This window comes from Danio aesculapii, chromosome 23, assembly GCF_903798145.1.
Source record: "Danio aesculapii chromosome 23, fDanAes4.1, whole genome shotgun sequence".
Lineage (NCBI taxonomy): Eukaryota > Metazoa > Chordata > Actinopteri > Cypriniformes > Danionidae > Danio > Danio aesculapii.
The window spans coordinates 32,372,382-32,516,560 of record NC_079457.1 but is presented as its reverse complement, the minus strand read 5'-3'; the positions used below and the strand labels follow the sequence as shown (position 1 = coordinate 32,516,560).

Here is a 144,179-nt window from a genome sequence, read left to right as displayed (position 1 = left end):
TCCGGAACCCAGAACACCCATGCCCTTATTGATTCCGGGGCAGAGGGGAATTTCATTGACTCTAGTTTTGCTTTCAGTTTAAAACTTCCGGTTATCGCTCTTTCACAACCTATTTCTGTACGCGCCCTCAGCGGGATTTCTCTTCCCACAATCACTCACTCTACCAAACCCATAAAGCTTATTACATCCGGAAATCATGTTGAACACATACCATTTCTTTTAACAGACTGTTCTAACACACCGGTGGTTTTAGGGCATCCTTGGTTGGTGCTCCATAAACCTCATATCAATTGGGGCCTTAATACAGTATTTTCGTGGAGTGAGAACTGTCATGAGTGTTGTCTTTCGTCTGCTCGTTCTGCTGTGTCTTGTTCTGTGTTTCAGGAGGAGCGCATGGACCTGTCAAACGTGCCCAGTGAGTACCTTGACCTGAAGAGAGTGTTCAGTAAGTCTCGGGCTGCTTCTCTGCCTCCTCATCGTCCCTATGACTGTGCTATAGATTTGTTGCCAGGTACATCTCCGCCTAAAGGCAAGTTTTACTCTCTTTCCATTCCTAAGAGGGAGGCCATGGAGAAATACATTTCTGATTCTCTAGCGGCTAAGATCATTCGCCCTTCTTCTTCACCGGCGGGGGCGGGGTTCTTTTTCGTGAAAAAGAAAGATGGGTCTCTTCGACCTTGCATTGATTATCGAGGGCTGAACAACATCACGGTGAAGAATACATATCCTTTGCCGCTGATGTCTTCAGCATTCGAGCGTCTGCAAGGGGCATCTTTTTTCACGAAATTAGATCTCCGCAACGCATATCATTTGGTTCGCATTAAGCAGGGTCATGAATGGAAAACTGCATTTAATACCCCCAGGGGTCATTTTGAATATTGTGTTCTCCCTTTTGGACTTTCCAACGCCCCCGCAGTTTTCCAAGCACTCGTTAATGATGTGTTGCGAGATATGATAGATCAGTTTATTTATGTCTACCTGGATGACATTCTGATTTTTTCCCGTTCTCTCCAGGAACATGTGCAGCACGTCAGGCGAGTGCTTCAGAGGCTGCTAGAGAATGGGCTTTTTGTCAAGGCGGAGAAATGCGTGTTCCATGCACAGTCTGTTCCATTTCTAGGACACATTGTGTCGGTCGAGGGGGTGCGCATGGATCCAGAGAAGATTCAGGCTGTGGTGAATTGGCCAATTCCGGAGTCTCGTAAGGCCCTGCAGAGATTTCTGGGCTTCGCCAATTTTTACCGGCGTTTTATTCGCAATTTCAGCCAGCTCGCCGCCCCTCTGACGTCCTTAACCTCTTCCAAGACTCCCTTCAGGTGGTCGAGTGCAGCACAGGCTGCATTCACAAAATTAAAGGGCCGCTTTGTTTCAGCCCCCATTCTGGTGACTCCTGATCCCTCCCGGCAGTTTGTGGTGGAGGTTGATGCGTCAGAGGTGGGGGTGGGCGCTATCCTGTCCCAGCGTGCATCCTCGGACGACAGAATTCATCCTTGCGCGTTTTTTTCACACCGATTATCTCCCGCAGAACGTAACTACGACATTGGTAATAGGGAGTTGTTGGCTGTCAAACTCGCTTTGGAGGAGTGGCGTCATTGGTTGGAGGGTTCGGGGGTTCCCTTTATCGTTTGGACCGACCATAAGAACCTTGAATACATCAAGTCCGCCAAACGACTTAGCTCCAGGCAGGCTCGGTGGGCATTATTTTTCGGACGTTTCGACTTTACCATCTCTTATCGACCGGGTTCTAAAAACATCAAACCCGATGCGTTATCCCGTCTTTTTGATTTTTCCGAGCGCAATACGACTCTTGAAACCATCGTTCCTCAGAAGATTTGTATTTCTGCGGTAACATGGGAAATCGAGAGCAGGGTTCGCACAGCCCTGGATGGGGTAACGCCCCCGGCCGGATGCCCACCCAGCCGCTTGTTTGTGCCGGAGGAGATTCGGTCTGACGTCATTCGATGGGGGCATTCCTCCAAAGTGGCTTGTCATCCTGGGGTGAGTCGTACTATATTTTTGGTTAAACAGCGATTCTGGTGGCCAGCTATGGCACGGGACATACGTGAGTTTGTTTTGGCCTGTTCTGTTTGTGCTGTTTCTAAGACTTCTAATCGACCTCCCGCTGGACTCCTTCATCCTCTGTCAGTGCCTTCGAGACCCTGGTCGCACATTTCGCTAGATTTTGTCACAGGTCTCCCGCCATCTGGTGGCAATACGGCTGTTTTGACCGTAGTGGACCGGTTCTCGAAGGCCACTCATTTTATTCCTCTGCCCAAATTACCCTCAGCCAGAGAGACAGCGGATGCTGTCATTAATCACGTCTTTCGCATTCATGGCCTCCCGACGGACGTGGTTTCTGACAGGGGGCCTCAGTTTGTCTCTAAATTTTGGAGAGAATTTTGTCGGTTATTGGGGGCGACTGTAAGTCTTTCTTCTGGTTTCCATCCTCAGAGTAACGGACAGACCGAAAGGGCCAACCAAGATCTCGAGCGCATGTTACGTTGTTTGGTTTCCCAGAATCCCACCTCTTGGAGTCAGCAACTCCCTTGGGTGGAGTACGCACACAACTCATTACCAGTGTCTGCCACGGGCCTCTCTCCGTTTCAGTGTAGTTTAGGTTACCAGCCACCAGCTTTTCCCAGTCTGGAATCCGAAGTCGCGGTCCCCTCCGCCCACGCCTTTGTCCAGAGGTGTCGACGCACTTGGAACAGGGCCAGACAGACCCTCCTCCAAGTGGGTGCGCGCACCAAGGCTAAAGCCGATCGCCACCGGTCTAAGCCTCCCGTTTACGTCGTCGGTCAAAAAGTGTGGCTTTCAACCAAGAATATTCCCTTGCGTTCCGTATGTAATAAGCTTGCACCTAAATTTATTGGCCCGTTCACTGTCATCAAAATCATTAGTCCGGTGGCAGTCCGCCTCAAACTTCCTCCAACGTACAGGAGAATACATCCCGTGTTTCATGTCTCCAAATTAAAGCCCGTTTTTCATGCGGCCATTAATCCGCCCACACCGGTCCCTCCCCCGCCGCATCTCGTAGATGGGGAGACCGTTTATTCGGTTAAGCGCATTCTGGATTCGAGACGGAGGGGGCGAGGATTTCAGTATTTGGTGGACTGGGAAGGTTACGGTCCAGAGGAGAGAAGTTGGGTTCCTGCTAGGGACATATTGGATCACTCTCTTATCGATGATTACAATCGCCAGGTAAGCTCTTCTGGGAGCACCAGGAGGTGCTCTTAAGAGGAAGGGTACTGTCACGATTGCAGGTTTGTGCGCTTTCCGGAGCGTCTGTTTTGTCACGTGGGTTTGTTTTGTTTTGGTTGTCTACGTGTATTTGTTATGGTCACGTGTCATGCCGATACTCAGCTGTTTTGATTAGCTCGACAGCTGAGGTTCATTTGTGGGTCTATATCTGGGCTACAGTTCTATGTTTCCTTGTCAGTTCGTTGTGTTTGCTCATGTATGTCTGTCTGTGCTCAGGACTGTGAGGAGTGTCTGCTGGACCTGATTATCGTCTGTCTGTCTCCCGGTTGCTACCACCCTTACCCCTCGTTCTCTCACTCATTTTTCCCTGTCCTGTCTGGTTATTTTGACTGTGTCAAATAAACTTGTTACTTGCAACCTTGGATCCTTCCCCCGTATCTTATACGTAACAGAATGTGTCCACTTGTACTGAACATCCTCTCTGAAGGCACACTTGTGGCAGGGATACAAATACACTTTCTGGCCACATTTGCCAGAAGAGGCATTTCTTCACCATGCCTTTTCCACCAATCCAGAGGGTCAGCATCAGTGGAGATGGTGGGAAGAGCTTTGTACATTTTATTTTCATCCTGGACCTTATCCCTAAGACAAACATTACTATTTTCAGAGATTGCTTTGTTCTGCCTAGATGAAGTAATTTGCTGTAGCAACCCAGACAGACTTTTGTATGTCGTATAAAGAGTTAATAAACTGTTTAATAAAGCATACGTGGCAGGAAAGAGGGAGAAACTGATATTTCGTTATAATATTTATTTTCTGGGCGAAATGAGTGCTCTGTAGGGCGCTCTCAGTGTGGCTGCTGACATTACCGTAATCATAATAATACGCGCGCACCGAAATATAAATCGCGGCTGGCTTGACTGTGTTTTTCCGAACCGCGGCTGGCTTGACCGCAGTCAGATACAACAGGCCACACAGATGCGTGCAGAAAGCGCGTTGATAGTCGCTTTTCGCACGTTGATATTAACATATCTATTTTTATCCAGTCATTTGCGCGTTTTACATGACATCCACGTTATACTGTACACGCACTGCGTCATGGAAAATATACAGTTAACTTACCTTTAGCTGCACGGAGGGATGGTGTTCGCGAATGTGAGCGAACATGTTTGATGTATTGCCTCCTTTTGCGGCTACTCTGCGCCCACATTTTTTACAAATCGGATAGCCGTCCTCTAAAACAATCCCTCGTTCATTTTTTTTTTTTTTTTTGAATCCGAAGTACTCCCATACTACAGATTTTAACTTTTTTTTCGGCGGGGGATGGAGGTCAGACGAAAAAGCCTCCGGCTCTGGCATTATCTCTGCTGCATGTGCACGGGAGTGTAGGTGCGCAAGTTCAGAGCGTGACCCGCCAAGCGGAAAAAAAGTTGCATTTTTTAAATCTTATGTTAAAACCGTTTATATGCAATTGTTCATGGTATGATAATCGTGCACGTTCAAATCGTGGTAGACCGCCATACCGGTATATTGTTACAACCCTATCTTTAAACCAGGTATTAGTACTTTTTGCAGTGTAGACAGGTGTCCAAGTCCTGCTGGAAAAACAAAAAATTATGGAGATGCTAATTTGATTTTTCAGCAGAACTTGGCACCTGTCCACACTGCAAAAAGGATGTGTTTTAAGGCCATCCCTGTATGTGATTGGCCAGCAAGCTCACCCAACCAAAAGCTCGTATAAAACAAACTGTTGTGCATTGTGAAGAGGAAGAAGAGCTGAAGGCTGCTATTAGCGAAAACTGGGCTTCATCAGCAGTGCCACCAACCGTCACATTGCTGGAGTAATTCATGCAACATTGCCCTGAACAACTATTAAGTGCTGTACATATTCATAGTCCAATATTTCTATGTTAAATCCTTTTTTTATTAGGCTTAAGTAATATTACCGTTTTCTGAGATTTCATTAGATGTAAGCCACAATCATCAAAATAAAAAGTAAACAGATATATATCAGTCTATGTGTAACGAATCTATATGTTTCACTTCTTTAATTGAACTACTGAAATTACAACTACAATTATTACATCTGTATCGATGACATTGTAATTCATTGAGATGCACCTGTAAATTGATGAGAACTTTATTATATACTTTATATTATACAACTTGATATCACTTGAAAGATCACTGTTGCTTGTGTTGGAAATTCCTAGCTCTCCACTGAAACAGAAGCAGGAACATGTTACAATGTTGTTGGTAGTTTAAATGCAACTTTATTATGTAGAGACAACTAATTAACTAATAAATCCATTGTTTTTTCTAGAATGCAGAGCGTTTGAAGAAAATAAACGATTTTACCCAGCAGAAAGACATAGATGTGTTAAAATACATTAAACACAAACTTGCTGGAAGATTGAAAAGTGCATAAAGGTGAGCTTTTTTCATGTTAATGTTGTTTTAGCCTAATTTGCAGAGACAACTACAAGTTAGCCATTCATATGTTTATTATTGCTTTTGTTTTTTGATTGTTTTTCAGAATGCTGAGGCCTTGCAGCAGATGATGATGCTTTTCATGGCAAAAATGACAAAAATAAATAAATTGTGTTTATTTTAAAATGTGTCATGTCTGTTTCTATAAAGATTTAATTTATAATATTTATATACATTTAGAACAAATCATATAATCCTAACATTGTTATATCTATAGATGTCTTCAAGGATTGAAAATTATACTACAGTAATTGATCCTGCACTTTTTTCACTAATTAGTATATTTTGTTTGTGTATTAGATAGGTGTAGTGCAACATTTGGGTGTACCTTCTTTCAGCTCTTGGTGTAAATATATCCCTTTTATTATTACAGTATAAATCTCATACATGTACCTTCTGCTAACATTTAGTTTAAATAGCATATACTGCTAATACTTTGTGTAAATAGCATCTACTATCTATTAACATTTAAGTGTGCTGTAAACAGCATTTACTGTTTATTAATATGTAGTGTAAATACCATGTTTTAACTAAATGGCATTAACCAAATAATACAATTTAGTTAATCAAGTCCTATAATTTTTAGTGTAAATAGCATCATACTTTTAGTAACACTGCAATAGCATCTACCTTCTATAAACACAAAGTGTAAATGGAATATACTTTCTATAAGCACTGAGTGCAAATAGTATCTACTATATTTTTTGTTGCTATATTGTGTACTATCTGATGCTATTTGAACTTAGTGTAAATAGCATCTCTTGCAATTTGTACTTAGTGTAAATAGCATCTCTTGCTATTTGCACTTAGTGTAAATAGCATCTCTTGCTATTTGCACCAAGCATAAATAGCATCTTTTGCTATTGAACGATTTAGATTTATACCTTCCAATCCATCTCAGCATGAATAAACGTTTATCTTTTTTAAATCATCTTGTTTCTCATAATTTTTATTCAATATAATTATTTGATTATTTGAATAAGTGTTTAACTTTGAAATGATTTTAACTAATGAATAAGTTAAACACGCTGCTTTATGTAAGAATGTTCAGTGCATTTGCCTGTCTGTGTAACTTTTTCAGGAACCATCAAACTAGGTCAGAGGTCATGGAGGCCTTGACTGGAACTGAGGGATGAGGACTGGAAGCAACTGTTTCTATTGTTATTTCTATGAGTTAATACTATCTAAAATGTCTAAAGTGATTTAGCTATTTTTACGGTTAATTCTTTTAAAGTGATTCTACTTTTTATTCAAGATAGACTTTGTGTAGTAAGGATATTATAACTGCCTACATGTAGATTATACCGGTTTTTAACCAGTTTTGATTAAAAACGGCTGCACTGTAAATTCTAACATGTTCAGTTTACTTAAAAAAAGTTTGGAAACCGATTGCCTTATTTTTGCAATATAAACTTACAAGGAAATCTTAAGTTTAGTTAATTATTGCTTTAAAGTAAGAAACCTAAAACTTCTAAAGTAAACTAACTGGTAAAAATCAAGTTAGTTTAATAGAAAATTCTAGTTAACATACTCTTGAATATTTAGTAACCTTACTTAGGGTTTTATAGTAAGATTACTTTATTAACTCTATTTAACTAATACTGTTATACCACGTTCAGTTAACATCTTAAATGCTAGTAGTGTCAACATTGTTTTAATCCACCATTTTAAGTAAAGTCAACTAAAGAAACTACGTGCAATCGGTTTCCACATTTTCTTCAATTAAACTGAACATAAAATATGTAGTTCAACTTACAAGTAATGACATTATACAGGTCTTAAAATGTAAACATTTTATTTTACAAAAAGAGCAGTTTCACAATAAACAGGATATTTTAGCATGACAAAACACTTGTACACAATACATTTTTGTAAAAATCTGTTCTAAAGAGCACTAAAGTGCTGTAACAGCAATGCAGACAAAAATATAATTTAAAAAAAAGTACAACCCCCAAGCTTACTAAAATGTTTGAAATTCTATCTATATATCTCTATCTAAAATACTTGGGGGGGGGGGGGGGGAAGAAACTTAAATTAGTGTAATTAAACATGCCATTGCACCAGCACCTTTAAATATGGCAGCAAATAGACACTCACAGAGGAACAGATGTTTAGCTTTAAAGCTGATTTTTTTAGACTGTGAAGTTTAGATTTTCCTACAGAAAATATCACATTAGTATTGTCAAAAGAATTGAGTTTGGTACCAGTACTGAATTTTGGTATAAATCAATACTGAAATATTAAAAACATCCATTTCCCACCAATATTTGAGCGCTACTGAGCTTGTTCTTAAACACCGCTGATTGGCCATTGTGTTCACATGCACAGTCCAAACAAAGTTACACAGACACTGAAGCATTTCAAAGCCATGTCGATCAGCTGATCTGTCTATAAGCTGGCGACATATGAGCTATCTGCTGATGGATCGACTAATCGACAGTGCTTTGAAATAATCCAGTGTCTTTGTATCTTTGCACCTGGTGAAGAATGGTAAAAACAATGAACTCCATAGCCAATCAGTCATATCTGTTGAGCATGTGAACACAATGGCCAATCAGTTCTTGCAATGTTAGTGGGAAATCGACACTTTTTTTTTTTTTTTTAATTTCAGTACCGATTGGTACCAAACTCAATACTTTTGACAATCCTATGAATCACATTACATTTTTTAGGTAAAAAATGTGTTTTAAACACCAAAATGCTGCAATTCTAAAATGTAACACTGCAAACAGCAACATGGCAAAAGCAAACAAGCAAAACAATGTTTTTTAACTGTTTGTAAATCCTTTAACAGAACCTTTAAACATTAAACACAGCAGCATATAGGCACTCGCAGAAAAAAAAAAAACACATTAAGCTTCCCTCCCAGCTAAAGCAACACACGTTGAGTAAATACGTTGCTTGTAGTCTTTGGGTAGTCCGAATTCAGTGCGTATATCAAAGCAAAAAAGCAGACATACTGCGTGTGGCAAAGTAGGGACATCATCCATAACCACTTTTCCTTCCAGTATAATGGCCCACATTGCATCCACATTGAGGTCCTTTAGACATCTTCACACAAGACAATCAGCAGGCCAACATCTACTGCACTGAAGTCAGACTCTACATCCACATCCTATGAATAGAGAAAGAAAAATAAGTAAAGTTTGATATTCTAAATGACACTAATAAAGCATGTAGTGGCCAGGAGACCAAAAGCATAGGTGAAAAACATTACAATTCCTTGTGCTTAATTTGGTAATACTTCAGTATAGGGACCAATTACTCTATTAACTAGTTGCTTATTAACATGACTATTTAAACCATACACATTCACAACTTAATTAAAATCAAGCACTTTTTTTCAGGATCTATTTTCCCCCCCAAGACCAACAAGCAAAGTCAGTCAAAAATAAGCAGCTGCAGGAGGCTTCACTCAGTGTCCATAGTGTACAATAAATTAACTACATTAACTAATCAAATGCTTCTTATAAGAACGCCTTGCTTTGCTACTCCTTCAATGTAGACCAACGTAATAGATTTGCCTGTACTGTTCCTACTAGGGTTGTCATGATAATGGAATTTGGTACCAATCGATATTGAAATTTAAAAAAAAAAACATCCATTTCCTGCTAATGTTTGAGCACTGTTAAGTGTCATTTCTGTTGAGCATGTGAACACAATGGCAAAACAGTACTGTTTAAAAATGTGCTCAACAGTGCTTAAAATGTTTTTGAAAATTTCTGCATCAATTGGTACCAAATTCCAGTATCGTGACACCCTAGCGCCTACTCCTCCATATAACAAATATTGTTTGCTCCAACCTTAAAACATAACACTATTCTATAGGAACTTTCAATTTTTTAAATTAAAGAAACACTGTAATGTAATAACAAACTGCATTAAAAGTACCTTTTAAACATTTCAAGAAATTAAATGCAAATGTGTGAGAGACCATTTGGTGCTACAAAATCAATATATTTTGGGGGAAAAAATTATAATAAACCGAGAACCGATTCATGAATGCACTTGGTTTTGCTAGATTTAAGCTGTCAGTCAAGTTTGCATTATTTAGCACACTGATTTCCAATTTATTAATAAATATTTATTTTAGAGAAAAGGGATGTTTTACTATGGGTTTTGGAGCAAGGGTGCAGCCATCTACAATAACAGTGGGTGACTTCACAGGGTTGGCTATTATACGGAGCATTTTTTTGACTTTGTGGCTTGTAACACTATCTTTTTACATCTTAATCCAGCAGGTTCTTCCAACAGAAATTATATTACTTTGCATATATTACATAGCTATTACACTTATTAAAAACTTTATTTTTCAAGCTAATATTCCTCTTTTTTAAAACAAGTGTGTTTAAAAATTAAATAAATGCATTTATTACTTCACTGGCCTATGAAGTTAACTGACCCTGTGACGTCACAAGTTGCTGTATTTGCATCATGGCAATGCTTTTGCTCCAAAGGCCATAATAAAACATCCCTCTAACTTTCAAACACTTACATTAATTGCATTTGTTTTATTTATTTATTTTTCATAAAATTGGAAGTGACTGGAACTGGAATGACTGCTTCATTTCCAGTCTAAGAAAGCAGAAACAATAATATTACTTACAAAACACATCCAGAAAAAATCTTTAGACTCATCCCTCAAAAGGACTGAAAGACCCGGAAGAACTGCTGTGCGGACAAGCATTACATCAGATGACTGTGAAGAAGTAAAGACAGTTAGACATGCATTAAAGACCAGTAGAAACAATCAAATGCAAATTATGATTCAAAGATGATGTCCCAAAAATACCTTTGAATAAACTTGTTGCAAAATCTCATCTAGTTTTCTTCTGCAATTTCCTCCTCTTTTTGAAAATTTCAAACGAGCAGTGTGTCCAATGCAGCGTTGAACTCTGATCTTAAATTTCTTCCTAATATTAGAGTGAATTCTGCAAAGATCTAATCAAAAACATTATTAGTCATTAATAACATTCAAACACACAATTTCACAAAATTACACAAAGTTTTGAAAAGGAAACAAACCCTCTGCAGCACTTGTATCAGCTGGTGTTTCCTTTATGACTTCCTTCTGGATGTCACTGTTGTGCACAAAAACGTGAAGTGTTATTGACAGGGCTAAGCAAAATTTTAAAACAAAGAAAACAGTAATCAGAAACACATGCAATGATACAATGAAATTCCATTAAGCAACAGATGTAACATTTTAATAGTGTTTAAAAAGTTGTGCACTCTTTTCTGATGTGCAGGTGCAAAACTTACATTTCCACTGCATATCAGCTCACAAACTGATAGTCTGAAATAAAAAAAAAATTAATAAAGGGTATAACGATATTACAAACCAAATACCACTCAACAATATGCATCACAATATTCAATGCTACAATCCAAACAACACTGTAATTGTTTAAATGTATTTGCCCTAAATAAGTGAAACCTTCTTTAAAAGTGCAAACAAACAGGATTGGCAAAGCCCGTTTATACTTTTAAAGTTTCTTAACAGTAACTTTGCTTATAACAAAGGCTTGTTGATGCCATTGTGTGACATTGAGCTAACAAAGGGATGTTTCTGTGTTTGGTCATACGAGTCATCATAAGTTAACAGCTACCATTTCATCACTAACATATCCGTCACACATATTCAGTCGCGTCTGGTCAGATTTATTTGTCATTACAGCAATACAAAAACACTCCATTGGGGTAAACGTAACTGGAATAATTCTTCAAAACGGCATGAAAAAAGACAAATAATATATATTGCGATTTTTACAATATATGACTTGTCTGTGTTCTTAAACCTCTCTCGCATTTTCACAAGTTTAACATTTAGTTTCATAGGGATTGTTAGCATAAGCACCCTTTAGCATCATGTGTAAATATGTATCTGCCTCATACGGTGACACGAATCGTAACCACATTGAAATCCTAAATTACTAACGACACTTACGGGTCCATTTTGAGCTGAAACTGCTTTAAAATGTTGTAAAAGTTCCGGCGATCGTGGGAAAAAAAGCGACTGGTCTGGTCATGAGAAAAGCGACTGGTCTGGTCATGAGCCGCTCGCCGACGGCGGACCACAGCTGATCTCCTCACCTGCTTCAGGTTACTTCTTAAATTAATCTTTTTTTAAAACACGCATATTTTCGTCACAACAAGTGTCACTAAAGTTCAACGGTAACTACTGTATTTGTAATGCGGCCAAAAAGGTTTCGTTTTCTTTTCTTAAAATGCCCTACAGCTGTGTTAACGTTACATCTATTTGAATGCATTGCGCCACGCAGTGTTGCCAGATGTAGCTGACTGATTCCAACCCAAAACAGCTCTAAAACCTGCTGAAAACCAAAAAACACCGTCCAAAAATCTGGAGAATATTATAACCTGTTTTGAAGTTGAGGAGCGGGGCGAGGATGTCGTGTCCTTGGGAGATCACAGCCGTTGTAAGCTTTGCAAGTACACGATCAAATTCAAAACCGCCCAATCTGGCAACACTGAGCGCGCTCTCGCTCTCTCAGTGCATCATTTGAAATGGCGCGCCCGCTCTTTAAGAGCATAACGTCCACTTAACAAATTATTTCTACAAATTATTAATAGTTATTAAAAGGAACTAGGAAGCTGAAAATAGCTAATCTAGTAAAGTAGACAGTATTGCAAATAATGTGCAGAGGTCAAAACGTTTAGTCACAACATCATGGGCTAAAAACTAAGTTCACAAAACAGAAAACAACACAAGTGCAGGAAATAAACAGATTACTGATACTATACAAATAAAATCAAAGTAGTAATTAAAATGAAAAGTTTACCTTGATTTACTGCAGTACATCTTCTCAATATGAAATCCTGTCCTTCGATGATGGTGCTGGGTTGGGTTGTGAATCGAGATGGGGGATGGGAAATCACCAGCCAGTACGCATGCGTAACAGCATGACTTAGCCCTTACAAGCAATTTTACTCAAATTACATTAGTTATGGGAACTTTATACCTTACTATGTCAGTAACACTAATACATTTCTAGTAAACTCAACAATTTGCTCAAAATTAAGTAAACACACTAGAATTTTCATAGTAAGGAATACTATTCGCTTTTACAGTGTGCGAGTACACTTAGTCTTGGATAAGAAACAGATTATACTTTAAGTGTGTGTGCATTTTATTTGATTGTGGATCCGTTTCAAAGGTCTGGAGTCAGCTCTAAACAGTCTAGTGGATGTCTGACGCTCACGCTTGAGATATTGCTCAGAATTGTATGCACGCACCCCACGTGGAAATTTTCCTAGTCTATCTGTGTTTTAACCAATCAGGATAGAACACCTATATTTGTATGACGTATTAATGATGTTATGTGAGAGTATAATTGTTATTGATTTGTGATTGTATGCAGAGCAGCCTAGGAACTCATTGCGAGTGTTGAAGCTGGCTTCTGCTGATGAAACTGCAAACTATCTTCAGTAAACTTTATTTATTTATTTAAATCTCTGACTCCGGCTCTTCTTTGTCTGACAGACTGATCATTCTTTGGGTTAAACTTTATACCATCCCTACACTGTTTGCACTAAGTGCAAATAGCTACTGTTGCTATTTGCACTAACTTAGTGCAAATAGCTGCTGCCTTAACTAAAATAACTTATCATTAAATATTATATGCCGTTATACATATTTTACAGCACTTATCCCAATAGTTACTTGCTATTCGATTAGTCATTAGTGCTACTTATATTACTGATACATAATCACTAAGATGGCATGAGAAACTACCCTTCTGTCATGCTATTTTAAGTTAATTGACAGAAAGCTGTCCTTTGTAGTGATTCGTTGCTATCTTTAATACTGGTCACACTTTCAGTTGTCAAAAAAATAATTTAAGAATTATATTTTCTATGATAATATGGCAAGCTATTTTTAGTCCAGTTTTTACTGTCATAGAGACATCTGAGTTGATCATTTACACAAGAAGCTGTGGTGTATCATCACACTAAGCTGTCAGTCAGATCCCTAGCAACAGACTAACCTAGTAACAATTTATCAACTGTTTTACTTTAGCATCAGAACAGCTGGGTATTGGCTTGTTTGACTCATGCTAGTAAATGGGATTTCTTGTTTGCTACACTCGGAATATTTGCTACACTCGGAATGATTAGCTACATACTAATGATGATCAGCTTAATGCTATAACATGCTAGAAACGCTTGATAAGCATTGGGTTTTGATCAAACATGTAAATGAGGCTTACCAGTTAACAAACCAGTGAACCCCAGCCTAGGAACCACTCAGAACACCCTAGCAATCACCAAGCAACACCTTAGCAACCAATGCCCTTCATGCTAAATGCCTTTGAGTCCCAGCGCTGTCACGCTGGCTCCCTCAAGCCAACATCAAGTCCGTCACGAAGTCTTGGTTAGGTTCTAGAGGTTCTAGTTATTATTATTAATATTATTATTATTATTACTATTATTATTATTAATATTATTATTAATCTATGCCATAATAGCGAATTTATGAAATCGATAAGTCACATTTACCTCCACTGGAATTTTACAGTCGACTGAAACCACAGACTGAACATACAGCCATTGTTACAGCGATTGGTTGCTGCTCGACTTTTCTTGTCGCTATAAATAAGAAACTCCCTTCAAGATCTGGGCTACTCCCTAGGCTCTCTCCGCACCGCTTTTTAGATTCGTTAAGTATGACTATTAAACTCAAGGTCTTTAAAATTATTGAAATTTCTGTCTCCCCCATACATACCCGTACATACCAGTGGAAATGCACCGTCAGCTCTCCCCTACTCTTAGCCTACAGCCCCTCCATCCAACATCCACTATCCACTACTCCACCATCACCACGGACTCCCACCACCCACCTTCCATCCCACCATCAAGAGAAACCTCCCGAACTAGCAGTTTACACCATGCTCCATACCCCCAACTTACTTCTTCCAGCCAGACTCAGACCAACCTGTACCTTATAAATTAACAACAACCTGAAGAAGCCACACCACCAGCCGCACTGCCTGCAGACTCTGCCACCAATAACCCCGGATCAACCTTTCCCCTTCAACAATCAATCAACTCCAGGACCCTATTAAGTTATTCTCAGCATCCGTGGCTGATCTATACATCCTATGAGCATTGCACGTAATGTAATACAGAGGGAGAGAGATCTAAGTACCGAAATCAAGACAGGTACCTTGCCAACTCTTTACATAAATACAGAAACTCTGGCAGCTGTTCCCAGAAGCAGAGTCCCACCCTGCCCCTCTATATTCAGGAACGACATGACTGCGAACCACCTCTGTCCAACTCCATCACCCCCCAAAACCCTCTGATCATATTTAACAGCGTGGAACACTTCCAGACTTTCACGCCTTTTTAAAAGTACTTTTCTACAGTTTTTTTTCCTACCCTCCATCACCCCATTCATTTCTAATCTCCACACTAAAAGAAAATCCAAGTCAGTTCTACTAATACCTATGCTCTGGTGCTCTGAGATGACTATAACTTCCAACCCCCACAAGCCTTTACGCAGATGATGCTAACCATCTCATAACATGATACGATTGCAACCTTAAGGTCGTCCTATGCCTTTCAGGTTTCCCCCAGACCCCCTTTTTTAAGCTATTCATCTAGAATCGGAGCAGCTATCTCTGCTCCCAACAATCCAGACCCGCGACCGTTAGTCACCAGACTCCGCCATCAGCCTCAGCAATTACTACCTCAAAACTGTCCAACAGACCCTCACCAGCTGCCACTCACCCATTGGCGGCTAAATTAATCAGCATGCCCCGGCCACTTCCTCTTCTCTCCTTCCACCAACGCTGACATTACCCACGTTCCCCTTCCCTGTCCATCCAGCGCAGACTCTACTCTGCTTCTGCCCTCAGCAAAGCACTACTCTGCCGTGTTCTTCGCTCCAAAGCGAACAAACCCTGCATTCTCTCCCGTTTTCCTTCTTCCTTGCATGCAATACTCTGCTTCTCTAACTCCCGCAGGTGTGACACCCCAAGCGCCGACTCCCGCAAGAGTCATGCCCACTCCATCCACCTCTTCACCATTCACTCTCACTGCAAGAGTCACCACTATGCCCTCCTTTTTCCCTACTCTAGCAGGATCCTGGCCCCCACAGCTCTGACTCCCGCAGGAGTTATCCTGAGCTTCGACTCCCGCAGGAGTCAACCACTGTCCCTCCGGCCAATAGTTCAAACTTTCTTCCTTCAAGCGTCGAGTCTCTCTGCCCCTACCCTTCCCTCTGGTGTCGAGTGGTCCGCTGCCTCTGAGTCTCTCCGCCCCCCCCACCCTCTCCTGTCCCAGCGTCGAGCGCTCCGCTCCCTCTTAGCGTCGAGTCTCTCCGCCACACTTTTATTTCTGCCTCTCAGGGTCTAGTGCTCCACTTCCTTATATCATCGAGTCTCTCCACCTCCCCCTCTTTTCAACCTGTTAAAACATTTTTAAAACTGCATATAATGCTGTTGAAAACAAAAAAGAATGATGTTTTTCTTTGTTTCAAACTGTTTTTGGGCCTGAAAACATGCTTTTCCCAGCCAGCAGAGAGGTCAAAATAAGCAGTATTGCAAACTCAATCAGATCTCGTGGTTTTCACTTGCAATTTGTTATAACATGTTTAAAACAAAAAAAAAAAAAGATGTTTTTCATGGTTTCAAGCTGTTTTTATGACTTGCTGCATTAGGCCTGAAAACTCAGTCTGATCTCTTACTTGCAACCTGTTAAAACATTTTTAAAACTGCATATAATGCTGTTGAAAACAAAAAAGAATGATGTTTTTCTTTGTTTCAAGCTGTTTTTGGGCCTGAAAACATGCTTTTCCCAGCCAGCAGAGAGGTCAAAATAAGCAGGATTTTAAACTCAGTCAGATCTCATGGTTTTCACTGGCAACTTGTTATAACATTTTTAAAACTGCATGAAATAATGTTTAAAACAAAAAGAATTACGTTTTTCATTGTTTTAAGCAGGTCTTATCACTCTCTGTTTTGGGCCTGAAAACGTGCTTTTCCCAGCCAACAGAGGGGTCAAAATAAGCAGTACTGCAAACTCAGTCAGATATCTTGGTGTTCACTTGCAACCTGTTAAAACATGTTTAAAACCAGGCCTGGCTCCATGGGGGGCCAGGGTGGGCCTGGCCCAACCAATCAGAAGTTTGGCCCACTCTGGCCCCACATCAGATAACAATATTTATTTTTTGCAATGCGTTTCATAACTGAGAAAGCAGCATTCAATTTGCCCATGAGCTTTAAAAACATGTTTTGACAAGCCAGGCTCATTTACAATCTTGATTAAAGTATTCCGTTTTAATAATTTTAAACTATTCAAGCTGAAAGAAAACCTAATTCGGCATAAAGCGCAGATTTCCACGCACATCATGTGTCTCAGTGCGTATTACGAAAAGCACTTCTCTACTATATCATTTCATGCAGTTGTAATTCATACAATAGAAAGTCTTAAAGAATGCAAACAGTTCAGCAGCACTGAGTAGGATAATTGGGAGATGTATTGGGCCCGCTTAAACATTATAGTATTTTTTTCACGGAAAGAGAAAATTAAGTTCATTATCTTTTAACTACGCACAGAAATAGATAAATCACAGGCAGTTTCAATAGTGAAGTTCATGCAAAGTGCAACATACAAAATTCAAACACGTGTGCAAAGCATTTTGTTGCAATTTGTGTCAAACATATCAATATTTCGATACATATCCACACATAATCTTGCTTTCGCTTTACTCTCTCGTGCGCTCTCTTCTTTTGACATGCGCTGCTTTACAATAGAATCCTAATTCTGTTTTTTTTTTTTGTCATGTAGCTGAATCTCTGCTGTGGAGTGGATTTCAAGCAGCAGCAAACTCCCATGGACAGATGTTCAAGCACTTTCTGCCAGTGAGTGAGAGAGCAAAACAACAACAACTCTTGTAAGACTTTTTGTTGCATATGCACTGGACTTATTTCACACAATGTACCTCTTGTGCTCAAATAAATCATTCAAACTATGTTTCTGCTCATTATTTTACAATGTAAAAATTTGTGGTGTGTGAAACCTTCAGTACGTGTGGTCATCACAAACAAGGAAAGGGAGAAAATCACAAGACATTGTCTCAAAAAATTAATTAAAGACATTTTATTTTGCATAAAATTGCCATCGAATTCAAAACATACACTCAGGAGATGTGTGGCTTTTGATCTGTTACTTTTCTATGTTGCTCCAGGACTGATTTCACATATTTATTTATGAAATAATAAAATGTTTAGTGCTGTGCAATTTTTTTTAGATTACTTAAGCACCTATAAGGAGATGTGTGGCTTTTTATCTGTTACTTTTCTGTGTTGCTCCAGGACTGATTTCACATATTTGTTTATGAAATAATAAAATGTTTAGTACGGTGCAATTTTTTTTACATTACTTACGAATCTATAACTTTTTTTTCATTTTTAGCATTATAAACTCTAGATGATGGATAATAAAGCCCAGAGTGTCTTCTTTCCAAAGATACATGAACTGTGAATGTAGACCAAATCATTCAGCAACTGTTAATGTTTTAGCTTGGGAAGATCTTTTTTTGAGAAAGCGCCTCTGACGGTGAGGGAGAGAAGGACATCGACATAGCCTTGGAAAACTTTTTACAGAAATCTCATTTTGCATGGTATCTTCATCAAATTTGAAATATAAACTTATGAAATACTTGGCTTTCAAGTCATATTTTTTATAGGACATTACATTAATGTTTTAATGGACATTACATACCTATGTTTGTATTTGGAAAACAAATATTGAACACAATACAATTTTTTTTTCTCATGACTTCATTATGTATAACTTTTTATATTTTTTAACATGTAACTTCACATTTTACCACAGTAAAGCTCAAAGTGTCTTCTTTCTAATTATGCATAATTTGTGTTTGTAGCTTACTGGAGTCATAAACTGTTACTATTTAAAGTTAGGTAGGTGTAAATCCACAAAATTGAGTGCTGGCTAGTAGGTTAACAGTAGTGCAATACAATATTGAAAATTCAGGATTCAATAATGAATAATGAACAAATATTGAGAATTCAAGATGTTTCAGAGTACCCGCAGGCTCTTTAAAGCATTGAAAAAGTCTTAAATTTGATAATCTCAAATTAAGGCCTTAATAGCCTTGTAACTGGAATACAAAGTCTTGGATTTCGTTACAAAGGTCTTAATTTATTTATTTATTTATGCCTTACCTAGGATTAAAGTTCATACCATAACAAAATTAACTGTTACTAATGTAGGCTAATTAAAAAATTCATGCAGCGTAACGTTGAGTGCATCTCACGCTCTACATCATAGCAGAAAGTGCGTCGCCATAGCTTACGATGGCGAAGAAGGCTAGCGCGAGTATTTACAATGCTCAAACTACTTAAAAATGCAGAAACTGTGCACAATTTCACTGCATGTGTTTTCTGGACAGTCTTTCACTGACACTTACAGCAGAAGCTCCTATTTCACTGTGATTGAGAGAATGAAAGTAAACTCTATTTCTCTCTCTCACTGTGGCCCATTTGACCTGCTAGCATGACTTTTCCTCTCCTATTGGCTGTTACAGCGATACTTCTGGATAGAGGTCTGCATACATTTCCATAATAAAGCTCCCGCTCCTGAGCGAGTAATCGCACACGTGTGTGTGTGTGTGTGTATGTGTGTATGTGTGTGAATGAGAGTGTAATGCTGTGTTGTTGCTTGGTGCTTTGTGTCTATGTGTGTGTGTGTGTATTTATACAGACAGCTTGTTACAGGTGTGTGTGTGTGTGTGTGTGTGTGTGTGTGTGTGTGTGTGTGTGTGTGTGTGTGTGTGTGTGCGTGCGTGCGTGCGTGTGTGTGGCTCAACACCAACTCTACGGCAAACGCATTGAGAAAAAGCCACAAGCAGAAGTTGACAGGACTTGAAAGTGGCCGAAAAATTGCAGCCAAGGCAGCAGAGCTGGGAAGGCTTTAGTGTTCAACACAAAGTTCAAATTTATTTGTTTATTAAAAATCAAATGTGTGTTACGCTGTTGCGGATGTATTAAATATAACTGACAATTTAAAGAGGCCCTATTATACATGAAATATGGTCATATTTTGATTGTAAGGGTCTCCAACAACAGTCTAATATGCATGTAAGGTCAAAAAACACTTTCATGGTCTTATAATCTGCATTTATTTTTACCTAATTTTCCCAGCAACTCCCATATGAATCGTTCAGCGATTCATTTGTTCCCAAACTCCTCCTCAGCGCGAAGCTAATCTGCGCTGATTTGACCGATGACAGCCTGCTGCGATTGGTTGACACTGACAGCCTTCAGCGCGAGACAGAGTGAAATGTCAAGCTGCTATTCAACAATATAAAAGTAATCACAGTGCATACACGCTATGGCGAGTGGATAGTGCCTGGATAACCGAACGAAGGAGACAGTCGTGTACTTTTACGTCTAAGAGGGTTACGTCGCCTCAGCAGTCGTGTGATAAGCACGTCGCCTCATACACATCTGAGACTGACGTCGCCTCAACAAACGTGTGACAAGCACGTCGCCTCAAAGACGTCTGACACTAACGTCGCCTCATCAAACGTGTGATAAGCACACCGCCTCAAACACGTCTGACACTGACGTCGCCTCAACAAACGTGTAATAAGCATTTCCCGACATACGTGTCATGTGACGCCAAATAATAAAGTAACCTTAGGTTGTTGTTTTACTACCAATTTATATTTATTATTTCATATAATTCACCATCACTATAAACGTGGTTTTAAGTTTAGCTCGAACACGTTATCATTATATTATTCTGAGATGTATAATTCCTTTATGTTATGTTTATGTTGATTTCTTGAGTCATTCTGACCGTGAAATGTGTAATAGGGGGTATAGCCTTTTGCATATTTAAAAAAATATATAGGCCAACTGTATAATGTATTGTGTAAAAGCTGTTATATGGCACGTTTCGTCCACAGACTAACTAAAAAAATAAACCCAAAACCATAAAATGCTCAAATTTGTTGCTGAGAAATGCTCTGATTATTTTTTGTAAGTCAATTCACATTTCCACATGAAAAGATTCACGTTGGACACTAGATTATAAGGACTTATTTATCAGTAAAGCATATAATGCATCACATGAGTTAATTGTATAAGGGATACATGTCACATTGACATATCTCCTGTTCAAACAAAAAAATTAACAGCTATTCCTCCATGAGATACCCATCCGAATGCCTGTAGAGATCGCGGAGTGCCACTTGATCCAAGCCGGGATAATGCCAACCCTACGAGGACCTGAGAGGTGATGCCTAAAAAACTGACTTTGTGGACAAGATACACACACAGGCTATATATACACACACACATGGTTGTATCATACACAGACAACATTTTTAGAAGCACTAGGCTATATGTTTTTATGTGACGTAAATTATTGTGAAAAGTACTATACATAAAAACTTTAAATGAATGAAAAATCTTAAATTATGGTAAATATAACTGTTTCTGAGCTGCTGCCCTAGTTCATAATATTATAATGCATAAATGATAAATAATACTGTATTATACTTGTTAACTAATCAATGTGCGTTTTCAGCACAGGATGTGTTATATTTTGACTATGTTATTTTATATTTTGATTTAGTTTAGCCTTATAGAAGACAAAACATTACTTCTGACATATTTAGTCATCTGAATCGTTTTAGGCTACTTTTGTCTAGTTTTAGTCAAATTTTATATGATTTTAGACAACTGAATCTACTCTGGATTTAACGAATACACATTTTCTAAGAAATTGTTGTACTATCTATGCATTTTCTGTGGTCGTATAGCTATGCTTTGAAAAAAGTTTCATTTGGACACATAAATCTGTCTGCGACTAGTGTCTACATCTTCCTGGCGACAGCCCGGGGAAGAAGACTACCGGTAAACAGTCTTTTTTAACGTGATGTCCGAAAGTAGGATGTGCTGTAAAATTACTGTTGTACATGAGGTTTTAATTTGATCTGTGATTCCGGTGTATCTGAATCCCTGTAGAGTCTGTCAGAACTGTAACCATATTAGTTAAATTCAACCAGACACTCATTCAAATGTTTACTGTACAAGTTGGGATTCTGAAGCAATACAAAAATATGTCACATATTCTTGGCTAATTCTGCCACATTTTACAGTAATGTTTATTAACCCCTTCAGACCTGAATTATGTTCCAAATTTCAGAAAAATATAAAAGTATATTTTCAAAGTTCTTGAGGCTCCCATTAATGAGATCAAATTATTATTTTTTTAATTCATCACTCTTTAGGGGTATTTTTTTTTTTGTCCATTGTAGTGGACATCAGGTCCAAACAGTTGTACTTCCCTAACATTATACCATCATAAAATAAAAAAAAAAAACCACACAAAAAAGTTAGTATACACTTGAAGTTTATTTTCAAGGTCACAAACATCAACAATGTAACATTTTCACTTTAATTTCTTGGTTTTTATTTTTAGATTGCACATTGTTTATAACAAACTAAACATCTTTAGAATCAATCAATTCAGTCATGTTAGACATGCACCCATTTTCTCTTTTTATGTCACAAACTAAACAGTATAACATTTCAACTTCAATTTTAGGGTTTTTACTTCCTAAATTGCACATTTGTTTACGAACTGAACATCTGCGATTAAATCAAGTGGTCATGTTAGAGTCATTTTCGGTGTGCCTCTTTGAAACAATTTCTCTGTGACACAAAGCAATAGTGCACCTTGGACTTATCACAGAAGACATGTGTTTTTCCAGAACAACCTGGCAGTTTGCATCTTGTTGCTTCTTTTTTCCCATCATAATTTGGCATGTGGTCCACCATATCTTTTTGGACTTCAGGAACTGGCCCACGTTCCATTGCACCTCTTTTTTTCTCTAGTTGCATTATGGGGAGTAGGGTCGGTACTGGTGGTGTCAGAATTGCTTGGTCTTCCTCGTTTTCTTGAAACATGCGGCTTCCCAGCACACACAAGCACTTCAGCCACATTCATTTTGAAATCAAGAAGATCCATGATTTTCTGTGGCTGAGTTCCCTTGCTTTCATGGTCTCTGCGATACTCAAGCCAACTGTTCACCACAGCAAAATCAAAGGCATGAAAAATCATGCGCAGTGGCCATTTGCGAGATCTGATATCAATCCTGTAAAGGCTGATTAGTTGATCAAGCTTGTCCACCCCTCCCATGGCCTTGTTGTATTTCTTCACAACCTCTGGACGCTTGACCTTCAGATACTGCTTCTCTTTTTGATCCCACCTCTGAACTTCATCTTCTTCTCCAACACCAACAAAGTTGGAAGCCAGCACAACAGAGCGATTATCAAACCACTTCACCAGAACAATCTTTCCATCTCTACTTCGAACTTGATCATGGTTTCCCCGCTCTTTCTTTGACATTTCCTTGTCTGTCTTTAGTGGAGGATTTGCAAAACGACAAATCCTTGCTGTTCCAGCAGCATGGATTTTCTTTTCTGCAAGAACTTCAAGAACATTGTAAGTGGTGAAGTAATTGTCAAAATAGATCTTATGGTTGGGAGCCTTGATTCTCTGGCACAAGTGCGTGACAACAGAAGCGCCATGGCCTAAAACCTTTTTGCTTTGCTCAGAAAGCTCTGTTGTGGCACCTTGGTAGATGAGGAAATCATAAGCAAGCCCACTTTTGCCACAAAGGAAATACAACTTCACTCCCCATGGTGTAGGTTTCCCTTTGACATACTGGAGCACAGAGAGTTTTCCCCTGAAAGGCACAATCTGCTCATCAACACAAAGCTCTTCCTCCAGTTGTAGCTGCAGACAGCGTTTCCTTATGGACTCATAGAGTGGCCTGACCTTAAAGAACACATCAGTGTCTTCCGGAGGCCTCTCATAGTTGTTCACAACATGCAGGTTGGAGCGGAGCTGAAAAAAACGATCTCGAGACATGGTATCCTTGAAAATTCCAATATTGATTCTGGAGGACCAGTACATTCTCACTCTGGGAATACCAAGCACGCCCATCGCCATATGTAGGCCAACAAGGACTTCAATCTCAGAAGCTGAAGCATGTTTGTAACCCTTGACTGCCTTTTGTTCCGCATATATATTGGTCATTGTGCTCATCAGTTCAAACATCTCACTTGGAACATACTGCTTGAAGTAGCCATATGGTGTTAGTGGCTCAGGAGGGTCAGTGGAAGGACTTTCCCATGTAGTCTGTACTGGGGTAAAGGGGGTCTGACGCCAATGAATATCACTTTTCTTTGTGACATTACAAAGTAATGGTTCTACATCTGCATCATGATCTTCTCTGTCTTCTTGATCCTGACTTTCCTCTGCCTCAACCTCAATTTCTCCCCCTACCTCTGGTAACAGTGGCTCATCTCTGTCTTGCCCTGAAATTGTTAGCAGAAACTGCCCCTTACAAAACAACATAAATGTTTTATATTCTAATTCATATTGATACAATATTATAAAACCATATATGCAGATAAATGGTATAGCAGAATTCAATTAATTGAGGAGCATTTCATTGTAATAAAAGCCTTAACTAATTAATTAACTAACTATCCCTAATCCTACACGTACCAACTGTTGGAGATCTATCAACTGTATCTCCATCTTCCTCATCACTCAACATATTGTCCACATCTGAGACATTTCCATCTGCTATACATTCAAGGACTTCAAGAACTGTGTACTCTGCATATGAAATAGTTTCAACAAAAAATTAGTGCATTGATATACATTTTGAATATAAAAAAGCTCGATCAGCATTGCTGGAGATTTAATTTTAATAACAGACCTTTGAACCCACTGTCCATCGTAATGGACAAACATATTTGAAAAAATCCTGATCTAAAGCTTGCAATTCTACAATCGATTTGTAACTTTAATTAGTAAGTTAAATCCCTCTTTTTTACATACAATCTATGAAATATCTGCAAACATATCAATACATCTGAATAAAACCATGTAAATGTGTCTTACTTCTGTGTTTGGAATGAAGTGCTGCCATGCTGCTTTTTAGTTCAGTGGATTTTTTTTCAAATTACATCATGCAGAGCCTTACTGCCATTTGATTGGATGAAAAATGTCCACTTTCATGGACTGTAGGCTTAAAATTTGGTGAAATGCTCCGCAAGTGAAAAAAACATGGGATGTCATGTGATGTCCATTGTAATGGACGCAGGGTCTGAAGGGGTTAATGTACACTGACCCTGTAAACAAATAAACCAAACATAAGAGGTAAAATAACTCTTTTTTTTTTTTTAGATGACAGTCTTGGCATTAGCTAAAAGTATTTATTTAATTTGTGTATTAATGACTTATTGGCTGAATATAAAAACTTACCTGTGTCTGTAACAAAAATGTCATCCAAGTAATTCGTCCTGAACCAATGGATGAAGTTGTGATGCGGAAGCCAAAAGCAGCAGTACAAAGTTTTAAGTCTATGCTATATCAGGCATACCCAAGTGAGATTGTATAAACATACAATTTCTTACAGATGTGTTTTTTTTTTTTTGCATCTAGTGGATATTGGAAATTGGACTAAATTGGATTATATTCGTTAGTCATAAAAATCCTTTAGCGGTTACCACCTTTAAAAGTAACACTCATGCTTTGGTGTTGGCAGCTTTATTAACAACAGTATTATCTGATGCTTCACTTAGAAAGCCATAACTGTGTATGTATGCTACATACATGGATACTACAATCAAAAAACAACATCATAACATCTACACCACATTATTTTAACAAGTCTATCGTTAAATTTATCCCTCCACACAGCAATTTTCTTTGCAATCTCTTTCTCACACGTAAAGAAACTTTAAATGAAATAATGAACAGGATGTTGTAAAAAAATGTATTGGACTAAAATTACTGACACTATTAATTCTTTGATATAGTATTAAAAACAGGTATATAACAAATGAGTGTTTGAGCTGTATTTTTGTTTTAAAAAAATACAAACATTTTAAATGCCTTATGAAAACCATAAACATCTGAAATGTTTTTAGACACATACATTGTACTCCTGGAGGTCCTCCTCTTTTTCATTTAAATACACTAAGCTGGGAAGGACAACATCACTTGTCTAATACTTGACTTGATGCGAGTTTTGATAATACAAAAGTGTAGAAATTAGTCATACTGCATAATAATTACAACTGCATAATAATTACAACAAAAACAATAATTCACATAATAATACACATGATATTATCAAAAATACCTGTCATTTTAAATATATTTTAAAATATTCTACAAATTGTATATTGCATTTTATATTTAAACCATAAATTATAAGACTAAACAATAGAATAACATATTAGTTGAAGCTGCCCGCATGAATGCAGTAATAAATTGTTGATTACTGTTTATATTGAAATTAGCCTACATCTTGATATACACCAATTAACAACAATGCATTGTAATATTACAACACCCAAAAAATTTATTTTGCCTTTTTTACTTTGAATTCTCATGGTCAGAATGCAGATTTCTGTATCATTCTGAAAGTGATACATTCAAATGGAACACAATTTAATCTGTTTTTAATAATTTATATATTTTTGTCATTTTGTGTTTTTTACTTGCTTCTTTTATGCTACTCTTGTTTATGTAAAGCACTTTAAATGACTATTTTTAAAGTTGTATTATTAAAATAAACTTGTCTTGCCTTGAAAGCTGCATAACAAAGCCTTTAAGTAGACTAGAAAATGATCCTTTAATGAGTGTAGACACTCATTTGTTGACACATAATAAGCCATTTCAAGACATAATTTGCTTGTGTATAATTTATGTATACAGCGATCTCAGGTGGTTAAGAACATGAAATTGACCTTCACATATATCCAATGCAGCTAAACCATAAGCCTGGCTTAACTGTCCCTATTATGTTATGTTTCTTCATTATCATGTGTTATAAAATATTCCTGCAATTTAATAGGCTACTAATTTGGTAACACTTTATAATAATAACTACACACTAATTAGCTATTAAGCATCAGCAAATAGAGTTTGGCGATGTGAGGCGGCGTGCTTAGGAGAAGTCGTGTGAGGCGGCGTGCTTAGGAGACGTCGTGTGAGGCGGCGTACTTAGGAGACGTCGTGCTTAGGAGACGTTGTGTGAGGCGGCGTACTTAGTTAAGACGTATCATACACGTCAATTTTTTTTTGCAATTTTCTTACGTGCGTCGCCGCTACGTCGCCGCCTAAAATGGTTTTTATATGACGTCGCCGTGTCGTCGCCGCTACCTTGACGTCTGCCCTCCCATTCACTCCTATTCAAAATTCGACACGTTGAGGCGGCGACATTAGGGTCGACTGCTCCTTCTCCTTCTCCATGTGAGGCTGAGAAGTGGCACTATCCACTCGCCATATACACGCTTCATAGTGTAAAGCCTGTTTCACACCGCAAGTGTCAGCAGCGTGTGAGCAGAGCGTAAGCAGTACGTGTTTTTTCGGCGTCTGTGTAAACAGATTAGAGCTTTCATACCGCACGCAGCAGTAGCGCGTAAGTGCGAGGCGTGAGTGTAGCTGAAGCAACAGTGCTGTAATAGTTTCGGCGCTGGGTCTATTTTTGCCGCGCTGCTCACGCTCAATTAAAGTGACAGTGCATTGATAAAGACCAAAACATATTGAATGACAGTAAAAAAGTAGCAATTTTACCCAATAATTGCGGTAATAATATCCACTAGTTTATATATCGAGACAAGATGGCGGCGTGTTCGGTTCGCGAGGCTCAGTGTCTCTCCAGTTTCTGCAATTTTGCAGTATTATTCCTGCTCATTTCGGGTCTGTTCGTGCAGAACAGCAGTGCCTTCACATCGTACACCCGACAGGACATCTTGGATATTGGATTGTGCATTCCGGACAGTTTTATTAACAATCTTCGACTCATCCCTGAGATCGCCAGAACACCCGAGCCTGAGAGCCCTACCCGGCCGGGCGGAAGTGCTCGAAGGCGGCGCAGAGAACGTAAACAAAGACGGGGGAAGCGCGGCGGGCTAAGAGCTAAGCTAAAGCTAACACCACACCGGGTCTCTTTACCCAGCATCTTTCTCGCCAATGTACGATCACTGGTGAACAAAATGGATGAGATTCGACTGCGCATCAACCACAGCAAAAGATTATGGAACTGTAATGTCATGATTTTTTACAGAAACATGGCTAAACAGCGATACCAGACAACGCTATATCGCTAACAGACCATCAAACACTCCGAGCAGACAGAACGGCGGATGACTCCGGTAAGACCAGAGGCGGAGGATTTTGCATTTATATTAACAAAGCTTGGTGCACAAACTCTGTCGTCGTTGGGAGACATTGCTCTGTTAACCTGGAATTTCTAATGGTTAAATGTAGACCGTTTTATCTGCCACGGGAGTTCACCTCCACCATAATAACTGCCGCTTATATCCCTCCCGACGCTGATGCCAAGCTCGCTATGAATGAACTTCATGCAGCCATCAGCAAACAACAGACTGCTCACCCGGAGGCTGCTTTTATTGTTGCGGGGGATTTTAATCACTCAAACTTAAAGACAGTGCTCCCCAAATTCCATCAAAACATTTTCTGCCACACAAGGGGAAACAAAACTTTAGACCAAGTTTACACAAACATGGCTGAAGCATACGCTGTGACCCCCCTCCCCCACTTGGGTCAATGAGATCACCTTTCTTTGTTTCTCACACCCAAGTACTCACCCATCGTCAACCGTGTGAAGCCATCAGTAAGGACCATCAAAGTGTGGCCAGCGGGGGTGGACTCCACACTCCAGGACAGGTTTGAACACACAGACTGGAGTATGTTTGCTTCCCAGGCCACATGTGGCTCTCACACAGACATTGACAGTTACACTTCCTGGAATATATCAACACCACCATAGACAGTGTTACAACCCAGAAACAGATCACCACATACCCAAATCAAAAGCCATAGATGAACAAGGAGGTGCGCCTCCTGCTGAAGGCACGCAACACTGCCTTCAGATCAGGGGATGCACAGGCCTACAGCACTTCCAGGGCTAATCTGAAGAGGGGCATCAAAAAGGCCAAGCACTGCTACAAGCTAAAGCTAGAGGAACACTTGGTAACACTTTATAATGACTACACACTATAAACCATTTATTAAGCATTAACTAATAGTTAGTTTATCATTTGTTAAGCATTAACTCTACATTACTAAACATTAGTAAGCAGTTTATAAATGCAGCTACAAATGCTGTATTCTTGAGTTACAAGCGCATATATAATGTGCTAACAAATGCGTTATTAATTGCATTTTCATACTTTATTAATGATCAGTTTTTCATTACCTAATGAAGTAGTGCATGATTTACAAACCATTTATTTAAGAGTAATTGGTGGCTTTTAAGATCATTTACAACGCATAAATAAATCATTAACTAATCATTTAAATGACCATTAATAGATCTTATTTTTCAGGCATATAGTAATAGTTAGTCTGTATGTTAATAAATGCTTTATTAACACAAATTCATGCTGAAATTCATTATTAATTACTGTACTTACTAAGCATTTACTAATTCTTAGTTAATTGATTTTGTGACCTAATCTAAAGTGAGGACTGTTTATGCTTAGTTAATGCTTTATAAATGACAAGTAAATGCTCAGTTACATTATGAGAAAAAGCAAATGAATGAGTGATTCAGAACATAAATATTTATTGCAAGATACAAAAATTACTTATCCCCATATCAATAGAAAAAAATAAAACTTCAGCAATGTCAAAAAAAAACTAAAAAAATACTACTGTATACAAGTAGCCAAATTATGCAAAATGTGCATTAAAACATCAAGATGTCAACCAAATAACTGACATAACTACTTGTACATTCTAGAAATGACATACAACTGTTTCAAATGAAAACATAAAACACTGGAATCTTAAATAAAAATAGAAATACATTTAAATAATGTAAACATTGCTGAATATCAGTTTCAGGAGATTAAGCAAAGTACAGAACAGTAGATTTGGTAGAACACTGAATTAAAGGAGTGTCAAAATGCAATATGTAAATTTTTATAAAAACAACATCATTTAACAATAAAACATCATAAAACATTTCAGTGTCTTTAACTTTTAAAGTGCATGTTGTGGATTAACTATTTTGCATGGTTCACTTAAATGAAAATCTTGTCATAATTACTCACCCACATCTTATTTTAACACCCTGAGACCTTTAATCAATCTTCAGAACAAAACATTTTGGATAAAATCTGACAGCTCTCTCATCCTCCATAAAGAGCAATGGTCCCGAGACATCCACAAACGAGACCAAACATACTGTCAAAACATTCCATGTGCAATTACAGTTAAACAACTGAAGTGACATGCAATGTTTTGACAAAGTTTTTGGTTCCTTTTCTGGACTTTGAGAGTCTTGGGCCATTGCTGTCTAAGAAGGATGAGAGAGCCTCAGATTTTATCTAAATAATTTTAATTTGTGTTCTGAAGATAAATGTAGGTTTCAGGAGATTGAAATGAGGGTGAGTACTTAAAGGCATTGTTCACCAAAAAATAGAAGAAAACAAATACTCACTATTTACTCTCCCTCAAGTGGTTCCAAACCTGTTAAGTTCTTCTGTTGAACAAAAAGGAGATGTTCTGAAGAATGCTAAAAACCTGTAACCCTTGACGTCCATGTTACAAAAAATAATTACTACAAACATCAGTGGTTACAAGTTTTCAGTTTTTTTTTCAAAATACTTTTTTTTTCTGTTCAACAAGAACAAACTCGCACAGGTTTGGAAGCATTTGTGAGTAAGTAAATAAAAATGGGTGGTTGAAGTATTAATTTATTAACAGGTTGTTTTTTTTTGTTGGTGGTGAACTACCTGTTTAATTAACACTTTTCACTGTGTGAAATCTACATTCACTTTCTTTGTATGGGCAGCAGCTTATTGGAACTTTTCAAGGCACTGACAGTCTCTTCAATGGATTGATTTTCATGAATTTCAGCAGCACATTGTGTGGCAAAAGCACTAAGTTTATCCCGGCTTCTATGGTTTTGAACAAGTTCCTTAAACTTGTTAGGCGCTGCGATGTAAAGCTCAGCAATTGGAGCATTTGCCACAATTGTGTTCCGGTCCACCCCAACATGCTTGAAAGCAGATGACATGGTCCCTCCTCTACTGAAGTGCCGGAGGATTTTTTTATATCGGGCAACCACCTGCTGTGGTGTTTGGGCTGTAATTCAAAAACACAGAAAGCGTTAGTATTTTTATTCTCTCTCGCACACACTCGTTATTGATTTGTACTATTATTCAATCAACCCTATGATACATTGCACAAACTTTAATACAGATTACCTGTTACACCCAGACAATCAGACCAGTCTAATATATAAGACTTTTAGGCAATAATTTATTTGTTTACATTTCAAACGTGCTGTTTATTTAGAAGGATAGGACGTATTCAGAATAAACTATAACAATGATTTTGGAAAGCAGATCAGCAGCTGCTTAGCCTCTAATTCCATGTTAAGATCACATTTCTAATGTACACTTTGTCTGGAGTTTAACGGATGTCTGTACTGGTTATAAGTGCAATATGATTCAACTGCAATATTTAGTCAATCATCCAATATTCAGGGTTTATACACATTTTTACTACTAAAATTAAATGATTTTCCATGACTTTTCCAGGACATTCAAGTAAATTTTCATGACCTAATGTTTAATGTAATGTCTGTGTATATATGGTAAATAATAATAAAAAACAATGCATGTTTAAATGTATTATAGCATATCATAAAACACACAAAAACCTATTTAATTTTAATTTATTTTTTATATCTATAGTATGTACAATTTATTAAGATAATGCTTACACATGGCGGTTCTTTCCTGCTGTGCCACCTCTGAAATTGAGACTAAGGAAAATAAATGAATGCTTACACAGCATTCATAATGTGAGACCATGTTTTTGGCCAAAGACAGAAAAGAAGTAAAGGCAACAAACCGATATTCAAGTTTACATATATTTGTTAAACTAATTTCTATGACTTTTCCAAACCCTTGGGGGTTTTTGTTTTTCCAAATCTTTTTCAGGCCTGGAAAATGTCATGTCAAAATTCAATGACTTTTCCAGGTTTTCCATGACCATATTAAATCTGAATATTTCTATCACAGCAAACAGATTCCATTGCAATATGAAAATGTTGCAGCTTCATATATATAAAATTATATGAAAATTTGGCTATTGTTATTTTGACTAATTTACTTAAAATATTATTTTTTACAATTATTTGTAGTTGCTGAACATTTTGGTTCAATAAATAACAGTAGTATTTATATAGACATTACATCAAGTTTCTAAATGGCAAATGCATTTTATGACACACAATCTGAAATTGTGTGAAGATAGAAGCAATCAAAGGTGAGTGAAACAACTGAAGAGCATACAAAGCAAACCAAAAACCCAATGAGTAAAAAAAGCAAAAACAACATTCTAACCTCTCTGCCCTGACTTCATTTCCATTTTCTTTGACTTCTTCACATTCTTTTTTTCTTTCACCTTTCTATTCACCTTCTTCTGCTTCTTGTTCACCTCTGATGAGGATGTCGAGGTGTCTGACAAAGCATCAGAGGAAGATTCAACCGAGCTGTCATTAGAGGAATTTGAAGACAGGGAAATCGCCTTGCTGGAACCTTTGTCTTTTTTCAGAGCTGTTTAAATGGATAAGTACAGAATACTCACAGCTTACATCACAGTATAACTTTACTTAGAAACACAAAGTTTAAATTATGTAATGTATGACCCAACTGTACTTTAATCAAATACATATTGAGCATTGTGAGACTTACCTGATGCCAGTTGCTCCTTTAGATAGTCTCTTTCTTTAGTCAGCTCATCAATCTTCTCTTTTTGCATTTCTACTCTCAGTTTACACATCTCCAACTCATGAGATTGCCTTTTGTCTGACAAATGTGCAGTGGGGGCCATGGAGACACCTAATTCAAAGAAAATGTGCATACACATCATTGACTGAAATGTGAACGTTCTTGTCAGACAAACTGATACCACCTCACTAATAAAAATTACAGAGTTATAAAAGTCAACTACTGACAACCAGTTGTGTTCCAGAAAGCGTGCTGCACCGCTCCACCCCAACTCAGTGCACATATAACGTTAACTAACGGTTAATGCTGTGTTCCAGACAACTCGGAATCAAAATTTTCATACTGTATAGTTGGAAAAATTATTTTAGAAAGCACATTAAACACTGAATCTGAGTTATAAGAGACACATGTACAGGAATTCCCAGCTCCAACTGTGTCTGAAATGCAGCATAATTTGCATGTTAACATTTAATATATGCATGTACGCTAGCATAATAATAGTTAGCATAGCAATAACGTGTGCCAGTAAATAGAGTAACAAGGGGCCTACTTACCACTAGTGTCACTGCCGCACGTCTTATCTATTGCATCCATCTCCACATTGTCATTCCTTTTGGCTCGTGTCCGTACACCTTTTCGATTTTTGTCGGAGTTCTCCATGTTCATACTGAATCAACCCGTTGCTTTCGCCACATGTCGATGACGTTTGAATGCCGAATGCGTGACGAGTTTTCCGTTGTCCCATATTGATGACGTATCAAGTTTGAATTCATAGCGCCAAAAAGAGACTATCTAGCTATCGCTATAAAAGAGCCCGTACTTTAAAATGTGCAGATTAACCAGGATAAAGAAACTTATAAACCAGCGCAGTTCTATAAGAAATACACTGAAGATGATTACGTGGCTTCAGAAAAGGAAACTGCTAAAAAAAAGAATTAAATGCACAGTATGTCATCGCGACATGAAACTGAAGAAAAGGACACACACTGCAGATCAGTATGTTTGGTAAGTTTTTTAATACAAAAAAAATAAATAAGAGGCGACTTTTCAATTATTAACTTGTTTGGGTTTGCAGTTTACACTTGTATAATATGATTATTCTGTAAAGTACTGCTGACATTAGATTCAGATTAAACAAAAAGAAAAAAGGTATTGTTTTATTTTCTATCTGAAACTAATACATTTGTGTAGAACAAATATATTATATTTGTGGGGGTGCGGGGGTGGCAGAGGGGGTATGCATTTGTTTATGTGTGATTATGTTGAAGGCCACTGAAAAAAAACTGAACAAAAAATAAATAAATAAATAAATACATACGTTTTATTCAACAGGATTTGTCGTCATTCATCACATGAGGCAAAACAAATTTCTGTCAGGCACAAATCTATTTTTAAGGGATCAAAGATCTCCTTCAGCAAGTGGATGCTATTCCTATACAGGTAAGCAAGTATTAACAGTTCTAATATCATACACCCTCTTTATTGCTGTTATCTTTGTAATTTGGATAAAATATGCAACATTTAATATAATGCACTCAATGTCAATTATGTTTTAGTATTACATATTATGTTTTTCTTTTGTCTTTAAAGATTTTCTCAGGGTCTACGATTACGACAGATAGACATGATGGATGACAACATTGCAGGCAGTTCAACAACTTTAAGTAAAATGGCAAAGAAAATAAGGGAGGTCTGTGTCACATCCATTGAGAGGATGAGAAGGCGAACAGGCCAGCCGATTGGTGGAAAAAGGCAGTTTGTAGTGATTGACGAAAGCCATTTTCGGCACAAAAGAAAGGTATGTTTTTTTAGATAGCAGCTAGACGTAAAAGTGAAATATATTTTAAAAAGTTCTAATTTTAAGGGATATGTTTGTGTTTGTTTTTTTGATTTCAGTATGGAAGAGGACGAATGGCTGGTGCATGGAAAAGAAAAAACTGGGTCTTTGGGATGTTAGGTGTGAGGTATTCTCAGCGGCAAAGATCGGGAAAACCTATTTTGCGTCTTGTAGAGAGAAGATCTCGAAAACATCTAGTCCCCCTTGTTGCACATCATGTGAGGCCTGGGTCATCAGTTATTAGTGATGAGTGGCGTGCCTACCGCATACTACCTGCACTAGGTTACAAACATTACACTGTCAACCACAAGAGGTGGCATGTAGATTCCCGCACTGGTGCCCACACTCAGCACATCGAGAGGGCTTGGAGATCATACAAGGAGCAGATCTGGAGACTTAGGGGAAATAGGACTGACAGTTTGCTTTCTGACCACCTTGCAGTGATTGAGTGGCATGAATGGCTGGCAAAGAAACACCGTGACGGTGCATTTGGCAGACTGATTTATGACATTTCTAGAATGTACAAGTAGTTATGTCACTTGTTTGGTTGATTATACGTTCCAATAAGCTGCTGCCCATACAAAGAAAGTGAATGTAGATTTCACACAGTGAAAAGTGTTAATTAAACAGGTAGTTCACCACCAACAAAAAAAAACAACCTGTTAATAAATTAATACTTCAACCACCCATTTTTATTTACTTACTCACAAATGCTTCCAAACCTGTGCGAGTTTGTTCTTGTTGAACAGAAAAAAAAAGTATTTTGAAAAAAAACTGAAAACTTGTAACCACTGATGTTTGTAGTAATTATTTTTTGTAACATGGACGTCAAGGGTTACAGGTTTTTAGCATTCTTCAGAACATCTCCTTTTTGTTCAACAGAAGAACTTAACAGGTTTGGAACCACTTGAGGGAGAGTAAATAGTGAGTATTTGTTTTCTTCTATTTTTTGGTGAACAATGCCTTTAAGTACTCACCCTCATTTCAATCTCCTGAAACCTACATTTATCTTCAGAACACAAATTAAAATTATTTAGATAAAATCTGAGGCTCTCTCATCCTTCTTAGACAGCAATGGCCCAAGACTCTCAAAGTCCAGAAAAGGAACCAAAAACTTTGTCAAAACATTGCATGTCACTTCAGTTGTTTAACTGTAATTGCACATGGAATGTTTTGACAGTATGTTTGGTCTCGTTTGTGGATGTCTCGGGACCATTGCTCTTTATGGAGGATGAGAGAGCTGTCAGATTTTATCCAAAATGTTTTGTTCTGAAGATTGATTAAAGGTCTCAGGGTGTTAAAATAAGATGTGGGTGAGTAATTATGACAAGATTTTAAAAGTTAAAGACACTGAAATGTTTTATGATGTTTTATTGTTAAATGATGTTGTTTTTATAAAAATTTACATATTGCATTTTGACACTCCTTTAATTCAGTGTTCTACCAAATCTACTGTTCTGTACTTTGCTTAATCTCCTGAAACTGATATTCAGCAATGTTTACATTATTTAAATGTATTTCTATTTTTATTTAAGATTCCAGTGTTTTATGTTTTCATTTGAAACAGTTGTATGTCATTTCTAGAATGTACAAGTAGTTATGTCAGTTATTTGGTTGACATCTTGATGTTTTAATGCACATTTTGCATAATTTGGCTACTTGTATACAGTAGTATTTTTTTAGTTTTTTTTTTTTTGACATTGCTGAAGTTTTATTTTTTTCTATTGATATGGGGATAAGTAATTTTTGTATCTTGCAATAAATATTTATGTTCTGAATCACTCGTTCATTTGCTTTTTCTCATAATGTAACTGAGCATTTACTTATCATTTATAAAGCATTAACTAAGCATAAACAGTCCTCACTTTAGATTAGGTCACAAAATCAATTAACTAAGAATTAGTAAATGCTTAGTAAGTACAGTAATTAATAATGAATTTCAGCATGAATTTGTGTTAATAAAGCATTTATTAACATACAGACTAACTATTACTATATGCCTGAAAAATAAGATCTATTAATGGTCATTTAAATGATTAGTTAATGATTTATTTATGCGTTGTAAATGATCTTAAAAGCCACCAATTACTCTTAAATAAATGGTTTGTAAATCATGCACTACTTCATTAGGTAATGAAAAACTGATCATTAATAAAGTATGAAAATGCAATTAATAACGCATTTGTTAGCACATTATATATGCGCTTGTAACTCAAGAATACAGCATTTGTAGCTGCATTTATAAACTGCTTACTAATGTTTAGTAATGTAGAGTTAATGCTTAACAAATGATGAACTAACTATTAGTTAATGCTTAATAAATGGTTTATAGTGTGTAGTTATTATAAAGTGTTACCGAACACTTTTCCAACTCTGATCCTCGGCGCATGTGGCAGGGCATCCAGGCCATCAGCAACTACAAACCCAGCCAGTCCACCCCCACAGCCACAAATGTCTCCTTCCTGAACGAGCTAAATGACTTTTATGCCCGCTTTGAAAGAGACAATACAGAACCCTACACCAGGAACACTACCTCAACCGACCACTCACCTATCACACTCACCTCCTCAGAAGTCTACACCGCACTGAGTCGGATCAATGTGCGTAAGGCTGCTGGACCAGACGGTATTCCTGGGCGCGTCCTCAAAGCATGTGCAGAACAGCTCGCTGGGGTATTCACAGACATTTTCAACCTGTCGCTTAACCTAGCAACTGTGCCAACATGCTTTAAAACCACCTCTATTGTGCCAGTGCCGAAACACTCCAGCCCAACATGCCTGAATGACTACCGCCCTGTAGCACTCACACCCATCATCATGAAGTGCTTCGAGCGGTTGGTCTTGGCACATCTGAAAGACTCTCTGCCATCCACACTGGACCCACATCAGTTTGCCTACCGTGGCAACAGGAGCACAGAAGATGCCGTCTCCATAGCACTGCACTCTGTCCTCACACACCTGGACAATAAAAACACTTATGCACGAATGCTGTTTGTTGACTCCAGCTCAGCATTCAACACTGTCATACCCTCTAAGTTACTGATCAAACTCAGAGACCTGAATATCGACGCGTCTCTCTGCAACTGGGTTATGGACTTTCTGACTAACAGACCTCAGAATGTTAGATCAGGCCACATCTGCTCCACCACCGTCACACTCAACACTGGTGTACCACAGGGCTGCGTGCTGAGCCCCTTCCTCTACTCCCTTTTTACCATTGACTGTCGGCCTGTGAACAGATCCAACACCATCATCAAATTTGCAGATGACACCACAGTGATTGGTCTAATCAGCAATAATGATGAGACTGCCTACAGGGAGGAGATACAGCATCTGGCCACTTGGTGCAGCGACAATAATCTGCTCCTTAACACCAGCAAGACCAAGGAGCTCATTGTGGACTTCAGGAAGGGACGAACCGGCTCACATGATCCCATCCACATTAATGGGATGGCCGTTGAGCCTGTCTCATCCTTCAAGTTCCTGGGGACCCACATCTCTAAGGACCTTTCCTGGACCACCAACACCTCCAGCCTGGTCAAGAAGGCTCACCAGCGCCTATTTTTCTTAAGGCAACTTAAGAAGAACCAGCTTTCATCAGCTGTCTTGGTGAACTTCTACCGCTGCACAATAGAAAGCATCCTGACCAACTGTATCTCAGTCTGGTATGGAAGCTGCTCTGTTGCTGAGCGTAAGGCACTGCAGCGGGTGGTGAAAACTGCCCAACGCATCACAGGGACTACACTGCCAGCCATAGAGGACATCCAAAATAAACACTGTCTGCGCAGAGCACGCAGTATTCTTTAGGACACCTCTCACCCTGCTTACAGACTGTTTTCTCTCATGCCTTCCGGCAGGCGCTTCAGGCTCCCCTGGACAAAAACCAGCAGACTGAGGAACAGCTTTTTCCCCAGAGCTGTCTCCCTCTTAAACTCTGCCCCTCACTGACTCTTTTGCCCCCCCCAATACACCCCCACACTCCTCTAACTTATACTCCTCACAATCACTGCACTATTTAACATTTGCACATTTAAAGTTTGCACACATTCATTGCACTGATTCATTTACTTGAACTGTACATACCCACAGCACATATACATTTGTAATTATGTCTATCTATCTGCACACTTCTGATTATTAATAGCATCCTGTACATATATTCATTTATTGTAAATCTGTTCATAGCTAATACAACCTGTATATAATGTTCATAGTACATCCATCTGTAAATATCACCATAGTTTTTCTATAACTGCACTTTATAACTTATATGTCACGTGTGGAATAAGAGTACAGTGATGGATCCAAATGCAAGTGAGATATTTAATGGTAACAGTGAAAATAAGCCAACAGGGCTACAAAAAGAGGGTGAGGACACTGGAACTCTGGGGCAGGAACAGAGGGACGAAACGAATACCAGCAGTCACTCTTCTAGTCCTGAGCACAACACAGATACACATAAGCAAACACAACGAACTGACATAGAGACATAGAAACGTAGCCCAGATATAGGCTCAGTAATGAACCTCAGCTGGTGATCAATCAAACAGCTGAGTGCCGTCATAACACGTGACCAAACAAATACACGTGGAAAAACAAACAACACAAACCCATGTGACAAAACAGATACTCCGGAAAGCGCACAAACCTGCAACCGTGACAATACCCCTCCTCTTAAGAGCACCTCCTGGTGCTCCCAGAAGAGCTTACCTGGCGATTGAATTCATCGATAAGAGAGTGATCCAATATGTCCCTAGCCGGAACCCAACTTCTCTCCTCTGGACCGTAACCTTCCCAGTCCACCAAGTACTGAAATCCTCGCCCCCTCCGTCTTGAATCCAGAATGCGCTTAACCGAATAAACGGTCTCCCCATCTACGAGACGCGGCGGGGGAGGGACCGGACTGGGCGGGTTAATGGCCGTATGAAAAACGGGCTTTAATTTGGAAACATGAAACACGGGATGTATTCTCCTGTACGCTGGAGGAAGTTTGAGGCGGACTGCCACCGGACTAATGATTTTGATGACAGTGAATGGGCCAATAAATTTAGGTGCAAGTTTATTACATACGGAACGCAAGGGAATATTCTTGGTTGAAAGCCACACTTTTTGACCGACGACGTAAACGGGAGGCTTAGACCGGTGGCGATCGGCTTTAGCCTTGGTGCGCGCACCCACTTGGAGGAGGGTCTGTCTGGCCCTGTTCCAAGTGCGTCGGCACCTCTGGACAAAGGCGTGAGGGGAGGGGACCGCGACTTCGGATTCCAGACTGGGAAAAACTGGTGGCTGGTAACCTAAACTACACTGAAACGGAGAAAGGCCCGTGGCTGACACTGGCAATGAGTTGTGTGCGTACTCCACCCATGGGAGCTGCTGACTCCAAGAGGTGGGATTCTGGGAAACCAAACAACGTAACATACGCTCGAGATCTTGGTTGGCCCTTTCAGTCTGTCCGTTACTCTGAGGATGGAAACCAGAAGAAAGACTTACAGACGCCCCCAATAAACGACAAAATTCTCTCCAAAATTTAGAGACAAACTGAGGCCCCCTGTCAGAAACCACGTCCGTCGGGAGGCCATGAATGCGAAAGACGTGATTTATGACAGCATCCGCTGTCTCTCTGGCTGAGGGTAATTTGGGCAGAGGGATAAAGTGAGTAGCCTTCGAGAACCGGTCCACCACGGTCAAACAGCCGTATTGCCACCAGATGGCGGGAGACCTGTGACAAAATCTAGCGAAATGTGCGACCAGGGTCTCGAAGGCACTGACAGAGGATGAAGGAGTCCAGCGGGAGGTCGATTAGAAGTCTTAGAAACAGCACAAACAGAACAGGCCAAAACAAACTCACGTATATCCCGTGCCATAGCTGGCCACCAGAATCGCTGTTTAACCAAAAATATAGTACGACTCACCCCAGGATGACAAGCCACTTTGGAGGAATGTCCCCATCAAATGACGTCAGACCAAATCTCCTCCGGCACAAACAAGCGGCTGGGTGGGCATCCGGCCGGGGGCGTTACCCCATCCAGGGCTGTGCGAACCCTGCTCTCGATCTCCCATGTCACCGCAGAAATACAAATCCTCTGAGGAACGTTGGGCTCAAGAGACGTATTGCGCTTGGAAAAATCAAAAAGACGGGATAACGCATCGGGTTTGATGTTCTTAGAACCCGGTCGATAAGAGATGGTAAAGTCGAATCGTCCGAAAAATAATGCCCACCGAGCCTGCCTGGAGCTAAGTCGTTTGGCAGACTTGATGTATTCAAGGTTCTTATGGTCGGTCCAAACGATAAAGGGAACCCCCGAACCCTCCAACCAATGACGCCACTCCTCCAAAGCGAGTTTGACAGCCAACAACTCCCTATTACCAATGTCGTAATTACGTTCTGCGGGAGATAATCGGTGTGAAAAAAATGCGCAAGGATGAATTCTGTCATCCGAGGATGCACGCTGGGACAGGATAGCGCCCACCCCCACCTCTGACGCGTCAACCTCCACCACAAACTGCCGGGAGGGATCAGGAGTCACCAGAATGGGGGCTGAAACAAAGCGGCCCTTTAATTTTGTGAATGCAGCCTGTGCTGCACTCGACCACCTGAAGGAAGTCTTGGAGGAGGTTAAGGACGTCAGAGGGGCGGCAAGCTGGCTGAAATTGCGAATAAAACGCCGGTAAAAATTGGCGAAGCCCAGAAATCTCTGCAGGGCCTTACGAGACTCCGGAATTGGCCAATTCACCACAGCCTGAATCTTCTCTGGATCCATGCGCACCCCCTCGACCGACACAATGTGTCCTAAAAAATGAACAGACTGTGCATGAAACACGCATTTCTCCGCCTTGACAAAAAGCCCATTCTCTAGCAGCCTCTGAAGCACTCGCCTGATGTGCTGCACATGTTCCTGGAGAGAACGGAAAAAAATCAGAATGTCATCCAGGTAGACATAAATAAACTGATCTATCATATCTCGCAACACATCATTGACGAGTGCTTGGAAAACTGCGGGGGCGTTGGAAAGCCCAAAAGGGAGAACACAATATTCAAAATGACCCCTGGGGGTATTAAATGCAGTTTTCCATTCATGACCCTGCTTAATGCGAACCAAATGATATGCGTTGCGGAGATCTAATTTCGTGAAAAAAGAAGCCCCCTGCAGACGCTCGAACGCTGAAGACATCAGCGGCAAAGGATATGTATTCTTCACCAAGATGTTGTTCAGCCCTCGATAATCTATGCAAGGACGAAGAGACCCATCTTTCTTTTTCACGAAAAAGAACCCCGCCCCCGCCGGTGAAGAAGAAGGGCGAATGATCTTAGCCGCTAGAGAATCAGAAATGTATTTCTCCATGGCCTCCCTCTCAGGAATAGAAAGAGAGTATAGTTTGCCTTTAGGCGGAGATGTACCTGGCAATAAATCTATAGCACAGTCATAGGGACGATGAGGAGGCAGAGAAGCAGCCCGAGACTTACTGAACACTCTCTTCAGGTCGAGGTACTCACTGGGCACGTTTGACAGGTCCATGCGCTCCTCCTGAAACACAGAACAAGACACAGCAGAACGAGCAGACGAAAGACAAGACTCATGACAGTTCTCACTCCACGAAAATATAGTATTAAGACTCCAGTTAATGTGAGGCTTATGGAGGATCAGCCAAGGATGACCTAAAACCACTGGTGTGTTAGCACAGTCTGTTAAAAAGAAAGATATATTTTCAACATGATTTCCGGACGTGATCATCTTTATGGGTTTAGTGGAGTGAGTGATAGTGGGAAGGGAAAGTCCGCTGAGGGCGCGTACTGCAATGGGTTGTGAAAGGGTGTTAACCGGAAGTTTAAAACTGAAAGCGAAACTGGAATCAATGAAATTCCCCTCTGCCCCGGAATCAACAAGGGCATGGGTGTTCTGGCTTCTGGAACCCCATGATAAAGTGACGGGCAACAAGGTAGCCGCCGCAGAGGGTTTATCCAGATTAATTTCACCCATCAGTAACCTCTTACCTACTGATGGGTGTTGTCTTTTACTGGACAGGAAACCACACGATGTCCCGTGCCACCACAGTAAAGGCAGAGTCCCTCCTCTCTCCGTCGGCGCTTCTCCTGCACGGACAAGCGGGACCTGCCCACCTGCATCGGTTCCGGGTCAGCGCTTCCCACTTCCGGCGCCGCAGCCAAAACCGGAGGACCAGAGACCGGCTCCAAAAACCTGACCTGCTGCCTGCGATTCTCTCAACGAATCAATCGGGCGTCCACCCGAACCGCCAGATCCACTAACTCGTCCAAGGTCTTTGGAAGATCTGCAGTATAGATCTCGTCCTGAAGACGCTCGGATAGTCCATGCAGGAACATGTCCCACTGCGCCTCCTCGTTCCAGCCGCACTCAGCCGCCAAAGTCCGAAACTCAATAGAGTAGTCCGCCACGCTCCGATTTCCCTGACGGAGTTCAGCGAGGATTCGGGCGGCCTCTCTCCCGGAAGCGGCCCGATCAAACACCTTCTTAAGCTCTTTGGAGAACAGCTCGAAGGTAGAACAGCATGGCAGTTTCTGTTCCCAGGCTGTAGCTCCCCATTGAGCCGCCTTACCCGAAAGGAGAGTGATGACAAAGGCAACCTTAGCCTGCTCCGTGGAGAACAACGACGGTTGCAACGTGATGTACAAGGAACACTTGGAGAGAAAGGACCGGCATAGGTGAGGCTCTCCGGAATAGCAGGTTGGAGGAGGAAGGCGAGGTTCAACAAGGCGATTAGTAGTCATTGGTGCTGGCAACACTACAGGGGCTGGTGCGGTCTCAGCTTGTGCCGCTCCTGTAACCAGCTGTTGGACCTGAGTGGTGAGCAAGGAGACCTGGCCGACCAGAGCCTGAATCGCCTGAGCGGTGGTAGCTAATGCCTCATCCTGCCGGTCAATCCTGGCGTTACGGAGTGAGACGAACTCAGAGATCTGGGATGCACTCGCTGGATCCATGACAAGGTCAGTTCGTTCTGTCACGTGTGAAATAAGAGTACAGAGATGGATCCAAATGCAAGTGAGATATTTAATGGTAACAGTGAAAATAAGCCAACAGGGCTACAAAAAGAGGGTGAGGACACTGGAACTCTGGGGCAGGAACAGAGGGACGAAACGAATACCAGCAGTCACTCTTCTAGTCCTGAGCACAACACAGATACACATAAGCAAACACAACGAACTGACATAGAGACATAGAAACGTAGCCCAGATATAGGCTCAGTAATGAACCTCAGCTGGTGATCAATCAAACAGCTGAGTGCCGTCATAACACGTGACCAAACAAATACACGTGGAAAAACAAACAACACAAACCCATGTGACAAAACAGATACTCCGGAAAGCGCACAAACCTGCAACCGTGACAATATACCTGTATCCTGCACTTGCTGCTATTGCACTGCTGGTTAGACCTAAACTGCATTTCGTTGCCTTGTACTTGTACATGTGTAATGACAATAAAGTTGAATCTAATCTAATCTAATCTAATCTAATCTAATCTAATCTAATCTAATATAGTCAATCAAATGAACTTAAACGATTAAAAACTGCTTCAAACATTTATTTAGGCCCGAAATATTTATTTAAGGGAGTTGTAGTCCATAGCGAAGTGCACTGTGGGTAGTGTAGATCGACACGCATGCTGGATGATGGAATAAAGAGGAATAAAGCTTTATTCGGCTTTGTTTTATGTTCACTCAAGTTATTGCACCCGGGAGCTGTTTTGTACTGTGAACCGGACAACACAAAAATAAGTAAAAGAAGGGCATGCATTAATTACTTTTGTCTGTCTCATCCTTTGCACGGGCGGTATTTCTGCCGCTGGACATTACTGAAGTGGAGAAAGTAACACTAGTTTGATCATGTATAGATATCATTATAACTATATTGTATAAATATTATTATAATTAGGCCTACAACAACCTCAATCAACAACAATCAAAAACCAAATGACATGATATCACAGGCGATTGTCTTCTGAGTGCACCAGACATGAAAGACACTCCTCATAGAGCTTGAGAAGCAGACAGCGGTTACAGTAGGATCTATATCATTTGTAAAATAAAGACTTGCAGGTTAAAGAAACAGCATAGGAGGAGGTTGCCGCGAGCCTTGGTGCAGATGAAAAAAAGTGTATTTGTATATATAGAGGGATATGTTACTAGATAGAATAGACAGAGATAGATTAATCTCTGCAGCTGCTGCCGAAAAGCTGTGCGCTGCAGACGCAGCTGGTGTAAAAAAGGCAAACGCCTGCGTGCTGCTTCTGCTCTCAAGCACTGCTTTCACTTGCAGTGTGAAACAGGCGTAAGGCGTGGATTTTAGCTGCCAGTGGGTGAATGTAAATACAGATGATGGACTTGAAAATACCAATGACTAATGGACTAATGAACCAATGAACCAATGACCAATGAACTATTTTATTGAGCAAAAACTCCAAGAACTGGTGAGGAGATCTCCTAGCTTGTCACACTCTACCTGCTCTTTTCACACACACACACACACACACACACACACACACACACACACACACAAACACACGCACGCACGCACGCACGCACGCACGCACGCACACACACACACACACACACACACGCACACAAACACACACACACATTACCCTCCTCCTCCTCAGAGGACACAACACACACACAAGCCTAGAGCGCCAGTTCAGCTTGCTGGGTGCAATTTAGACAACTCACCTCGAACCTGAGCTGAACTATTTACACACCGTTGCATGTGTGTAGGAACAGCTGACGATTTGTAAAAAAAGCGGCACGTTTCGCGTTTACAGTACACGCGGTTACAAGTAACAAAACACAACTAAATGCATATTTTGCAAGCTAGAGTAAACGAGACGACAATTTTAATCGCATGTACTTACACTTGTGAAATGGAGGAAGAAACTGATCCATGTTGCACTGATCCATGTTCTGACAGTCTTTACTAATTGAACCTTCCTTTAACAAACGGCCGATGAAGTCTTCTTTGTAAGCATGTAGTTTCCAGAAGCACTCAAACTGCTCAAGGCTGGGCTATAATGCTGAGGTTTCATCTTTGGGTAGACTGTCAATAATATCCATCTGCACAGCATGACTTCATTCGACCGGTGTCTGTGTGTGTGTGTGTGTGTGTGTGTGTGTGGCTTTTTTCTGTGTTAGTGGGCGGGCCGCAGGTTTTAAATCTCCTGGGTGTGCGCGCACAACTACTTGTGTTTCGTAGTCGCGTCATCACGAAACACCTAATGACTCGTTATCAAGACGACTCGTTTGAAGCACTGAGTCGACTCTTTTATAGATGAATCAATAGTTTTAAACACTGTACACTTACAGATTTAAGCCTCAGCTGGATATTTCACTTCACTTAGATCTGTGTTACACACTACATGGAAGGGTATTTACAAAAACACATAATATGGGCTCTTTAAATAAAATGTTTTATTCAATTCAAGTAGTCACTTGTACATAATTATTTTCTAGGGTTCAAAATTCATACATATTTTACATTTTTCCCCCACACCTCTGTTGGAATGGGTATGAAGTTGGCATTAAATTTCATTTGAAATGGTATTAAAAGTTCTTAAAAATCTTTGAATTTCTTTTGGAGGATCCCGGGGGTACCCTGTGTTTCAGCAAGCAGGTCGAGGCACACACACAGAGCGCTATGGTAAAGCATGCTAAACTGCATATGCGCATCAATTAAAACATGTTATATGTGAAATAAAGGCTAAAAATGTTTTTAATATGCTTTAAATTATAATGTATTAGCTATTATCCACTAACAAGTAGGATAATAAGCAAAGATGTGCTTTTCAAAAATTTGTTTATATTAGTTAATAAAAAATACTAATGTCCATATTGGCTCTGGTGCATTAAATAATAAATAATAATAATATTAAGATTTTTTAAAAATCACAAAATATAGAAAATGGTATCAAATGTTGATATTTTGTCAAGGTATCATTTCGAAGTTGGAAATTCCAGCATCCTGACAACAGTTACAGTTATTGTAAACATTATTTGTGCATTAAAAGCAATAAGGGTGATTTGATTGAATTTATATTTGACAAATCAAAAAGTTGAGGAATAAAATTCCTTAAACAGCAATTATATCCAGTATCTTATTGAAAGCATATTTACTTTTTATAAGTCAGCTTTTGGAAAACATAAATGAATAAATGTTTTAGGGAAGTTTTTTATATCGTTTGTCATCTTTGTTATGGATGAATTTAGTAATGTGTACAAATAACAATAAGAAAGAAAAATCCTTATGAGTAGTTACTAAATTGTAACTGAATTGACAGTAACAATTTACAGTTTTACAACTTTTTAAACAAACATTCTACTTGCTATAAATGGTAAGATCACATGACACTGAAATCAAGATTAGAATATTTTTAAATTGTCCAATATGAGATTAAATCTGAAATATCCATTTTTCTTTTTGTATGTATTTATTAATTTATTTTTGGCCCACCCGAAATGTCACTTGGCCCACCCTAATGTTCCAAGTGTTCCAAGTTTTCCAAGCCTGACGTGAGGGAGTCAGATTTGTCCTGGGAGTCAGATTTCGATAAAACACCGGCACGGAAAACCCATTTTCAAAGTAGAATATCTGACTTCAGCATTGTTTTTAAGATAAACAAGAATATTCATTTAGCCTGTTATATCCGCAAACATATTATGGTATTTTTATGTTTTAGAAGAGTCAAAAACTTACATACAGCACCTTTAATGATAACAGAAGATTAAGTGGAAGCAAAAGAGACATACAAAAAAAAAAAAAAAATAAAACTAAATAAGCAGACCTTGACATCATTATATCAATATATATATATATATATATATATATATATATATATATATATATATATATATATATATAGATTTAAGTGAACAAACAATTTGTTTTATTAATTTAATAAATATAATATAAAAATAAATAATAATAAATAACATACAAATGTCAAACCTTTTTATACAAAAAACTGCCGGTAAGGAAGCTTAAAATCATCATCATATTAATAATTATTGTTTTATTTATGTATTTAAATATAATATGTATTTATTGTTGTTGTAATTTATTTATTAATTTAATAGGTCAACACGAGACTGCACAAAGTGTGTGTGCGCGTGCGTGTTAATGTGTGTTCGTTCTCGTTTGGTGATGTTGGTTCCTGTGATGAACTGGGTTAACGTTGTCACCAGTGTGTGTGCGAGACTGCAGAAACATGGGGGAAGCGGAGACTGTGCCATCAGACGAAAAACCAGCAGAAACTGGCGTCTGTACAGCCGAAGAATCGATTGTATGGAGTCAGGAAGTCGAAGTGTGTCTTTTTCACGCCATGCTCGGTCACAAACCCGTAGGTAAGATGAATTTATGCTTGAATGATGTGAATTAATAGGCCATTATCTCCATGTATGACTCCACACGTGAAACAATACAGCATCATAAACAGAAACATTTGCTCCGTTTGCCTTTTACGTATTTAAAAATTAATAATATTTTAAATTAAATGATACATATCATACTTCCAAAGACTGATTTACGTTATAATTAATGTACGCGATTTCATTTAAGCTTTACTAAGCTTAATTGAGTCCCAGTCGCTAAATGACAAAGTAACTAACATAACGATATCATGTACAATACATATTTGAGATGTATTATGAACTTTTACATTTTTTTTACACTTTCTTAATGTATTATTAATGTCATTATGGCTGGAGTATAGCGGTTTGTTTGTGGCGTTAGCAAACATTAGCACGTCTGCTAACTAGCCGGCTAGCATCACGGCGAGGCTAACTTTACAATAACACAAAAGGGGTTTTCTGTGCTGTAAGGAGTGTGTATCTGTTTCTCATTTGCAGGGGTGAATCGTCATTTCCACATGATCTGTATTCGTGATAAGTTCAGTCAGAATATCGGCAGACAGGTGTCATCTAAAGTTATCTGGGATCACCTGAGTACTATGTATGACATGCAGGCTCTGGTAAGACTAATGCTTTCATTTTATTTAGTGCAATTCATTCATTCCATGCACTGTACATCAAGATAATTAAATACATTGTACATGGGATCCAAAAGACTAAACTGAAATCAGTATGGAAATTTTGTATTTTGAATTAATTATATAAACTTTATTTAACTTCCCCCCTCATTAATATGCAGTTATGCAGAAAGTGTAATTTGGTAGCACTTTACAATAAAGTCTTTTTTTAAATTAAGGTAAAGTTAGTTTGATATTCACACATTCGGACTTTCCTTTTAATAATATATTTTTAATAATACATTTTCAGAAAACTCTAAATAGAGAAATCATATTAGCAGCCAATGAATAGCAAAGTACAACATTGTTCACAGTCAAATAAACAGTGTTAATGTTATTTTAAAGTCATATTTACATGTCATTTCAGACCGAATATTCAAAGTGTTATGGTAGACACTATAGGCAGCATGTCACAAGTTATCATTGAACAAATGTGCGAATATTAAGCATGTGCCGGTATCACATTTTCATGCTGCGATTAATTGATTGAGCTTTTATCACGGTATACGGTATTATCACGATATTGTAATTTTACTAGAGAAACAGGTAAAAAAACACAAAAAACTTCAGTTTCGTCAACTTAGTAACTTTAATAACTTTTTAATTAACTAAAAGTACTTCAAACATTTAAATACAAACAAATATAAATAAAACAATGCACAATATAAAAGTAAACTTGAGCAATTATATCAAAGTGAATGTGCAAAGGGAAACCGTCTTCGATCAGCAATCGTGGAATGAACTGCCAACTATTCCAGCATGTTTTATGCAGCAGATGCCTTTCCAGCCACAACCCAATATTGGAAATCACCCATACACACTCATTCACACACACTCATACACTACAGTCAATTTAGCTTATTCAATACACTATTCACTCAGCCTATATTCAATAATAAACATAACAAAAACTGCCTGCTAATGCATGGGTAAATCTTCAAAGGGAACAGTGTTACATTTTAACTTCTTTCACCTCATCCTGCTTGCTGTTTCACTATCTAAACAATGAAAACATAATATAAGTCAAATTTGTTTCATTTTGATATTTGATTTACACTGTCTCTTTTGCAGAATATTAGTTTTAATAACCAATAATGGCCATTATAACAGTATAACGTACATTAAATTTAAACGATAAAGGTAAGCAATCAGTCAATGTGCAGAATCAGTGTATGTGGTTACATAAATTAATATATTAGCTTATCTTTGCACTCAGCCAAAACAGTTAACTGAGAACAAGTGATTCAAAAGACATAAGAATTGTTAGATAGAGACAACAAGATGAATTCAATATCACGTTTAACAACTATAGTGAGATGAGATCACCCAGCATATGAACTGTCTGACATGCACTATACTCTCACCTGGGGTTTATGCTTACCCGCTGAACTAGTGGCTGCAGTTCTGGGCAGAGAGTGTGTGGTCACGTGATTTGCGTTTTTAGCCGTGTACTAGAATGAACAGAGAACTTTTCAGAATCGCTAAATGAAACGCCGGTGTATTTCCCGCGATTTCTCTGCGCCTCCCTTGCGTTTCTTCTCTCTGACTTTCGACTATTTTGACAAATACACACAGACGACGCACGCTCACACGGAGTCCAAAATAGGGGTTTGTGATTGGGCCAGCCCAATGTCAATACCGAAAAGAGCCAATGGGCTGCAGAGTGTCACATGGACCGGCCTGGTCTGTCTGTCCGGGAAAAAAAGCATCTACTTTCAGAGAGTCACAGATCACAGCAGCGTCAATCAATAAGGCAGAAAAAAACGATAGGCTTCTAAGCCTTTTATGGGCCGATCAAATCATAAGACGATGATCAGCCCGGCCCAAAAAGTACGTCGGCCCACCGGGAAAGTGCCCGGTCTGCCAGATGGCAAATCCGCCCCTGCGTGTGAGGATTGTGGTGCGGTGGCAGCGGCAGCGCGCACACAGGGCTTCTACATGTGGGGATTGTTTACATCAGAGTGCGCATCAGTTCTGCGCAGCATATACGCAGTGTTTCTTCAAGCGGTTGATGGAAAATAAGCTAAGGCGCGTTCTAAGAATATAAATTCGGATCTATTATTTTTCACGGTATTTTGAAGTGCCGGCGATAACAATATCGTGCATATTCATTACCGTGATTTATCGCATTACCGAATACCGGCACAAGCCTAGCGAATATAAAGCCAAATTCCCGTATTTTTTTTTTGTTATTGAGGGATATGAAGCTATAATATCTGCATAAGTAATGCTTTACAGTAAGATCTCATTATCATAATTAATTTCTCATAACATTAGTTTTAAGCAGTATGTTTAGAAACATTCACTAGGCTTTGTTAATATTAGTTAATTTAAAAAATATACAACTTCTGTTAACAAATACAGCTGCATATTTTGCAAGTACTGATAATGAGATCTTATTACAAAGTATTACCTGTCATTTTAAATTGAATAATAAGTATATATATATATTATTCAATTTAAAATGACAGGTAACACACACACATAGCCGCGCTCACCTCCCTCGTGACAGAGCGCATATGAGATAAATGACGTCAGTACATAATAACCGGTTATGATTATTACTGAATCAATACCGAATTGTCCGTGTCTGCATCGCGGTGCACCGAAGAAACAATTAATTTTGAAACCTCTATTCTACAGCTTGATTTTCTTTTTCTGAAAGCATTTGATTTTCCTTGGCTGTGTTTTGGATCACTGTCTTGCTGAAATGTCCGCTCCGGTTTCATGTTCATCATCCTGATAATGTAGATGTTGGACTGAAACAACTAATGTTAATTTACAATGACAAAGGGCACAGGGTTGCTGAAGTACTACTGAGAGATTTCAGCTGCTGTCTGGGCTTTCACTGCTTTTCTGCACATCCGTTTCTTCATGTGTTCAATACTTTTTCCCCTGCGTCACTTCATTTTATTACACAACTTGTGTTTTCATTACAAATATGGATTTCTTTGATTGTTACCAACGTCAGGGGAAAATTCAAGTCAATGGCACCTTTATAAATATGTTCTTTTAGTTTATTTTGTTTGAATTGAATAAAACATTTTATTTAAATTGTCAGTTATATTTACTACATCAGCAACAGCGTAACACACATTTCATTTTTAATAAACAAATAAATTTGAACTTTGTGTTGAACACTATAGCCTTCGCAGCTGCATTGGCTGCAATTTTTTCACCCAGACTCTCAAGTCCTGTCAACTTCTGCTTGTGGCTTTTTCTCAACGCATATGCCATAGAGTTGGTGTTGAGCCACAGAAAGATAGGATGTTCCTTGGCTGTGGTGGCAATGCTTCTAATGTAAAAATTAGAGTTGTGAACCTACACTGGTTTCACGGTTGGGTTCGGTTATGATTATCATGACATCAATTTGGTTCAATTTGATATCACGGTGCATGCACAGTTTTATAATGTGGGGGGGGGGGGGGGGGGGGGTTTGGGGGGTCTGGGCTGTATAAACACACACACACCTGTAACAAGTCTTAATAAACACACACACAGTTACTAAACACCAAGCAAGCGACACACAACATTACGCTCTCTCTCATTCACACACACACACACACACACGCGCGCGATTTACCGACCGCTTCCGTGCTATATTTGGAAATGTATTCCTGCGGCGCAAAAAATCTGGTCGGGTCCCGCAGCTCCCACGGGAATGCAGACCTCTATCCAGAAGTATCGCTGTAACAGCCAAGAGGAGAGGAAAAAAGTCACGCCAGCAGGTCAAATGGGCCACAGTGAGAGAGATAGTTAGTTTACTTTCATTCTCTCAATCGCAGTGAAATAGGAGCTTCTGCTGTAAGTGTCAGTGAAAGACTGTCCAGAAAACATATGCAGTGAAATTGAGCACATTTTCTGCGTTTTTAGGTTGTTGGAGTGTTGTTAATACTCACGCTCACCTCCCGTGCATAGTAAGCTACGGCAAAGCACTTTCTGCTTCGACGTGGAGTGCGAGATGCACTCAACGTTACGCTGCATGAATTTTTTTCATTAACCGAAATCCAAGACTTTGTATACCAAATTCAAGGCTATTAAGGCCTTAATTTGAGATTATCAAATTTAAGACCTTTTCAATGCTTTTAAGACCCCGCGGGTACTCTGACAAGTTTAACTCGAGTCTCAGATATATTAGTATAAGTTTCTGATGGCATGATAACCTTGGATAAAAATCTCACAGTATTGCAATTACTGCTCTAAAATAAGTTGTTTTTAAAGTTGTTTTTATTTTATTTTAGGAAACATTTATAATATTTTGTGTGTTCATTAGTTTCAAAAACACAGATTTCTTTACAAAACATAAAAAACACATAAAAAAAAACTCTTACATACACCTTAGGAACGGTTTAACATAAAATTTTTGCGGTTTTAAAACCTTGATGTTTTTATTTTTTTAATTTTTTTTTATTTTTTATTTTTTCCTAAACCGTGGTAAACCTTGAAACTGGTTGTCGTCCCATGCCTATCACACAATCCATGTCAATTGTCTACTTATTTATTTGTTTGCTGCAATTATTTTGTCCAACATGCAACTCTGCAATATCACTCAAAGTTAACCAGCAAATATAATTTTGTTGCCACAGCATGAATCAGAAATACTTCCATTTCCAAACACCGAAAAGAGCTTTGTGCTTCCAGAAGAGATCATACAGGACGTCAAGGAAGGTGGGCTTCTCTTAGTTTTCAGTGTTTTAACTCCCAGCTGATATATTTGGTTCTAGTGATCATTCAAATCTTGTTGTAGGTAAAGTGGGATCTGAAGATGACGTGAAGGAGGAGTTCAAAGAAGAGAGTGACCCTCCTGCAACCCACGAAGAAGGTTCTCCTCTCCTTCACTCTCTTTATTCTCTCATCTACTCACATCTACTGATCTACTCTTTTTTTTTTTTTTCTTGCCCTCTTTCTCTCTCTCTCTTTTCTTTTTGACGTAAACCGTCTATTAAAATCTGCGTCATTGCATCCCTACTACTTTTTTTTTCTGGATCGTTCTCTCGTTGGCGTGAAGCTCAGCGTAGCTCACACTGGTCATTTCTGTCTCATTTTCAAAGGTCTGGGTCCCAGTATGGCTGGCCAGGATTTTGCGAGGTATGGACAGAAGAAAACGTTTCGCTCTGTTCCAAAACTCCAGCTTGAGCTCAGTACAGGCCAGCTCATTACCAGAGACCCCTGTAGACAGCCTTCAGAGACCTCTGACCATGTGCGTCTTTCTCTCCGTCTTTCTCTCGCTGTCCTCCTTTCTCTTTCTCCTTTGTCTTTTTTTATGTGCACCCTAATCTATTCTCTGTGTGTGTGGTGGGAAGCATGTTGGCATGTTTTGACTGGTTTGTTAAGCAACAGCTTTATGTGATGATGTTTTAAAATGGTTCACCAGTTTTTCAAAAATGTAGCAAGGTCGAGGGGAATAGCACACATGGCTTTGACCTTCAGCTTGAAACTTTACAGTAGAACGTGATTATTCATTTTGTAAACACATAATTTTAGGCATCAAATGTATCAGAGATGCAAGTTCTGTTCCAAAACCTATTTTAACCCCATGCTTTAAGACAGGGGTATCAAACTCAGTTCCTGGAAGGCCGTGGCTCTGCACAGATTAGTTCCAACCCTGGTCCAACACACTTACCTTGAGGTTTCAAACAAGCCTGAAGGTCTCAATAAGTTTGATCAGATGTGTTTATTTAGGGTTGGAACTAAACTATGCAGAGCTGCGGCCCTCCAGGAACTAAGTTTTACACCTGTGCTTTAAACAATTTTTTTCTTCTTTTGAACACAAAACAAGATATTCTGAAAAGTGCAGGAAAAAAACAGCCTTTTACATACATTTTCCATAGTAGCAGCAAACAATTTTTTCCCCAACATTCTTGAGTATATCTTCCTTTGGGTGAACTATGCCTTTAATATTTGCGTAGACCTGCATTTTCCTGAAAAGTAGGTCTCAACTGATTGTGTTGCATTGCGTCAAAATTACGTTGTTAAAGATTTAAGACACCCTGGAGTACTTTTTTTTTTTTTTTTTTAATTGAACAAATTTGTGTGTGTTGAGCATAATTTAAGACAAAGTTAGCTCATATCAGCTTTAATTGAGGAGAAAACCGGATAATTTTGAGCTTTTGTCAGCTAATTTCATCTTCTGAGTTTAAAATAATTTTTGTGGCAGGATCAAAATCGGTGACGTAGCGCAAATCTGCTAGTGAAGTGATGACGCTTCGATTTTTCATTATTATTCATTGCGGAGTTTTCTTATTCTATAAGAAGACCCTGCTTCTTAATTATTCATGTGAGCACGTGCTTTCCGAAGGCAAGGCAGACGTGCGAAGCTGTGAGACAAAATTACTGAGGGAGTCCGCATCTGCGCACGATACAGCTTGTATGTGTTGTTTCCATGATCCACGGGGTTTGTTGCATGTTTTTCCCTGCGATGCTGTCAGGACCGATACAGCAACGCTGTTGGTTTGCAGCTAGCATTTTTGTCAGGAGAGCTGTATGAGAATTGGAGAATAGAGGACTGTCCTTTATCAGTTCAGTTCGTCACTATTCAGACACCGTCTATATCCATACAAGTGCCCCTCTTTTCCCCTGCTCTGCCAGCCACTCCCACTTCTCCCTCTGCTCGCAGTGCTCCACGCCGATCATAAAGCATTTTTTGAAAAAATTCTGAGGTAGACTTGAACCGAAAGAGGGGGGTTTCATGACCCTTTAAGAAGAAAAAAGAAATGCAGAGAAGTCATGTTTGTATTTGAGTTCTTTTATTTCTACCTTTTATTGGTTTGGTTTATTTGGATTGGACCAACTTTTTTTTCACACCACACTGCTCTGGTCCAAACCAGTTGAAACAAACCAAAATGCAGTCATGTGACACTTTCACTTGTTGGCCAGGTTTGTCATCAAACACATTTTCTAAACTGCTTTTTGACTAGTTAGAATTAACGCACAAGTAATCCTACCCAACTCCCGAAAATATATTATGTAATTTGTGTGCATCACTTCATACAAACTATACATTTTGGGAATTAAGCACGGATGCAGCTTGAAAACAATGTTTTAATGCACTGCAAATGGCGAAAGTCACAAGTCACTTTAGAAGTTTGTCTGCAAGGTACCAGCTGTCCTTAAAACAAATACTTGCCCTCATCTCTTAATGCATAGCATAGCTAAACACAAAAGCTGGTTTAGCACAAAAATACGGAGTAATTTTTGCAAGTTGAGTTCGGATCGAGTTCTCACCACAAACAAACGGCTCCAGTGTTTGATCCACATTTGAACTACATTAGGTGCACTGTTCAAATTCATGCAGTGATGCAATCAAACACTTTGCCCAACAGATCCACCACTTTTGACGCTCATAAATTATCATAAAAGTCCTCGTGCTGCAGGTATTAGGAGGTTTGGGATTAGAGCACCAATCGAATACCTGCTACATCCTCTGTCCTAACTTCATAGATTTTAAAATATTGTAGAACTCATATGAGTAAAGACATAACATTTCACATAAAAAATATTTAATTGGGTGGAACTGCCTAGGGCTACTTTTTAAATTGTGTGAAAGGATTGTGTTATTAAATAAGTTTTTTCCATGGATCAGTATGGTTCAGTACAGTTTGCATTTATTTCAGTTTCCACTGTCAGATGTTTTACACATGTTTTACTATAGCATTTAGACCTAGGGCACTGCCATATTGGAATGTTGCTGTGTCTGACGTCATGGGGTTGGTTCTGTTCCCTTAGCTGAACAGATATAGTAGAAGTAAAGGACTGAACATGGAGACTTTAAAGCCTAATTTAACCTAATGCGCGAAGTTGTGGATGTGGAGCACAAGCATCAGGTGTGTGTCTAATATAAAAATATATTTATATTTTTCTTTTTTTTTTCCTTTTAATTACTGAGCATTTGATACGCTTTGGTCCACTCTCTGTATTAAATGAGTACTGATTTATACTTCTCCGTCAATGAGCAATGTTTGAACAACTTGTACATTAAGGTTGAGTTCAGAAAAATAACAAAACACCAGCGAAGAAACTCGACACAGAGAAACATAACCTATTGCCAGCTAGCGTTTCTAAAGTGTCATTGCAGAGCTACAGAATAAGCGTGCAGAAGTATAAATGCACGGCTACGCATGCACATCGCATGTGCCCTGGGTCACGCCGATCACTTGACGCAGAAGTATAAACCAGGCTTAAGGAGTAAGGACTGGTGGAAGAGTGTTATGGAATTTAATAACGCACGCTAAATGGAAAGAAAAAACTTATGTATTTCACGATGTGTGTGTGTGTGCGCGCGGTCCATTATTGACAGCCATGTGTGTTGATCTTGTCGGAAAATATGGGAAAGTCCTACATGACAGTAATAGTTTGATTGCGGTGTTTACTTCAATAATGCCACTGATATATGCATTGTGCACATCTTAAGTCCATTTCTGTTCAGTTATGAGTTTAGTGGGATTAAGGTAATCAAAAATCGCTGTTTACATGGTGACTCTTATGTATGTATGAAGGACATAAAAACCTGCCGTGTGAAAATCTTAGTTTGGTTTGAACACAAAAAGAGGTGAGGGGCTGTAGTAGTGAAAAGTGAAAGTACCCACTCCACAAATTAGGCTTTACAGTCTCCGTGTTTAGTCCTTTACTTCCACTGTATCTGTTCAGCTGAGGGAACAGAACCAACCCCATGATGTCATTCATGGCAATATTCCAAGATGGCAGTGCCCTAGGTCTAAATGCTATAGTAAAATATGCCGTTTTCTGCTAAATGGTTACATTATTCGAGTTTGTTATATATATTTCCATTAAAGTGGATTCCAATGTACAAAATAATGTAAACTTAACTGAGTGCTTAATTTCCCCTTCAAAAAATATTTAATTAATGCTTGTTTTCCACTTTTTTTTCTTCTCTGTTTGCCATGGGTTTGATCTGCCAGTATCTGCGAGTGAAACATTGTGATCAAATGTTTTAAAATAAACGTTTAAAAGAGATGGTTCACCAAAAAATGATTTTAAAAAATGTATTCACCCTAAAGTGGTTTTAAACATTTAGGAGTGTTTTGTTTGTTTGTTTTGAACACCAAAAAAATTATGTTGAAAATGTTGGAAACCAGTGAACATTAATTTCCGTAGTATTTAGTTTTCCTACTATGAATGTCAGTGGCTATGGGTTTTCCAACATTCTTCAAAATATCTTCTTTTGTGTTCAACAGAGACATGTTTAGAAATAGTGTTGAGTGAGTAAATGATAGAATTGTCCCTTTTGAGAGATTATTATTAAGCACGTTTTTAAGGTCATGTTACTAATCGCTTGTGTTCTTTGTTTTCTCTCTCCTTCTCCCTTCGTCAGGCAGCAATTCCTCCGTGAAGACGTCGGAGAGGTCGAGCAGCGGGCGAGAGAAAGAGAGAGAGCGGGCCGAGAAGGGGGGCTCAGGTGAGTCGGGTGGCGGGACGAAGGAATCGGCCGGGGAAAAAAGGAAGAGGAGCCGAGCCGTGGAGAAGGTGATGAACTCCAGCAACCCCTCCAGTCCCGGAGGAGCCAAACGCCGCAGGACGTAACTGCAGCAGGCTGCACGAGGACACGGGACATCAGACGGGGAATAAAAAAAGACTGACAGACAGAGAAAGGTGTAGCTGATATTGGGCACACTAGAGCCGATGTGAAGGTGAAATGTGTGTGCACGTTTTCTGCAGTCAGGTTCACTAAGAGACGTTCTTGTGCTTGGAGAGTTCTGAGCTGTTCACAGACAGAGACGGCAGAAATATAGAGGAAGGAAAGTCTTTGCTGGTTGTGTAAGATCAGACTAGACTAATGGGAAAAGTAAGTAATATGCTTTCCTACACTGAGTTTGAGACAACACTGCAACCTTTTTTGTTTTTTAAGTGAAAACTGGGGATTTTAAGTGGTAGCTCTATTTTATTTGTATCCGAGCCAGCATTCTTGAAACGGGCCAGAGGATCAACTAGTTTGTCGTGTGATTTTATTAAGACCTATACTGCAAATAAGCTGAGCTTGGTGCCCATTATTAACTGTAACTATTAGACGGTCATTGAGCAAACGTTTAGGAAATGGTAAAGATTTTTTTTCACTGTTTCTGGGTCAATGCTTGTTTGAATTATTGGACCGGTTGTGTACCGAATATATCAGGAGTTAAACCCTGATTAAACAATCCTTAAGAACAATACTGGACTGATTTGATTTTATTATGTATATATACACATGGTTTCCGCTGCATTCATTCTTCCATGGCGGGCGCCACACCAAAATTATTTTTAGCCTCAGCTACATTACACAGGGATGTGATTCTTTCTTATAAATACAAATTTCTGTATTTTCCGAGCTCAATGGAGTGACCTCGATGATTTGCACAAATCCAACGTTTTTTTTTGTTTTGGAGGGGTTATCGTGAGGTTCATCGTCATCAACGCAGATGACCTTACGGTTTGCCCCTTCAGTGTTCCTCATTGTGCACAATAAGGAGCGGCAACTGCTTAATTCCGGATATCTCTCAGGGATGTAATTGTAGACCTACATAGGCTGTTGTGTATACTGATATTATGTAGTCTTATAATGTGCGCGTATGAGGAAGCCGCTAATCATGAAATTGTTTTAAATGCATGCGCGGCTGTGCACACTTCTTCCACTCTCTCAATGGCATGTCACGACCACGTGCGCTCTATGTACATTATAAGTAAAGCCAGGGCGCACATTTGTTATTATCCTCTGCGCATCATTGTTTCTTGTGTCATTTATTAAGTGCTACAGCCAGGCACGTCAAATGTATTAGCTGAAAGTTTAGATGATAGGCTATTACAAATTTATAAAAATATATTTTATAATTTATTAAAACTATTAAAGCTTTTTTTAATTGGCACTACGCTGAAGGAAAGTGAAAGTAAATTAGGCTACTCAATTTAACCGGACTTACTTGAATTTTAGACATAAGGATTCAAGGACTGGAAAGTACTTAAAAACAAACATAGGTTCTTGAAAATGACTGAAGCTATGGTTTTGAGTTTATAGTGTTATTTCAACAACTGTACTGTGCTGCTTTCAAAAAAAAAAAAAAAAAAAAAAACTAAGAAATTCATAATTTAAAAAGCTTACTTTTAAATTTTATACCAGAACTGACAAATGATGCATTTATTCAATATTTCAGAAACCACATTTAAATGTTACCACTATTGAATTTGACTAATTGGATTGAAGTTCTCTTTCTGACTGTTTAAAATGGGCGACATTTTTTAATGTGAATATTAAGTGACAATAAGTGATATGTTAAAGGTGCAGTAGGTGATCTACCAGTGCTAACCGATTAGCATAATATCTAAAACACAATCACTCCCAAAGCCGCTCCTCCTGAAACAAACATGCACATTAAAGATGACAGACCCACTAGATCATGTCATTCACCAGTTAGAAAACTTTATAGTACTTTATAATACTATAATTCTGAACGAAAAACTATTTTATCTAGCACGTTTTCAGTTGTGTAGCAAGCAAAATTTCTCAATGTGCAATATTTCATGCATGCAAGGATCGCTGGTCTCACTCTCATGTGCTTTGGCCTAAAGCGTCTATTATATGCTTAGTGATTGGCTGGCGGGGTGCAGGAGTTACTAAGCCATACTTGCATGCTAATTCAGACTGAATATTCAAAGTAGCATGGTAAACAATATAGGGAGCGCATCACAGGTTGTCATTGTTAAAAAATGAACCAATGTTAATATAAAACCAACTTCAGCTCAGTAAAGCAGGCTAGGAGGAACAGCGCTGTTTACTTGTGTTTTGTTGTTAAACTAAATTAAAATCTACATTATCGATGCTGTAAAAGGTCCCTTATGTAACTGAAAATAGTCACATTAACCTTTCATCAGAAGATTTCAGTGGCTGAACAACACTTCTGTGCATATAACCCATTCGTAAAACTACAAAATCTACATCAGCTTGGCATGACTAAAAGAGTTTTAAAACATGACATTACCTGTCTAAAAGAAATCCTTCAGCCATGGTGTTGTCTTTCCTCCAGCGGGCAAAAGTAACTTCAATATTGATTCAGGATTTTAAAAAGTTTTGATTCAGCATTTGTTTTTTCTGCTGTCTTGTGTGAACGGCTATGCAGACAAATCTGTTGACAAAAGTTTGGTCTACTTATCAGAATTATGGCAATTGTTGGCCTGACAATATTTAATTGGTTGAATATTTTTTAGTCTTATGTCTCACCCAGAATATAAAAATACATATAAATACATTTAGATCATTTACTTTAAGCATTACTTTTGGAATGTGAAGAGACTTTCAACCAGCACAACAAAAAATGTTTCTGAAGATAATCACCTACTGCACTTCATGGTGCTATATATGCTGGGGGTGTTTGATTTAAAAATATTAGTGATTTAAAAAGTACTTGAAATTGGGGTCCATTAAACAGGGAATAGTCAACCCTGATAATCGTACAATGAGCCATGTTTAGTATCCACTTGATAAATACTAAATATGAGTGTTCCAAAAACATCTTTAGACTCCCATACCTACAGTCTTACACGTAAATGCCTTAAATTCAGTGGTGGATGAAGTACACAAATCAAGCACTTAAGTGTATATGTGTATAATTACAGAAAGCCTAATAAAATATTCCTCCAGAAAGTCCTTTTCAATTTGCAAAAATACAAAGGTCAAGAGTCAAGGTACAAAATACTTGTTTTTTTTTTTATGTACTTACCATGAAATGAAAGTTAAGATTGTCTCTTTTTTCCTCTGTACATCTACTTGAAGCGGTCCTGAAATTAGAAAAAAAAGGACGTTGCATGATTTTGTTCATTGGGAACCGGTTGAATATTTTGAGATGAAAGTTAGGTAAAGATGAGTGTTGCTAACAAAATGAGAAAAAAGATTGACAAATGGATAAAAGCAGAACAGAAATGTGATGTACCCTGATTACCCCACCCTAAAGGTATGGTTAGAACCAATATATAAGTATAAGGCCAGTAACTTTTTTTTTTTTTTTTTTTTTTTTTTTTTTTTTTTTTACAGTTGCTGAACATGTCATCAAACCAATTAAAATATTTAAATAGCTTTATGAGGTTTTATTGTTAATACAGAAGGAGCTCTTTTTGACACATTGTAGTTGGATGTACCATTTGCTTTTGTACTTTTATTAATATATTTTCTAAATGTTCTACAAAATCTAGAAATCGCATTAAATAATCACATATAGTAGTTTAAAAAGCAGTTGAAGTTTTCACCTTGACTAACCTGGAGATAAACATTATTATTATTATTATTATTATTATTTTGAACAACAATTTTTATTTTACAACCCCAAATCAGAAAAACTTGGCACAGTATGGAAAATACAAATAAAAAAGTAAATACTGATTTCAAAATTTAGTTTGACTTTTATTTCATTGCAGACAATATGAAAACAAAATATTTCATGTTTTGTCTGGTCTATTTCATTAAATTTGCAAATATACATCTTTTCCAGTCATTCAGACCTGCAACACACGGGACAGGAGCAGTTTAGGTAATAAGGTAAATTGGTTATATAATGATGCGATTTGAAACAGGTGATGTGAACAAGGGATTATAATTATGATTTGGTACAAAAGCAGCATCCAAGAAAGGTCTAGTCCTTTAGGAGCAAAGATGGGCTGAGAATCGCCAGTTCGCCAACAAATACCAGAGAAAATTATTTAAATGTTTAAAAATAATGTTCCTCAAAGAAAGATAGGAAGACTTTTGGATATTTCGCCTTTAACAGTGCATAACACGGTTAAAGGAATCTGGTTGAAACTCGTAAAGTGCATAAAGGACAACGGCACAAGCCTAAGCTGAACAACCGTGATCTCCGATCCCTCAAGCGGCACTGCATCAACAATCGTCATTTATCTATAAGTGATATCACCACATGGGCTCAGGACTACTTTGGCAAACCTTTGTCAAATACCACAATACGTAGTTACATCTATAAATGGCAGTTAAAACTGTACTGTGCCAAAAGGAAGCTCTATGTTAACAATGTCCAGAAGCGCTGTTGATTTTTCTGAGCTTGGAGGCATCTGGGATGGACCATCACACAGTAGAAACTGTGCCGTGGTCAGATGAATCAGTATTTCAGGTATTTTTTGTGTGAAATGGATGCTGTGTGTTCCAGACGAAAGAAGAAAATGATCATCCAGACTGTTACCAGCAACAAGTCCAAAAGCCAGAGTCTGTCATGGTGTCAGTGCCCTTAGAAAAAGGTAACTTGCACTTTTGTGATGGCACCATTAATGCTGAAAAGTACATAGAGATTTTGGAGCACAATATGCTGCCTTCTTTTCCAAGTACGCCCATGCTTATTTCAACAAGAAAAAGCCAAACCACATTTTGCACACATTACAAAGTCTTGGCTGTGGAGGAAGAGGATACAGGTACTTGACTGGCCTGCCTGCAGTCCTGATCTGTCTCCAATACAGAATGTGTGGCACATTTTTAAGCGCAAAATGCGACAATGAATATCTCGTTCTGTTGCCCATATTAAGACTAGTATGCTGGAAGGATGGGATAAAATTACACCTGAAACACTTCATCGCTTGGTGTCTTCAGTTTCTAAAAGTCAATTAAGTGTTTTGAAAAGGAATGGCAACATTACAAAGTGGTAAATGCTTTACTGTTCCAACTTTTTTTTTTAAATGTGTTGCAAGAATCAAAATTGGAATACAAATAAAAAAAAACAACAACAATAAAATACATGAGGAACACATTAAATAATGTTTGTTGTGTTGTCTGCAATGAAATAAAAGTCAAAGTAAATTTGGAAATCACCACTTTTCTTTTTTTGTATTTGCGTTTTCCAACTTTTTCCAATTTGGGGTTGTAAGCATTGTCATACAAATTGACAGGTTTAACTTATATTCAGTTTTGCAAAAAAAAAAAAAAAAACTACAAGAATACTATATAAACTCAAAATAACTTTATACACATTGTTAATAATAATAATGCTATGTCAGGTGTCATATTTCAAGCCAGACAGGGATCCATCCAGTCTCCAGCAGTAGATGCTTCAGGATGATCTGCTGAGTCACTGAGCACTGCTGCGTGATTTTCCTCCATGTCTGCTTGTTTCTGCTGCTGATGTTTCACTGCAGTCCCCACACCCCCCACCCTACACTTTTAGTGCCGCATTGCTGTATCAAACTGGGGTGAGTTCATTACGCACACACAGACTTGGACTCTGCCGCCACCTTTGCAGGATCTCAGAGTGTCTGTTTGCTGAGCGGAGAGCAGGGTCTGCCTGTCTGCTGCAGGTAAGAGGCCACAAACATCCTCTTGCGGAGAGACTTTAGCTCTGTTTGTTACTAATAAAAGCTCAGTTCTGTTGTGTTTCACAGTATTGGCCTGATGAAGCTATCTGACACATTTACTTTGGTGTTTACATGTGATCCACAAGACAAATTAAAATCCGAATTTGTATATTTTGAGTAAATTTGCATCAATGAACTTATAAGTTGTTTTTCTTTCTGCATGTTGTGCACATTTTTTGTTTGCGTCCACTATGCAAGAATGGTGTTGACGTTCAGCTGAGGGACTGAGGAATAAAAAGAAACAATATACAGTAAATGATGGTTGGAGAACCAAGGATTTGTGTATATGGGACAGGATTATTTTTGACAGTTTGACTTGTGGAATTAATTCAAATTCATGCTGCTTCATGGCAATGCTAACGAAAAAGCTAAATAAAGAGAAGAGGAGAAAAAAAAAACAAATGACAAAATATCATTGTCTACTCGCAGATCAAATCTTCTAAGTAAAGAGTTTTAAACAAATTGAGGATGATAGATGTATTATTGTTTGTTCTGATAATAATAATAATAATAATAATAATAATAATAATAATAATAATAATAAATAATTGTTTAATTAATCAAGTCTAAATAAATGTATTGGTCAAGATGACTGTATAATAGTTGTGTAACTGATATAGAATATTCATTTCCCATTTTACATTTATGCTTTACAATTCTTGAAAATTGCTCTGTCATGTCTATGGTTGCAAAGGGATGAAACATTTTTGGAAAATTTTCATGGGAACCCTGGAGTTTTGGAAATATTGATTCAGAATTATTCAAAACATAAATATTTTTTTAAATAATACAATTATTTTTTGTTTATTTTATCGATTTAAAATCCTTGCTGAATACAAGTATTAATTTCCTATAAAAAAGACTGAAAACTGTTTCCAAATAACTATAATATAATAGACTCCACTAATAATATAATAAATTGCAAATAACCAAATATAAATCAGCATATTTGAATGATTATTGCAGGATCAGGACACTGAAGACTGGAACAATGGCTGATGACAACTCACATTTAAATTATAGAACTACATTATATGTTCACCATTATGTTAAATTGTAATAAAATTTCCGAATATAGCTGTTTAGATCTGTTTTTAAAGCAGCATTTATGTGAAGATTATGAGAAGGAGATTTTAAATTTTTTTGGATTATATGTGTCAACTTTTTATCAGTACTGGACTTCTGTATGACAACAAAACTGACTAGCAAAGGTGGAAGAAAAGCAGCACAGTTTGAGCTAGCTGTTATTGATCTTCAGGATGTCTAGCCCTACAAATTGTCAAATAAATAGTGCAAACTAGCTTACATTTATGATATCTAATTTACTGGCTAACTATAGCTACTGTATAAACAGTTTTGTTTTTTAATAATTTTAATACTATCCACCGCATGTGATTTGATGAATTTGCAGGGTAGAGAATTGCATCGAGTCTGGTTGTCTTAACTCAAATTATGCACTAATATATATATATATATATATATATATATATATATATATATATATATATATATATATATATATATATATATATATATATCCCACTAACTCCTGTTATTTCCCACATATATTCCCATTAATTCCAGTGGAAAGTTTCCGGCCTTAAAGATTCCTGCCATGTCTGGGTGTGTTCACAGATTTGGTTTAATTAAGATAAATTGTTGTGATCATTCTGTTAGTCTGGTTCGTTTGAATAAGTCAGAGCGATGCCATTCGAACTTCTTGTAGTCACCAAACAAATGGACTAGGGCCAATAAAAATATTGGTTTCTGTTTATTTTGAAATAAACCCTGTTGTGATTGGACTGCAATGTAAATTCAATATAAAGTAGACATCTAAACAAATTAAAAAGATGTTGTAATGTATTTGTTTTGAGTGACAGAGAAATTCCTGGTGCTCTTTTGACTCATTTACAAATTGTATAAGTTTCCTCAAGTCATCAATGCCTAAAAGTATATTCTTTTTTACGAATGACAGTGTGAACGGTAACCAAACAAGGATTAAATGTATCATGATTTTCTTCCTGGATTTTTTTGGTCCAAACCAAGAAAACGATACTACAAGTGTGAACACACTCTAATAATGCATCATGATCCCATGATTAAGCTTCTGTCTTTGTGCCTGTTTACACCTGGTAACTTAATGTTTTTTTCTGATTGCGTAATATTTCATCTGTGAAAGTGGTTCCATTTACATTTGGCCACATAAATGCTTTTCTGCTATTTAAATTCACATCAGAATTTCAAATCCTGCACTATACGCAAACCTAACTAAGTACTTCAACTTAAGCATCAGAGACACCACATTTCATTTACTTATCATTATTCGTTACAGAAAAGCTCAATACAGGGCTCTCACAGTTCATGGAATTTTGCCTTAACCATATGTTTTAAAGCAAAATGCTTACGAATATGATACTTTTAAACTTTATTTATTTCATTCCAATCATCTGGCTGTCACTTAAGTCAACTGCAATAACAAGATTGTACCTGTTAACTAAGGCTAACATGTCAGGATAATATATTTTTGAGTTTTGGCATACAAACTAAATGTAGATTTCGTAAAACTACTATCAACTATCAAAAACCACACAGAAATGAACTAAACTGAACTTCAACTCTGAAAACTGGACTGACACAGTTTCAATCTAGTACTAATCAGTACTTGAACTTCTGTGTTCAGCTGCTTTGACACAATCTACATTGTAAAAGCGCTATAGAAATAAACATAAATTAAAATGTGGGAGGAAGCACTTTAAACCCACGTAAACATGCCATTTTATTTATTTTTTTCCTAAAATCTGAAGTGAATTATCCATTGTTGTTCTCATAGTGGCTATTAAACTCCTTCAAAATGATGTAGTTAAAGCTAAACCATTTTAAATTTATGTAAAGCACAACAGCGGTTTGTTTTTCCATTCATTATAGGTCATGGAAATTCAGCTTTTTAGTCAGTGAATAATAAGGGAATTTGATATCTGAAAACCCTGTACATGTCTAATTTGGCATACGAATGATTTCATAATGTATGTAGGCCACAGGCTTTGCACTTGTGCTTATTCATTTATTTATTACATTTTGGAAGAAGGATGATGCCATTACATGTGGTTTGAACAACCAGATGCATTTTGACTTCCCCAGTTTCATCTGGAAACAGTCCCAGACCACCTCCTGAAGTGGTTTTAGCGTTTAGATTTATATACTCCTCAAATGTATTTTGAGAACATGCCCATTTCATGATCAGATAGCTATATGATCAGAAAAAATTATGAAGTGACCAGGTGTAAACAGCCCCTATATATACTAATGTTATTTGCCTCACTCTTGCCTTTGTTGTAGACAGAAGAAAGCACCTCTTCCCGTCCTCTCTTGCCAACCCGTGCCATCATGGGGAAAGAGAAGATTCACATCAACATTGTGGTGATCGGCCATGTTGATTCTGGGAAATCAACCACCACTGGGCATCTCATCTACAAATGCGGAGGAATTGACAAAAGAACCATTGAGAAGTTTGAGAAAGAGGCTGCTGAGGTAGGTGAATAGGATTTTTGGCCAAGTTTGCAGCCAAATTAATAAGATTGTTTCATTGGTAAAGTGATAAACATCAATCAAAGGAAAGCTATGAGTTCAGTTGCATCTTCCATTTTAAATTCAGGTGACCTCATCGGTATAGTAGATTTCCTAATGTGTTCTGAGAATTGTGATCTGTACTGAATAATGGGTAACTTCAACCCACTTACAGTGTAGCGTAATTATGTAAGAGTCTCATTGCGCACCACACTATGCCTTCATATCCGCTCATGCACTGGAGAGTAATTACTTTTAAACATTTACTCTTAGGAAGATGCCATACTGGAGATGAAAGGAAAGATAAATGGTTTTCTAGAATAGACTGAACCATTAGTCGGACCCTGCACTTCAGCCTCCTTGACCCACTCTAAACATGGAGAAAGAGACACAAGTGAAAAGGTCCAATTCCAGTGGTAACTTGAGGGTAACTTGTTCTTCATACAGCAAAATTGTGTGTACTGTATGTACAGGGAAGCCTATTGCAGTGGTTTGATTAGGTACTTTAGTAACCTTGACTGAACATCATTAGTTTCAACAGGGTTTTAACATACAGCAGGAATAGGTAACTTTAGTCCTGAAGGAGCATTTTCCCTAATAAACAACTCCTCAAAAAGACCCACACACAATCTGCACCCACAGTTTTCTGCTGATTTTTGAGCCCATCATTCTATTTATTTACATATGTAAATGTGTGTAAATGTATATATATTTTTCAGTTTTTTTATAATAATGTCAGTAATATTATTGAATATTATTCAAATGTCATATCACCCTGCAGCCCAAGACCGGTTACTCACTGGTCAGTACCTGGATAGGAGACCACATAGGAAAACTAGGTTGCTGTTGGAAGTGGTGTAATTGAGGCCAGCAGGGGGCACTCAACCTGTGGTTAGTGTGAATCCTCAAGCCCCAGTATGGTGAAGGGAACACTATAAATGCGCTATATAAATATACATTGCATACTACTAAATGTGTAGACTATTTATGTACAATACAATTTTTAAAGTAACATTTTCAGTCTTTAGTGGAAGTACAGCTACTGTAGTTTTGTTTATCAAATAAGTGGTTCTAATTGGATTTGCATCGTAAACTAGTAATAAAGGCCCTGTCTGTGTTTTTAGGTTAGACTTTTAAAAAATTACTTTTAAAATTGTAAGCAGTTGTGTCTGCTTATGGACTGAATGGTTCAGAACGTTTTAGAACAATGCCCATCAAGAAAGGTTGCACATCTATGACCTATAGGGTACTTAGAGAAGGACTGTGTTGGATTGCTGTTAAGCAGTTTGTAAACAAGGGATATAGATGAAGTTGCACAAGGTATACCATTTTAGGATTTGATCTCATATGCTTTCAATCTGAAAACTGTTTTCAGACAAGTTGTTTTGTCTCTAAACAAATTTTCAGGAGACAAAATAATTGGTTTGTTCATTAGACCAATGCTGATTATTCTGATTAAAAAACAAAGAGATTTATTTCAAAGATTTACACAGTTGGCCAAATGTTGAGGCATAGCAGGCCCGGCCCTAACCAATTTGGCTCCCTAGGCAAGATTTCACATTGCAGTAAATTCCACTGCTAGTGTAAATATAAGAAACTAAATAGCTTTGTCTTGGGCATTCTTTTATTTAAATAAAGCAATTGCACATTCAAAATAGAAGGATTTGCAACGGTGGGACTGAGAAACCTCTGCAGCGCATTTAAAGACAGAAGAGGAGTATGTGACACCAGTCTAATAATAAACACGTGATTTAAAGAATAAAATAAGATGAAATAGTATAAATAAAAAACCTAAAGATACATGCATGATTACTGTATAAAACACTATATACTTTTTCTGATATACAAATTATATTAGTAATTCATATAAGTAACAATTAAAATTTTATTGTCATTACAAGTGAAATGCTAATTAGCAGAATGCAAAAAAATTGTGAATTGCAGTATAATACACCATGTGGTAATGCTAAGCTAGTAACCTATGCTCTAACATTAATGATGTGCATTTTACCACTGATGTAAAGTTTTTGATAAATGCACTTTACGCACTATGAACTGTAACACAACAAACAGCTAGGCTTACAACTATGGTTAAAATCTTTTGATCTTTTGAAATCTTTTGAGCATTTTGATTGACTACTACAAGCTGGGAAAACATCAGATAACCATGCCAATGCAATTAACGTTATAACACCTAATGCTGCTGAATAGACCTAATATTTACACATTTGCCTGAGAAAGGAATGATGAGGGTAGTTAGTTACTATTTGCCATAACATCTATACCCTTCCATAACATTAGCTGACGGTAAAACTAACAGATAGAGCTAGCTATTTATTGATTAGCAAATCATATTATGCCATACCTGTCAACACTGGGATGTAAAAATATGGGACAACAATTAGCTTCAAATAGAAGGAGACATAGCAAACATTAAAAAAATATTGACAATAAAATAAAAGATTTTGCCAATTAAAATCAATGGCCTCTACAGAAATTAAATCAAGTTATATAATTCCATTCACTTTTTACTGTACTTAAATATTGATTAGCATTACTAGTTATTTAGTGAAGAGCAACAAATGAATCTTTCATTTAGTTTTTTGATAACAGAGGTGTCACTGTAAGAATGCACAGATAGGCTAATGAAAGCATTTCATTACTTTAGTAACTGTTTGTGCTCATTTAAGAGAAAATTAGTTCTTTAAAATAATACAAGCAGAACGAACATGTTTACCTATTATTAAATGTATGTCTGTTTAAACTCACACCTAAATCTTTAAATGGCGTGTACAGAAGCTGATCTGGGAACAGTTTATCATACAGAGCATGTCCGTCAGTCAGCATGCATACACTGATTCAGGGGTTGCGACGGTAGACGCACAGCTTTAACGGAAAGAAATTTAATGCAGACGGTTTTATCAACGTGCTTTCAAGTCAAAATAAAGCAAAAGCACAATTCTCTTGAACAGCCCTTGAAATTATATCTCATTTGAGCTTGGCTTTGTGTTGACGGTACTTTTACTATTCATAGAAAGTTTAAACATACAGGGCAAATATGGGAAAATACTTAAACAGGATGATAGCGGGGAAAACTGGAGAGTTGACAAGTATGTGTCATGATAATTATTAATGGTGTTATCGATCACAGATACAGTAAAATAATCATCTTTGTTGTAACATTACCTCTGTCTTTGTCACGTTTTTCCTCATCTTTTTTTTTTTTTGCCTCCCCAGTGCACTATACAGTTTGAGACGTTTTGACATTGAGTATGTTGACCCATCAAAAAAATAAACACCGTAGCAGGTAAAGTCTAATTATCCGGAAGAGGGGGGCGTCTTAGGCGAGTATTATATTATTATTAATATACCTCTACTACTACTACTTAGTAGGCGATGCACTAAGCAGTTAATTTAATGTGGGCTTATTCTTTTCTGAATTCATAATACCAACTAGTTTTAAGTATAGTGGAAGTTACACTCTTTTTTTCCATCCCCCATTTCTAGCGTCCTTAGCATTTGCCTATACTGCCTATGCCACGGGCCAGTTCTGAGGCTCAGAAGTTCTGAGTCTCGCCCCGGCCACCTCCTACAGTAGCCTCCACCGCCCCCTTCCTTCCCAAGACTACAGTAGGAGAAATGCCCACATCAGCTCTGACCCCCGCAGGGGTCGCCTCGAGCTTTGACTCCCGCAGGAGTCAATCACTGCCCCTATATATATATATATATATATATATATATATATATATATATATATATATATATTCACATATGTGTATATATATTTTACATTTATACTCTCCTTTTCTTCTTTCCGGCGTCGAGATCCTTCGCCTGGCAATTATTTGCCCTTTCTCTACTTTCTTACTGCGTTGAGTGCTTCCGCTACCTTTCTACCCCTTCTTTTATCTCCTCCCTTATCTCCTTATCTGTCAATTCCCCCAATAATTCCTCCTTCCTGCGGCAAATTTTCTCCTCTAACTGTTTTCTTTCAGCATTGATTCTGCTACTTTTTACTTCCGCTTAGGCCCTCAATACCCAGCTCTAACTCCCGCAGGAGTGACTAAAACGAGCTTCAACTCCCGCAGGAGTTCATGCCCCCCCCTCCACCCCCCCCCCCCCCCCCCCCCCCCCCCCCCCTCACACCCTCGCATGCAGGAGTCTTCACCGCCCAATACCTTTCCCCACTCCCACAGGAGCCTGCCCACCCCAGCTCTCACTCCCGCAGGAGTGTATCCAAGCTTTGACTCCCTCAGGAGTCAATCCAGCCCCTCCCATTCTTCCGCTTGGACTCCCGCAGGAGTCTACTTTCCTTTGCTCCCGCAGGAGCCTCTCTTCCTAAAATATCAATATATCCAGCAGCCGGATATGGCATTGTTACATCTGCATTTTGGGGGGTTCTTAAATACGCGGCTGCTGTCCCGAGCTATATATGGCATTTTGGGGAGTTCTCGAGATCTACCTGAGCCCCGGGCTCGAGGATCTTATGAGCTCAGGGCTCTCTCCCTGGACAGCATGCCAAACAAGCTTATAATTAATCATCAGCTAAGAGTGAACTCTTGAAGTGAAGTATAGTTATAAACAAATTTCGAGAGGATCACGTGCTTATGATTGCTAGTGGCTGGATCCGCATTATCCAATTCTCAATGCACCAATCAGACGACTCCTAAGCTACTACAAATACCCTGGGTTAAGTACCACCGCTATCTTCGTTTTGAAGAATCCCCCCATCCACCCCTACTCCTCCTTCTTCCTAGATGGGTGACACGGTGGCCCAGTGCTTAGCACTGTTGCCTCACAGCAAGAATGTCTCTGGTTCTAGGCTTTACCAAACCAGCAGACATTTCTGTGTGGAGTTTGCATTTTCTCCCCGTGCTCACGTGGGTTTCCCCTGGGTTCCCCGGTTTCCTCCCACTGTCCAAAAAACATGCAACATAAGTTAATTGACTAATCCAAACCGGCACTATAGACATGCTCCTAGTAAATGGTTATCTCTCAAGAGCAATCACTGGCTGTTCATTGGTTATTACAGCGGGGGAGTTCTTGAGATCTACCTGAGCTCAAACTCCCCTCTCGCCTTGCAACGGGAGGGAGCCCCGGGCTCGAGGATCTTATGAGCTCAGGGCTCTCTCCCGGGACAGCATGCCAAACAAGCTTATAATTAATCATCAGCTAAGTGTGAACTCTTGAAATGACCATTAAAACGGTATGTTCTCTACAGTATGAATGTAAGTAGTATGAATAGAATTCGGACATACTTAAGTTCACCATGTTGTCATTACCACATGACCTACCCACATCAATTGCATTGCTTCACTTCCATTTATAAATTCTCTGGTGTGGCCTTGTGGGATAATGTAGCGTCCAGTGGATATAGTATATATAGTAGGGAAGTAAGTGCTTTCGGATGCACCACATGGGTCTAAACTTGCTTTGTCTGATCTTAACTTCCAATTACCAGCTCAGAGTTCTATATTAGCAAATTTTTCACTGCATTTGTTCCACACTTTACATATCTGGCACTACAGTGTGGAATTACCCTCCAAAATCAGTGTTTTATAACCCTGGTAGAAAGAGGTGCTAGCCCTCTTCTATAGTCCTGTGTGAGATGTTCCTCTGCTTAAGTCTAAAAGTGAGATAAAGCACAGTATGAAAAGCCTGAAGTTCTCATTGCACTTTTATAGAGATAGAATAACCAATTGAAAACAAATCTGCTAGAAGTTCTGGGTATGCCCAGTCCTGGAAATCAAGGGCATAGATTTGCTCTTGCCTTACTTTTACCTATGAATCTAGCACCTTTATTTTGGGTGAACTATCCCTTTAAGGCATTTTCTGTAATGCACTGACACAATTTTGTTTCGGCAGATGGGAAAAGGTTCTTTTAAGTATGCCTGGGTCCTGGACAAGTTGAAGGCTGAGCGGGAGAGAGGAATCACCATAGACATCTCACTCTGGAAGTTTGAGACCACCAAGTACTACATAACCATAATAGATGCTCCAGGACACAGAGACTTCATCAAAAACATGATCACTGGGACATCTCAGGTAATGACTTTTAAAAAACGTAATATAAAAATTTACAAAAACTTGTGCGTGGAATATTGGTATAGAGCAGGTGTGCTCAACCCTTTTCCTGGAGATCTACCTTCTTGTAGACTTTAGCTCCAACCTTGATCTAACACAACTAAACTAACGGTGCATTCCAAATGAGATATATTGCCCTCTGGAGGGCACTTCAGAGTAAAATAATCATGGCTGCCATATTGAAGTGTTATTCCAAACCAAAGTCATATAAACTGGCCACTTCGAAGGGCCCTTTGGATCGAAGGAGTTTGAAAAATACAACTAATGGACACTTTCTGATGGCACCTTTGAGCAAGAAACTGTGGTGTTACACAGTGCACTCAGTTCAGAAGGGCTCATTCCTATGTCTGTATCCCTTCAGGTCGGAGTCCACCCTCACTAAGAAGGATCTGAAGGAGCACTTGGTAATTAAAGACAGGTGTGTTTGATCAAGGTTGCAACTAAACTTTGCAGGAAGGTAGATCTCCATGAACATGGTTGGACACCCATAGTATAGAGCAACCATAACATCCTTATATATTTGTCAAATATCCTTAAAAATTCCAAAGAAAAAACAATGACGGCACATGGCTTTAGAACAGCATTTTCATCTGTAGGTAGACAATATGGCTCTCCTCCTTTATCTCCCAGGCGGATTGTGCTGTTTTAATTGTGGCAGCTGGAGTGGGTGAATTTGAGGCAGGCATTTCCAAAAATGGCCAAACAAGGGAACACGCCCTGCTGGCCTACACACTTGGCGTCAAGCAACTGATCGTAGCCATCAACAAGATGGACTCCACCGAGCCTTCCTACAGTGAGAAACGCTATGATGAGATCGTCAAAGAAGTGAGCGCCTACATCAAAAAGATTGGTTATAGTCCAGCTTCTGTACCCTTCGTCCCCATTTCAGGCTGGCATGGCGACAACATGCTGGAACCATCTTCCAATGTGAGTCTCCTTGGGGTTTGTCTGTTTGATTTTTGCAGTGACCTCACACAATTTACCACTTTCCAATTAAAGAGTTGGCAGTTTTAATTAATACTATCATCTTACTTGTGCTATGCAGATGCCATGGTTTAAAGGCTGGAAGCTGGACAGGAAGGAGCACCATGCTGGTGGCGTTACTCTATTGGAAGCTCTCGATACCATCATGCCTCCAACACGGCCCACAGATAAACCCTTACGTCTTCCCCTACAAGATGTCTACAAGATTGGAGGTGAGATTGACCCATTGAAATCAGAAAAAACAACATTTAAATTTATTTAAAGGAGTAGTTCACCCAAAAAATGTATTCTGTTATTAATTACCCTCATATCGTTTGGCCTTTGTTTATATTCTGAACACAAACTAAGATATTTTAGATCAGTGTTTCTCAACCACGTTTCTGGAGGACCACCAACACTCAATTTTTTGGATATCTCGTTGTCTGTCACATTCATTACAGGTCTTTCGGTCTCTGCTAATAAGCTGATGATCTGTGTTTGTCTTTGGTTAAGGAGACATGGAAAATGTCCAGAGCTGGTGGTCCTCCAGGAACGTGTTTGAGAAACACTGAGTATGTTTACATGGACACCAATATTAATTATAACATGATTAAGACCATACTCTGATTAAGAGTCTACCAAGTAAACAGAGATTTTTGATTTGTATTTTTTGGCAATTGCTGCAATATAATATAATATGTTATATATTCTCTATATTGGACTGACTTCATTAATAAATAAAATTGTTCACAAAAAAGGAATAGGGACTGTGCCAGTGGGCAGAGTGGAGACAGGGGTCCTGCGGCCCAGTATGGTGGTGACCTTTGCCCCAGTCAACATCACTACAGAAGTTAAATCAGTGGAGATGCATCATGAGTCCCTAAGTGAAGCTCTTCCAGGAGACAATGTGGGCTTTAATGTAAAGAATGTGTCCGTTAAAGACATCCGAAGAGGTAATGTTTGTGGGGACAGTAAGTCAGACCCGCCTCAGGAAGCATCAGGGTTTACAGCACAGGTGGGACAGCTAGCTTGTTGGATTATCTTATATCAACCTCTATCAGGATTTATGTTTTATGTTTTTGTTTGTCATCAGGTCATCATTTTGAATCACCCTGGACAGATCAGCGCAGGTTACTCTCCTGTCATAGACTGTCACACCGCTCATATCGCCTGCAAGTTTGCTGAACTCAAGGAGAAGATTGATCGCCGCTCAGGCAAAAAGCTGGAAGACAACCCCAAAAGCCTAAAGTCTGGAGATGCCGCCATTGTGGACATGATCCCTGGAAAACCAATGTGTGTGGAGAGCTTTTCTCAGTATCCTCCACTGGGTAAGTGTCCATCTTTCATAAATAAATTTGTTTGGTTATTTTCACATAGATTTTCTTTTGTGGTTTTTTTATTTTGCTTACTTTTCTTTTTAACTTTGCTTTAAATTTTTGTTGCCTTTTTTGCTTACCTACTCTCACCGGCCACTTTATTAGGTACACCTTACGACCCTAACTGCCTTAATACTTAATACTCATAGATTCAACAAGGGACTGGAAATATTCCTCAGAGATTTTGGTCCATATTGACATGATAGCATCACGCAGTTGCTGCAGATTTGTCAGCTCAGAATCTCCCGTTCTACCACATCCCGAAGGTGCTCTATTGGATTGAGATCTGGTGACTGTGGAGGCCGTTTGAGTACAGTGAACTCATTGTCATGTTCAAGAAACCCATCTGAGATGATTCGCGCTTTATGACATGGCACATTATCCTGCTGGAACTAGCTATCAGAAGATGGGTACACTGTGATGGACATGGTCAGCAACAATAGTCAGGTAGGCTGTGGCATTGACACAATAGCCGCATTTCCACTATCGGGCCAGTGCGAGCCAGGCCTTTTATTGTGCCGGGAGGTTGAGCAGTGAGGCCGAAATCATGACACGTTTCCACTGTAAGGTTAGTAGCACAGAGCATAGAATCACCTTTGATCGCAGCTTGCAGTAGCTCACAGCGCGTCACGCAAACACCGCCCCCAGAACGTCCCCCAAAGCAAACGTCACACAACCCGCCCAGTTCAGCGGGAATCAGGCAGATAAAGCACACCATCGCATCATCACGAAATGATTAAAATGAAAACAACCGAAACAAACAAATGACATGTTACTGTACAGCATTACATTTTATGTCTATGCGCACAGGCCTGTGTATTTTCATTCATTATATTTGTTTACTTTCACAATGACAGTTGGCATCGTGCATCGAGTGGTCTCGCCACAAACGAAGGGGTGACCCAGCGCACCATCCATAATATAAAATCACAGAAATTCTCCGGTAATAACTCGGTATGAAATGTATTTTATAATATCCTTATTTTGATAGACATTGTCAAACATTCAGCCCAAATGCTCCGGAGAGACCTAAGATATATACATTTTTCCCCGGGCTATATGACAATTAATAGGTAATTCCCCTTTATTTAAAGAGCACCTAGGTTAGCTCTTTTTTCTGATTTAATATAAGTGTTTTGCGTCTCCAGAATGTTTCTGTAAAGTTTCAGCTCAAAGCACCCATCAGATTTTTTTATTATACCTTTTATTAAATTCCTATTTATAAATTTTTTCACTGGGTGGTGGTTTTGGTGTACTGCTCCTTTAAAGCTAGTCCTCCCTGCACACTGTTTCTACGTACATTTCTGCATGCCTTAATTTCCTCCCTTGGCTGCATCAGACAACAGACAGACTTAAAGGAAGCAGATCTCACGTTGCGTTTGTGAGAAATACTACAGTAAGAACTTTACCAATGAGTATTTATTGTGCAGTTGCATTGTAGAGTCACACAAAGTTCCTGCGCGCACACGCACACACAGATGCACACGCACACACACACCGCAGTAGACACACACACACACACACAGACAGACAGAGCGCCCGTTTAGTTTTGCACGCAAATGTGACATGATACAGGTTAATATCCACTGCTGTATGGATATCTGTTATATTAATGTACTAAATAAACCTGATTTAACGTCCACAAACCGGGATTGAAGCGTCTTACTTTATAATTGTTATGAGACGCGGCTGTGCTGATGAAGTAAAGCTAAGCTAAATCGCTGTAATTTATTACACACGTGCACTGTTTTAAAACATTTTAAACATGAGAAACTTACTCTTGATCACATTTGATGATGATTGATGATCCTAGCAAACTGAACACACCTTTTATTCCCGGTTGCTTTGCGCACGTCTGGTCTTGTTTATATGATTATACACTACCAAGACATGTTAATACCCGCAGCTGTCAATCAATTTGGTGGGCAGGGGGGCCGCACTCCTACGTAAAGTTGCGGTCGATCTGAAAACCGCTCCAATTGGTTCGCCGTTTTTATGTTGCTAAAATGGAAAAAAAAGGACTGGGTGTGTTTACATCACCCCAATATGACGGTCTATACACCATACATGCACATATGTCTGTCCAAACAGCTTGAAAAGTAGATTTTTCATCATAGGTGCCCTTTAAGGATGTTGCATATTATTCGGTTATCTTAAGTAAAGCAATGTGTTAAGTGTTTCAGGACATAATAGCAAGTAATAAAACATGGGCTATAGCCTACATTTCATTGTGCTCAGCAGCTATCCACTAATAAAGCTCTACATTTACTATTTCATTTTTAATTTTACCACGTCAAATAAAAACATAAACGTTTGTTTGAGGACATAGAACACATTATTTTTCGTGCAGTTTTTTCCCAATCCACTTGAAAAGCAGCACTGAGCAGGACTGGATGACAGAAAAGAAGGTAGCCTAGTATCTGGTTTCACTCACCCAAAAATGCTCTGTTTGCACGATTTGATTATTATCATCGTATCCAAATACTTTATAAAAAATATTTCAAAACTCCTCAGTTATTTATATTTTTATTAAATTAAATGAAGTTATTTATAAAATCTTTTTTTCAGATAGGCTTCTGTAAAATTAGAGTTTAAAATGGCTTGAAACTGTTTATTTGTTTGTATTGTATATACCTCAATTGTTACAGCTTTTGTTTGTTTTATATTGGTTTATTTATTTAATGTGATTTTTGTATTTGTATTTTGTATTTTTATTTTTGATATTTGTAATTCTTTAAATTATATCAATATAGCTTAGGCTATTTTATCTTGATATGACACTATTGTGTTGAGCCTACAAAAGTGGACATGTAATTTGTAAATTTTTATGTCTTTCTATTGTATTCTTATTTTGTATTATCTCCGAAAGAAAGAGAGAAAGAAAAACCGGCATCAATTGCCCGGCCTCACACTCACATACAGGCATCTAAATGTGCATGTACAAACACACCTTTTATACTTGACAATAAACTCTCGACAACCTTTACTTGCTGCTGTGGCTTTAAATTGGTGTAAAGATTAATATACGTTATTGAAATATAAAGTAGGCAGCAAAGTAACATAACTTATTAAATTAAAACTACTTTATTATTTTATGCAAATTTTAAACTACTTTATTATTTTATTACATTTAAAAGGGAAACATAAGGGCGATCATAAGCAAAAAGCCCCCTATCCTATAAGGTGTTTTATGGAATAGCCTATCTTAAACTGACCAAAAACATGTTTTTCTTACCCTTATTTATTTAATTATTTATTTGTTTAACGCATGTATTCGTTTGCGATCAGAAAACTAGTGTAATGGCGACATGCCATCTTTACCAGACTCCGCCTAACCTTTAACTCCGCCCCAAAGCCCCAGCTGGCCCTCTTTGGCTCAAGGTATTCGGCAGGCCGAAAAAGGTCAGCCGCTGGCCCCGAGGAAGCGTCACTTTGGCCCAATCAGGCCCCGGAAGTGACTGTGGAAATGCAACTGGCCCTGGCTCGCTCGCTTTAGGCGTGATAGTGGAAACGTGGCTATTGCTCAATTGACACTAATGGGTCCAAAGTGTGCCAAGAAAATATCCCCCACTCAATTACACCACCACTAGTCTGAACCATTGATTCAAAGCAGGATGGATCTATGCTTTCATTTTGTTGATGCTAAATTCTGACCCTACCATCTGAATGTCGAAGCAGAGAGACTCATGAAATCAGGCAACGTTTTTCCAATCTTCTATTGTCCAATTTTGCCTTAGTTTCAGCTGACAGGAAGGGCACCCGATGTGGTTGGACGTGTTGTGCGTTCAGAGATGCTCTTTTGCATAACTTGATTGTAACAAGTGATTAATTGAGTTACTGTTGCCTTTCTATTAGCTGGAACCAGTCTGGCCATTCTCCTCTGGCCTCTGACATCAACAAGGCATTTGTGCCCACAGAACTGCCACTCACTGGATACTTTCCCTTTTTTGGACCATTTTCTGTAAACCCTAGCGATGGTTGAACGTGAAAATCCCAGTAGATCAGCAGTTTCTGAAATACTCAGACCAGCCCATCTGGCATCAACAACCATGCCACGTTCAAAGTCACTTAAATCACCTTTCTTCCCCATTCTGATGCTCGGTTTGAACTGCAGCAGATCGTCTTGACCATGTCTACATGCCTAAATGCATTGAGTTGCTACCATGTGATTGGCTGATTAGAAATTTGCGTTAATGAGCAGTCGGACAGATGTACCTAATAAAGTGGCCAATGAGTGTATATCTTATTTATCAGGTTTCTTCTTTGTTTTGTGTTTTTCAATTAAATTATTCTCTTATATGAACTTTTTACTGCCTTTTGTTTAACTTGAATAATTTGCTTTCCTTTACTTTGATTTGCTCTTATGCTTTGCTTTATTTTCTTTAGTTTGTTTTGCTCTCCTTTAGGTTTAGTGTTTTTTTTAAATGTGCTGGTTTCCTTTTAGCTTGGATTTGCTTTCCTTTGTTTAAATCCTATTTTCTGTTTTGTTTTCAGTTTTTTTTTTTTTTTTACTTTTGTATTTTTTTTTCTTACTTTCAATTTTTTGTTGCCCTGTAACTTAAATTTTTCACTTAGCTTTTTTAATGTTTTACCCTATTTTAAGTTTGTGTTTTCTTTCACCTTGCTTTTTTATGATTTGTTTGTCTGACTTGTTTGCTTTCACAGTTTGGCCTTGTTTCTTCTTATGCCTTGTTTTTCTTGATTTTGTGTTTTGATTTTATTTTGGTTGTATGCTTTTTTAAAATTTGGTTTTGTTAACATAGAAATTAACTTAACTGATGCATATAACAGGTACAAAAAGGCCATTAAAAGGAAGAGAATAAATCATCAAAAAAATTATAAAAATCACTTAAAGTGGCCATAGCAATTTGTGTCAAGCTTACACTTAATAAAAAGTAGATATAATAAAACCTTGTTCAAAGCTTTGCTAATTAGTTACTTAATTTTTAGGAGATATTTATGCCCTCTAAAACATTAGCAGAGGCTTTATAAAAAGACATGATGATTCATGTTTGTTCTTCTCAAATTACAAGAACCAGGCAACCCATAGTTATGTTTGCCATGATAATCTCTAATTGGTGTCTCAGGCTTACATTTCCGTTGGTCACTCGGTCTTACGATTAATGATATTTTTACTGCAGTCATTGTCAGGTTAAAGGTCGGACTCATCAGAGATGTGAGCCTGCACTTTTTTATATTCCTCTTAATTACTAATTCAATGAAACTGCTTAGTAGGACTGTTTCATTTTGCTGTTTTTCATCATGTTTGACCCGCTGTCATACTACCACATATCATTTTTATTGCATCTTGTTCTCATTACTCTTTCATATAAAATCTAATTAGTTTTCATCAAGAAAGTCCTGTTTCTGTAAGGCATAATCCTGACAGATGATTCTGATTGGGTTTAACATTTCAGAAAGCTCGCTCTTAGGCTTTTATTGAGCAGTTTTCATAAATGCCAAATGTATTTATGTGTGTTTCCTATAGGACGTTTTGCTGTCCGAGATATGAGACAAACCGTTGCAGTCGGTGTCATCAAAAGCGTGGAGAAGAAGATCGGCGGCAGTGGGAGAGTGACCAAATCAGCTCAGAAAGCTCAAAAATCTAGCAAATGAATCTGAATCTCCAAGATATTCACCTCAGGCCCCATCCCAGCTTACATGCCTCTCTCATCTGGGCATGCTCAGTCAGTTCCTTCCCTGTGTGCTTGAAATATATGCTCAAACCAACTGGAGTTTAATGGACTGAAGGATAATATTAAAAAACTGACATTTTGACTGGGTGCACTGTATATTCACTTTTAATAGCAGACGTTGCATACACACATTGCATGGATGTTTGCACGGCATCTGTTTAATGAATGTAGCTGGTATTGTTGAGTGTGTGCGCGTGTGTGGAGTTGACAGAAGAAAACTGCACTTTGACCATTAAAATAAAGTGGAAAGCAAACTGCTGACATTTTGTATGATTTATAAATGAGCACTGATGATGAAAGGCTGTTCGATCCAAAGCACCATTTGTCTCCTTTCAGACCCTTGCTGCTGAAACCTGTGAGAAAACTACGAGTTTATAAATTGAATGTGGTTTTTATTGTTTCTGAGGGAAAGACCAATTTAATTAGATGTTAGATCTTTATTAGGAAAACATAGCCTTCGGAAAAAAAATGCCTTTTTACTCTGGGTTTTATTTATTAGGGTCATCGGATGAATGGTGCAAGAATTTTGGGATGGACATAAATAAGTGGCTGTTTATATAGATTATGTCTGCATCTGAAATAACACACTATACTGATATTACATACAAACTATTTACTTTTAATGAGCTAAAACAAATCAATGCTATTTTTTTTTTTTTTTTAAAGTTACAGGTATCATTACCAACGTTTCCATTTAAAAATGCGAATGCGGATAAAGCAGCGTTTCCATCCAATGAGCCAGAGAACAAAATCATCACTTGCTGATTAACTGGCAAAGACTGACTCTTTATATTTAAGAAAAAAAAACTTACCGGCGCCTCGGAAGATGATGCCGACACGCAATGTTCGCGTGGTGTCATTGGAAGGTGTGAGACGGGGAGCACAGATACTCATGACAGATCTGGAGGTAATTATTAATCTAATAACAAAAATACTGAAATGGTTAAGGTATTTAAGAGTGATCAAAACAACATTTCAGATGTTTTACAATGTGTTCAGCCTGCTGGTTTATTCATTCTTATGAGTTTATTTTTTTTACTAAGCTAGAAACTAAAAGAAATGACAATGAAAATATGACAACATAAACTAAGTGTTTATTTGCTTCACGGGCTGTAGTAAACTTATTTATCCCATTTTCTCAGAAGGTTAAAGTCTGAACTGTAGGCTTTATTTGACTGGATTTCATTGACTGAGGTAGCAACTCTGAACACAAAACTAAAGTGCTGTCCAGTTGAATATTCTGATTTGCTGGTGCAGGAAATTATAGCCTAATAAAATAAATGACTAGGCTATTGTGAAAGCGGTATGATATGTTAATCTGGTTGACCTTTTTTCAGCATTAAATGCAATGTTTTATTTAGATAGTGTCATGTGTTCTAGTTTCAGTTTTGCTTTGGCTAAATTGGCTTGCGTGGATGCGTGGGAGGAATGAACCAAGACAACATGATCGTCTTTTCAGTATAACTTTTACTTAAAGTCTTGAACAACGCAGATACACAGTTCACGCACACAGTACAAGTGGCCATTGTTAGGTGCTTCTGCTCTGGCACAGAACGGTGTGATGAACTTCCCGTACACAACTTAACTCAATGCATTCACATTAAGAAAAGGAGTTAAATGTGTTATTTTATAAGGAAAGCAATGTGAAAGTAGTCTATTGTTTTTGTAATTTTTGCGTTAAAAAAAGAGTAAGGGTTATTTAAAACAATGCTTATTTGCAGTTATATTAAGCATTTACACTTTATTTTATAAATGGGCTTAATTCAAAATGCTTGTACTACATTTTATTTAATCAAATGTAGAATATTAACGTTAGCTGCATTTAGAACATCTCATCACTCCTCATTACTGATCTGAATCAAGCGGCACCCTCCCGCTCTCCCTCGGGAAGCCAATAATAGTCCTGGCTCCATAATAGAGCAAATTGCAATTGAGCCCACTGTTAGAATGACCAACTTTACAGCAGAAAAAAAGGTGTTTACAGCCTGGTACAAAGAACGATTTGGTTCATATAGCTAATATTACCCACCATGACAACTGTGAGGGGGTGAATTTTTTTATAACTCATCCATTTCCTTTATATTAGGTTATATTAAGTTTGCATAATTAAGGGCGTGGCCACTTGAGTGACAGCTAGGTGTCGCTGGTCGTCATCACTTCACCTCAGCTGAATCCGGCAGATTAGCCACTGATCTCGGCATATGCATCATATTTTTGTTTTGTTTTATGTGGCTTTACACAGTCAGCTGCCTTTTGGACTTATTTCTTACAGTTATCAGATGATATGGGATGCTGTGTGCATTTAATTGTGCTCACAAACCATTCACGTGGCCTCCGTTTCCCATGTGAGTAAAGTTATATACTTGTATACCATCTCTATAAATGTATTTGTTTTATTTAAGATCATTTATATTTTTCTTTATATTTATTTTTCTGTAAAGCACTCCAGAATCTGCCAGATTGATTTGCTGTAGGCTCTAGAACAGTCATCTGAAGCATTGTCATACAGTGTTATGCTGGATTTCATCAATAGTCTTGCATTTACTAACACACACTATATCTGAAGTGTTTGGAAGTAGTTTTCGTTTTCCTCCTGTAGAAAAACGTCATAAGAACAATGCTTAGTGGCACTGTATTACTACAGTGTTTTTGAAAGTCTAAACACTTTATAGATATAGTGTACAACCAAGCACATGTGGTCAGAACACAAACAAGTCGCAGGTAATAAAGTATCAAGCGTTTCTCCCAAAGTAAAGTCTGTCTGCCAGGTCTAAGCATAGTGCCAGCAGGTGTCTGTAGCTCCACTCACTCTCCGCCTCTTTGCCCTTATTTGGTATCCCGCCATGGGTGTGATGACGCGCGAACAAAATGGCGACAGTTGGCCGCGCCTACTTGTAGCTTCTTTTGCAGTGTTCAGAAACCTACGAGTGACGTCACGGATACTACGTCCATATATTTTACAGTCTATGATCTGAATGCGTCACCTTGTGGAATGATTTAGCATTTTTATTGTGGATCACCATCACTGCAGTGGTTGACTAATTTAATTGCAAATAAGTTTACTACAGCCTGTGATAAGCAAATAAACACTTTATGTAGTCATATTTTCATTGACCGAGCTGAAAATAATCGCGTTAGTTTATCTTAACAATTTTTATCTATAATTGTAATCTATAATTATTACCTATAATAATCTTTAAGGGCACATAGGTTACCCCCTTTATTTATATTTAATATAAGTCTTTTGTGTCCCCAGAATGTGTCTGTAAAGTTTCAGCTCAAAATACGGATCAGATTATTTATTATAGCCGTTTGAAGTGTCTATATTATAGCTGGAAAAAAAGTTTTTGCTGTTTTTTTGTACTGGCCCTTTAAGGCTAGTCCTCCCCGCCCACCGTTCCCACGTGCCTGTCAGCAATCGCCACCCTCGGCTGCCTCGGGAAGCAGATCTCACGTAACGTGTGTGAGAAATACTACAGTAAGAACTTTAACAATCAGTATTTGATGCATTTTTTGTAGAGTTGCAACAATGAGTCACACACAATGTCATTACAAAGTTCACGCACACACACAGCAAGGACACAAACACATAGCGCAGACACACACACACACACACACATAGCGCAGACATACATACACAAACACACATAGCGCAGCAGACATACACACACACACATAGCGCAGCTGACACACACACACACACACACACAGAGAGAGAGAGAGAGAGAGAGAAAAAGAGACAGCGTGTTAAGCTTTGCACTCGTTTTGCACACATATGTGACATGACACTGGTAATATCCACTGCTGTATGGATATCTGTTATGTTAATGTACAAAATAAACCCGATTTAACATCCACAAACCGCGATTGAAGCGTCTTCTTTTATAATTGTTATACATGTGACTACCGGACATGTTAATGCGCACAGCTGATAATCAATATTGGTGGGTGGGGGGACCGCACTCCTACGTAAAGTTGCGGTCGATCTGAAAACCGCTCCAATTGGTCCTCCGTTTTTATGTTGTTACATTTGAAAAATATAGACTGGGTGTGTTTATTTCACCCCAATATGACAGTTTATACACTATACTTACACACATTTCTGTCCTAACAGCTTGAAAAGTAGATTTTTCACCATAGGTGCCCTTTATATTATAATTTTTTTACTAGCCACACGTTATTCTGTGTGTGCGGTAAGTTATTCATGACCCAGTTGACAAATAATAAAATAAAATAACAGATAAATAGGCTAATTAATGATAATTAAAAAAACAAAACGTAAAACTTAATTATTAAAACTGACATGATTCTCCTCAGCTCTTCGCTTCGGTGATGCTGGTTGGAGGGCAGGTTATCAGAGCAGGTGATCAGCCTGATTTAAAAGAGCCTTGATTTGTGTGGAAAAAGATCCCAAAAAGTATTAAAGGGCACCTATGGTGAAAACTCTACTTTACAAGCTGTTTGGACAGAAATGTGGGCAAGTATAGTGTATAAACTGTCATATCGGTCTTTGTCAGTCACGTGCTTTTGTTGTGTGTGACGTCACACCTGCGCCATTTTTGAGGTATCGCTTCCCGAGACAACTTGAGAGGGTGAACGGTTGTCTTGCGCAAGGCGAAGCGCAAACATGACGCACTAGAAGACAGAATCTGTGCGCGCTGTCCTGGGAGTTTCCGATGAGGTTGGACTTCCTGTTTGTGTTCGGAAGGCTGTGAGCACAAACAATAAGGCGATTTGGCACGACTGTACTGTGACTGGACTGGAAGTGGAAGAAGGAGATGGGAGAGGTCAAGATAAGGAGAAAGGTGGGATCGGAAAACAGGTAGGAAGTAAAAATAAAAGTGGAAATCTAAAAAAGAAAGGAAAGCTAGCTTACTAGGTGTTAGTAGCAGCTCAGAGTTGAGTGGAGAGGAAAGTGACATGTGTACATTAGAAGAAGGAGAATCTGAAGAAAATAAAGTTGTCATTAAGTTTAGGGACAATGGTGGAGTGGAAGGTGTAAACCCGGTTAGATTAACGGTAGCTTTAAAGAAAGCGATTGGAGAAATAAAATCAGTAAGAATGCTAAAAAATGGAAATCTATGATTACATGTAAAGATGCTGGTCAGAGAGAGAGAGAGAGAGAGCTTTGAAACTGGATAGATTAGAGCAATTTCAGGTAGAAAGTGTTGACATCGATAAGGGAAGGAAAAAGTGAAGTAAAGGGGTAATTACGGGTATCCTGTGTGTGTAAGGATGGAAGAAGTGAGAACTAACTTAAAGGTGGTATTATTCTAAATGCACAAAGACTTCAAGCAACAAGAGAGGGAACAAAGTGGACAGTCAGTCTGTTGTGTCACATTTTGAGGGAGAGAATATTGTTAGACCTTATGTACCAAAATCACTTAGATGTTATAATTGCCAGCGATTTGGACATGTAGCAGCAAAGTGCAAGGAAAAAAGAAGGTGTGCTAGATGTGGAGGTAATCATAACTATGGCCAATGTGGAGAAGAGGTATTGCCTAAATGTTGTAACTGTGGAGGGGAGCATAGTGTGGCGTTTGGAGGATGTGCAGTGATGAAAGAGGCAGTACAAGTACAGAAGGTAAGAGTGGGGCAGAAGGTTTCATATGCAGAAGCAGTAAAGATGGTACATAACCAGACTATAGGCAGTAGGAGTGAGAGTATAGTGGAGGGTAGAGATGAGCAAATAAATGAAAATGAGGGAAAAGTGATGCAGGTAAATGTAAAAAAGTTGGTGACATTCATAGAAGGTGAGATCAACGGAACAGCAGAAATAAATCAAAGACAGAAAAAATCCAGTTAATAGTTATGGCAGCAGAACGACATTTGGATGTAACCGGACTGACATGGGAAAAAGTGAGAGATGACCTCAAGCAACAGTCAAGTCAGGAATTATGGAATGGTTAATTTTATTAATGGTATTAATAATACAATGGAATGCTAGAAGCTTGATAAGTAATGGTTTGGAATTTAAGCGATTAATAGAGGAATTAATAGAGAACCAGAGGTTATTTGTATCCAGGAGACGTGGCTTAAACCAGAATTGGATTTTATGATTAAAGGATATGTGGCTGTACGGCGAGATAGAAGTGAAGGGATTGGTGGAGGGTGTGCAACGTTTATTAAGCAGGTGCTTCCATTGAGGATTCTAGGATTGGGAAAAGAGTTGGAATACGTGGTGGTGGTGGTGGTGGTGGTGGTGGAAATATGGATAGGGAAGAACAGTGTAATAATAATAAATTTTTACAATCCTGGTAGGAAATTGAACTTGGAGCTAATGGAAGAAGTTGAGGGACAGGATAGACAAAAAGTAATGTGGTGTGGGGACTTCAATGCTCATAGTTCACTTTGGGGTGGGGAAAAATCAGACAAGAATGGACAGGTAATAGAGGAAATGTTAGATATGAAAGGGTTGGTATGTCTTAATAATGGAAGAGGAACTAGGTTAGATGTGGTATCAGGAAATAGTCAGTCCTGGATCTTACTATTGCTTCAAATGAAATTGCAAGATTATGTGATTGGGAAGTATGGAAAGATTCAATGATGGGAAGTGATCATTTTCCAGTATTATGCACAATTCAATTAGGAGGAAAAAAGAGTGTAGAAGGAGGAGGAAGATGGATGTTTGGTAAGGCAAATTGGGTAAAATTCAATCAATTATGTGAGGAAAGATTAGAAGGTGAACTTAGAGACATAGATATAGATAGTGAAACACAGTAACTTCCAGGAAATTATAAAAGAAGTGGCAGATGAAACTATTCCAAAGAGTTCAGGGAAAAGAAAAAAGATACCAGTTCCTTGGTGGACAGGAGCAATGTAGTAGGGTCTATTAAACATAGGAATAGGACCTTTAGGATATTAAGGCGGACTCATAATTATGATCACTTAATTCAGTATAAAAGGGATCAAGCACTGGTAAGGAAAACAATACGAATGCTAAGAGGAGCTATTGGCGCTATTTTTGCAGCTCAATAGGGAGTAAGACTCCAGTGGGGGAGATTTGGGGGATAATAAAAGGGTGGGTGGAGAAAGAAAAGAGAGGGAATATCCAGTTTGATAAATGGAGAGAGAAATGCGGGTAAAGACAATGAGAAAGCAGAGATGACGCAAAGCTTTAGTAGCAATACATAGCTCTGAAAATTTTGAAAAAGAAAGGAAGGAAGGAGGAAGGAAAGAAGGAAGGAAGAAGGAAGGAAGGAAGGAAAAGACTATAAGGGAATATCCTGGAATATTTGAGAAAAGAGAATAAGTAGATGATGCAAAAAGTGCCCCTTTTTCTTTGAAAGAAATGAAGAGCGCGATCAATAGAACAAGATGACATCCCCAGGAGGAGATGATATGTATTATATTATGTTGAATTTATGGGTGAGAATGCGTTAGGAAGGCTGCTTAGGATATATAATAGAGTGTAGGAGGAAGGACAGCTTCCTAAGAGTTGGAAAGAAGCAGTAGTAGTTCCCATTAGGAAACCAAGAAAGATCCAACAAAATCAGAGAATTATAGACCAATTGCATTAACATCAACAGATAGGTAAAATTATGGAGCGTATGGTGACAGATAGATGAGTTATTTATTAGAAAAGAGAGAAATAATAACTAATTATCAAAGTGGATTCCGGAAGGGGAGGGGACAATGGACCCAGTATTATGCCTAGATGATGAAATATGGAAATCTCAGATAAATAGGAAATCAGTCGTGGCAGTCTTTCTGGATGTTGAGAAGGCATATGACATGATGTGGGAGAGAAGGATTGATGATTAAGTTACATCTGTTGGGAATAGGTCGTAGGGCCTTTAACTGGATAAAGCATTTCCTAAGTGGACGCTCCATTAGAGTGAAAATGGAAAAGAATTATCAAATAGTTATGTTATAGAAAATGGAACCCCTCAAGGTAGTGTTATCAGTTCTTTGCTTTTCAACGGTATGATAAATGATATATTTTCGGAAGTAAACTATTGGAATTGGTAGATCGTTGTTTGCAGATGATGGGGCAATGTGGAAAAGGGGAAGGAACATAAAATATATAGAAAGTAAGATCCAGGAATCAATTAATCAGGTGGAACAATGGTCAATAAGATGGGGCTTGAGATTTTCAAAAGAAAATCTCAGGTGGTTTTACTAAAAAAGGGTGGGAGTAGAGATAAATCTTAAACTGTACGGTCATGTTTTGGAGAAGGTGCAGTCCTTTAAGTTTTTGGGAATGGTTTTGGACACTAAACTAACATGGGGGGGTGATCACATCAAAAAAGTAACTGGAAAATGTAAAAAGGTTTTAAATGTGATGAGATGTCTCACAGGAGTGGATTGGGGGGCAAGTATGCAGTCACGAAGGAGATATATGTTGCACTGATTAAGTCAGTGATAGATTATGGTTGTATAGCTTATAGAGATGCAGGCTAAAACAACACTAGATAAATTAGAAGTAATACAAACCCAAGCACTTAGAGTATGTAGTGGAGCTTTTCGAACATCACCAGCTGTTTCATTGCAAGTAGAGATGTATGAGGAGCCATTAAGATAAGAAGGGAACAGTTAACAGCTAATTATTGGGCAAACATGCAGGGGCATAATAGATCCTACCCTATTCAGAAAATAATGCAGGAATGTTGGGAAAATAAAAAGGAGTAAAAATTTAAGCTTGGTTGGGTTGTAACGAATGTGGCAGAATTATCATTCATTCATCCGTCCACCTGAGGGATCTCTCTCCCGAATATTGACTGGGTACTTCCTCGGTGGTACTTCCTGGTAGCCACCATATATAAGCACACTGTTTATGACTGTTCTTTGCGAAGTATTGCCAGTTCCACTGCCTTACCAAGCGGTTTGCTACTGTTGTTTGCTATTGTGTTATGACCTTTTTGCCTGCCTTTTGACTACTGCTTTTTGGATTTTGGACTCTGACTTGTTTGCTTTTTTCGGACTGCCTCTTTGTTTGCTTGACTTAGCCTGGTTAGGATTACGATTCTGCCTTTGTTTGATGTTGCTGTTTACTTAATAAACCTCCAGCGTTTGGATTCAATCAGCCTCCATGTCTTCACCTACGGCTCCCTCACAGAATCGCCTAACATCAATCCAGCGGAGGTTTCTCAGTTACAGCAGCTTTCAACTATCAAAGCGAAATGCTATCTGGATATCAGGAACAGCTGATGCATCTAAGGGATGCCAACGACCGTCTCACCCAGTACATCCATTCTCTCCCTGCTCCTCAAAGCTCACCGGTAAGACTGGCATTACCTGATAAATTTGATGGTTCACCAGAACTTTGTTGTGGCTTCATTCGTCAATGTAAGGTCTTTTTCACTAGTCAGCCTGAAACATATACTCATGATACGAAGAAATGCGCTGTAATGATGTCCTTATTAACCGGACGAGCTTTAGACTGGGCATCAGCTGTTTGGGCGAATGATTTACTTGTACAGTCTTCGTTTGACCATTTTATTTCCCAACTCAATTAAGTTTTGGTTATCCTGAAGGAGGACAAGACATATCTGAACAATTGCTAGATCTCAAACAGGGAAATCGCACTGCTGCAGATTATGCTATTGACTTCCGAACGTTAGCTGCACAAAGCGGTTGGAATGACGTGGCTCTCAAGGCTGTATTCAAACGAGGGACTGAATACACAATTACAAGCTGAATTAGCATGTAAAGCAGTTGATTTGTCTTTTAATGATTTAATCACTCTAGCTATTAAAATGGACAACTTGATGCGCAACACTCCACGCTCATGCCGAGTTTTACCGATCAAATCTGAACCTGCCATGACAAATCATGATGCCCCAGAACCCATGCAGATAGCATCTACCCGCCTTTCCTCAAACGAGAGGAGAACGACGGCAGCGGGAGAATCTATGCTACTACTGTGGAGGTGAAAATCATCAAAATGCTGCCTGCCCTCTCAAGAGCAACAAGAGCCATGTTCCTCAATATCATGTGAGTACCATTGAAATTCCCCATCGCCGTAATTTTCTTCTGGAGTGCAGAATTGAACTTGATACTGATGTTCAATATATTTCAGCATTAGTAGACTCCGGATCAGTGGTTAACATCATCAGTCAAGAACTCACGGACAAACTCAAGATTCATACAACTCCCTGTGTCCCAGTAATCAACATAACAACAATAGACATGGCCCTATTGGTTCTGGAATTACTGCTACCACTGCACCCCATGTCTCTCCATATTGGACTGTTTCACAAAGAAACTATCACCTTCTATGTGGTCCCTTCATGCAAGTACCAAATGATATTGGGTCACCCTTGGTTGGCCATTCATGATCCTGTCATTTCATGGAACCTCGGTGAACTCACTCAGTGGTCAACTTATTGTATTAACAATTGCCTTACAAAAACACTGTAATTTCCCTGCCTTTCCACCAGCATCGAAAGCCCTGAAACTGAAGCATGTCAGACTCTCCCAGCTATCTATCACCAATTTGCAGATGTCTTCAGCAAGTCCAAGGCCACACAACTTCCCCCTCATCGACCCGGTGACTGCGCTATTGAACTTTTGCCTAACATGTCCCCACCCAAGAGCAAAGTGTACCCTCTCTCTCGTCCTGAGACCCAAGCTATGGAAAATTACATAGAGGAGGCGCTTGCGTCCGGTTATATTCTACCCTCTACATCACCAGCGAAAGAAGGATGGTGGGCTGCGCCCTTGCATCGATTATCGGGGGCTAAACAGTGTCACAGTTAAGTACAGATATCCTACTACCTTTAGTTCCATCTGCATTGGAACAGCTAAGAGAGGCACACATCTACTCCAAACTTGACCTCAGGAGTGCGTATAACTTAATTTGAATCCGAGAAGGGGATGAGTGGAAAACAGCCTTCCTGACCACTAGGGGGCACTACGAATATCTTGTTATGCCGTATGGACTAGCTAACTCACCAGAGGTATTCCAATCATTTATTAATGAGATTTTCCATGATCTGTTGAATAAATGTGTCATCACCCTATATTGATGACATCCTGATCTACTCTCCCAATCTGGATCAACACATCAAGGATGTCAAGACAGTCCTCACATGCCTACAACTTCACCAACTCTACGCCAAGCTTGAAAAATGTGAGTTCCACGTCTATAAAACTTCGTTTCTGGGGTACATTGTTAGTCATAAGGGAGTGGAGATGGACAAATCAAAAATCCAAGCTGTCACAGAATGGCCTCTTCCAAAGACAGTAAAGGAACTCCAACGATTTGTTGGATTTGCCAACTTTTATCGCCGGTTCATTTGAAACTATAGTTCCATTGCCGGTCCCCTTATTTCCCTCCTTAAAGGCAAACCGGGTAAACTGGTGTGGACTCCATCTGCTGTCAAGGCTTTTGAAAACCTTAAAACTAGCTTTACCACAGCACCCATTCTAAAACATCCTGACCCCGAATTACCTTTTGTTGTAGAAGTGGATGCTTCGGACTGTGGAATAGGGGCCATACTCTCTCAACGACATGGCAGTCCTGGCAAACTACACCCATGTGCATTCCTCTAACGAAAACTGACAACGCAGAAAGAATTATGATGTGGGTAACAAAGAACTTCTTTCAATGAAGGCAGCATTGGAAGAGTGGCGCCACTGGCTCGAGGGAGCCGTCCACCCATTCCAGATTATTACTGATCATAAGAATCTAGAATATATCAAGGGAGCCAAAAGAATTAATCCCAGGCAGGGCCCGTTGGTCATTGGTTTTTCACACGCTTCAATTTCTCTGTCACTTACCGTCCAGGCAGTAAAAATCTCAAAGCAGATTCTCTCTCTCGCAAATATGAGACTGATTCAAACCATCAACCCAACGTTCCTATCCTTCCATCAACAGTAGTTATTGCTCAAATAAGTTGGGACCTCATGGAGGAAATACAGCGAGCACAACAAAATGAACCAACCCCACCTGAATGCCACCTAACCGTCAATATGTTCTCTAACCCTCAGGAATCGCACTCTCCAATGGGTACATACCTCAATAGGCTCAGGACACCAGGAATTTATCGAACCATGACTCTAGTAAGGAATGCATTCTGGTGGCCTTCCATGAACAAGGACGTCACCAACTTTGTCAAATCTTGTACTATTTGTGCCCAAACCAAGACCCCATCGTGAACTTCCCACCGGCCTACTACAACCCCTGCCCATTCCACACCGTCCCTGGTCACATCTGTCTATTGACTTTATTACAGACTTGCCTCCATCCAATGGTTTCACAACTATTCTGGTGATTGTAGACAGATTCTCAAAGGCGTGCAGATTGATTCCATTGAAATGACTACCCCACTGCCATGGAAACGGCTATAGAACTCTTTCAACATGTCTTCCGTACCCTTTGGAATCCCGGAGGACATAGTGTCTGACCGGGGTCCCCAATTCACATTCAAGGTGTGGAGAGCCTTTTGTAAACACCTGGACATTAATGTCAGTTTACTTTGGGCTACCCATCCAGAGTCAAATGGTCAAGTAGAAAGAGTCAATCAGGAAATAGGTCGTTATCTCAGGTCTTACTGCAGCAGAGAACAGAATAAATGGAGGAATTCCTCCCTTGGGCAGAATATGCTCAGAATTCCCTCACCCCTAATCCACAGGTCTCACCCCTTTTCAGTGTGTATTAGGCTACCAACCTCCATGTTCCCATGGTCAGGAGAACCTTCAATGGTGCCATCGGTGGATGACGGATTAAGCGTAGTGAACAGGTTTGGGACAGCGCTCATGTGAGGCTTCAGAGAGCAATCGTGCTCAGGCGGATTCAAGCAGATCGCAGGAGACATCCCCACCCCAACTATCAACCTGGCCAGAGAGTCTGGCTTGCCACCCGAGATCTCCGTCTACGCCTACATGCAGGAAGCTCACGCCAAGGTATGTTGGACCTTTTAAAATTCTTAAACGAATTAATGAAGTTACATACCGTTTGGAGCTTCCTGCTAACTATCGTATATCTCTTCCTTTCATGTCTCCCTCCTGAAACAGGTCCACCCTGCATCTGACACCGGCCCCTCGAGTCCTGAGCCTCCTCCACCTTTGGAGATTGATGGCACACCTGCTTACTCAGTTAATGAGATCCTAGACTCCCGCCGTAGAAGGGGACAGTTGCAATATCTGGTGGACTGGGAGGGCTATGGACCTGAGGAGAGATCTTGGGTGGTCTCCAAGGATATACTGGACCCGTCACTGATACAAGAATTTCACCAACAACATCCTGATCGCCCTGCACCATGTCCAAGGGGTAGACCTATGAGAAGAACACCAGGAGGTGTTCATAGAGGGGGGGATTCTGTAACGAATGTGGCAATTATCATTCATCCGTCCACCTGAGGGAGCTCTCTCCCGAATATTGACTGGGTACTTCCTCGGTGGTACTCCTGGTAGCCACCATATATAAGCACACTGTTTATGACTGTTCTTTGCGAAGTATTGCCAGTTCCACTGCCTTACCAAGCGTTTTCCTACTGTTGTGTTTGCTATTGTGTTATGACCTTTTTGCCTGCCTTTTGACTACTGCTTTTTGGATTTTGGACTCTGCCTTGTTTGCTTTTTTCGGACTGCCTCTTTGTTTGCTTGACTTGCCTGGTTAGGATTACAATTCTGCCTTTGTTTGATGTTTGCTGTTTACTTAATAAACCTCCAGCGTTTGGATTCAATCAGCCTCCATGTCTTCACCTACGGCTCCCTCACATGGGTGTGTGAAGAAATAGGGAATGAAATGGGATTACAGGAAATGGAATTTAGTCCAACAGTTCCGATGCCAGCCAGGCCTTTATGGTTTCTTGAACAACCATCGGTAGATTTGACAATATTAAACAGTCACATAAAAGCAAGAGAGGAGAGTAATATATGTGGAGTAGTTCTAAATATTTGAAGGAGGAATAATTGGGATATTTATCTATTTACACGGATGGGTCAAAGAACCCTCAAAACGGACAGACTGGGGTGGCATTTGGAATACCAGAATTAGGAATTAGTGTGCAGAAAAGATTAAATAATAAATTAACGGTATTTACAGTAGAAATTGTGGGTGTATGGCTGGCCCTACAGTGGATTGAAGAATCCAGACCGGATAAGGTAGTAATATGTACAGATTCCAGAGCTGTTCTAAAAAGTTTAAAAACATTTGAATCGCAATCAAGACAAGACCTAGTGTATAAGGTACTTGAATGCTACACATGAATTTGCCAGTTCGGGATAAAGATAATATTTACATGGGTACCAGCACATGTAGGGATTGAAGGAAATGAAATGGTGGATAATTTAGCAAAGCAAGCCAGTATCAGGACAGAAGTAGAAGTTTACATAAAATTAAGTAAAGCAAAAGCTAAAACAATGATTTGGGAAAAAATTATGGAAAAATGGCAGAAAAGTTGGGATGAAAAGAAGAAAGGAAGACATTTATATAGTATTCAATAGAAGGTTGGGGTAAGGAGGGCTATTGAAAGAAATCGAAAAGAAGAAATTATAACTAGGATGAGAATTGGACATTGTAGTTTAAACAAGTACTTGCATGCGATAGGTAAACACATATCTGGAAGGTGCGAATATTGTAATATTATTGAATCTGTGGAACATGTGGGGCTTGAGTGTAAAAAATATGACAAGGAAAGGAAAATGTTAAAAAAAAATTAAGGGAAATGGGGTTTCAATGGTGCACATTAAAGGATATATTAGGAAAAACATCAAAAGACATTAAGTCACAGTTATTATATTTCTTAAAGGTCACTGGTTTAGCAAATAGGACATAGAGTGTATATGTATAGTTAAGGTATTAAAAGAGTTAAAAGAAGAAATGGGTGAAGAGGTGAATACAAAATAACAGGGTACAGTAATTCTCTGTCCAAATCCAGTCCACACTCCAGTACAGAAGGGGGCGGTAATGCACCATTAAAGTTGGATGCCAACCGCCGTTAAACACCAAAGATGAAGAAGAGATGACAACTTGAGAGACACATAACACAAGAGAGATACTTGCCAGAAAAAAAAAGCTGGAGAAGCACAAGAAAATCGAGAGAACACGGGGCCGCAATAAACTAAACAAAGATGCCAGGGATTGTCATTTTGATAAACTGTCTTACATTCAGGATATAGATCTGTTTGAATTAACTGCAAACCAACGGAGTGCGCTGCCGCCTACCCATAGGCCTTTTTCACGCTTCCTGGTTCCGGTAAGCGAAACGGCGTTTCACAACATCCGGTTCCAATGGAACAGAGTATGATAGAATAGCAGAGTCGTCTCGTCACTGTTATTGCAGCGTTCCCGGCTGCTCCAGCTTAAAGAAAACAACATCCTTACCTCAATTTCCACGAAAAGACAAAGGACAGAGGAAATCATGGGTGAGTACTGGGTGTGCAGTATGCACTTCATAGCGGAGATCATTATGTTTTATCAAGTATTGGTGGTCTTAGTTTTATTTTAATGTGAAATTATAATATAGACAAAATTCCAGTTAAGTTATCTGCCTCCACACACAAGTGCTCCTATCAAGGTCATTAATATATAAGCATAATTTTCCCCCACATTGGAATAATAGACAACTAAAACAAATGCAATTTTTTTACAACAAAATTAATTTGGTTAGTCAGTTTTATAATAAAGATGGTATACTTTTCTTACAATGAATTCCTTTCTCATCACAGTATCTCAATAACCCTGCAAGTTTTTAACTGTTATTGGTTCAATTCCTTTAGAGACCCATATGTTATTTAGTGGTATTAATCAAGACCATCATCTTTTGATTTTACTAAATCTTATGTTGGCAAAACTTGTTTTACAGTAAACACCAAGAGTAATAATAGAGATTTTCAAACTCTTTTCCAAAAAGAAATCAGTACTGTTACTTAAAGTTTTATTGGATGTCTTTATTAAAGGGTGACTTGATTTGCTGAAAAAAAAAAAGTGTGGCTGTTACCATAGAAATATCAGGTTAGAAACAAGATTAAAGAAATATCCTATAAACTTCTCCACAGATTTTATCCAGCAAAACATTATTTACAAAAAATTAAAAGTGGAATTGATGTAAATTGTATTTTTGTAATGAATACGAGGAGACGGTTTTACACTTTTGGTATTGTACATACTCAGTCAAAAGGAAGAGGTGCAAAAGATTATTAACAATTTTCAGTGTTCAAACCTCTTTTATCATTGTGGGAAAATGTACTTTTTGGCGTTACTGTCTAATTTACTAATAAGCAACCAAATTTTAAGGTATTGATCACTGAAATATGCTTGTATATTACCAGCATCAGAGACTCTTTAAACAAGGTAGCCTACCCACTTAAAAAAATTCTGACCTCTATAATGTATTTATTTAATTATTACATATGTACATTTTGTATATTTGTATTTTATTTAATTACCCCCTGGCATGTATATTTTTTTGTGTTGTAAAATGTTATTTGCTGTTCTTTAAATAAATAATAAAAACATTCAAAGCAGATGAGCAAAATGAACTGGAACATGAACTAACTTTAACCTGAAGATTCAGAAACACCCTATACGCTACAGACGGACTGTTTTGAAGATATTTGCTTTAAAATTTAGTAATTAGTGGAAAACTGAAGTGCTTTAATAGAATCGTATTCAAACACACAACAAATATCTTTATTTTTTCCAGTGAGTTGGAGCTAAATTATGTTTCCAGACTTGAGTAAACCTTACGAGCATTAAGCAACCTGTCATTATGGACTCCTCGTTCTTTCGCATTGACCGATAGCAACTCGCTCGTATCTGACCCTGAATACAAAGGGAGGGGGTTAGCACAGCTTACAGACAACTACTAACATAAAACTAATCCTGCTGGATGTTAAATAGTTATTTTTGCTAACGAATGGCTTGAGTTAGCAGATCTTATGCTGTTGGCTGCGCACCTTACTGTGTAACCTAACGTTGCAAACGCTTCGTGTAAGACACATTTTCTGCACAAATTCCTTTTAAATGCTGATTTATTTAAGCTACATCAGTTTATTAACCAAGCAAACAACCTGTTCTTGTCCAAATTAAGGCAAAGTTAACAGTGAAAATGTCATCCAATGTCCTGAGGCTGTCATGTTTCTGCGACTGTTAGCGAAACCGGAATACGCTAAACATTGCTTCGGAGGCGCTTCCGGTATTCAATTCCGCTGTGAAAAAGGTCTATTGCTGACATATCATACTGTATATCATCAATGTCTTAATATACGTTGTTTTAGTTTAAACACCATTAAACCACAGTATTTTTATTTATTTATTGGAGTTTTTCTTTTTATTTCATTAGTTACATCTAAAACATGAAAATACTATTATAATTTTATTTAGTCAAATACATTGAGTGCACAGAGAACAACAAAAACATTAAATAAAATGAATACACCCAAATATTAAGATATGTTGAACACAAATACAGATATTATGATAAAAGCTGAAAACCTGTAACCATTGACTTCCATTGTATTTGTTGGTTTTCCTACTATGGAGTCAGTGGTTACAGATATTCAGCCTTCGTCATATCTTTATTAGTGTAAAGAGAAAAAATAACCTCATAAAGGTTTAAAACCACTTGATGGCAAGTAAACAGTAAGTCACTTTAAATTTGTGGGTGAAATATCCATTCAGTTCAAACTACTGATTGATCTAATGTTTAACTTTGAGCAAAAGCACTCGTCTCAGTTCTTTAAAGGATTATTTAGTTCAAGTAATAACTGCTTACCTTGTGTTTGGGTTTGATGTACCAGTTTTGTCATTGTGAAAAACAATTAATGAGTTAATAACAAATTTTAAGTCATCCTCCATTTATTTACATTTATCGAATTATATTTTTATTCAGGCACTGAGGGAAAATTAATTTCTGGAGGAATGCATCATATTGTTTACATAAGACAGGATGAGACATCAGCAAAACACACTCATTACACACAGTGAAATAAACAAAGCTACACAAATGTGAAGGAATTTGCAAAGAATTTATCAATTAAGCACAGAATGCATTTATAGACTTGGGCTTTTAACTCTTATTGACAACTACAGCTCTTCTACACTACAATTGGACATTGGTTTGTTGAGCACAACAGACAGTTACAATCCTATGCTGTAATGTGACATCTTCACCTTCACGAGGCAGTATCATGTTGATGGGTCAGTGCTTGTTATTAAGATTTTGTGTTTTTTTTTTACTGTTGGTACTTGAGCATCATTCTTGTCACAAAATCCATCAGACATCCTGTATTCAAGTTTACACAGCAGCTGTCAGTTCTCCTCCAACAGGTGGTTTACTTCTACACATCTTTCCAAATACAATTCACACTCAGTTTGTCTCGGCTACCTCCTTAGTGTTGTGTGTCTCCTCATCAGTGTCTCTCACCATCTTCAACCTCACTTGTCTCCCCTGCATGTTGTTCATCCACATCTTCATCTGACTGCAGTGTTGGTTTTCTTTCCTCTTAGTTTATCTTGCAGAGTGTGCAGTGTCTGTCTGTGTAGTTTCTGTGTGGCCCAGATGTAGAGATGGCGCGCAGTCTGGGTCAGTCTCCATCATCTCACATGCAGGTTGCAGGCTGGCAATGACAAAGTTAGAAATGTGTATACAACAAAATATTACACATAAAAAGTAAAAAGTAAAGAAATATAAACAAATGTACTATAATGCTACATGCTTATGGAAATATGACATGTTTGAGCCAGCCTGATCTCACGAGAAAACGTATTTTAACGTTTTGTCAGTTTAGTGGCTAATTCGTATGAATTCGTACGAGTTCATTAGTACGAAATTGTACGATTTTAAAAACACATGAAAAACTAATTAGATCGTACGAATTCATACGAATTAGCCACTAAATCAAAAAGTTATGAATTGCCGTGAGATTGTGTTGGTTTGAGCATAAGAAACCTAAACTGAATTTTGAACTTTTAAAACGTTAACTCCCAGAAAGAACATTTACTGATAATTTAGTCATCCATTGTCATCATATATTATATATATATTTATATATATATATATATATATATATATATATATATATATATATATATATATCTATATACAGTATATATATATATATATTATATATATATATATATATATATATATATATTATTATTATTATTTTTTTTCAACTGAAGTTTTATGAAGCTACAGTCTGAAAGTTTAAAATATTTCATGTAATGTTTTCAACAAAAACGTATTTTGTTTTAGAAAAAGGACAGTCAAAAATGTACTTTTTGAAAGGGGGTGAATAGATCAGCAAATGTAAGTTGTAACTAAGATTTAAAATATTTTACAATATTTTAACAATCAATTACTTTACAATCTTAAATCCAAAGATTTAAATACAGTTCTACGCCAAAAACTAAAGTGTTACATTGAATTAAAATAATTAATTGAAGCTCAAGCAATGACAGTTGTAAAGTTACTTAAATACTCTTACGCACTTACCTTTGTGAAAATGTCGAGAGCATAAACGGTGATATGCCAGCAAAAGATATATTTTGCATCTCAATGCAGCAGGCCAAGGCACCCGATGCACCGCTACAGTCTGGCAATATCATTTCTTCTGAGTGGGAAATTTAATATATCTGTTGTCGTGATAATTTGTTTACCTTTTCGATCGCGTGATTTGATAATACTTACAGCCCTTAACACAACAAGAACGTAACACTGTATTTACTCTGCGAAAGACGCTAAACCCGTACAACAGCTCACGTTAACTCGCATACAACACAAATGGCGACTATGTCCCATAATGCAATTCGGTGTTTACGAGGGTGACGTCACCTGACAAAGACCGATTGGGGTAAAATAAACACACCCAGTCCTTTTTTTTCAAATTTAACAACATAAAAACGGTGGACCAATTGGAGCGGTTTTCAGATCAACCTCAACTTTACGTAGGAGTGCGGTCCCCCCGCCCGCCAATATTGATTGACAGCTGCGCGCATTAACATGTCCGGTAGTCACGTGTATAATCATATCAACAAGAGAGGACAAGCACAAAGCAACTGGGAATAAAAGGTCTGTTCAGTTCGCTAGGATCATCAATCATCATCAAATGTGATCAAGAATGAGTTTTACAAGTTTAAAATGTTTGAAAACAGTGCACGTGTGTAATGAATTACAGCGATTCACTTCAGATTCACTTAATCAGCACAGCCCCATGTCAGAACAATTATTAAAGAAGACGCTTCAATCCCGGTTTGTGGACGTTAAATAAGGTTTATTTTGTACATTAACATAACAGATATCCATACAGCAGTGGAGATTACCAGTATCATTTCACATATGCGTGCAAAACGAGTGCAAAGCTTAACGCGCTGTCTCTCTCTCTCTGTGTGTGTGTCTGCGCTATGTGCGTGTGTGTGTGTGTGTCTGTGCTATGTGTGTGTGTCCTCGCTGTATGTGTGCATGAATGTGTCTGCGCTATGTGTGTGTGTCCTCGCTGTGTGTGTGCGTGAACTTTGTAATGACATTGTGTGTGACTCATTGTTGCAACTCCCACAAAAAAATGCATCAAATACTGATTGTTAAAGTTCTCACTGTAGTATTTCTCACACACGTTACGTGAGATCTGCTTCCTGAGGCAGCCGAGGGCGGCGATTGCTGACAGGCACGTGGGAACGGGGGCGGGGAGGACTAGCCAGTACAAATAAACAGCAACAACTTTTTTTTTCAGCTATAATATAGACACTTCAAACAGCTATAATAAATAATCTGATGGGTGTTTTGAGCTAAAACTTTACAGACACATTCTGAGGACACAAAAGACTTATATTAAATATGAAAAAAGGGGTAACCTATGTGCCCTTTAATACTATATTTAGATTCTACAAATTACTAAAGCACAACAGTAGCCTGTTTACGTTTATTAGATATAATGTTAATTAGGTTTTTAGTCAGTGAAGGTCAGGGAATTTAATAGTTCTAGCTTGAAGCCTGCTCATCTTTTTCTCCGTTCGCCATGCTGGAGAGAAACAGTCTGCGCATATGGAGCGCAGAGCGGGTGACCTCGAATACAGCTCTCATCTGATTGGCTGAAAGGTACGAGTTTGCCTGCTTCTGCCAGGACAGTCTCAAATACACACACACGTAACCAGGGAGAGTCGTACGTGAAAGAGGATTTGCACATTCTCAATCAGAATGAACTCGCAAGTTTTAAACATTCAAACTTTTTGGACACTCTGTGGGAGTATACTGATGCAATGTCGTCATGGTCCCAAATTCATCCCAGCTTCCTTCTCATCACAGCAGATCAACCACAGCTGGGAGTCATCAAGGGACACAGATATAGCAGCATCGGAACAATCAAGTGTGAGCTTCATTTCTCCAAATGACTCCACGCTAACCTCTATGTCTCTCTCTTTCTCCCAGCGGACTCAAGCAGCTAACTTGTTGAACCACCGCCCAACCCATCACGGTCCCACTCGCTATCCCCGGAGTACCTGCACGCTTTTGTGTTAAAGACAAGGCATCCGCTCTCTCTCTCTCTCCTCTCTCCTCTCCTCTCTCTCCTCTCTCTCTCTCTCTTCCAATTACCAGCTCAGAGTTCTATATTAGCAAATTTTTCACTGCATTTGTTCCACACTTTACATATCTGGCACTACAGTGTGGAATTACCCTCCAAAATCAGTGTTTTATAACCCTGGTAGAAAGAGGTGCTAGCCCTCTTCTATAGTCCTGTGTGAGATGTTCCTCTGCTTAAGTCTAAAAGTGAGATAAAGCACAGTATGAAAAGCCTGAAGTTCTCATTGCACTTTTATAGAGATAGAATAACCAATTGAAAACAAATCTGCTAGAAGTTCTGGGTATGCCCAGTCCTGGAAATCAAGGGCATAGATTTGCTCTTGCCTTACTTTTACCTATGAATCTAGCACCTTTATTTTGGGTGAACTATCCCTTTAAGGCATTTTCTGTATGCACTGACACAATTTTGTTTCGGCAGATGGGAAAAGGTTCTTTTAAGTATGCCTGGGTCCTGGACAAGTTGAAGGCTGAGCGGGAGAGAGGAATCACCATAGACATCTCACTCTGGAAGTTTGAGACCACCAAGTACTACATAACCATAATAGATGCTCCAGGACACAGAGACTTCATCAAAAACATGATCACTGGGACATCTCAGGTAATGACTTTTAAAAAACGTAATATAAAAATTTACAAAAACTTGTGCGTGGAATATTGGTATAGAGCAGGTGTGCTCAACCCTTTTCCTGGAGATCTACCTTCTTGTAGACTTTAGCTCCAACCTTGATCTAACACAACTAAACTAACGGTGCATTCCAAATGAGATATATTGCCCTCTGGAGGGCACTTCAGAGTAAAATAATCATGGCTGCCATATTGAAGTGTTATTCCAAATAAAGTCATATAAACTGGCCACTTCGAAGGGCCCTTTGGATCGAAGGAGTTTGAAAAATACAACTAATGGACACTTTCTGATGGCACCTTTGAGCAAGAAACTGTGGTGTTACACAGTGCACTCAGTTCAGAAGGGCTCATTCCTATGTCTGTATCCCTTCAGGTCGGAGTCCACCCTCACTAAGAAGGATCTGAAGGAGCACTTGGTAATTAAAGACAGGTGTGTTTGATCAAGGTTGCAACTAAACTTTGCAGGAAGGTAGATCTCCATGAACATGGTTGGACACCCATAGTATAGAGCAACCATAACATCCTTATATATTGTCAAAATCCTTAAAAATTCCAAGAAAAAACAATGACGGCACATGGCTTTAGAACAGCATTTTCATTTGTAGGTAGACAATATGGCTCTCCTCCTTTATCTCCCAGGCGGATTGTGCTGTTTTAATTGTGGCAGCTGGAGTGGGTGAATTTGAGGCAGGCATTTCCAAAAATGGCCAAACAAGGGAACACGCCCTGCTGGCCTACACACTTGGCGTCAAGCAACTGATCGTAGCCATCAACAAGATGGACTCCACCGAGCCTTCCTACAGTGAGAAACGCTATGATGAGATCGTCAAGAAGTGAGCGCCTACATCAAAAAGATTGGTTATAGTCCAGCTTCTGTACCCTTCGTCCCCATTTCAGGCTGGCATGGCGACAACATGCTGGAACCATCTTCCAATGTGAGTCTCCTTGGGGTTTGTCTGTTTGATTTTTGCAGTGACCTCACACAATTACCACTTTCCAATTAAAGAGTTGGCAGTTTTAATTAATACTATCATCTTACTTGTGCTATGCAGATGCCATGGTTTAAAGGCTGGAAGCTGGACAGGAAGGAGCACCATGCTGGTGGCGTTACTCTATTGGAAGCTCTCGATACCATCATGCCAACACGGCCCACAGATAAACCCTTACGTCTTCCCCTACAAGATGTCTACAAGATTGGAGGTGAGATTGACCCATTGAAATCAGAAAAAACAACATTTAAATTTATTTAAAGGAGTAGTTCACCCAAAAAATGTATTCTGTTATTAATTACCCTCATATCGTTTGGCCTTTGTTTATTCTGAACACAAACTAAGATATTTTAGATCAGTGTTTCTCAACCACGTTTCTGGAGGACCACCAACACTCAATTTTTGGATATCTCGTTGTCTGTCACATTCATTACAGGTCTTTCGGTCTCTGCTAATAAGCTGATGATCTGTGTTTGTCTTTGGTTAAGGAGACATGGAAAATGTCCAGAGCTGGTGGTCCTCCAGGAACGTGTTTGAGAAACACTGAGTATGTTTACATGGACACCAATATTATAACATGATTAAGACCATACTCTGATTAAGAGTCTACCAAGTAAACAGAGATTTTTGATTTGTATTTTTTGGCAATTGCTGCAATAATATAATATGTTATATATTCTCTATATTGGACTGACTTCATTAATAAATAAAATTGTTCACAAAAAAGGAATAGGGACTGTGCCAGTGGGCAGAGTGGAGACAGGGGTCCTGCGGCCCAGTATGGTGGTGACCTTTGCCCCAGTCAACATCACTACAGAAGTTAAATCAGTGGAGATGCATCATGAGTCCCTAAGTGAAGCTCTTCCAGGAGACAATGTGGGCTTTAATGTAAAGAATGTGTCCGTTAAAGACATCCGAAGAGGTAATGTTTGTGGGGACAGTAAGTCAGACCCGCCTCAGGAAGCAGGGTTTACAGCACAGGTGGGACAGCTAGCTTGTTGGATTATCTTATATCAACCTCTATCAGGATTTATGTTTTATGTTTTGTTTGTCATCAGGTCATCATTTTGAATCACCCTGGACAGATCAGCGCAGGTTACTCTCCTGTCATAGACTGTCACACCGCTCATATCGCCTGCAAGTTTGCTGAACTCAAGGAGAAGATTGATCGCCGCTCAGGCAAAAAGCTGGAAGACAACCCCAAAAGCCTAAAGTCTGGAGATGCCGCCATTGTGGACATGATCCCTGGAAAACCAATGTGTGTGGAGAGCTTTTCTCAGTATCCTCCACTGGGTAGTGTCCATCTTTCATAAATAAATTTGTTTGGTTATTTTCACATAGATTTTCTTTTGTGGTTTTTTTATTTTGCTTACTTTTCTTTTTAACTTTGCTTTAAATTTTTGTTGCCTTTTTTGCTTACCTACTCTCACCGGCCACTTTATTAGGTACACCTTACGACCCTAACTGCCTTAATACTTAATACTCATAGATTCAACAAGGGACTGGAAATATTCCTCAGAGATTTTGGTCCATATTGACATGATAGCATCACGCAGTTGCTGCAGATTTGTCAGCTCAGAATCTCCCGTTCTACCACATCCCGAAGGTGCTCTATTGGATTGAGATCTGGTGACTGTGGAGGCCGTTTGAGTACAGTGAACTCATTGTCATGTTCAAGAAACCCATCTGAGATGATTCGCGCTTTATGACATGGCACATTATCCTGCTGGAACTAGCTATCAGAAGATGGGTACACTGTGATGGACATGGTCAGCAACAATAGTCAGGTAGGCTGTGGCATTGACACAATAGCCGCATTTCACTATCGGGCCAGTGCGAGCCAGGCCTTTTATTGTGCCGGGAGGTTGAGCAGTGAGGCCGAAATCATGACACGTTTCCACTGTAAGGTTAGTAGCACAGAGCATAGAATCACCTTTGATCGCAGCTTGCAGTAGCTCACAGCGCGTCACGCAAACACCGCCCCCAGAACGTCCCCCAAAGCAAACGTCACACAACCCGCCCAGTTCAGCGGGAATCAGGCAGATAAAGCACACCATCGCATCATCACGAAATGATTAAAATGAAAACAACCGAAACAAACAAATGACATGTTACTGTACAGCATTACATTTTATGTCTATGCGCACAGGCCTGTGTATTTTAATTCATTATATTTGTTTACTTTCACAATGACAGTTGGCATCGTGCATCGAGTGGTCTCGCCACAAACGAAGGGGTGACCCAGCGCACCATCCATAATATAAATCACAGAAATTCTCCGGTAATAACTCGGTATGAAATGTATTTTATAATATCCTTATTTTGATAGACATTGTCAAACATTCAGCCCAAATGCTCCGGAGAGACCTAAGATATATACATTTTCCCCGGGCTATATGACGATTAATAGGTAATTCCCCTTTATTTAAAGAGCACCTAGGCTCTTTTTTCTGATTTAATATAAGTGTTTTGCGTCTCCAGAATGTTTCTGTAAAGTTTCAGCTCAAAGCACCCATCAGATTTTTTTATTATACCTTTTATTAAATTCCTATTTATAATTTTTTCACTGGTGGTGGTTTTGGTGTACTGCTCCTTTAAAGCTAGTCCTCCCTGCACACTGTTTCTACGTACATTTCTGCATGCCTTAATTTCCTCCCTTGGCTGCATCAGACAACAGACAGACTTAAAGGAAGCAGATCTCACGTTGCGTTTGTGAGAAATACTACAGTAAGAACTTTACCAATGAGTATTTATTGTGCAGTTGCATTGTAGAGTCACACAAAGTTCCTGCGCGCACACGCACACACAGATGCACACGCACACACACACGCAGTAGACACACACACACACACACACAGACAGACAGAGCGCCCGTTTAGTTTTGCACGCAAATGTGACATGATACAGGTTAATATCCACTGCTGTATGGATATCTGTTATATTAATGTACTAAATAAACCTGATTTAACGTCCACAAACCGGGATTGAAGCGTCTTACTTTATAATTGTTATGAGACGCGGCTGTGCTGATGAAGTAAAGCTAAGCTAAATCGCTGTAATTTATTACACACGTGCACTGTTTTAAAACATTTTAAACATGAGAAACTTACTCTTGATCACATTTGATGATGATTGATGATCCTAGCAAACTGAACACACCTTTTATTCCCGGTTGCTTTGCGCACGTCTGGTCTTGTTTATATGATTATACACTACCAAGACATGTTAATACCCGCAGCTGTCAATCAATTTGGTGGGCAGGGGGGCCGCACTCCTACGTAAAGTTGCGGTCGATCTGAAAACCGCTCCAATTGGTTCGCCGTTTTTATGTTGCTAAAATGGAAAAAAAAGGACTGGGTGTGTTTACATCACCCCAATATGACGGTCTATACACCATACATGCACATATGTCTGTCCAAACAGCTTGAAAAGTAGATTTTTCATCATAGGTGCCCTTTAAGGATGTTGCATATTATTCGGTTATCTTAAGTAAAGCAATGTGTTAAGTGTTTCAGGACATAATAGCAAGTAATAAAACATGGGCTATAGCCTACATTTCATTGTGCTCAGCAGCTATCCACTAATAAAGCTCTACATTTACTATTTCATTTTTAATTTTACCACGTCAAATAAAAACATAAACGTTTGTTTGAGGACATAGAACACATTATTTTTCGTGCAGTTTTTTCCCAATCCACTTGAAAAGCAGCACTGAGCAGGACTGGATGACAGAAAAGAAGGTAGCCTAGTATCTGGTTTCACTCACCCAAAAATGCTCTGTTTGCACGATTTGATTATTATCATCGTATCCAAATACTTTATAAAAAATATTTCAAAACTCCTCAGTTATTTATATTTTTATTAAATTAAATGAAGTTATTTATAAAATCTTTTTTTCAGATAGGCTTCTGTAAAATTAGAGTTTAAAATGGCTTGAAACTGTTTATTTGTTTGTATTGTATATACCTCAATTGTTACAGCTTTTGTTTGTTTTATATTGGTTTATTTATTTAATGTGATTTTTGTATTTGTATTTTGTATTTTTATTTTTGATATTTGTAATTCTTTAAATTATATCAATATAGCTTAGGCTATTTTATCTTGATATGACACTATTGTGTTGAGCCTACAAAAGTGGACATGTAATTTGTAAATTTTTATGTCTTTCTATTGTATTCTTATTTTGTATTATCTCCGAAAGAAAGAGAGAAAGAAAAACCGGCATCAATTGCCCGGCCTCACACTCACATACAGGCATCTAAATGTGCATGTACAACACACCTTTTATACTTGACAATAAACTCTCGACAACCTTTACTTGCTGCTGTGGCTTTAAATTGGTGTAAAGATTAATATACGTTATTGAAATATAAAGTAGGCAGCAAAGTAACATAACTTATTAAATTAAAACTACTTTATTATTTTATGCAAATTTTAAACTACTTTATTATTTTATTACATTTAAAAGGGAAACATAAGGGCGATCATAAGCAAAAAGCCCCCTATCCTATAAGGTGTTTTATGGAATAGCCTATCTTAAACTGACCAAAAACATGTTTTTCTTACCCTTATTTATTTAATTATTTATTTGTTTAACGCATGTATTCGTTTGCGATCAGAAAACTAGTGTAATGGCGACATGCCATCTTTACCAGACTCCGCCTAACCTTTAACTCCGCCCCAAAGCCCCAGCTGGCCCTCTTTGGCTCAAGGTATTCGGCAGGCCGAAAAAGGTCAGCCGCTGGCCCCGAGGAAGCCCCACTTTGGCCCAATCAGGCCCCGGAAGTGACTGTGGAAATGCAACTGGCCCTGGCTCGCTCGCTTTAGGCGTGATAGTGGAAACGTGGCTATTGCTCAATTGACACTAATGGGCCCAAAGTGTGCCAAGAAAATATCCCCCACTCAATTACACCACCACTAGTCTGAACCGTTGATTCAAAGCAGGATGGATCTATGCTTTCATTTTGTTGATGCTAAATTCTGACCCTACCATCTGAATGTCGAAGCAGAGAGACTCATGAAACCAGGCAACGTTTTTCCAATCTTCTATTGTCCAATTTTGCCTTAGTTTCAGCTGACAGGAAGGGCACCCGATGTGGTTGGACGTGTTGTGCGTTCAGAGATGCTCTTCTGCATAACTTGATTGTAACAAGTGATTAATTGAGTTACTGTTGCCTTTCTATTAGCTGGAACCAGTCTGGCCATTCTCCTCTGGCCTCTGACATCAACAAGGCATTTGTGCCCACAGAACTGCCACTCACTGGATACTTTCCCTTTTTGGACCATTTTCTGTAAACCCTAGCGATGGTTGAACGTGAAAATCCCAGTAGATCAGCAGTTTCTGAAATACTCAGACCAGCCCATCTGGCATCAACAACCATGCCACGTTCAAAGTCACTTAAATCACCTTTCTTCCCCATTCTGATGCTCGGTTTGAACTGCAGCAGATCGTCTTGACCATGTCTACATGCCTAAATGCATTGAGTTGCTACCATGTGATTGGCTGATTAGAAATTTGCGTTAATGAGCAGTCGGACAGATGTACCTAATAAAGTGGCCAATGAGTGTATATCTTATTTATCAGGTTTCTTCTTTGTTTTGTGTTTTTCATTTAAATTATTCTCTTATATGAACTTTTTACTGCCTTTTGTTTAACTTGAATAATTTGCTTTCCTTTACTTTGATTTGCTCTTATGCTTTGCTTTATTTTCTTTAGTTTGTTTTGCTCTCCTTTAGGTTTAGTGTTTTTTTAAATGTGCTGGTTTCCTTTTAGCTTGGATTTGCTTTCCTTTGTTTAAATCCTATTTTCTGTTTTGTTTTCAGTTTTTTTTTTTTTTTACTTTTGTATTTTTTTTCTTACTTTCAATTTTTTGTTGCCCTGTAACTTGAATTTTTCACTTAGCTTTTTTAATGTTTTACCCTATTTTAAGTTTGTGTTTTCTTTCACCTTGCTTTTTTATGATTTGTTTGTCTGACTTGTTTGCTTTCACAGTTTGGCCTTGTTTCTTCTTATGCCTTGTTTTTCTTGATTTTGTGTTTTGATTTTATTTTGGTTGTATGCTTTTTTAAAATTTGGTTTCGTTAACATAGAAATTAACTTAACTGATGCATATAACAGGTACAAAAAGGCCATTAAAAGGAAGAGAATAAATCATCAAAAAAATTATAAAAATCACTTAAAGTGGCCATAGCAATTTGTGTCAAGCTTACACTTAATCAAAAGTAGATATAATAAAACCTTGTTCAAAGCTTTGCTAATTAGTTACTTAATTTTTAGGAAGATATTTATGCCCTCTAAAACATTAGCAGAGGCTTTATAAAAAGACATGATGATTCATGTTTGTTCTTCTCAAATTACAAGAACCAGGCAACCCATAGTTATGTTTGCCATGATAATCTCTAATTGGTGTCTCAGGCTTACATTTCCGTTGGTCACTCGGTCTTACGATTAATATTTTTACTGCAGTCATTGTCAGGTTAAAGGTCGGACTCATCAGAGATGTGAGCCTGCACTTTTTTATATTCCTCTTAATTACTAATTCAATGAAACTGCTTAGTAGGACTGTTTAATTTTGCTTTTTCATCATGTTTGACCCGCTGTCATACTACCACATATCATTTTATTGCATCTTGTTCTCATTACTCTTTCATATAAAATCTAATTAGTTTTCATCAAGAAAGTCCTGTTTCTGTAAGGCATATCCTGACAGATGATTCTGATTGGGTTTAACATTTCAGAAAGCTCGCTCTTAGGCTTTTATTGAGCAGTTTTCATAAATGCCAAATGTATTTATGTGTGTTTCCTATAGGACGTTTTGCTGTCCGAGATATGAGACAAACCGTTGCAGTCGGTGTCATCAAAAGCGTGGAGAAGAAGATCGGCGGCAGTGGGAGAGTGACCAAATCAGCTCAGAAAGCTCAAAAATCTAGCAAATGAATCTGAATCTCCAAGATATTCACCTCAGGCCCCATCCCAGCTTACATGCCTCTCTCATCTGGGCATGCTCAGTCAGTTCCTTCCCTGTGTGCTTGAAATATATGCTCAAACCAACTGGAGTTTAATGGACTGAAGGATAATATTAAAAAACTGACATTTTGACTGGGTGCACTGTATATTCACTTTTAATAGCAGACGTTGCATACACACATTGCATGGATGTTTGCACGGCATCTGTTTAATGAATGTAGCTGGTATTGTTGAGTGTGTGCGCGTGTGTGGAGTTGACAGAAGAAAACTGCACTTTGACCATTAAAATAAAGTGGAAAGCAAACTGCTGACATTTTGTATGATTTATAAATGAGCACTGATGATGAAAGGCTGTTCGATCCAAAGCACCATTTGTCTCCTTTCAGACCCTTGCTGCTGAAACCTGTGAGAAAACTACGAGTTTATAAATTGAATGTGGTTTTTATTGTTTCTGAGGGAAAGACCAATTTAATTAGATGTTAGATCTTTATTAGGAAAACATAGCCTTCGGAAAAAAAATGCCTTTTTACTCTGGGTTTTATTATTAGGGTCATCGGATGAATGGTGCAAGAATTTTGGGATGGACATAAATAAGTGGCTGTTTATATAGATTATGTCTGCATCTGAAATAACACACTATACTGATATTACATACAAACTATTTACTTTTAATGAGCTAAAACAAATCAATGCTATTTTTTTTTTTTTTTTTAAAGTTACAGGTATCATTACCAACGTTTCCATTTAAAAATGCGAATGCGGATAAAGCAGCGTTTCCATCCAATGAGCCAGAGAACAAAATCATCACTTGCTGATTAACTGGCAAAGACTGACTCTTTATATTTAAGAAAAAAAACTTACCGGCGCCTCGGAAGATGATGCCGACACGCAATGTTCGCGTGGTGTCATTGGAAGGTGTGAGACGGGGAGCACAGATACTCATGACAGATCTGGAGGTAATTATTAATCTAATAACAAAAATACTGAAATGGTTAAGGTATTTAAGAGTGATCAAAACAACATTTCAGATGTTTTACAATGTGTTCAGCCTGCTGGTTTATTCATTCTTATGAGTTTATTTTTTCTTTAAGGTAGAAACTAACAAATTGACAATGAAAATATGTTAAGTGTTTATTTGCTTAGCACGTGCTGAAGTAAACTTATTTATCACCTTTTCTCAGAAGGTGAAAGTCTGAGCTGTATGCTTTGTTTGACTAAATTTGATTTACTGAGGCAGCAACTCTGAAAACAAAACTAAAGTGCTGTCCAGTTTAATACTCTGATTTGCTGGTGGTGAAGGACATATAGCCTAGGTAATGAAATAAATGAGTAGGCTATTGTGAAAGCGGTATGATATGTTAATCTGGTTGACCTTTTTTCAGCATTAAATGCAATGTTTTATTTAGATAGTGTCATGTGTTCTAGTTTCAGTTTTGCTTTGGCTAAATTGGCTTGCGTGGATGCGTGGGAGGAATGAACCAAGACAACATGATCGTCTTTTCCGTATAACTTTTACTTTAGGTCTTGAACACTGTAGATACACAGTTCACGCACACAGTACAAGTGGCCATTGTTAGGTGCTTCTGCTCTGGCACAGAACGGTGTGATGAACTTCCCGTACACAACTTAACTCAATGCATTCACATTAAGAAAAGGAGCTAAATCTGTTACTTTTTAAGGAGAGTAATGTGAAAGTAGTCTTGGTTTTATTTTTGCGTCAAAAAAGAGTAAGGTTTATTTAAAACATTGCTTATTTGCAATTATTATTAAGCATTTACACTTTATTTTATAAATGGGCTTAATTCAAAATGCTTGTACTACATTTTATTTAATCAAATGTAGAATATTAACGTTAGCTGCATTTAGAACATCTCATCACTCCTCATTACTGATCTGAATCAAGCGGCACCCTCCCGCTCTCCCTCGGGAAGCCAATAATAGTCCTGGCTCCATAATAGAGCAAATTGCAATTGAGCCCACTGTTAGAATGACCAACTTTACAGCAGAAAAAAAGGTGTTTACAGCCTGGTACAAAGAACGATTTGGTTCATATAGCTAATATTACCCACCATGACAACTGTGAGGGGGTGAATTTTTTTATAACTCATCCATTTCCTTTATATTAGGTTATATTAAGTTTGCATAATTAAGGGCGTGGCCACTTGAGTGACAGCTAGGTGTCGCTGGTCGTCATCACTTCACCTCAGCTGAATCCGGCAGATTAGCCACTGATCTCGGCATATGCATCATATTTTTGTTTTGTTTTATGTGGCTTTACACAGTCAGCTGCCTTTTGGACTTTTCTTACAGTTATCAGATGATATGGGATGCTGTGTGCATTTAATTGTGCTCACAAACCATTCACGTGGCCTCCGTTTCCCATGTGAGTAAAGTTATATACTTGTATACCATCTCTATAAATGTATTTGTTTTATTTAAGATCATTTATTTTTCTTTATATTTTTTTTCTGTAAAGCACTCCAGAATCTGCCAGATTGATTTGCTGTAGGCTCTAGAACAGTCATCTGAAGCGTTGTCATACAGTGTTATGCTGGATTTCATCAATAGTCTTGCATTTACTAACACACTATATCTGAAGTGTTTGGAAGTAGTTTTCGTTTTCCTCCTGTAGAAAAACGTCATAAGAACAATGCTTAGTGGCACTGTATTACTACAGTGTTTTTGAAAGTCTAAACACTTTATAGATATAGTGTACAACCAAGCACATGTGGTCAGAACACAAACAAGTCGCAGGTAATAAAGTATCAAGCGTTTCTCCCAAAGTAAAGTCTGTCTGCCAGGTCTAAGCATAGTGCCAGCAGGTGTCTGTAGCTCCACTCACTCTCCGCCTCTTTGCCCTTATTTGGTATCCCGCCATGGGTGTGATGACGCGCGAACAAAATGGCGAAGTTGGCCGCGCCTACTTGTAGCTTCTTTTGCAGTGTTCAGAAACCTACGAGTGACGTCACGGATACTACGTCCATATATTTTACAGTCTATGATCTGAATGCGTCACCTTGTGGAATGATTTAGCATTTTTATTGTGGATCACCATCACTGCGTGGTTGACTATTTAATTGCAAATAAGTTTACTACAGCCTGTGATAAGCAAATAAAACTTTATGTAGTCATATTTTCATTGACCGAGCTGAAAAGAATCGCGTTAGTTTATCTTAACAAATTTTTATCTATAATTGTAATCTAAATTATTACCTATAATAATCTTTAAGGGGCACATAGGTTACCCCCTTATTTATATTTAATATAAGTCTTTTGGTCCCCAGAATGTGTCTGTAAAGTTTCAGCTCAAAATACGGATCAGATTATTTATTATAGCAGTTTGAAGTGTCTATATTATAGCTGGAAAAAAGTTTTTTTGCTTGTTTTTTGTACTGGCCCCTTTAAGGCTAGTCCTCCCCGCCCACCGTTCCCACGTGCCTGTCCAGCAATCGCCACCCTCGGCTGCCTCGGGAAGCAGATCTCACGTAACGTGTGTGAAGAAATACTACAGTAAGAACTTTAACAATCAGTATTGATGCATTTTTTTGTAGAGTTTGCAACAATGAGTCACACACAATGTCATTACAAAGTTCAACGCCACACACACAGCAAGGACACAAACACATAGCGCAGACACACACACACACACACACATAGCGCAGACATACATACACAAACACACATAGCGCAGCAGACATACACACACACACATAGCGCAGCTGACACACACACACACACACACACACAGAGAGAGAGAGAGAGAGAGAAAAAGAGACAGCGTGTTAAGCTTTGCACTCGTTTTGCACACATATGTGACATGACACTGGTAATATCCACTGCTGTATGGATATCTGTTATGTTAATGTACAAAATAAACCCGATTTAACATCCACAAACCGCGATTGAAGCGTCTTCTTTTATAATTGTTATACATGTGACTACCGGACATGTTAATGCGCACAGCTGATAATCAATATTGGTGGGTGGGGGGACCGCACTCCTACGTAAAGTTGCGGTCGATCTGAAAACCGCTCCAATTGGTCCTCCGTTTTTATGTTGTTACATTTGAAAAATATAGACTGGGTGTGTTTATTTCACCCCAATATGACAGTTTATACACTATACTTACACACATTTCTGTCCTAACAGCTTGAAAAGTAGATTTTTCACCATAGGTGCCCTTTATATTATAATTTTTTTACTAGCCACACGTTATTCTGTGTGTGCGGTAAGTTATTCATGACCCAGTTGACAAATAATAAAATAAAATAACAGATAAATAGGCTAATTAATGATAATTAAAAAAACAAAACGTAAAACTTAATTATTAAAACTGACATGATTCTCCTCAGCTCTTCGCTTCGGTGATGCTGGTTGGAGGGCAGGTTATCAGAGCAGGTGATCAGCCTGATTTAAAAGAGCCTTGATTTGTGTGGAAAAAGATCCCAAAAAGTATTAAAGGGCACCTATGGTGAAAACTCTACTTTACAAGCTGTTTGGACAGAAATGTGGGCAAGTATAGTGTATAAACTGTCATATCGGTCTTTGTCAGTCACGTGCTTTTGTTGTGTGTGACGTCACACCTGCGCCATTTTTGAGGTATCGCTTCCCGAGACAACTTGAGAGGGTGAACGGTTGTCTTGCGCAAGGCGAAGCGCAAACATGACGCACTAGAAGACAGAATCTGTGCGCGCTGTCCTGGGAGTTTCCGATGAGGTTGGACTTCCTGTTTGTGTTCGGAAGGCTGTGAGCACAAACAATAAGGCGATTTGGCACGACTGTACTGTGACTGGACTGGAAGTGGAAGAAGGAGATGGGAGAGGTCAAGATAAGGAGAAAGGTGGGATCGGAAAACAGGTAGGAAGTAAAAATAAAAGTGGAAATCTAAAAAAGAAAAGGAAAGCTAGCTTACTAGGTGTTAGTAGCAGCTCAGAGTTGAGTGGAGAGGAAAGTGACATGTGTACATTAGAAGAAGGAGAATCTGAAGAAAATAAAGTTGTCATTAAGTTTAGGGACAATGGTGGAGTGGAAGGTGTAAACCCGGTTAGATTAACGGTAGCTTTAAAGAAAGCGATTGGAGAAATAAAATCAGTAAGAATGCTAAAAAATGGAAATCTATTGATTACATGTAAAGATGCTGGTCAGAGAGAGAGAGAGAGAGAGCTTTGAAACTGGATAGATTAGAGCAATTTCAGGTAGAAAGTGTTGACATCGATAAGGGAAGGAAAAAGTGAAGTAAAGGGGTAATTACGGGTATCCTGGTGTGTGTAAGGATGGAAGAAGTGAGAACTAACTTAAAAGGTGGTATTATTCTAAATGCACAAAGACTTCAAGCAACAAGAGAGGGAACAAAGTGGACAGTCAGTCTGTTGTGTCACATTTTGAGGGAGAGAATATTGTTAGACCTTATGTACCAAAATCACTTAGATGTTATAATTGCCAGCGATTTGGACATGTAGCAGCAAAGTGCAAGGAAAAAAGAAGGTGTGCTAGATGTGGAGGTAATCATAACTATGGCCAATGTGGAGAAGAGGTATTGCCTAAATGTTGTAACTGTGGAGGGGAGCATAGTGTGGCGTTTGGAGGATGTGCAGTGATGAAAGAGGCAGTACAAGTACAGAAGGTAAGAGTGGGGCAGAAGGTTTCATATGCAGAAGCAGTAAAGATGGTACATAACCAGACTATAGGCAGTAGGAGTGAGAGTATAGTGGAGGGTAGAGATGAGCAAATAAATGAAAATGAGGGAAAAGTGATGCAGGTAAATGTAAAAAAGTTGGTGACATTCATAGAAGGTGAGATCAACGGAACAGCAGAAATAAAATCAAAGACAGAAAAAATCCAGTTAATAGTTATGGCAGCAGAACGACATTTGGATGTAACCGGACTGACATGGGAAAAAGTGAGAGATGACCTCAAGCAACAGTCAAGTCAGGAATTATGGAATGGTTAATTTTATTAATGGTATTAATAATACAATGGAATGCTAGAAGCTTGATAAGTAATGGTTTGGAATTTAAGCGATTAATAGAGGAATTAATAGAGAAACCAGAGGTTATTTGTATCCAGGAGACGTGGCTTAAACCAGAATTGGATTTTATGATTAAAGGATATGTGGCTGTACGGCGAGATAGAAGTGAAGGGATTGGTGGAGGGTGTGCAACGTTTATTAAGCAGGTGCTTCCATTGAGGATTCTAGGATTGGGAAAAGAGTTGGAATACGTGGTGGTGGTGGTGGTGGTGGTGGTGGAAATATGGATAGGGAAGAACAGTGTAATAATAATAAATTTTACAATCCTGGTAGGAAATTGAACTTGGAGCTAATGGAAGAAGTTGAGGGACAGGATAGACAAAAAGTAATGTGGTGTGGGGACTTCAATGCTCATAGTTCACTTTGGGGTGGGGAAAAATCAGACAAGAATGGACAGGTAATAGAGGAAATGTTAGATATGAAAGGGTTGGTATGTCTTAATAATGGAAGAGGAACTAGGTTAGATGTGGTATCAGGAAATAGTCAGTCCTGGATCTTACTATTGCTTCAAATGAAATTGCAAGATTATGTGATTGGGAAGTATGGAAAGATTCAATGATGGGAAGTGATCATTTTCCAGTATTATGCACAATTCAATTAAGGAGGAAAAAAGAGTGTAGAAGGAGGAGGAAGATGGATGTTTGGTAAGGCAAATTGGGTAAAATTCAATCAATTATGTGAGGAAAGATTAGAAGGTGAACTTAGAGACATAGATATAGATAGTGAACACAGTAACTTCCAGGAAATTATAAAAGAAGTGGCAGATGAAACTATTCCAAAGAGTTCAGGGAAAAGAAAAAAGATACCAGTTCCTTGGTGGACAGAGCAATGTAGTAGGGCTATTAAACATAGGAATAGGACCTTTAGGATATTAAGGCGGACTCATAATTATGATCACTTAATTCAGTATAAAAGGGATCAAGCAATGGTAAGGAAAACAATACGACATGCTAAGAGGAGCTATTGGCGCTATTTTTGCAGCTCAATAGGGAGTAAGACTCCAGTGGGGGAGATTTGGGGGATAATAAAAAGGGTGGGTGGAGAAAGAAAAGAGAGGGAATATCCAGTTTTGATAAATGGAGAGAGAAATGCGGTAAAAGACAATGAGAAAGCAGAGATGACAGCAAAAGCTTTAGTAGCAATACATAGCTCTGAAAATTTTGAAAAAGAAAGGAAGGAAGGAAGGAAAGAAGGAAGGAAGGAAGGAAGGAAGGGAAAAGACTATAAGGGAATATCCTGGAATATTTGAGAAAAGAGAATAAGTAGATGATGCAAAAAGTGCCCCTTTTTCTTTGAAAGAAATGAAGAGCGCGATCAATAGAACAAAGATGACATCCCCAGGAGGAGATGATATGTATTATATTATGTTGAAATTTATGGGTGAGAATGCGTTAGGAAGGCTGCTTAGGATATATAATAGAGTGTAGGAGGAAGGACAGCTTCCTAAGAGTTGGAAAGAAGCAGTAGTAGTTCCCATTAGGAAACCAAGAAAAGATCCAACAAAATCAGAGAATTATAGACCAATTGCATTAACATCACAGATAGGTAAAATTATGGAGCGTATGGTGACAGATAGATTGAGTTATTTATTAGAAAAGAGAGAAATAATAACTAATTATCAAAGTGGATTCCGGAAGGGGAGGGGGACAATGGACCCAGTATTATGCCTAGATGATGAAATATGGAAATCTCAGATAAATAGGAAATCAGTCGTGGCAGTCTTTCTGGATGTTGAGAAGGCATATGACATGATGTGGAGAGAAGGATTGATGATTAAGTTACATCTGTTGGGAATAGGTCGTAGGGCCTTTAACTGGATAAAGCATTTCCTAAGTGGACGCTCCATTAGAGTGAAAATTGGAAAAGAATTATCAAATAGTTATGTTATAGAAAATGGAACCCCTCAAGGTAGTGTTATCAGTTCTTTGCTTTTCAACGTTATGATAAATGATATATTTTCGGAAGTAAATATTGGAATTGGTAGATCGTTGTTTGCAGATGATGGGGCAATGTGGAAAAGGGGAAGGAACATAAAATATATAGAAAGTAAGATCCAGGAATCAATTAATCAGGTGGAACAATGGTCAATAAGATGGGGCTTGAGATTTTCAAAAGAAAAATCTCAGGTGGTTTTACTAAAAAAGGGTGGGAGTAGAGATAAATCTTAAACTGTACGGTCATGTTTTGGAGAAGGTGCAGTCCTTTAAGTTTTTGGGAATGGTTTTGGACACTAAACTAACATGGGGGGGTGATCACATCAAAAAAGTAACTGGAAAATGTAAAAAGGTTTTAAATGTGATGAGATGTCTCACAGGAGTGGATTGGGGGCAAGTATGCAGTCACTGAAGGAGATATATGTTGCACTGATTAAGTCAGTGATAGATTATGGTTGTATAGCTTATAGAGATGCAGGCTAAAACAACACTAGATAAATTAGAAGTAATACAAACCCAAGCACTTAGAGTATGTAGTGGAGCTTTTCGAACATCACCAGCTGTTTCATTGCAAGTAGAGATGTATGAGGAGCCATTAAGATAAAGAAGGGAACAGTTAACAGCTAATTATTGGGCAAACATGCAGGGGCATAATAGATCCTACCCTATTCAGAAAATAATGCAGGAATGTTGGGAAAATAAAAGGAGTAAAAATTTAAGCTTTGGTTGGGTTGTAACGAATGTGGCAGATTATCATTCATCCGTCCACCTGAGGGATCTCTCTCCCGAATATTGACTGGGTACTTCCTCGGTGGTACTTCCTGGTAGCCACCATATATAAGCACACTGTTTATGACTGTTCTTTGCGAAGTATTGCCAGTTCCACTGCCTTACCAAGCGGTTTGCTACTGTTGTTTGCTATTGTGTTATGACCTTTTTGCCTGCCTTTTGACTACTGCTTTTTGGATTTTGGACTCTGACTTGTTTGCTTTTTTCGGACTGCCTCTTTGTTTGCTTGACTTAGCCTGGTTAGGATTACGATTCTGCCTTTGTTTGATGTTTGCTGTTTACTTAATAAACCTCCAGCGTTTGGATTCAATCAGCCTCCATGTCTTCACCTACGGCTCCCTCACAGAATCGCCTAACATCAATCCAGCGGAGGTTTCTCAGTTACAAGCAGCTTTCAACTATCAAAGCGAAATGCTATCTGGATATCAGGAACAGCTGATGCATCTAAGGGATGCCAACGACCGTCTCACCCAGTACATCCATTCTCTCCCTGCTCCTCAAAGCTCACCGGTAAGACTGGCATTACCTGATAAATTTGATGGTTCACCAGAACTTTGTTGTGGCTTCATTCGTCAATGTAAGGTCTTTTTCACTAGTCAGCCTGAAACATATACTCATGATACGAAGAAATGCGCTGTAATGATGTCCTTATTAACCGGACGAGCTTTAGACTGGGCATCAGCTGTTTGGGCGAATGATTTACTTGTACAGTCTTCGTTTGACCATTTTATTTCCCAACTCAATTAAGTTTTTGGTTATCCTGAAGGAGGACAAGACATATCTGAACAATTGCTAGATCTCAAACAGGGAAATCGCACTGCTGCAGATTATGCTATTGACTTCCGAACGTTAGCTGCACAAAGCGGTTGGAATGACGTGGCTCTCAAGGCTGTATTCAAACGAGGACTGAATACACAATTACAAGCTGAATTAGCATGTAAAGCAGTTGATTTGTCTTTTAATGATTTAATCACTCTAGCTATTAAAATGGACAACTTGATGCGCAACACTCCACGCTCATGCCGAGTTTTACCGATCAAATCTGAACCTGCCATGACAAATCATGATGCCCCAGAACCCATGCAGATAGCATCTACCCGCCTTTCCTCAAACGAGAGAGAACGACGGCAGCGGGAGAATCTATGCTACTACTGTGGAGGTGAAAATCATCAAAATGCTGCCTGCCCTCTCAAGAGCAACAAGAGCCATGTTCCTCAATATCATGTGAGTACCATTGAAATTCCCCATCGCCGTAATTTTCTTCTGGAGTGCAGAATTGAACTTGATACTGATGTTCAATATATTTCAGCATTAGTAGACTCCGGATCAGTGGTTAACATCATCAGTCAAGAACTCACGGACAAACTCAAGATTCATACAACTCCCTGTGTCCCAGTAATCAACATAACAACAATAGACAATGGCCCTATTGGTTCTGGAATTACTGCTACCACTGCACCCATGTCTCTCCATATTGGACTGTTTCACAAAGAAACTATCACCTTCTATGTGGTCCCTTCATGCAAGTACCAAATGATATTGGGTCACCCTTGGTTGGCCATTCATGATCCTGTCATTTCATGGAACCTCGGTGAACTCACTCAGTGGTCAACTTATTGTATTAACAATTGCCTTACAAAAACACTGTAATTTCCCTGCCTTTCCACCAGCATCGAAAGCCCTGAAACTGAAGCATGTCAGACTCTCCCAGCTATCTATCACCAATTTGCAGATGTCTTCAGCAAGTCCAAGGCCACACAACTTCCCCCTCATCGACCCGGTGACTGCGCTATTGAACTTTTGCCTAACATGTCCCCACCCAAGAGCAAAGTGTACCCTCTCTCTCGTCCTGAGACCCAAGCTATGGAAAATTACATAGAGGAGGCGCTTGCGTCCGGTTATATTCTACCCTCTACATCACCAGCGAAAGAAGGATGGTGGGCTGCGCCCTTGCATCGATTATCGGGGGCTAAACAGTGTCACAGTTAAGTACAGATATCCACTACCTTTAGTTCCATCTGCATTGGAACAGCTAAGAGAGGCACACATCTACTCCAAACTTGACCTCAGGAGTGCGTATAACTTAATTTGAATCCGAGAAGGGGATGAGTGGAAAACAGCCTTCCTGACCACTAGGGGGCACTACGAATATCTTGTTATGCCGTATGGACTAGCTAACTCACCAGAGGTATTCCAATCATTTATTAATGAGATTTTCCATGATCTGTTGAATAAATGTGTCATCACCTATATTGATGACATCCTGATCTACTCTCCCAATCTGGATCAACACATCAAGGATGTCAAGACAGTCCTCACATGCCTACAACTTCACCAACTCTACGCCAAGCTTGAAAAATGTGAGTTCCACGTCTATAAAACTTCGTTTCTGGGTACATTGTTAGTCATAAGGGAGTGGAGATGGACAAATCAAAAATCCAAGCTGTCACAGAATGGCCTCTTCCAAAGACAGTAAAGGAACTCCAACGATTTGTTGGATTTGCCAACTTTTATCGCCGGTTCATTTGAAACTATAGTTCCATTGCCGGTCCCCTTATTTCCCTCCTTAAAGGCAAACCGGGTAAACTGGTGTGGACTCCATCTGCTGTCAAGGCTTTTGAAAACCTTAAAACTAGCTTTACCACAGCACCCATTCTAAAACATCCTGACCCCGAATTACCTTTTGTTGTAGAAGTGGATGCTTCGGACTGTGGAATAGGGGCCATACTCTCTCAACGACATGGCAGTCCTGGCAAACTACACCCATGTGCATTCCTCTAACGAAAACTGACAACAGCAGAAAAGAATTATGATGTGGGTAACAAAGAACTTCTTTCAATGAAGGCAGCATTGGAAGAGTGGCGCCACTGGCTCGAGGGAGCCGTCCACCCATTCCAGATTATTACTGATCATAAGAATCTAGAATATATCAAGGGAGCCAAAAGAATTAATCCCAGGCAGGCCCGTTGGTCATTGTTTTTCACACGCTTCAATTTCTCTGTCACTTACCGTCCAGGCAGTAAAAATCTCAAAGCAGATTCTCTCTCTCGCAAATATGAGACTGATTCAAACCATCAACCCAACGTTCCTATCCTTCCATCAACAGTAGTTATTGCTCAAATAAGTTGGGACCTCATGGAGGAAATACAGCGAGCACAACAAAATGAACCAACCCCACCTGAATGCCCACCTAACCGTCAATATGTTTCTCTAACCCTCAGGAATCGCACTCTCCAATGGGTACATACCTCAATAGGCTCAGGACACCCAGGAATTTATCGAACCATGACTCTAGTAAGGAATGCATTCTGGTGGCCTTCCATGAACAAGGACGTCACCAACTTTGTCAAATCTTGTACTATTTGTGCCCAAACCAAGACCCCTCGTGAACTTCCCACCGGCCTACTACAACCCCTGCCCATTCCACACCGTCCCTGGTCACATCTGTCTATTGACTTTATTACAGACTTGCCTCCATCCAATGGTTTCACAACTATTCTGGTGATTGTAGACAGATTCTCAAAGGCGTGCAGATTGATTCCATTGAAATGACTACCCACTGCCATGGAAACGGCTATAGAACTCTTTCAACATGTCTTCCGTACCTTTGGAATCCCGGAGGACATAGTGTCTGACCGGGGTCCCCAATTCACATCAAAGGTGTGGAGAGCCTTTTGTAAACACCTGGACATTAATGTCAGTTTAACTTTGGGCTACCATCCAGAGTCAAATGGTCAAGTAGAAAGAGTCAATCAGGAAATAGGTCGTTATCTCAGGTCTTACTGCAGCAGAGAACAGAATAAATGGAGTGAATTCCTCCCTTGGGCAGAATATGCTCAGAATTCCCTCACCCACTAATCCACAGGTCTCACCCCTTTTCAGTGTGTATTAGGCTACCAACCTCCCATGTTCCCATGGTCAGGAGAACCTTCAATGGTGCCATCGGTGGATGACTGGATTAAGCGTAGTGAACAGGTTTGGGACAGCGCTCATGTGAGGCTTCAGAGAGCAATCCGTGCTCAGCGGATTCAAGCAGATCGCAGGAGACATCCCCACCCCAACTATCAACCTGGCCAGAGAGTCTGGCTTGCCACCCGAGATCTCCGTCTACGCCTACCATGCAGGAAGCTCACGCCAAGGTATGTTGGACCTTTTAAAATTCTTAAACGAATTAATGAAGTTACATACCGTTTGGAGCTTCCTGCTAACTATCGTATATCTCTTTCCTTTCATGTCTCCCTCCTGAAACAGGTCCACCCTGCATCTGACACCGGCCCCTCGAGTCCTGAGCCTCCTCCACCTTTGGAGATTGATGGCACACCTGCTTACTCAGTTAATGAGATCCTAGACTCCCGCCGTAGAAGGGGACAGTTGCAATATCTGGTGGACTGGGAGGGCTATGGACCTGAGGAGAGATCTTGGGTGGTCTCCAAGGATATACTGGACCCGTCACTGATACAAGAATTTCACCAACAACATCCTGATCGCCCTGCACCATGTCCAAGGGGTAGACCTATGAGAAGAACACCAGGAGGTGTTCATAGAGGGGGGGGATTCTGTAACGAATGTGGCAAATTATCATTCATCCGTCCACCTGAGGGAGCTCTCTCCCGAATATTGACTGGGTACTTCCTCGGTGGTACTTCCTGGTAGCCACCATATATAAGCACACTGTTTATGACTGTTCTTTGCGAAGTATTGCCAGTTCCACTGCCTTACCAAGCGTTTTCCTACTGTTGTGTTTGCTATTGTGTTATGACCTTTTTGCCTGCCTTTTGACTACTGCTTTTTGGATTTTGGACTCTGCCTTGTTTGCTTTTTTCGGACTGCCTCTTTGTTTGCTTGACTTGGCCTGGTTAGGATTACAATTCTGCCTTTGTTTGATGTTTGCTGTTTACTTAATAAACCTCCAGCGTTTGGATTCAATCAGCCTCCATGTCTTCACCTACGGCTCCCTCACATGGGTGTGTGAAGAAATAGGGAATGAAATGGGATTACAGGAAATGGAATTTAGTCCAACAGTTCCGATGCCAGCCAGGCCTTTATGGTTTCTTGAACAACCATCGGTAGATTTGACAATATTAAACAGTCACATAAAAGCAAGAGAGGAGAGTAATATATGTGGAGTAGTTCTTAAATATTTGAAGGAGGAATAATTGGGATATTTATCTATTTACACGGATGGGTCAAAGAACCCTCAAAACGGACAGACTGGGGTGGCATTTGGAATACCAGAATTAGGAATTAGTGTGCAGAAAAGATTAAATAATAAATTATCGGTATTTACAGTAGAAATTGTAGGTGTATGGCTGGCTCTACAGTGGATTGAAGAATCCAGACCAGATAAGGTAGTAATATGTACAGATTCCAGAGCTGTTCTAAAAAGTTTTAAAACATTTGAATCGCAATCAAGACAAGACCTAGTGTATAAGGTACTTGAATGCTACACACGAATTTGCCAGTTCGGGATAAAGATAATATTTACATGGGTACCAGCACATGTAGGGATTGAAGGAAATGAAATGGTGGATAATTTAGCAAAGCAAGCCAGTATCAGGACAGAAGTAGAAGTTTACATAAAATTAAGTAAAGCAAAAGCTAAAACAATGATTTGGGAAAAAATTATGGAAAAATGGCAGAAAAGTTGGGATGAAAAGAAGAAAGGAAGACATTTATATAGTATTCAATAGAAGGTTGGGGTAAGGAGGGCTATTGAAAGAAATCGAAAAGAAGAAATTATAACTAGGATGAGAATTGGATATTGTAGTTTAAACAAGTACTTGCATGCGATAGGTAAACACATATCTGGAAGGTGCGAATATTGTAATATTATTGAATCTGTGGAACATGTGGGGCTTGAGTGTAAAAAATATGACAAGGAAAGGAAAATGTTAAAAAAAAAAAATTAAGGGAAATGGGGTTTCAATGGTGCACATTAAAGGATATATTAGGAAAAACATCAAAAGACATTAAGTCACAGTTATTATATTTCTTAAAGGTCACTGGTTTAGCAAATAGGACATAGAGTGTAATATGTATAGTTAAGGTATTAAAAGAGTTTAAAGAAGAAATGGGTGAAGAGGTGAATACAAAATAACAGGGTACAGTAATTCTCTGTCCAAATCCAGTCCACACTCCAGTACAGAAGGGGGCGGTAATGCACCATTAAAGTTGGATGCCAACCGCCGTTAAACACCAAAGATGAAGAAGAAGATGACAACTTGAGAGACACATAACACAAGAGAGATACTTGCCAGAAAAAAAAAGCTGGAGAAGCACAAGAAAATCGAGAGAACACGGGGCCGCAATAAACTAAACAAAGATGCCAGGGATTGTCATTTTGATAAACTGTCTTACATTCAGGATATAGATCTGTTTGAATTAACTGCAAACCAACGGAGTGCGCTGCCGCCTACCCATAGGCCTTTTTCACGCTTCCTGGTTCCGGTAAGCGAAACGGCGTTTCACAACATCCGGTTCCAATGGAACAGAGTATGATAGAATAGCAGAGTCGTCTCGTCACTGTTATTGCAGCGTTCCCGGCTGCTCCAGCTTAAAGAAAACAACATCCTTACCTCAATTTCCACGAAAAGACAAAGGACAGAGGAAATCATGGGTGAGTACTGGGTGTGCAGTATGCACTTCATAGCGGAGATCATTATGTTTTATCAAGTATTGGTGGTCTTAGTTTTATTTTAATGTGAAATTATAATATAGACAAAATTCCAGTTAAGTTATCTGCCTCCCACACACAAGTGCTCCTATCAAGGTCATTAATATATAAGCATAATTTTCCCCCACATTGGAATAATAGACAACTAAAACAAATGCAATTTTTTTACAACAAAATTAATTTGGTTAGTCAGTTTTATAATAAAGATGGTATACTTTTCTTACAATGAATTCCTTTCTCATCACAGTATCTCAATAACCCTGCAAGTTTTTAACTGTTATTGGTTCAATTCCTTTAGAGACCCATATGTTATTTAGTGGTATTAATCAAGACCATCATCTTTTGATTTTACTAAATCTTATGTTGGCAAAACTTGTTTTACAGTAAACACCAAGAGTAATAATAGAGATTTTCAAACTCTTTTCCAAAAAGAAATCAGTACTGTTACTTAAAGTTTTATTGGATGTCTTTATTAAAGGGTGACTTGATTTGCTGAAAAAAAAAAAGTGTGGCTGTTACCATAGAAATATCAGGTTAGAAACAAGATTAAAGAAATATCCTATAAACTTCTCCACAGATTTTATCCAGCAAAACATTATTTACAAAAAATTAAAAGTGGAATTGATGTAAATTGTATTTTTGTAATGAATACGAGGAGACGGTTTTACACTTTTGGTATTGTACATACTCAGTCAAAAGGAAGAGGTGCAAAAGATTATTAACAATTTTCAGTGTTCAAAACCTCTTTTATCATTGTGGGAAAATGTACTTTTTGGCGTTACTGTCTAATTTACTAATAAGCAACCAAATTTTAAGGTATTGATCACTGAAATATGCTTGTATATTACCAGCATCAGAGACTCTTTAAACAAGGTAGCCTACCCACTTAAAAAAATTCTGACCTCTATAATGTATTTATTTAATTATTACATATGTACATTTTGTATATTTGTATTTTATTTATAATTACCCCCTGGCATGTATATTTTTTTGTGTTGTAAAATGTTATTTGCTGTTCTTTAAATAAATAATAAAAACATTCAAAGCAGATGAGCAAAATGAACTGGAACATGAACTAACTTTAACCTGAAGATTCAGAAACACCCTATACGCTACAGACGGACTGTTTTGAAGATATTTGCTTTAAAATTTAGTAATTAGTGGAAAACTGAAGTGCTTTAATAGAATCGTATTCAAACACAACAACAAATATCTTTATTTTTTCCAGTGAGTTGGAGCTAAATTATGTTTCCAGACTTGAGTAAACCTTACGAGCATTAAGCAACCTGTCATTATGGACTCCTCGTTCTTTCGCATTGACCGATAGCAACTCGCTCGTATCTGACCCTGAATACAAAGGGAGGGGGTTAGCACAGCTTACAGACAACTACTAACATAAAACTAATCCTGCTGGATGTTAAATAGTTATTTTTGCTAACGAATGGCTTGAGTTAGCAGATCTTATGCTGTTGGCTGCGCACCTTACTGTGTAACCTAACGTTGCAAACGCTTCGTGTAAGACACATTTTCTGCACAAATTCCTTTTAAATGCTGATTTATTTAAGCTACATCAGTTTATTAACCAAGCAAACAACCTGTTCTTGTCCAAATTAAGGCAAAGTTAACAGTGAAAATGTCATCCAATGTCCTGAGGCTGTCATGTTTCTGCGACTGTTAGCGAAACCGGAATACGCTAAACATTGCTTCGGAAGGCGCTTCCGGTATTCAATTCCGCTGTGAAAAAGGTCTATTGCTGACATATCATACTGTATATCATCAATGTCTTAATATACGTTGTTTTAGTTTAAACACCATTAAACCACAGTATTTTTATTTATTTATTGGAGTTTTTCTTTTTTATTTCATTAGTTACATCTAAAACATGAAAATACTATTATAATTTTATTTAGTCAAATACATTGAGTGCACAGAGAACAACAAAAAACATTAAATAAAATGAATACACCCAAATATTAAGATATGTTGAACACAAATACAGATATTATGATAAAAGCTGAAAACCTGTAACCATTGACTTCCATTGTATTTGTTGGTTTTCCTACTATGGAGTCAGTGGTTACAGATATTCAGCCTTCGTCATATCTTTATTAGTGTAAAGAGAAAAAATAACCTCATAAAGGTTTAAAACCACTTGATGGCAAGTAAACAGTAAGTCACTTTAAATTTGTGGGTGAAATATCCATTCAGTTCAAACTACTGATTGATCTAATGTTTAACTTTGAGCAAAAGCACTCATCTCAGTTCTTTAAAGGATTATTTAGTTCAAGTAATAACTGCTTACCTTGTGTTTGGGTTTGATGTGCCAGTTTTGTTATTGTGAAAAACAATAAATGAGTTAAGAACAAATTTTAAGTCATCCTCCATTTATTTACATTTATACAAATTATATTTTTATTCAGGCACTGAGGGAAAATTCATTTCTGGAGTAATGAATAATATTGTTTACATAAGACAGGATGAAACATCAGCAAAACACTCGTACACACAGTGAAAGAAACAAAATTACAAACATGTGAAGAAATTTGCAAAGAATTTATCAATTAAGCACAGAATGCATTTATAGACTTGGGCTTTTAACTCTTATTGACAACTACAGCTCTTCTACACTACAATTGGACATTGGTTTGTTGAGCACAACAGACAGTTACAATCCTATGCTGTAATGTGACATCTTCACCTTCACGAGGCAGTATCATGTTGATGGGTCAGTGCTTGTTATTAAGATTTTGTGTTTTTTTTTTACTGTTTGGTACTTGAGCATCATTCTTGTCACAAAATCCATCAGACATCCTGTATTCAAGTTTACACAGCAGCTGTCAGTTCTCCTCCAACAGGTGGTTTACTTCTACACATCTTTCCAAATACAATTCACACTCAGTTTGTCTCGGCTACCTCCTTAGTGTTGTGTGTCTCCTCATCAGTGTCTCTCACCATCTTCAACCTCACTTGTCTCCCCTGCATGTTGTTCATCCACATCTTCATCTGACTGCAGTGTTGGTTTTCTTTCCTCTTAGTTTATCTTGCAGAGTGTGCAGTGTCTGTCTGTGTAGTTTCTGTGTGGCCCAGATGTAGAGATGGCGCGCAGTCTGGGTCAGTCTCCATCATCTCACATGCAGGTTGCAGGCTGGCAATGACAAAGTTAGAAATGTGTATACAACAAAAATATTACACATAAAAAGTAAAAAGTAAAGAAATATAAACAAATGTACTATAATGCTACATGCTTATGGAAATATGACATGTTTGAGCCAGCCTGATCTCACGAGAAAACGTATTTTAACGTTTTGTCAGTTTAGTGGCTAATTCGTATGAATTCGTACGAGTTCATTAGTACGAAATTGTACGATTTTAAAAACACATGAAAAACTAATTAGATCGTACGAATTCATACGAATTAGCCACTAAATCAAAAAGTTATGAATTGCCGTGAGATTGTGTTGGTTTGAGCATAAGAAACCTAAACTGAATTTTGAACTTTTAAAACGTTAACTCCCAGAAAGAACATTTACTGATAATTTAGTCATCCCATTGTCATCATATATATATATATATATATATATATATATATATATATATATATATATATATATATATATATATATATATATATATACAGTATATATATATATATATACATATATATATATATATATATATATATATATTATTATTATTATTTTTTTTTTAACTGCAGTTTTATGAAGCTACAGTCTGAAAGTTTAAAATATTTCATGTAATGTTTTCAACAAAAACGTATATTTGTTTTAGAAAAAGGACAGTCAAAAATGTACTTTTTGAAAGGGGGTGAATAGATCAGCAAATGTAAGTTGTAACTAAGATTTAAAAAGTATTTTACAATATTTTAACAATCAATTACTTTACAATCTTAAATCCAAAGATTTAAATACAGTTCTACGCCAAAAACTAAAGTGTTACATTGAATTAAAATAATTAATTGAAGCTCAAGCAATGACAGTTGTAAAGTTACTTAAATACTCTTACGCACTTACCTTTGTGAAAATGTCGAGAGCATAAACGGTGATATGCCAGCAAAAGATATATTTTGCATCTCAATGCAGCAGGCCAAGGCACCCGATGCACCGCTACAGTCTGGCAATATCATTTCTTCTGAGTGGGAAATTTAATATATCTGTTGTCGTGATAATTTGTTTACCTTTTCGATCGCGTGATTTGATAATAACTTACAGCCCTTAACACAACAAGAACGTAACACTGTATTTACTCTGCGAAAGACGCTAAACCCGTACAACAGCTCACGTTAACTCGCATACAACACAAATGGCGACTATGTCCCATAATGCAATTCGGTGTTTACGAGGGTGACGTCACCTGACAAAGACCGATTGGGGTAAAATAAACACACCCAGTCCTTTTTTTTCAAATTTAACAACATAAAAACGGTGGACCAATTGGAGCGGTTTTCAGATCAACCTCAACTTTACGTAGGAGTGCGGTCCCCCCGCCCGCCAATATTGATTGACAGCTGCGCGCATTAACATGTCCGGTAGTCACGTGTATAATCATATCAACAAGAGAGGACAAGCACAAAGCAACTGGGAATAAAAGGTCTGTTCAGTTCGCTAGGATCATCAATCATCATCAAATGTGATCAAGAATGAGTTTTACAAGTTTAAAATGTTTGAAAACAGTGCACGTGTGTAATGAATTACAGCGATTCACTTCAGATTCACTTAATCAGCACAGCCCCATGTCAGAACAATTATTAAAGAAGACGCTTCAATCCCGGTTTGTGGACGTTAAATAAGGTTTATTTTGTACATTAACATAACAGATATCCATACAGCAGTGGAGATTACCAGTATCATTTCACATATGCGTGCAAAACGAGTGCAAAGCTTAACGCGCTGTCTCTCTCTCTCTGTGTGTGTGTGTCTGCGCTATGTGCGTGTGTGTGTGTGTGTCTGTGCTATGTGTGTGTGTCCTCGCTGTATGTGTGCATGAATGTGTCTGCGCTATGTGTGTGTGTCCTCGCTGTGTGTGTGCGTGAACTTTGTAATGACATTGTGTGTGACTCATTGTTGCAACTCCACAAAAAAATGCATCAAATACTGATTGTTAAAGTTCTCACTGTAGTATTTCTCACACACGTTACGTGAGATCTGCTTCCTGAGGCAGCCGAGGGCGGCGATTGCTGACAGGCACGTGGGAACGGTGGGCGGGGAGGACTAGCCAGTACAAATAAACAGCAACAACTTTTTTTTTCAGCTATAATATAGACACTTCAAACAGCTATAATAAATAATCTGATGGGTGTTTTGAGCTAAAACTTTACAGACACATTCTGAGGACACAAAAGACTTATATTAAATATGAAAAAAGGGGTAACCTATGTGCCCTTTAATACTATATTTAGATTCTACAAATTACTAAAGCACAACAGTAGCCTGTTTACGTTTATTAGATATAATGTTAATTAGGTTTTTAGTCAGTGAAGGTCAGGGAATTTAATAGTTCTAGCTTGAAGCCTGCTCATCTTTTTCTCCGTTCGCCATGCTGGAGAGAAACAGTCTGCGCATATGGAGCGCAGAGCGGGTGACCTCGAATACAGCTCTCATCTGATTGGCTGAAAGGTACGAGTTTGCCTGCTTCTGCCAGGACAGTCTCAAATACACACACACGTAACCAGGGAGAGTCGTACGTGAAAGAGGATTTGCACATTCTCAATCAGAATGAACTCGCAAGTTTTAAACATTCAAAACTTTTTGGACACTCTGTGGGGAGTATACTGATGCAATGTCGTCATGGTCCCAAATTCATCCCAGCTTCCTTCTCATCACAGCAGATCAACCACAGCTGGGAGTCATCAAGGGACACAGATATAAGCAGCATCGGAACAATCAAGTGTGAGCTTCATTTCTCCAAATGACTCCAGCGCTAACCTCTATGTCTCTCTCTTTCTCCCAGCGGACTCAAGCAGCTAACTTGTTGAACCACCGCCCAACCCATCACGGTCCCACTCGCTATCCCCGGAGTACCTGCACGCTTTTGTGTTAAAGACAAGGCATCCGCTCTCTCTCTCTCTCTCTCTCTCTCTCTCTCTCTCTCTCTCTCTCTCTCTCTCTCTCTCTCTCTCTCCCTCTCCCTCTTGTGCTTTTTCCTGGAGACAGCATGTCCATGGAGGAGGTCATACGCCACCTAGCGGAAGTCACCACTAGACAGCAGAAAATCTCAGAGCAGCTTGCCGCAAGACAAGAAAGAATGATACATCAGCTCCTCCAGGCGGCGGGACAAGTACCCCTCCCTGAGGTGAAGATAAATGCACACCCACATTTAACCAAACTCAGCGACCTGGACGATATTGATGCCTACCTTCACACTTTTGAGGTAATCGCAGAGAGAGAAAAATGGCCAGAAGATGAATGGGCGAAGCTATTAGCCCCATTCCTGACCGGTGAAGCTCAACGAGCATATTATTCCTTAGAAGCCCCAAAGAATGATGATTATGGAGTTTCTTTTTGTATGTAGATTTTTATTAAGTTTTTGCTTTTATATACATATAAACTAATAATAATAAATAAATAAAATAACATCCTTGCAAAATAATGATGATTCAATGACAACAACAGTTAAACAAATAACAAACAAAAAAAAAATGAAAAAAAAAAATGAAAACAAAAAGGTTCAGCTCACAAACAAAAATAGGGCTTTACAGGTGCCTATGTACATACATGGGAGTTCAGTAGGTCTGGAAAATTTTAAGAATATTGAAGTATTAATAGTAAGTGTGAAACAATCAATAAAACCAACCATGACATTCTTAAATAAATCCTCTTGTCAGGATTGAAGCAATATCAAAATCAATATATGCCAGGAAAGGTTCCCAGATTTTATGAAAAACTCCACTTTTGTTATGTACGATACAGGTCAGATATTCTAACGACACATATTCAAGAAGAGTTCGGTACCACATCCTAACAGAGGGAGCCTTATCCGAGATCCATTTTAAAAGTATACATTTTCTTGCATTAAAAAGAAGGAAATTGAAAGCCTCATTTTGTACTTATCAAGACTTACAGGAGGGGACATTCCTAACAAAAAAGATGCTGGATCTGGAACCACAGAAACACCCAAAACTTCACTCACTTCTTCGGAAACCCCCAACCAGAACCTCTGTATTTTGTTACGAAACCAGAAACAGTGGGTAAGGTTACCCATTTCTGTCTTGCACTTGGGACAGAGTGGAGAGAAATCAGCTCTAAATGTACTACGCTGGAGAGGAGAAATATGACCTCTATGAAGAATCTTAAGTTGGATAGCTCTAACTTTATCACATATGCTCAAATTCTTAGCATTTTTCCAAACTATATTCCAATCTTCATCTGTTACTTGAATATTAAGTTCCTTTTCCCAGATTATTTTAAGAAAATGAGTAGATGTATTAGCATACTCCGATAACAGACTATAAAATGAACTTATAGATTTGATCAAGTGCATCTTAAATAGCTGCTTTTCAATTTCTGAAGAACTTGAATTAGTAAGAAGTGTTGTATCTTTTTGAATATAATTTCTTATTTGTAAATAGCGGAAAAAGTCTCGTCCATCCAGAGAATATTTTTGTGAAATCTGACTAAAAGACATGAGAACATTATTATCAAAGAGATCTTCTAGTTTAGAAAGTCCCTTATGATCCCACTGTTGAAAACGTGAATCACTAATACCTGGGGGAAAATCTAGATTATTACTAATTGGAGTATAAATTGATGTTAAACATGATCTACCATCAAGTCGTCTAACCGAATGCCAAGCCGGACAGAATTTAAAGTTATAGGGTTTGTGGAAGCTACTCTAACAGTGTTCATTCTTTTGAGAAAGAGCAAATTGCGAAGGGGAACCTGTGATTGAGAAGACTCTATATCCAGCCACAATGAGGCTGGGTCTTCTGAAATCTTCTGAAATATCCGGAAGACCAAGACCACCCATATCCTCCGGTAGACGCAATGTATTAAACCTAATGCAAGGTCTTTTACCAGCCCATATAAAGTAACTAAAACATCTGTCCAGATCTTTAAAAGTTTTCTGCAAAAAAATTACAGGGATCATCTGAATCGGATATAACAATCTTGGAAGAATGTTCATTTTCAAAAGAGCAATTCGCCCCAGCCAGGATAGAGGAAGAGTATTCCATCTCTCTAGATCAAGTTTAATCCGATTAAAAAGAGGGGTAAAATTTGATTTAAACATCTGGTCAAATTTAGGGGTTATTTGTAATCCTAGATACACAAAGCCTAGTGGAGACCACTTAAATGGAAAAGAAACTGAACTTGACGGGATAGTTTGTAGACTACCTAAAGCCATTGCTTCAGATTTACTGAAATTAATCCTATAGCCTGAAAAGGTATGGCGGCAAATCAATGCCAATATTAATCGAGCGCAGCGGTGATGTTTGCGCGCGAGGAGAAGTGAACCGTGAGCAGATTACAGATCTACACGCCAGAAAACTACAGCTCGCAAGCGCACAGGGGATCTTCACGCGCGCGCTCAACTGATCCACCGTGAAGAAAACAAGTCCCGCGCGCGCACCTCATCATCTGTGCGCACGATGTACGCTCTCGCGAGCGAGGTCATGCCTACAGCGCGCGCGCGCGATCAGTTCTCTCCGCTCGCGCGAAACATTTTGGAATTTTGTCAGTCCTGGGGCGGGACTTGGTTCACTTGTTATCTACAGCGCTATTGGCTACTCTACCTTTCCGGAAGTTAGCCGGGATTGGACGCCGATTAAACGACGAACCATAATTCACGTGATCTTATCATCACCTTAACAAACATGGCTTCAACGGACCAGCACGTAAGTAATCATTTCATTTATTATGAAAATTATTGCCTTTGTTAGAAAAGGTAGTTATTAGAAACTTTATTAACAGGCGCCCTGTTTACTGACACATTGTCTTGTTAAATCAACTAATCAACTTAATCTTTAATTTATATTGAATTTACACAAAGCAAATTAAAATTTTTATTATGCTTACTTTGTAGTCAAAGTATCAATACTTCATCAATATATGCAATTGCACCATTGAAGGTAGTAAAACTACATTATTCACAAACTAGTGTATACTTTATATTTGGTATTCTGCTCAAATAAAGTATATAGCATTGCACACTGTATTTTTTCTTTCACATTTAAGTTTTCATTATATACATTTTGTTTAGAGGGAGCACTGCAAAAAATGCTTTTCTTGTTTAGATTTTGTCTTGTTTCTAGTATAAATATCTAAAATCTCTCATATCAAGAAGAATTTTCTTGACGAGCAAACCATATTGTCTTGTTTTGAGAAATAAAAGCTGTAGTTTTCTCGCGTGTAGATCTGTAATCTGCTCACGGTTCACTTCTTCTCGCGCGCAAACATCACCGCTGCGCTCGATTAATATTGGCATTGATTTGCCGCCTTAAAAAGGCACTAAACTCTTTAATAACATTAATAAGATTAATTATAGATATTTCTGGTTTTGATAAGAAAACAAGAACATCATCAGCATAGAGATTAATCTTATGCTGGTTATCAGCTATAGTTAAGCCATATATGCCTAAATCTGACCTAATTGATTCAGCGAGAGGTTCTATTACTAAAGCAAAAAGAAGCGGAGACAATGGGCAGCCTTGTCGAGTTCCTCTACTGATCTCAAAACAAGAGGAACGCAGACCATTAGTTATTACTGCAGCAAGAGGGTATATAACAATTTGATCCAACTAATGAAATTGTTACCCAGACTGAATTTAGAGGAACAAATAAGGCTTTCTGCATCCATTGAAATGACAAGACTCTCCATCTTCTGCTGATGTGAAAGTTCAATAATATTTAATAATCTGCAAATACTGTTACCAGAGCTACGTCCTTTAATGAAACCTGTTTGATCTTCTTTTATAAGTTGAGGTAGCAATACTTCAAGCCTTGTAGCAAGGATTTTAGCAAGATTTTTTAAGTCACAATTTAATAAAGATATTGGCCTATAAGAGGCACAGTCCTCTGGTTGTTTCCCTTTTTTAAGTAACAGAGAGATATTAGCTTCCCTTAAAGAAGGGGGGAGAATACCATTCTCTAAGGAATGATTGAACATTTCTAAAAGAGGATCCACTAAAATGTTTTGAAACTCTGTGTAAAATTCCTTACTCAATCCATCTGGACCAGGAGCTTTCCCAGTTTGTAGCTTCCTGATTGCTGTTAATACCTCCTCCCTTGTAATAGGACCATCAAGAGTGATTTTCTGATGTTCAGCTATAGAGGGTAATTTAATTTTAGAAAAAAATACATCCATAAGTTCTAATGAATTACATGGGGATTCTGATTTATACAGGGTTTAAAAAAAGTTAGCAAATGTATTATTGATGAGTGTAACATCAGAGGATGGATGCCCCCGATCATCCTTGATAGAAGACACCAACTGAGAATCTGCTTTTTTCTTAGTAAGATAAGCCAGGTATTTCCCTGGCTTATCACCATGTTCATAGAACCTTTGCTTAGCAAATCTAACTTTCCTCTCAGCAGACCTTATATGCAATGACTCTTAACGCAGAGCGTAAGACAGTAATTTCTTTTAATTTATTTGGTCTAGGATTCTGGACATAATCCCCCTCTGCCCGCCTAAGTTTTGCATCTAGAATGTCCTTTTGTTCTGTTTGTCTCCGCCTCTTACTAGCTGTATAAGAAATTATAAGACCCCTTGAAAATGCCTTAATCGTTTCCCATAGCAGAGATTTATCTTCTGTTGAAGAAGAATTTATAGTAAAAAATGACTGGAATTCGGACATAAAATAAGAACAAAATTCACTATCTTTGAGAATTAAAGGGTTAAATCTCCAATACCTAGTTTGATTTATAGAGCTCCGTAATCTTAATTGTAGGAAAAGAGCAGCATGATCTGATATTATAATATTACCGATGCTGCTGTTATCTATAAATTGTAGTATCCCTTTAAGCACAAGAAAATAATCTATTCTTGTGTGGCTACTATGTTGTTTCGAGTAGAAAGTAAATTCTTTATCAGCAGGATGTTGTGCTCGCAACACATCCACATAGTCTAAATCTTCACATAAGGAATTAATGAATTTGGCCTGAAATGAGGGAGCTAAGCCTGAAGGAAATTTGTCCATAAGTGGGTTTAACTGACAATTAAAGTCTCCTCCCACCACAGAGTGAGCGGTGTTGCATTCCAGTAATTTACCAAATGCACTCGTTAGAAAATCACATTGATGGCCAGGGGGAAAATATACATTCATAATAGCAATTTCTTCCCCCTGCAACATACCCCTCACAATCAAATAACGTCCATTTTTATCTTTAATACAATTTACCAATCTAAATGGTAAAGACTTTTTGAATAGGATGGCCATTCCTCGGCTCCTTGATGTAAATGAAGAAAAAAAAACTTGACTAAAACCTAACTGTTGCAACTTAAGATGTTCTTTATCATCAAGGTGAGTTTCTTGAAGGAGGGCTATATCAACGTTCTCCTTCCTAAGAAATGTGAGCACTGATTTCCTCTTCACAGGTGTATGTATCCCATTAACGTTCCATGAGCAAATCCTAAGCATAATAACTGACATGTATAAAATAAAAGAAATAAAGGCAAAATCCGACCAAAGAGATTTCCCATATGAAATAATATAGACCCTTATTTATATTGGAGGTGAGCTGAATAGTACAAAAACAGGAAGAAAAAAAAGAACAAATAACTATAATACAATGAACAGTGCAAACTGTATTTAAACTCAAATCGGTCATTACCCTGAAATGGTTAGAATAAACGCAGTTTAGTGTAGGGGAGATCCTGAACGACAAAAGAAAGTCACTTCACCTGTAACGCCAGCAGACTTGTGCACCTTTAACACGTAGGCATGTCCAAATGACAGAGGGCTTAATATACAACAGACCCAGTCAAAGACGCGAAATAAAATAGTCTACCAGCATAAGCACACATGGCATTCATTGTCTCCATGGCAATAGAAAGGAGTTAAACGCGTAGAAACAAGATCGTCGTCAAACATATGGGGATATTTATTCCAGTGATGATAAAAACGTGTCCACTTCAGCTGGATCCTGGAATACTTTAGTAATTAGTGTAACTTTGAGAGACGCAGGATAAAGTTGAGCATAGGTAGCGCCGGCCGCCCTCAAACGCTTTTTGACCTCGTCAAACTGCCTCCGTTTACACAAAACCGCGGCAGAAAAATCTTGGAAAATCTTCACTTTAGCATCTCCAAACTTCAAAGCCTGGTCGCCGCTCCCTAACCCCCTCGCTGCTGTGATGACCCGTTCCTTATTCGCGTAGTTATGAAATCTCACTATAACAGCCCTTGGATACGGAGATGTTGCCTTGACAGCTCTGCTTGGAACGCGATGGGCTCTTTCGATCTTCAATCGGTCGGATTTCGTTTGAATGCCCAGAGAGCTCGGTAGCCAGGATTAAAAAAACCTGAGAGGGCGGTCACCTTCTACATTCTCGGCAAGCCCAACGATACGTATGTTCTTCCTTCTTCCTCTATTTTCCAAATCGTCTAAGTGTTCGGTTAATTCCAGAATTCGCCTCTCTATCGCCTGTAATTTACCCTCTGTTGGAGCAGCAGCATCTTCCTTGGCGGAGATTCGGTTCTCAGTTTCGGCGATTCGTTTTTCATGGTCATCAAGTTTTTCGTTTTGTTGTTGCAATAGTTGAGAGAGTGGACTCAGCTTTTCATTGATTATTTTGGAGATGTTATCCGTGATTTCCGTAATAACCTGCCGCGTGCCAGGTTCAGGGACGCTGGTGTTAGCATCCGAGGTGATAGTAACGTTAGCATTATCATCCTGACGGTTACTTTCGGTCTCTGATTTGCTGGATTTTTTAGTGTTCCGTTGAGGCATGGCGATCGGTTGCTTCAAAAAGTATGCGTCCAAACTCATAAAAAAGTGTGCTGCAAGTAACACAGAGGATAATGAACTCCTCCGTCAATAATAATGATAATTAAATCTCAAAGCATGCACCGTCTGATAAACTTGACCGTTCTCTAAGCCGGCATCTTAGATCCCCCGATTATGGAGTGTTAAAAAAGGAGATATTAGCCAGAGTGGGGCTCTCTGCGATTAGCGCAGCCCAGCAATTTGCCATCTGGACATATGATGAGAAAACTCCGGTGCGCACCTAAGCTGCCCAGCTTTCACGTCTCGGCCGACTGTGGCTATTAGGGGGGACCCCTCCGGCGTCCAGGTTGCTGAGAAAGTGGTTATTGAAAAATTGCTATGAGCATTACCCAGACGGCTACGCGGACTCACCAGTATGAGAAATCCTGGATCTTTAGCCGCTTTAGTGGAAGCTGTGGAGCTGGCTGAGGCTCTCGTGGCCCGCGATGCTGGAGAGAGAGCGGCTCTGCCACCCTGGAGGGTACATCCACCATGGCGACTTGTGGAGGGTACATCAAGGCCAGTCAGCAGACCGGCGGTCCCCAGCCCTATGGACGAGCCGATGCCCACAGAGCCACCAGCGCACTCGACCCCGGCCTGGCTCGCAGGATGTGTTGTACATCGCACCATCCCCCCCGAGGCCCCCTCGCAAAAAGTCTCTTGATGGGAAGATGCAAACAGCCAGGTTGGATACTGGGAGCGCCATCACCCTGGTACATCCTGGGTTAATTAGACGAAAAGGAGAAAGCAAAGCCCGAATACCAATAACTTGTGTACATGGGGATACGCGCTATGTACAAGCACAGAGGGCTACTATCGCAGCTAAGCCAGGTAGCTGGCCCGTCGAAGTTGGGGTGGTTCCAGACCTCCCAGTACCCCTCTTCCTGGGCCGAGACTGGCCGGGGTTCGACGAGCTCCTAGCACTTCATAATGCTCCAACGGCTCGTCCTAGAAGACAACCAAAGGCTGGCGGGACCGCCAGCCAGCATTACTGGCCACCGAAAGTGACAAAGGGGGTAAGTCTACAATTTCGCCTTACCTATATTTTGATCTTTTTTAACAGATCACTACAGGAGGTGATTTCGGGAGGTCCCAGCGAGAGGATCAAACATTAAAACATTGCTGGCCACAAGTAAGAGTTGTAAGTGGGAAGGATCGATTTCCCACCCCTCACCCCCTCCCACACTTTATAGTCATCAGTGGTCTGCTGTACTGCGTCGCAGAGAGGCGGGGGGAAAGAAAACCCTGTTGGTGGTTCCAAAGAAAAAAAGGGAGACTGTATTAGAGCTGGCACATACTCACCCAATGGCAGGTCATCTAGGAGCAGGAAATACGGTGAAAAGAATCCAAGTCCGATTTCACTGGCCAGGACTTGAAGGAGACGTGAGAAGATACTGTCAAGCCTGTAATACCTGCCAACGAACGTCTCTCCACCGACCTCCCGCCAGCCCTCTAATACCATTACCCATCATTGATGTACCTTTCACCCGCATTGGTATGGACTTGATAGGGCCTTTGCCGAAGTCGGCCCGGGGGCATGAACACATCCTTGTAATCCTGGATTATGCCACCCGTTGTCCTGAAGCGATTCCCCTGAGGAAAGCCACATCAGCCGCAATCGCAAAATAATTATTTTTGCTGTGCAGCCGTGTGGAAATACCGGCGGAAATATTGACCGACCAGGGCACTCCCTTTATGTCCCGGCTGATGGCCGAGCTCTGCCACCTCCTGAAGGTTACACAACTGAAGACATCGGTATATCACCCTCAAACTGATGGCCTCGTTGAACGGTTTAATCAAACCTTGAAGCGCATGCTCCGCAGAGTGGTGGCAGAAGACGGGCGCGACTGGGACATCATGATCCCGTACGTGTTATTTGGAATCAGAGAGGTGCCCAAAGTGTCCACAGGGTTCACTCCATTCGAACTGTTGTTCGGCCGACAACCCCGTGGCTTATTAGATGTGGCCAGACAGGCATGGGAACAGGAGCTAGCACCCCATTGATCGGTAATTGAACACGTACGGGACATGAGGGAATGCATAGACAAAGTAATGCCTATTGTCCAAGGCCATTTGCGTGAAGCCCAACGCGCCCAGCAACGAATATATAACCGGCCAGCACAACCAAGAGAATTTCATCCGGGTGACCAAGTGATGATTCTTATACCCACCACCACATCAAAGTTCTTAGCATCATGGAAGGGTCCATACACGGTGGTTGAGAAGGTGGGTCCGGTAAATTATCGGGTACGTCAGCCGGGACGAAGGCGGGAAGAACAACTCTTTCACATAAACTTAATGAAACGTTGGATGGCACCCCCTGGCACCCTGGTGGCCTTTACTGAGGAGAATACACCAGTGGTCCATATAGGAGAACAGCTCTCTGCTGCCCAGAAGGGGGAGCTCCAGGCCCTGGTTGGTCAGTTCAAGGATGTGTTCTGTGAAAAACCGGGCCGAACGTCAATCATACACCATGACAATATTACCCCACCGGACACCATCATCCGGCAAAGGCCTTATCGAGTGCCAGAAACTCGCCGGCTGGCTATAAACACAGAGATCAAAAAGATGTTAAAGTTGGGGATAATTGAACCTTCACGTAGCCCGTGGTCCAGTCCTGTAGTAATGGTACCGAAACCCGATGGCACCCTCCGCTTCTGTAATGACTTCAGAAAGCTGAATGAAGTGTCCAAGTTTGACGCGTACCCCATGCCCCGGGTGGATGAGCTGCTGGACAGACTGGGTGGAGCCCGATTCATTTCAAAACTGGACCTCACCAAAGGTTATTGGCAAGTGCCTCTTAGTCCAGAGGCCAGGGAAAAAACTACATTCTCTACACCCGGAAGACACTGGCAGTACCGGGTTCTTCCCTTCGGGCTCCATGGGGCCCCAGCCACATTCCAGAGAATGATGGACATCTTGCTGCGGTCCCACCAGCCATATACAGCAGCTTACCTCGATGATCTGGTTGTCCACTCAGAGTCATGGGAAGAACATCTATCCCGCCTGCGGAGGGTGCTGTTGGATCTGCGATGGGCTGGACTCACAGCAAACCCCGGAAAGTGCCATCTAGGTCTAGAAGAAGCCAAGTACCTGGGTTTCCATATAGGAAGAGGCCTCATTCAACCACAACAAAGCAAAGTCGAAGCACTGCAAAACTCCCCACAACCAACAACAAAAACCCAGGTATGTGCATTTCTGGGGTTAGCGGGCTACTATAGATGTTTCATCCCTAACTTCTCATCTTTAGCCAGCCCGTTGACAGACCTGACCAAGAAGGGACAGCCAGAGAGGATAAGATGGAGCCCAATAGCAGAAAAGGCGTTCCAGGCACTAAAGACAGCACTCACATCCTCTCCAGTACTACACGCACCAGACTTCAGCTGCCCCTTCATCCTCCAGACGGATGCTTCCGACTCGGGCCTGGGGGCGGTCCTCTCCCAGGTCCATGACAAAGAAGAACACCCCATACTATATATAAGTCGGAAGCTGACAACAGCGGAAGCCAAGTACACAACAGTGGAAAAGGAGGCCCTGGCAATCAAGTGGGCAATCCTGGAGCTGAAGTATTACCTGTTAGGAAGACGGTTCACCCTTGTAACAGATCATGCACCCCTCCAATGGATGGCTACTGCAAAGAATAATAATGCTCGGGTAACCAGATGGTTTTTATCGCTCCAGGATTACCACTTCAATGTTCAGCATCGAGCCGGGGCCTCCCACGGAAACGTGGATGGGCTATCACGATTATGGTCAGGATGGGCAGGTCTGTCAAAACATTCACCCCCTCCTCTCCTAATGTGTTCATATTTTCATAGGAAACCTTGGACCAGGACAACACAAAGTGTGGGGGGTGGGGCGGGGGGTGGGGGTGGATGTGGCGAGTATACTGATGCAAAGTCGCCATGGTCCCAAATTCATCCCAGCTGCCTTCTCATTACAGCAGATCAACCACAGCTGGGAGTCATCAAGGGACACAATATAAGCAGCGTCGGAACAACCAAGGGTGAGCTTTAATTCTCCAAATGACTCCAGCGCTAACCTCTGTGTCTCTCTCTTTCTCCCAGCGGACTCAAGCAGCTAACTTGTTGAACCACCTGCACCTGCACGCTTCCTGGCCAGAAGAGCACCTTCACACCCCTATTCGCTTTACACTCTACCTGTAAATAAATCACCCTCCAGGGAAAAGTCTGTACAACAACCCTCTGTGTGAGTGTTTTCCCTCTATTTCGCCACAACTCTCATACTTTTGCAAATGGTGTTTTGCATTTGTGAAACGTATTTTATGAATATGTATTTTTATTTTGTGCACGTGAAT

General features: G+C 39.0%; 4 protein-coding genes, 2 long non-coding RNA genes and 1 pseudogene across 8 annotated transcripts; 3 read left to right on the top strand and 4 right to left on the bottom strand.

The window, feature by feature from the left end:
• Positions 1–7,775: 7,775 nt before the first annotated feature.
• LOC130217349 (uncharacterized) lies at positions 7,776–10,650 on the bottom strand. The gene is made up of 3 exons (XR_008835861.1): positions 10,484–10,650; positions 10,298–10,390; positions 7,776–8,806 (listed from the first exon to the last, which is right to left on the bottom strand). It is a non-coding gene; the product is annotated as an uncharacterized LOC130217349 (long non-coding RNA).
• Positions 10,651–10,725: 75 nt separating this feature from the next.
• On the bottom strand, positions 10,726–12,747 carry LOC130217350 (uncharacterized). Of its 2 annotated transcripts, none has more exons than XR_008835862.1 (3): positions 11,639–12,015; positions 10,954–10,987; positions 10,726–10,772 (listed from the first exon to the last, which is right to left on the bottom strand). It is a non-coding gene; the product is annotated as an uncharacterized LOC130217350 (long non-coding RNA). The 2 variants fall into 2 exon arrangements; XR_008835863.1 differs by lacking the exon at positions 11,639–12,015 and adding an exon at positions 12,492–12,747 and having other exon boundaries at positions 10,733–10,772.
• A 9,795-nt stretch (positions 12,748–22,542) lies between these two features.
• Positions 22,543–24,319, bottom strand: LOC130217545 (piggyBac transposable element-derived protein 3-like). The gene is made up of 2 exons (XM_056449656.1): positions 24,268–24,319; positions 22,543–24,074 (listed from the first exon to the last, which is right to left on the bottom strand). Exons 1-2 carry the CDS (start codon positions 24,317–24,319, stop codon positions 22,543–22,545), a joined length of 1,584 nt encoding a protein of 527 aa, XP_056305631.1.
• A 6,264-nt stretch (positions 24,320–30,583) lies between these two features.
• Positions 30,584–33,212, bottom strand: LOC130217544 (coiled-coil domain-containing protein 106-like). The gene is made up of 4 exons (XM_056449655.1): positions 33,107–33,212; positions 32,517–32,663; positions 32,166–32,378; positions 30,584–30,897 (listed from the first exon to the last, which is right to left on the bottom strand). The coding sequence occupies exons 1-4, from the start codon at positions 33,210–33,212 to the stop codon at positions 30,584–30,586; spliced, it is 780 nt and encodes a 259-aa protein (XP_056305630.1).
• A 14,349-nt stretch (positions 33,213–47,561) lies between these two features.
• mrgbp (MRG/MORF4L binding protein) lies at positions 47,562–58,600 on the top strand. 2 transcript variants are annotated; one of them, XM_056450007.1, is made up of 6 exons: positions 47,562–47,753; positions 48,258–48,379; positions 53,023–53,104; positions 53,184–53,258; positions 53,488–53,636; positions 57,768–57,875. In XM_056450007.1, the coding sequence occupies exons 1-6, from the start codon at positions 47,618–47,620 to the stop codon at positions 57,783–57,785; spliced, it is 582 nt and encodes a 193-aa protein (XP_056305982.1). In that variant the 5' UTR covers positions 47,562–47,617; the 3' UTR covers positions 57,786–57,875. The 2 variants fall into 2 exon arrangements, with proteins under 2 accessions (XP_056305982.1, XP_056305981.1); XM_056450006.1 differs by lacking the exon at positions 53,488–53,636 and having other exon boundaries at positions 47,568–47,753; positions 57,768–58,600.
• A 5,003-nt stretch (positions 58,601–63,603) lies between these two features.
• LOC130216851 (elongation factor 1-alpha 2) lies at positions 63,604–81,710 on the top strand. The gene is made up of 8 exons (XM_056448731.1): positions 63,604–63,709; positions 67,103–67,294; positions 73,196–73,375; positions 74,045–74,341; positions 74,460–74,610; positions 75,136–75,392; positions 75,471–75,705; positions 81,242–81,710. Exons 2-8 carry the CDS (start codon positions 67,151–67,153, stop codon positions 81,367–81,369), a joined length of 1,392 nt encoding a protein of 463 aa, XP_056304706.1. The 5' UTR covers positions 63,604–63,709; positions 67,103–67,150; the 3' UTR covers positions 81,370–81,710.
• A 21,627-nt stretch (positions 81,711–103,337) lies between these two features.
• Positions 103,338–111,810, top strand: LOC130216923 (elongation factor 1-alpha 2-like; annotated as a pseudogene).
• The last annotated feature ends 32,369 nt before the right edge of the window (positions 111,811–144,179 follow it).

Bases quoted from the DNA above. Each gene is read 5' to 3' on its own strand.
- LOC130217544 (XM_056449655.1), bottom strand. From the start codon at position 33,212: ATGGAGAACTCCGACAAAAATCGAAAAGGTGTACGGACACGAGCCAAA. The intron at 32,664-33,106 runs GTAAGTAGGCCC...TCTTTGAATTAG, and splicing joins GTGCGGCAGTGACACTAGTG to GTGTCTCCATGGCCCCCACT. The intron at 32,379-32,516 runs GTAAGTCTCACA...CCATTTAAACAG, and splicing joins AAAGGAGCAACTGGCATCAG to CTCTGAAAAAAGACAAAGGT.
- LOC130217545 (XM_056449656.1), bottom strand. From the start codon at position 24,319: ATGTTGAGTGATGAGGAAGATGGAGATACAGTTGATAGATCTCCAACA. The intron at 24,075-24,267 runs GTACGTGTAGGA...TAACAATTTCAG, and splicing joins TGATAGATCTCCAACAGTTG to GGCAAGACAGAGATGAGCCA.
- LOC130216851 (XM_056448731.1), top strand. From the start codon at position 67,151: ATGGGGAAAGAGAAGATTCACATCAACATTGTGGTGATCGGCCATGTT. The intron at 67,295-73,195 runs GTAGGTGAATAG...TTGTTTCGGCAG, and splicing joins TTGAGAAAGAGGCTGCTGAG to ATGGGAAAAGGTTCTTTTAA. The intron at 73,376-74,044 runs GTAATGACTTTT...TTTATCTCCCAG, and splicing joins TGATCACTGGGACATCTCAG to GCGGATTGTGCTGTTTTAAT.
- mrgbp (XM_056450006.1), top strand. From the start codon at position 47,618: ATGGGGGAAGCGGAGACTGTGCCATCAGACGAAAAACCAGCAGAAACT. The intron at 47,754-48,257 runs GTAAGATGAATT...TCTCATTTGCAG, and splicing joins GCTCGGTCACAAACCCGTAG to GGGTGAATCGTCATTTCCAC. The intron at 53,259-57,767 runs GTTCTCCTCTCC...TCCCTTCGTCAG, and splicing joins TCCTGCAACCCACGAAGAAG to GCAGCAATTCCTCCGTGAAG.